The 144179-nt window shown below is 38.9% G+C and overlaps 1 protein-coding gene and 1 non-coding gene across 4 annotated transcripts; one reads left to right on the plus strand and one right to left on the minus strand.

The window, feature by feature from the left end:
• Positions 1–8938: 8938 nt before the first annotated feature.
• TPR3 (Tetratricopeptide repeat (TPR)-like superfamily protein) lies at positions 8939–73660 on the minus strand. Of its 3 annotated transcripts, XM_077391761.1 has the most exons (10): positions 73552–73660; positions 73085–73465; positions 65593–65686; positions 65418–65468; positions 65144–65317; positions 55633–55695; positions 33836–34015; positions 32920–33039; positions 32289–32422; positions 8939–9418 (listed from the first exon to the last, which is right to left on the minus strand). In XM_077391761.1, exons 2-10 carry the CDS (start codon positions 73231–73233, stop codon positions 9313–9315), a joined length of 1071 nt encoding a protein of 356 aa, XP_077247876.1. In that variant the 5' UTR covers positions 73234–73465; positions 73552–73660; the 3' UTR covers positions 8939–9312. The 3 variants fall into 3 exon arrangements, with proteins under 3 accessions (XP_077247876.1, XP_077247878.1, XP_077247877.1); XM_077391763.1 differs by lacking the exon at positions 73552–73660 and having other exon boundaries at positions 65593–65672; positions 73085–73238; XM_077391762.1 differs by lacking the exon at positions 55633–55695 and having other exon boundaries at positions 73085–73624.
• A 57045-nt stretch (positions 73661–130705) lies between these two features.
• Positions 130706–130812, plus strand: LOC143889030 (small nucleolar RNA R71). The gene has a single exon (XR_013254655.1). It is a non-coding gene; the product is annotated as a small nucleolar RNA R71 (small nucleolar RNA).
• The last annotated feature ends 13367 nt before the right edge of the window (positions 130813–144179 follow it).

Genomic DNA, 144179 nt, shown 5'->3' on the forward strand with positions numbered 1-144179 from the left:
CATTTCTAGTTATCCATTGCACAGAGTACATTATGGTTTATAGGCCTTAATCCTTGATGGCGACTCTTATTTTTCAGTTTCCCATCATATCCTTGAATATGATTGGGGATGTTATATTCAGGTACGACTTGGTTTCAAGTTTACTCCAAATCAAGTGGTATCACATACGCTATAGACTCATGTTGTGAGGGCACTATTTTGAGAGAGCCATTGCGGAGCTCTCCAACTCGTGTGGCGATCGACAGGCCGTGTGGTCTCATCCCGCCGTCCCGCCGTGAGATCGGATCCCACAACAACGGAACTGCTACTAGGTCTTTAGCTGGTTCGTTGACTATGATTTGGGTTTAGTCCCTTAGGTCAAGCAACTCGATCGATAGCGCCTCAGATGCATTTCTTCCCTTGAGTGCTGTGGCATAGCATTCTCTTGATTGCGGTTGATCTCCTTTGACTTCCCTCACGCCCTTTGGTGTTATGAATTTCATTTTCTGGTGGTAAGCTGATGCGACGACGAGGAGGAGATTTTGCCCAGGTCTTCTTAAGATAGCGTTGTAGGCCGAGCTGGCCCTCACTAACAGGAAATTAACCATGGCGAAAGCTTGAAGGGGAGGTTCTCCCACGAGGACAGGAAGTTCGATGGATCCTTCTACTTTGACCACTTCTCCAGAAAATCCGAACAAGTCTGAATTTGCTGGTTTCAGGTGGTCTTCTCCAATTAGCATTTGCTTGAAGGTGAGATAGTAGAAGATATCAGCGAAACTCCCATTATCCACCAAGATCTTTTTCAGTTCCCAGTTGGCGACGAGCATGGTTATTACCAAGGCGTCGTCATGAGGGAGTATGAGGTTGTCTAGGTCTAGATCTGAGAAGGAGATCTCATTTTCTACCTTCCTCTTCTTGTTGCAGGTATGGATGGAGTTAACTTGGCGGGCGTAAGCCTTGAGGGCTGCTGATGAAGTTCCTCCTGCTACTAGTCCGCCAATGATCGTATTTGTAACCCCTGTGGGTTGAGATCATTGTGTTTTTGTCAGTGGGCTTCTAGGGGTAGGAGGCTGATGACGAGCCATTGGCGACTGAGGTCGCCGAGGACTTCCCCTGCTCTGAGGACTTCTTTCTCGGGGCTCATGTCTGCCATTGTCCTCCCTTACATATTTCTTGAGGTGTCCTCTCTTTATCAGCAGCTCGATTTCTTCTTTAAGATGTCGGCACTCATCTGTGTCGTGCCCATGGTCTTTGTGGTACCGACAGTACTTTGTTTTATCTCTTTTGTTTCCCTTCGACAGCGCCGGCCATCTGAGGAAGTCCTCTTCTTTAATTGCCGCCAGTATTCGAGTTCTTGAAGTGTTGAGAGGTGTGTAATTTTCCTCTCTCTTCTGAGGGCTTCTATCTCTTTTCGGTGGTTTTTCATCCCTACACTGTTTCGTAGGGTTTCTCCTCTTCCGGGTTTCTCTTTTGGTTCGAATTTAAGGCGGCCAAATTTTCTTCGACGGAGATATACTCTTCGGCACCAGCCATGAGATCTGCTAAAGAGCGCGGATTCCTACGGGCCACAGCTCGTCTGAACTCATTGGATCTGGCCCCTACGAGGAGTGCATTTGTAGCGGTCGAGGGGTCAAGATTTGGGACTTGGAGGGCCTCCTTGTTGCACCACCTCGCCTTTAGGGGTTCAGTGTCTCCTTGCCTCATGGCCATTAATGAGGCCGCAGTCTTCCTCGGCCTCCGACTGCTCATAAAGTGCCGAACTAGATTTTCCCCAACTGTTTCAAATGTGTCTACGGAGTTCGGTTTCACACGCGAATACCAATATCTGGCAGCCCCCCATCAAGGTGGTTGAGAAAGCTCTGCAAAGGAAACCATCGGAAGCGCCGTGGAGGAGCATCATGGTTCTGAACGTCTTCAAATGGTCTACTGGGTCGGTGGTTCCATCATATTGCGGAATTGGAAGCATCTTGAACCCCTAGGAGTCGGTGTGCGCAACACTCTATCTTTGAAGGGAGGCCTGCTTAAGAAGGGCCTTAGAGTAGGTTGGTTGTGATCTTTGGCTAACTCTTCAATTCGGTGGTCTATTTCTTCAAATTTTCGCAACACGTGATCAGTTCTTTTTTCTATCCGGCCAGCTTGTCCGTTTCCTCTCTTCACGATGGGACTTGCTGTTGAATCTGAATGGCTTTTGAGCTTTTTCTATGACGCCGAGACTTCGCTTGTTAGGCACGGTCATCCTCGGTTCAAAGCCGGTGCGTTGAACCGAGGATGACCGTTCGTGTCTTGTTCTGGAGTGATGGACTCGCCTAGATGAAGAGTGGTGAGTCTGGTCACGATGGAGAGGTACGGGCTCTTCCGATTGGAGATTTGGTCTTTCCTGTGGAGGTTGGGGAACCTCTGGATGATTTTGTTGAGGGACTTGCTGGATCAGGTTCTTGTACTGATCAACTAGCGTGGTCATTTGCTGAAAAAGGGTCTGAGTTTGCTCAGGGGTAGGTACTGAAGTGGGAGTAGGATGCTCTGGACGGATCGAGCTTCGCTCTGTTGTTGCTGGAAGGATGACTACTTGCGACGCACTTCGTCCGCTTTGAGGGGCGTTCTGAGGTTCTAGTCGGATTGCTCGACCGGACGTAACTCGGGCACTCTTCTGTCCTGCCATTTTTTTTAGACTCAGAACGGCTTTTAATTCGAGTTCCACGGACGGCGCCAATCTGTTACGATCAAAATCTGTAACAAGATGAGGCAGTGACAGAAGGGCTGATCTAGAATAGTCTGGTAGCTGAACCAGCAAAGAAGTTGAGAGCACACGGTCAGACGACCAACCCGGAGTGGTATCTCCGGATAGGTCCTCCGACGCTTAAGTCAGTAATGGGCACAAATATGGAAACCAGAGCTATGGATAGTAAATCTTTGGGATTCGGACCCTTACCTTTGCCTTTATGAAGGCTATTTATAGTGAGGGATTAGGTATTGGATTACCTTTCTACCCTTGGACAGGTGTCAACCTGTGATTGGGTACCACAAGCTTTAGGGTTTTCTCTTGAGGTGTAATTACTTGCTTACCCCCGTCTTTGGTGTGTAACCCCATTTTTTTCTAAGTGCCACATGTCTACTGGTGATTGGTGTCACCTTTTTATACCCCATCAAACTAGTTCATCGTCAAATATTCATCTTCAAAGCTAGACTAGGCAATGCACTCACAGGTCCCATGCTGAGAAAGGATTTATGATCTGAAAAATATAAAACACGGGTGAGTAAACGCTCTGATGCAGCCCACACCCATGTGACTGACAAATTTGAAGCCCACATGAACCACCCTAAGCAAGTGAGAAGATCAGCCCGCATTCAAGCCCAACTTGAATCCACCAAGTATAAAGGCCAGCTTCAGCCCAAGATAATGGACACGCCAATTCGGGCCTGATCCAGTTGCAATTCTCGTCATAATGATTCTGGTCATTTTTTAAGTACGTTTTTGGACCTTTAGATGGCCGAATCAGGGAAATGGTAAACTTAAAAGTTGTACATATTTGAATTATCTTTCCAACGGATATTTATGGTCTTCACTTGTCCAAGTGGTTGTAAAGTTATGACCATTTTTGTAGACTGTCTGTAGGTCTTTGACTAGTCAATGTGTTCTGAGTTCCTAAGTTATTAATGATGTCTGCAAGTCCCTAAAATAGTTCGTGGGTTAGCTTGAACATTTTTTCTATTGTATTTTCTCTATAAAAGTCTAGCAAACATCTGTAATGAAGTTTTCAGTTGATTATTGAATGAAAAATTGCCTAGAGCATTTTCTTTGAACCTTAAAGAGTTCGTTATTAAAACTTAGAAGAGTTTCACTCCTTCCTTGAAGAGTAGGAGTTTTTCCTATCATTTGCATCTTCGAAGAGTTGCAGCCATCAATCTAGAAGAATTGATATTACCCACCTTTCTTGGCAACTTTAAAGAGTAGCCATTGAAGTAGTTATCTTTCCCTATCATATCCCACTCTGTTTTCATAATCCCATCCATTCGCATTCGTCCACTTCAAGTAATTTTTTGAGCATCCTATGATGATAATCTGAGAAAACTTCTGTCAGCAAAGTTGTAGATCTTTTAGTCCTTGAAATTTTGGCTTTGGAATCAAGTCATTCCGAACTATATCGAGTAAGATACGCTCATTTTAGTGAGCTTGCGTAAATCTGTTTTCTTGTATCCGAGTTATTGAGCAATTGAGTGTCTGTTGTCACTCTCCTGATCCTTAGTCCAAGAAGCCTAGGAGAGGCTTGCATCAGTTTGGTATCAGAGCTTTGGAGGAGAGGACAATGCCTCCTAGACAAGCCAGACATCGAGGCAGTAGAACTATTTCCTTGAATGAAGTACACACACTTGCTGAAAATTTTCAGCAGCATATGCAACAAAAAAATCAACGATTTGACTCGAGAAGTTGAACATCTCCATGCTAAAGCAAGCAATCCTCCACCCCATTCCATATCAGAAGGAACCAATGGTGATTCTTCTTCTTCTTCTTCTTCAGAAAGTGTTCAATCTTTTCGACAAAGAAGGTGCCCTCAACTCCACGCACAAAGTGTTAGACAACCGGATTGGGAGAAGGAAATCAAGAGACACATTTCAGAATTTCTAGGAACTGATTCCCCTTATGAAATCATTGATTGGTTAACCCTTGTGAATGAATTTTTTTAGCATAAGAATGTCCCGGAAGAGCGTTGTGTTAGCATCATTGCCATGTGATTCCGAGGCAAGGCCATAGCTTGGTGAAGACATGAGAGGCAAACCCGCCACTCCACCGGCAAAGATCTTATCACTCAATGGAGAAAGATGGAGGAAAAGATCCACAAGTACTTACTTCCCAAAGGTTACAAGAGGGATCTCTACCAACGATACAAAAATTCAAGGCAAGGTACGCGAACAGTGGACCAATACACCAATGAATTCAATGAGTTGGTAATTTGAAACAATATTAAAGATCCAGAGGAGATGCTCGTGAACAAGTATTTGGGAGGCCTTCAACTTCATATCCAAGACACTCTTGATGTTCTTGACATCTGGGATTCGGGAGATGCACATCAAAGAGCTCTCGAGGTGGAGCGTTCAAGCTCTCGAAAGCAACAATCCACATCTTTCACAAACCGAACAATTCAAGGTTTAGTTGGCACCACCAAAGTGGCAACACAAGTGCACACTCCACTAGCATCAACTAAGTCCCAGCCCAGCCAAAGGTTTCTAATCAGCCCCTCCTACCGGTCAAAGCTCTACAACTGGTATGCGTTGCTATTCATGTGGTGAGATAGGACATCATCCTAACAGCTGTCGGAAGCGACAAGCTGGAAAAGCATTATTTGTGGAAAAGGAATATGATGATCCGGGTGAGGAAGACGCTGATACTGGCCCAAAGGATGATGAAAGTAACTCAGATGATAAGCAAGTGCTTAATACCGATACCGATGAGCTCCTTATGATGAGAAAAAAATTTCTAACTCCAAGACAAGAAGCTGGAAATCGTTGGCTTCACAACAACATTTTCCACTCGGCATGCACCGTTTCTGGAAAGGTATGTCAATTAATATTTGATTCCGGCTGTTGTCAAAATGTGATTCTGATGCGGCGGCAAAAAAGCTGAAATTGGAGTTCAAAGAACATCCAACCCTTTACAAGATATCTTGGTTAAAGCGAGGTACAGAGATAACCATTTCCAAACGTTGCCTTTTCAATCTTTCCATTGCTTCCATCTACTGCGTATGGATTGTAGTCACATCATCCTTGGCCGTCCATGGCAATTTGATAAGAAGACAACCCATGACGGGTATCACAACACTTACTCTTTTGACTATGAAGGGAAGAAGATTACTTTATTACCCAGTAATGAGCCAATTCAAACAACCTTTGGTTGAAAACTCCACATCCTCTAATTTTCTTGTGATGAAAGATGTAAAGGGTGCCATGAAAGGGGTTAGTGTTGTATACGTCTTACTTAACAAGTCCGATATTGGAGATGTGGTTGCATCAATCATTCCGAACCAAGTCAAGCCTCTTTTGGAAGAGTTTAAAGATGTAATTCATTAGACCTTCCCTTTTGTCTTCCCCCCATGAGAGACATTCAGCACCAGATTGACTTGATGCCAGGTGCCCCTTTACCCAACCTAGCTCACTATCGGATGAGTACGGTGGAGCATGAAGAACTACAACGGCAAGTCATGGAACTCTTGAACAAGGGTTTCATAATGGAGAGCCTCAATCCATGTGCTATTCCAGCCCTTTTTGTGCCTAAGAAAAATGGCACTTGGAGAATGTGTGTTGATAGTAAAGCCATCAACAAAATCATCATCAAATACCGCTTGCCAATCCCTCGTCTTATTGATCTCTTGGACCAACTTTCCAGTGCCACTATTTTCTCGAAGTTAGACTTAAAGAGTGGATATCATCAAATCCGAATCAAGCCCGATGATGAATGGAAGACTGCATTCAAGACCAAAGATGGACTATTTGAATGGCTATTCATGCCATTTGGATTGTCTAATCCACCTTCATGAGGTTCATGACACAGGTTGTAAAGTCATATCTTAGACGTTTTGTGGTTATTTATTTTGATGATATTTTGATTTATAATAAGACTACTAATTAGCACTTGCAGCACCTTCAAGATGTGTTACACTTGCTAAGGTAAGCACGCTTATTTGTAGCCCCTGAAAAGCGTTACTTTATGGTGCCATAAATCCTATTCCTGGGATTTAACATTTCAAGAGAAGGGATTTCAGTTGATGAGAAAATCTACAAGTGTCTATTGTGCAATCCTTGGTCCTAATGTCATTTCTTGGAGCTCGGGTAAACATCCTACAGTTGCTCGCTCTAGTACCCAAAGTGAATACAAGGGGCTTGCTAATGCTGCCGCCGAACGAAAGGCTGGCTAGCACGGCTTAAGCAATTTGAAATGACTAATTGGCAAAACAGAAAGGAAGGGAAAGGAATGTATTTAACCAGCTGCATTTGTATCTGCCCCCCTATTAGTAAGGGGGCCCGCTTGAGGAGTATTCTCTATAGATTACTTAAATCTAACTTTGACTCGTGACACAAATAGGCGAAGGATACCAGCTAATCCACTAAAGCATTAAGTTACGTGGCTACACACTACTCGGAGAACTGGGTTTTCGTCTTCATCAGCCACCCATGTTGCATTGTGATAACATCGGTGCTATCTATCTAACGGCAAATCCTGTGATAACATTGGCACATCTCATACATGAACATACATCGACATGTACACGTGGCGAACATGCATCCACCAGTCCAAAAGACCTAGCATGTCACCGCACAATGGCCCAAGTAGGGGTGCAACTCGGGTTGGGTTGGGTCGGGTTGAGGCCAACCCAACCAGACACGATAAGCCTTTTTTCCAACCCCAACCCCAACCCGACCCGAATTCCAACCCGACAAGATTCAACCCGATCCGAGCAACCCTTTTTTCTAACCCAACCCCACCAGATTTGTAAGCTTTTAGCTTCCCCAAAAAAATGATAACAAATGTCGAGTGAACAGTTTCACTGGTCTGGTTGCCCAAACCCAAACTCAACCCGGGTTTGGAAAACCCAAACCCGACCCACACCCGTCCACATTCACAGGGCAAACTCGCATCAATTCTAAAGCTGCCTCTAAGAAGGCCAAAAAGGTTGCACCAGCGAAAGCCATGTGATGCCTGTGAGCACATTCAGAAAAGAATTCCAGCATGTAATGTCTCCGGATAGACCCCTCCCACTATCTTTGGCAAATGAAGTCACGGTAAATGTAGTAAATGTAAGTAATCGGCTATAAGCGCTTTAGACTTCCTGCATCCGGTGATGGAAGTTTGCTTTACTTTAATCATATAACTGAGGGGAGATCCGTTTTCGATCAACACGTGAGTGAGCAAGTCGTGCAGGCAATCAAGGTTAAGTAGAAAGAAAAGGGAAAGCCTTTGGAGCACAAACAATAGGGCAAGAATTCCCTAGCCAAGCCTAATGTGCTGAAGTGGTTCATTATGATAGTCTTATGATCAGACTATTCCCAAGGCGCCATACTGATCAAGCTATGGAATGGTACTTCGCTCTCCCTAGGTATTCAATTCCATCCTTTGCCCCCTTGTCGAAAAGTATTTAGAACGCTTCTCAGCTATCACAGAGAGGGAAATGTTGATTCAGTCGACCTGGGAAACCACCTCCTTCAGAAGATCTCTCTCCGATTCCACGGTCACGTTCCTTCTACACTCACATAGTACCACTCCACTAAGGGCGGACTACTAGGCTGGGGCTAGCTTCTAATCTAAGAGAGAGTGAAACTGACGATTAGGAGGGGAAATCACACTACAAAAGTGTGCCACTTTAGAATATAAATGGTCAATTCCAATCACATAACATAAGTGTCCCACTTTAGATACTCCGGTACAGTAAAATCGAGACGACTAGAGAGAATAATTGGGGCACAGCCTCTTTACCTTGTGGCCCGGCCCATCAACTGGACGGCTTGGATCATCCTACGGTGTGGGCCGTACATTACTTTTTAGAAAATGTTAGACGATACGGGCTTTACACTATATACAAACTCGAAAAGGGGAAAAAAAAAAGTGGAGCCAGATGTGAGCACGGCAAGGTTAGAGGGAGTCGAGCCGATCATTGAGATATTTTAAAAAGGGAAATAATATATCCGAGCACGGCAAGGTTAGAGGGAGTCGAGCCGATCGTTGAGATATTTTAAAATGGGAAATAATATATCCGCCCCTTTTGATCACCAGGAACGCCCGATGTCAGTGTTGGTGGCAATCAGGGGCATTGAATTCTTTTGACATAAGCACAACAGCCCCTCTTTAGTCATTAATACACTGCCAGGGGGTGTTCCTGATGATCAAAAGGGGCGGATATATCACTTCCCTTTAAAAATTGAGGGCATATCAAATCTGCAGACCAAATCAAGCACATTAAAGAGGTACACAGCCCACTAACTTTCACTTAGTAAAAATTAAGGTCAGTACTTTCCGTCCTCAAAAGATGTGGCAATATAAACGTTCTTTTCTCTCTCACGTACGAATATTTCATACCATTCAAAAAAAATTCAAGGACTCAAAACATGACATAACCATATAGAAAAAAATACAAGCCAAAAAAAGATCCGCACAAAGTGCAAAAGCAATGAAGACAAATTCAAAACCCCTCACTAGATTTCAAAATTTACCATACCTTTAATCCATGGTGAGAGAACTTTGTGAGGAACTTGTACAGGCAGAACTATATCAAGTGCAACTCGGATGAAATTCGCCTTCATCTTCAATGAGACAGAAGCCTTGGGGGTCAAGGGCTGCTACCATTTCTACCGACTCAAACAGACTAATGAGCCTTGGGCGAGGGCAGCAGTTGATTGTTTGAAGAGACGGGGAAGCACTTCATGGGCGCTCACATCGACAACCTCTGGATCCCTGATTAAAGATGCAATGGCGGCATTCAAATCAATTAATTTGGTGACTTAATCAAATTTTATCAACAAATTAATCCATGGAGCAAGTGCAAATACCACAATAACGATGTCAGTATAATGTCATCGTGATTCTTGCACATTAGCATGTGGGCTTCACCTTTGTCGAAAAAGAACCAAAATATAGTAAGCCTGAAATTATTTTTTTTTAAGTGTTTTAGTAAAAGTTATCTGGTTGTGAAGAAATTTCTTTTAAGCCCGTATTTTATTTAAAGTTATTTGGTTGTCAAGAATCCTAGTTAGTTCTTTGTCCAAAATACAGTTAGTTTCTTGGTAGGGAGTAAGAGCCTCCCACCCAACCTGAGCTCTCTAGGGTAGTTAAACTACACTCGCATTAGGTCAGTGGCCTCCATCGAGACGTAACCTTGAAGATGACTGTCAGATCATCTTACCTCTAATCACATCTTGTATGTGCAAGTCTTTTCTTCTTGACTACATCTACTGAGTTGAGTCATACGGGGGTGGACATCTTTTAGCCCCTTGGCCCACTCTTGGAAGCGGTGTTCAGCCTCCAAATGCATTTGTAATATCCTTTGAAAAACATTTCAATGTTTCATAAAACATTCCGATAAACCTTTTATCAAGTCCGCATGGCTAGGCTATTTAATAGGCCTATCGCTCTAACAAAATTCTAGATGTCAATCCTTAAATTTTAGGGCAAAGAATCCCATGTTGAGTATCACTATTGGTCTAGAGGGTTTGCTCTAAGATATAGCTCTATCCAAATGTGACTCTAAACTAGAATCACTATGAGATAAACTAAGACCCTAGAACGGGCCAACAGACCAATAAGATCCCTCATGTCTAAGGACATGTGAAGGGTCATCTCTGGAAGAATAACTCTAAACTCTCGTGTCCACAAGTTGTTCTTTGTTTGATCCAGTTCGGTTGCGCGATCCAATCGTCGCACCCACTCTTCTTGCTTAGGATCCACTACCCAGATGACCGAGATAAGTCACCTCACGACACGTGCATGTAGGCAAGACTGGTGCTAGTTGTATACAGAAAGTGATGTCCAGTCTCTTTCCCAACTAGGAACTATTAAGGCTTGCATAGAACCGAGATGCCATATCTCCTTGCTCCCTTCGATCTGTGAATCCTTTGAGCATGGCATTTCTACTACGCTGCCCAAGGACGGACATGTGTCATAAAATAAGCACGCCACACACATTCATTAATATAATTACCCATTCATGTCATGAAATAAATCTTTATTGATTAATTAATATCTTCTACTGGCTTTTCAGGGTATTTTCTTTAACAATCTCCCACTTGCCCTCAAAGCCGGTCATGCATGTATCTAAGACCCATTCCCTCCATATGCTTGTCAAAAACTTTTTGGCTAAGAGACTTGGTCAAAGGATCTGCCACGTTGTCCACTGAAACTACGTTAGCTATGGTCACATCTCATCTGTCGATAATCTCTCGTATCACATAATATTTCCGAAAGACGTGCTTTGACTTCTGATGAGACCTTGGTTCCTTTGTTTGAGCGATCACCCCGCTGTTATCACAATACAGCGTAATAGGTCTCTGAACAGAGGATACGACTCCAAGTTCGTCTATAAACTTACGCAGTCATACCGCCTCCTTTGCCGCATTACTCGCAACGATGTATTCCGCCTCAGTCATGGAGTTTGGCGTGGTGTCTTGCTTACAACTCTTCCATGAAACTGCACCATTAGCTATAAGGTGAAGATAAATCCTGATCAGGATTTCATGTCATCAACATCTGACTGAAAATCCGCATCGGTATATCTACTAAACAGTAATGTTTAGTTCTTCTGAGGTACTTAAAAATATGCGTGACTGTCGTTCAATGCGCTGGACCTGGGTTTAATTGATATCAACGAACCACACTTACAGATAAACAAATATCCGACCTTATGCATAACACATCATACATCAAGCTTCCCACTGCCGAGGCGTAAGTAACCCTGTTCATTTCTTCCTTCTCTTCAGATGTCTTAGGAGACTTCTTAGAGAGTTTGATTCCATGCCTAAAGGGTATTAACCATTTCTTGGAATCCGCCATATTATACTTAGCCTATATCTTATGAATGTAAGCTTCCTGTGATGGTCCAGGTGTCCTATTCCTACGGTCCCTAAACAATTTAAGGCCTAAGATATAAGACAGTAGAAAGCTATACTTTCGTATTATACAACATTCCAGCAGCATTCCAAATGAGTAGAATGTCATCTATATACAAAACGAGAAATGTCACAGCATTCCTACGAACATTTTTACAAACACAAGCCTCATCTACATTTTGAGTATAGGCAAACTCTTTGACTACTTGATCAAAACGAAGATTCCAACTGCGGGATGCTTGCCTTAATCCATAAGTGGATCTTTGCAACTTGCACTCTTTCTGACTTTCTTCTCCGGCAGCATCAAAACCTTCTGGTTGGATCATATAGATATCCTCTTGAATGTTTTCATTCAAGAAAGCGGTTTTGACATCAATCTGCCAAATCTCGTAGTCATAGTGTGCTGAGATAGCTAATAGAATCCCAATAGACTTTAGCATGGCTACCGGTAAGAAGGTTTCCTCATAGTCAATTCCAGCCTTTTGACTATATCCCTTCGCCACCAACCGTGCTTTGTAAGTCTCTACCTTACCTTTAGGGCCTTTCTTCCTCTTGAAGATCCATTTGCATCCAATGGGCTTAATGCCCTCTGGTGGATCAACTAAAGTCCAAACCTTGTTAATGTACATGGAGTCCATTTCAGATTCCATAGCTTCCGTCCATTTTCTCGCATCGATGTCAGACAATGCTTCTTTGTAGTTGAGGGGATCATTATCGTTTTTATCTGAGATCATATCATATGTCTTACCCAAGCAGACGAGTCTATCGGATTGATTGATCACCCCACTACTACGACGGATTGTTTGTATAGGTATTGTGGGTTCTTGCTCAGTGTCTTCCTCTTTCAACATTAGAATCTCAAGTTGATCTTCCAAGGCAATCCTATCCCCTTTGACAGTATTTTGGGTGACCTCTTCTTCCCAAAATACCGCATTCGTGCTTACAAAACAGTGTTGCTCGCTTGGGTTATAGAATATATAACCCTTTATTTCCTTGGGATATCTAATGAAAATACACCTTTCAATCCGTGTCTCCAACTTATCAGTACTTATCTTTTTAACATGTGTGGACACCCCCATATCCTCATATGATTCAACGAGGGTTTCCTGCCAGTCCATATCTAATATGAAGTGGATGGTACTGATTTAGTTGGGACACGGTTTAAGATATAGTGTCATTTCTTAGGCATATCCCCATAGAAACAGATGTGCTTCTACGAAACTCATCATAGGCCGAACCATATCCAACAAAGTCCAATTTCTACGTTCTGAAACACCATTCAATTCTGGTGTTGCAGGTAGAGTCCATTGAGAGATTCCATTTTCATTTAAGTAATCGCTAAACTCATCCGAAATATGCTCTCCACCTCTATTAGAGCGAAGAGTTTTTATTCTTTTGTTTAACTGATTTTCTACTTCATTCTTGAACTCTTAGAACAATTCAAAGGTCTCAGACTTACGTCGCATAAGGTACAAATATCTGTACCTTCAATGGTCATCCGTAAAAGTCACGAAGTATATCAGCCCTCCTCTTGCCGGATGAGAAATGGGTCCACATACATTACTATGTATAATCTCCAACAAATCTTGGGATCTTCCGCTCTTGCCTCTAAAGGGAATTTTGATCATTTTACCTCGGAGACATGGTTCACAAGTTGAAAAAAGTTCCGCTTGGATAGAATCCAATGGACTGTCTTTTACGAATCTTGTAATCATATCTAAGTTAATATGGCCTAATCGAAGATGCAATAAATGTGTGGGATTAGTTGTATTCCTTGCCCTTTTGACATTTGAAATATTTTGAATAGGAATATCCTCAATGTTACTTGCATTTTCTAAGGCATTTACTATAAATAATCTGTCAACTAATGTACCTTCTGTAATCAAGGAATTTCCGTGTTTGATAAAAACACTACTTTTATTAAAAATTGTTGAATAACCATCAATCAAAAGTTTAGAAACTGAAATCGAGTTCCTTCTAATGGAAGGTACATAAAGATAATTATTTAAATGTAAATATCCTCCTGAAAATGCTTGTAATAGATCACCCACGGCTTGGACTGCAACCGTTGCATCTGTTCCAACCTGTAGGTAAAGTTTCCCCACAGTCAACCTTCTACTATTCTTGAACCCCTACAAAAAGTTGCATACATGTTAGGTTGCACCAGTATCCACACACCAGGAATAAGCAGGACTAATCAAACTGGTTTCTGCAACAAAGATTTGCAACAAACCCTGAGAGGTCATGTTACTCTGTTTAGTTGCTTAGTAATCCCTGCAATTGCGCTTCCAGTGACCAACTTCTCCCCAGTGGAAGCATGCATCATTGGATTTAGTTGACTTCTTGAAACTCTTCTTGTTTTTTACTTTGGAAGTGTTTTTCTTAGAACCCTGGCCTTTACCCTTTCTTTTCTCCTTGCCTTTCGGTTTTGAAGTTGAGACTACATTAGCTTCAACTAAGAAAGAGGATTTCTTATTCTTTTTCTGAAGATCCTCAGTAGATTCAAGATGATTCAACAACTTTGTCAACGCCATTGACAATTTGTTCACGTGCTAATTCATGACGAAGTCATTGAATGATGGTGGTAGGAATGCTAACACCATGTCGACTTGCAACTCTCCATCTAAGAAGGCTCATAAAACTTCGAGCTCATTTCGATAGCCCATCATCTTCAACATGTGACCTCTAATGGGGTACCTTCCACCATTTTAGTGGAAACTACGACCTTAATCGCTATTTGTCTGGCACTGCGATTTTGTTCTCCAACCATGCCCCTAAGACTGTACATAATATCCATCCAAGAAGCCATTCTGACATGTTGTAACACATTCGACATCGACCCAAGGATAGAGCACTTAGCCACTTTATTATCTTCATGCCATTTCGTGGTTTTGTCCCTGACATCTTGGGGGCATCGGGACCAGGCAACTTAGGTGCCTCAATAGTCGAGACCCAATAAACTTTCGTTGTTGTAAGCACTAGGATTAAGTTCCTCTTCCAGTCCACATAGTTTGAACAGTCAGTTTGTTGTCTTCAAAGATCCTAACTGATTGCTTGAAGGACGTCATATCTAATGCAAAGGAAATGAGGCATAAAATAAACAAGACTAACCATTTAGATTTTATCATGACAAATAACCATTAGATCTGGATTTTTTATTCTATAATGGAACTGCCCATTGTTTGTCTCATTTATGTGCCCCTCAAACAAATAAATCAAGAAAAATAACATGATTTCTTCAATGGACATCGGATGCTCATCAACAACTTTGTTGAGTACGAGTGGATTCATCTAATCCATCATATTATGATTATGATTTCCGATTTGATTTTGGCCTCCAAGCATCGCAGTGTATCTATCCTTTGGACATCAACACTCTTTGCTTGGTTAAGCTCACACCCACTGCCTCAGAATCATTTTACAAAATATACTAGCTTCTGCTTTGGCATATGACTAGTGTATTTTGCAAATATCTCTTATCCTTGAAGGAATCTATTAGTTACTCTAGATAGAAAATCAAGATCGGCTTCTGCTTTGGCATATAACTGTTTTGTTCGCTAAACTAGCCAACCAATAGATGGCTATGGAAGGCTATGGAGATTAATCATTTTGATTTAAAACCCCATTTACAACTTAATATTTTATAAAGAGGGTTTCTTTTAAGTGGGAAAAACTTATTCCTATGCATGCATTTAAACCGAACCATCCAATCAAAATACATACATAAGGAAAGGAAAATGATATCAACCATCACAGATCCAAACCATCCAAAGTAAAACAACCAAATCCATAAGCTTAATTTTGGCATCATGGATTATAGGGATTCTTCCACTAACTTTTCTTAGAATTATCAAACTATTTTAGAGTTAGTTAATCCTCATAATTCCATATTACCAAAATTAAAGGTGAAATTTGGGCAACAATTCGATATTCGCAATAGGAAAAATCCGCCGACCTCAAAGCGATTTTACAAAGGTATTGGCACCGATATACTTCATCATATGAAGTATTTTAGATCTGGAAAAATCATGAACAATGCGTACGCCCTCCATTTAATTGATAGTATGCGTACGCCCTCCATTTAATTGATAGAATTGATACTTCATCATATGAAGTATTTTAGATCTGGAAAAATCATGAACAATGCGTACGCCCTCCATCTATAGCCTTCTTGAAGCATCGTCATGTCCAAATTCTCTTTGATTCTTTGTATTTTCTTTCTTCATTACTTCTGACATAATATGAAAGTAAACTACCCTAGTATCCTATACTAGTCTAAACAATATATACATCAAAAGAAATTTTTCATGGGAAAACAGTTGTACGCACAACTGCCCAGAGGGAATACATAGACCAATAAAACATTTAATTAATACATAGCGGATTTTTAATTGCTACATTCCAGCAATTTCAAACCATGAAAATAAAAAACAAACATCCACAAATATTATTCATATGCATCTCATGCATGGATAGAGGTCGAATAATTCTTTTTGCCCAATTTTCACCAATAATGATCAAATTATGCTAAAATTAAATTAAATAATTTTTAATTTAGTCACAAAAACTAGTGACATCTAAAAAAAACTTGATATAATCAATTCTAATGATGTTAGAAGTAACCACAAAAAATTTCGCATAAAAACGAAATCGTTTAAGCAAGAAAAGCTCAAAACAGTGGTTTCCGGGAACCCTTTCATAATAACATAATTTCAGAATATTTTAAGTGGGAGAAAAAATTATTCGGACTATCATATTACTAACTGATGATGATTATTTCACACCCAAATAATGTTTGAAAAAATTAATCTTGGGCTATAAATTTTTTTCACAAATGTGAGGTCATTCTGAAATAAATCATGTAATTCTCGAAATAAAAATCAGCAATTTTGGCCTAACTTGAAAAATTCACATCTCCCAATCCGCTCATCGGATTTTGATGATTCTTGATGTGTTGGACTCATATTCGAGTCTACTTTTTAACCATCAAGAAAGATCAAATAAAAAAACCCATTTAGTAGATCGAAATTGCTGATCTCTACATAACAGTCCTTATGCACATAAATTAACACTATGGACTAACAACCTCGAATAGTCGGGATAGAACATCCGGACTCACAACGGATATACCGCACGATCTATCTTTGGTTAATTTAATCCCCTAATATGAGCCCTAGTTGCTCTGATAATACTTGAAGAAAGGTTATCCCCTTCCAGCAAGATCGCTACATGCAGCAGAACAACAATCGCATAGAATTTTAAATTTTCTTTTCGTTCTTGCTTTTGCTCAAGATTCTAGAATCTAAATTAGTTAATTATGTTAATTAGACATAAAGATATACATCATGGAAGAAGAAATCAAGGAACCACACTGCTTGATCTACTCCTCGAACGGTTGTGATCGTTCTTAACACCGCTAACCCCGCAAGTTGAACCGATGGATTCTTTTCTTTGCACCGTTAATCGTGGATGTGAATAACACTTATTCACTTCAAAAAAGTCTGATCTAATCAGTACCTTTGTTGTAGAGATAAGATAATTATATTGGAAGCCTTTCACTTTGAAACTATAGAGTGAAATTCCAACAATTGGAGAAGATGAAGAGAGAGTGGAAAACGATTTTCCTAGGAGAGAACTGGGTGACGAATTTTAGTGATGGAATACTTCCAAAAGTCGTTCAGCCCTCTTCTTAAATAATAATAATAGTTTGGCTTGATCTTCCCCTTGTTTCTCTCTCCCAATTCCTATCCAATACGAAGACTAGTTGCCTTAAGACTCCTTGACGAATTGGGCCTCTTCCCAAACATCCAAGGCTTTGTGGGACACCCAAAAAACCTTGGGGAATGTGTATTAAAGTCACACTCCAGCTCTCTTTGGTCTTATCTCATAAGAGTTGGTGTTGGTGATGAATTGGTTGATTTGTAGATCCTAAATTTTAGCAATTCTTATCCAAAGAGGAGTTTGAGTGCAACTCAAAGTCCTTGACCAATTGGGAACGCTTTCCACAGCTCTCCAACTGTTTTGAGCGTGTGGTGGGCCCAGCAAGCTTATCCAAATATGTAGTCCTATCCCAATTCCCAATTCCGTTCCAATTCCACAACTTTTGCAAAACTGGTTTGGGAATAACTATCCTCATTTGGATCCCACATTATTATACTTATTATTAATCATCTTAATAATATATAATAATGTATAATAAATGAATAATTAATTACCCATTTAATTAATTACAACTCGCATCCAATGGGAGTTGTTTCGGCTCCAATTTGTCTTTGAAAAATTCTCTAGTTGTCTCTTGTTAACTATTAACACAGACATGTATATATATACATATATATATATATATATATATATATAATTTATTAATTTCCACATTGATCTAACGGATCATATACGTCCGTGCAATTACATAAAATACGGAACCCTGATCCGTTTGAATGTTACCGGGTCATTCGAGCTATGAGTGGGATCGTTGTACTGATCGTTGTACTGTTACCGTTTGAATGTTACCGGGTCATTCGAGCTATGAGTGGTATCAGAGCACTAAGTTATTTTTAGGAAACCTTTTAAGGTGTTGGAGTAAAAAAAAAGTCCAAATTTGTTTTTAGTTTTCCTTTGCATGCCCACAAGGAGTGGTAAAGATTACCACACCATGACATCCAGCAATCAGGTGTCTAATGATGAGTTGGGCCAACTCATTAGAGACACTAGGGCAGATCTGAATCTTAGCCATGAGGAGATCCGACTTAGTAGAGCGGATTGTGAAGCCCTTGGTCGAGTTACAAGCCAACGAGGCAGAGGATGTTGAGGAAAATTATGCGGCCGATGGTTATATTACTGAGGAAGAACTAGAAACAGAAAAAAATCTGAGCAAGGTTGGTTTGATGAGATGTATGATAACACAACCTAAGGCGGATGAGGACCGGAGAAGAAACAACATCTTTTACACTTTCACTAAACACCAAGGCAAGAACTGTAGTGTTATCATTGATAGTGGAAGTTGCATGAATGTAGTTTCTCCCAGTTGAGTTAGCTGAATGGGACTTAAACTCGAGCCACACCCAAATCCATACAAACTGCTTGGGCTGATCAGTCAACTATTTCGATTACCCAGAGATGTCGTGTGCCTCTTCAATTCTTATCATACACTGACACAATCTGGTGTAATGTAATTGAGACGAATGTTGCTCACATTTTACTAGGAAGACTCTGGTTGTATGGCAGAGATGTTGTGCATTACGGGAAATCCAACACATTCATTTGAGCATAAAGGCAAGAAAATTATTTTGCAGCCATGCCCACCGCAACCATTCAAAGTGGCTGAAAAGAAGAACGTTGCTTCCACTAGCAAGTCCAAGAAACCCTTAGGTATTCTTAATCAAAAGGTTTTTGAAAAGGAGTGTAAAGAGTCTGCAAAGATTTACGCTCTAGTGGCAAAAGAGGATTTTGTCCTCCAGAATGAGGCCGTTATTGAAATTCCTCCTGAGGTGAATTCGTTAATGAAAGAATTGTTTGAAAAAAAGCCCTGAAAAGCCAATAGAATGACATTAATTAATCAATAAAGATTTATTTCATGACATGAATGGGTAATTATATTAATGAATGTGTGTGATGTGCTTATTTTATGACACATGTTCGTCCTTAGGTAGCGTAATAGAAATGCAATGCGAAAAGACTCACTGATCGAAGGGAGCAAGGAGATATGACATCTTGGTTCTATGCAAGTCTTACTAGTTCCTACTTGGGACTAGACATCACTTTCTATATACAACTAGCACCGGTCTTGCCTATATGCACGTGTCATGAGGTAACTTTTTTGGTCATTTGGGTAGTGGACCCTAAGCAAGAAGAGTAGGTGCAACGATTTGATCGCGTAACCGAACTAGATCAAACGAAGAACAACTTGTGGACAAGAGAGTAAAGTTGTTCCTCCAGACAGGACCCTTCACATGTCCTTAGGCATGGGGGATCTTATTGGTCTCTCGTCCCGTTCTAGGGTCTTAGTCTATTTCATAGTGATTCTAGTTTAGAGTCCCATTTGGATAGATTTATATCTTAAAGTAAACCCTCGAGACCAATAGTGATACTCAATATGATATTCTTCGCCTTAAAATTTAGAGATGGACATATACCATTTTGTCAGAGCGGTAGGCCTATTAAATAGCCTCCCCAGGCGGACTTGATAAAATGTTTATCGAAATGTTTTATTAAACATTGAAATGTTTTTCAAAGGATTTTACAAATGCGTTTGGAGGCCGAGCAGTGCTTTACTAAAATGGTATGCCAAGAGTGGGCCAAGGGGGTATGGATGTCCACAGCCCATATGACTCAACTCAGTAGATGTAGTCAAGAAGAAAAGACTCGCACATACAAGATGTGATTTGGGATAAGATGATATGAAGATGGTAACGTCTCAATAGTGGCCACTGAACTAATGCTAGTGTAGTTTAACTACAGAGCGATATCACAGTGGGGCCCACCATAGGATTCTGCAGGATTGACCGTCGGATCGATGCAGGACAATACCTAATTTAGGGAAAATCCTACACTCCTAATGGGATTAAGACTTTAGGACAGTTTAAGGCTTACGCGGAAAACTAAAAGAACACTTAACAACTAACCTAAGGCTTAATTCGCGCCTAATTAATCTATGGACAGAAGCAATAATGAGACCTAAATAGCATAAATAATTGTAAATATCATAATTAAGTATGAACTAAACCTTATACAAATCAATCAAAGCGATAAAGATTCGTAAGATGAATTGATAATAGAAGGATTAAGTCCGAAACTAGGCCTACACATGCAACTAATTGAAAGAACTAAAAGATAATGTAAGATATATCAATTAGATGTAACAAAATCATGAGAAATAAATAATAATAAATGAAGAAAAACGAAAAAATATCCACCAGCAAGAAATGGGTCAAAACAGTCCAAATTTAGGCCGTAGGGGTATTTTTGTAATTTCTGCAAATCTGGAAATTGAAAGAAACTGCTGTCCGGATCTTATGTAAGGGTTTAGGTAGGTAAAAGAAAGGTAATTCTAGGGTTTAAGTTCTGATTTGATGCTAGGTTTAGGCTATTGATCTTTAAAAATGTCGTGCCTGAAAAGGGTAAGAACTTGCAATAGGGTTCAAAAAAGTTTGAAAGTTGAGATTCTTATGAGTTTTAGGCGAGGTTTAATCACTAAAACAATCCCTGAAAATCTCAATACAAAATCTTGAAGAACAAGGGAGATCTATGGATTTTGGGTTTTTTCTAGTTTAGGGTTCAAAAATAAAGAAAATAGAAAATCTGATTTACTAACCTTGTTTGTGCTGATTTAATTGAAAAAATAGAAGAGAATAGATGAGAGGAGTTTAGAGAAGATGGTTCCAAACCACAAGAAGAAGAGAGAAGAAGAAATCCTAAATTTCTGGCTTCAAGCAAAACGTCAACTCTATTCAATATTCAAAAAGTCCCTTACATTCCTTTCATAATATGTATTTATAAGAAAAGAAACCCTAGAAGATAACTTAAAACCTAAGCAATTAATCTCAACCATTCATCTAATCCAAAGTAAACTAAATAAAGTTAAAAACTTATCAAAAATAGTAATCATGTAATAGACCCATACCATTTCCTAAAAACACTCATAACTTGCTCAAAACACATCTAATCATGTGATCTTGGGCTCATTCGATAGGAAATTGAAAAATCTTTCTAATAATACCAAAAACACGCCAAACGAATGATATTTCATGCCTAAAGTAAACTACAAATAAAATGACAAAAATAGAAAGTAAATAATAAAAAAAAGACGCCCATGTTTGTGGCCCATGCTAGTCTCCGCCATCAGTCTTGTCCACGTCTACGCTTGTAAACCTTGAATCCATGCCCATTGTTGATGTCCTCATCATTTCTTCCAGGCTTGGAAAAATTCACCTCCGATGAATTAACCTGCTCGTACTACTCTAACAAATCCCGATCAAGCTCCTAAAGCTCATCAAATGTAATCCAAGAATCGTCGCTGCTGGCCGTCCTCGCCATCTGACTAAGAACTTCCTAATTTCTCAAGTGTGATTGGAGACAATCTTCTCATCCAATATGCCTTCTACTACTTTTCTTTTCTCAAATTTGGGTGATGGTGGGGTAGAAGAAGGTAGTATTGGGATGGGTGAAGATTGGGCATATTTCGGGTTATCAAATGCATAAAAGGGTTCGTGATATGGTGAGAGGTTTTCAACATTGAAAGTACTACTAATTCTCATATCAGGTGGTAAATCTAAAACATAGGCATTAGCCTAATCTTTTTAATTATTTTAAAATGTCTTGTGCCACGAGCATGTAGTTTGCCAACTACACGTTTACCATAACGTTCAGGCCTAATTCTTACCATTACCATATCACCTTCTTTGAATTATTGTAGCCTTCGATGTACATCTACATAAGATTTGTAAGATTCATTACTAGTTATTATCTTTCTTCTTAGTTCTGCAAGTAAGTCTCAAATATGCTGTGCAAAGGACTTGGCAGACTCAGAAACTCTAGAACTGGCACTAGCTACCGCAGGAATAAGATCTACTGGCTTCCTATGGGTATAGCCTGTGATAATCTAAAAATGGGAAAGACATGTGCTACGGTTCACAGAACTATTGCAGGCAAACTCAGCTTGGGGAAGGACTCTATCCCAACTAGAAATATGATCACTAATAAGACACCTAAGGAGGTTTCCTAGACTCCTATTAAAGACCTCTGTTTGACCATCTGTTTGGGGATGATATGCAGTACAAATTTTAACTCGGTTCCCATTACGTTCCACAAAGATCTCTAGAAATGACTAGTGAACTTAACATCATTATCAGACACAATTGTTTTTTAGAGACCATGGTGTTTCACAACCCCAGAAAAAAAATATCCAAGCAATAGCAGAAGCACGAATGTTTTAGAATCATGTCCTCTTTGGGTTCTCGAAAGACCTAAAACAAAATCCATACTCACATCCTCCCATGGGGCATATGGTACTGGCAATGGAGTATGCAATCCCGTGTTTGTTTATACGTCTTGGTTGTCTAACAAGTTCGATAATGGCTAACAATCCTTGCAACATCTCTCTTTAATCTAGGCCAATAGAACCTATCTTCAACCAATGATATGTTCTTTTCTCGACCAAAGTATCCTGCAGTTCCTCCAGCATGTAAATCTCATATCATGAAATCTCTTAAGGAGGTACAAGGCGGACACAACTTAGTTCCCTTGAACAAATAACCATCCCGCATTAAATAATCATAACATAAATCGGAATGTGCATCATTCAAGCTAGCATACACAACTCCAAAGTCTGGGCATTTGCATATTCATCTTTTATCTTGTCAAACCCAATGACTTCCACGCTCATGGAATTCAATAAGTTCTTAACATGACTCCACGCTTGAAACTCACATGAGGCATTGATCTTCTGGAAGGCCTTAGAAGTCATGAGAAGTGTGACACGACTGAGGGCATTTGTAGCTGTATTCTCAATTCCTGGATGCTATTTGAGGACAAAAGTGTACTCTTGCAGATACTCTACCCATCACGCATATATTGGTTTCAATTTATTTTGCGAGTTAAGATATCTGTGCTTGATGGTCGGAGAATAACACAAACCCTTGTGGTAGTAGATAGTGTCTCCAATGGCGCAAAGCCTGGACTACTGCAAAAAATTCTTTCTCGTAAGTAGTATACTTTTGCCTAGCCTCATTAAGTCTTTCACTAAAATAGGCAACCGAGTGTCCCTCTTAACTTAGAACACCACCAATTCCGACACCAGATGCATCACATGCAACCTCAAATACCTTAGAAAAGTCAGGTAGACGCAATACTGGGGCCTCAGTCATGAGCTTATTAACTTCTTGAAATGCTTTCATGGCACTCTTGGCCCACTTGAACTCCCATTTTTTTATGCAATCCATCACGGGAGCCATAATGGAACTAAACCCTTTAATGAACCTCCGATAGAATGCTGCCAATCCAAGGAAGCTTCGAACCTCATGAATATTACCCACTCAACAATTGCTCTTACCTTCTCAGGATCAACTTCAAAACCCTCAACTGAGACAACAAACCCAAGAAATATAACTTGATTGCTGAAGAACATGCATTTCTTCAGGTTTGCGTATAGTTTCTCTCTTGAGTGTATCAAATACTTGTTGAAGATGTGACAAGTGGGTAATTTTGGTTTTACAATAAATTAAGATATCATCAAAGTAAACAACCAAAAACTTGCCAATGAATGGTCTAAGCACTTGTGTCATTACTCTTATGAATTTGTTTGGTGTATTTGTTAAGCCAAAAAGGCATAACTAACCATTCATATAAACCATCATTTGTCTTAAAGGCGGGTCTTCGACTCATCACCAACTCGAACTCTAATTTGGTGATACCCGCTTTTTAGATCTATCTTTGAAAAGATGGTAGAGTCAGCTATCATGTCAAGCATATCATCAAGCCTGAAAATTGGAAATCGATACTTGACAGTGATCTTGTTTATGGCTCAACTACCAACGCACATGCACCAACTTCCATCCTTCTTTAGCGTAAGCAATGCAAGTACCGCAAATGGACTCAGGCTTTCTCGAATCAAGCCTTTGCTCAAAAGTTCATCTACCTCTTTAACTCGGCATGTTCTTTGAGGTTCATGCGATAGTGGGGCAAGTTCGGCAAAGAGGATCCAGGAACTAGATCAATGGCATTCTAAATATCTCGCTTAGGAGGTAGTTCATCAGGTAGTTCCCGGAGAAATAATTCCTCATTCTTTCATTAACAGTTGCACCTCAGGAGGAATTTCAATAACGGCCTCATTCTAGAGGACAGAATCTTCTTTTGCCACTAGAGCGTAAATCTTTACAGACTCTTTACACTCCTTGTCAAAACCCTTTTGATTAAGAATACCTAAGGGTTTCTTAAACTTGCTAGTGGAAGCAACGTCCTTCTTTTCAGCCACTTTGAAGGGTTGCTTCGGGCATGGCTGCAAAGTAATTTTCCTACCTTTGTGCTCAAATGAATATGTGTTGGAGTTCCCCATACTGCACATCTTTGTCATACAACCACGGTCGTCCTAGTAAAATGTGAGCAACATTCATCTCAATGACATCACACCAAATTGTGTTGGTGTATGATAAGAATTGAAGAGGCGCATACATCTCTAGGTAAATGGTTGACTGATCAACCCAAGCAACCTTGTATGGATTCAGGTGTGGCTCAGGTTTAAGTCCCATTCAGCTAACTCCACTCAGAGAAACTACATTCATACAACTTCCACTATCAATGATAACTCTACAGTTCTTGCCTTGGTGTTTAGTGAAAGTATAAAAGATGCTGCTTCTTATCTACTCCTCATCCGCCTTTGGTTTTGTGATCGTACATATCATCAAACCAACCTTGTTCGGATTTTCTTCTGTTTCTAGTTCTTCTTCCTCGGTAATATAGCCATCAGCTACATAATTTTCCTCATCATCCCTTGCCTCGTTGGCTTGTAACTCTAGATTGTGAGCTTCACAGTCCACTCTGGTAAGTCGGATCTCCTCGCAGCTAAGATTCAGATCTGCCCTAGTGTCTCTAATGAGTTGGGCCAACTCATCATTAGACACCTGATTGTCGGATGTCATCGTGTGCTAATCTTTATCATGTTTAATGAGATTGTAGGCTTTGAATGTCTAAAGAAGCTATTCGCTGACAAGAAGATTTCATGGACGTTCGAGTAAGTGCCAAAAGGGGCAAGCTACAAAGTTGCCTATTGAGACATCTACCTCTTTAAACGAAATTAGATATGCATCCCAAGGTGCCACTCAAGGTTTTAAATTTCGGCCGAAATCCAAAATTTCGGATTTCATGGACATTACCTATTCGCTGACAAAGAAGATTTCATGGACGTTCGGGTAAGTGCCAAAAGGGGCAAGCTACAAAGTTGCCTATTGAGACATCTACCTCTTTAAACGAAACTAGCTATGCATCCCAAGGTGCCACTCAAGGTTTTAAATTTCGGTCGAAATCGGATTTCGGTAGGGGCCAAAAAAATTTAATTTGGGATTCCGTCTTAAATTTCGGCCGAAATTACCAAAATTTCGGATTTAAATTTCCGTTTCGGTTGGGGCCAAAACCGAAATTTCAATCCTTGGTGCCACTTAGGGAGCAAACTATACATGAGCTCGATGTAGGAGGGTTTGGATGACACTTGGGATGTGACAAGAGCATTGCTCTTGCGGAGGAGAAATATAATTCGCCTCAGCTGAAGGAAGACATCAACAAATTTGTGCACCAATGCCACGTGTGTCAAGCTGATAAAGGTCAAGCTCAAAACACTAGCTTTTGCACCCCCTTACCAATGCAAAACACCCCGTGGAAGGATTTATTCAGTTGTGTTAGCCTTTCGCAAATTCAATGAGGTTTGGATTCTATATTTTTGGTGATTGACTGGTTTCCTAAAATGGCTCGCTTCATCCCATGTAATAAGATGATGACGTGACTTATGTAGCCAATCTCTTCTTCTGAGAGGTTGTTCAATTTGCATGGGGTGCCAAATACCATTACCTCATATCATGACACAAAGTTCCTCGGTCACTTCGGGTCTTGGAGGACATTGTAGAAGAGATTTGATACATCCAGTATAGCAGTGCATCCCATGCATACCGATCGCAAACAGGTTGGTACACATAATAAATTGAAGAATCAGAAGTATGGACGTCATTAGATAATAAAAATAATAATTACAATTCCTATGTTGAATTGCCTGAAGACATGATTATCTCGCCTACTTTAAATGTCACGAACTTCTTTGAGTACAACCTAAAGAGACTGCCTATACAAAGATTAACTCAAGGTCGAGTTTTCTTCAAGCGGGGCAGACTATTGTACAACAAGCCGTTGAAGAGTTTCAATGCGCAATAAAATGAGGGCAAGATAGAAGGTCAAAAACGAGTATAACTTTTGATTTGACTGTTGGATCGGAGCACATAATATGCCATTGAATTCATCTCGATGAGCTCTATGATGTGCTGATCTTGCTAAGCCCAATCAAGTGTGTTTAATCATCAGAGAAAACTGCCAAGATGGAGAAATCTTACTTTTTTGATTTTTTGGTAACTTTTGGTAAATTTTGTTCAAAGCCGATTTATAGGATTTTAAGCCAGTTCTTTTTAGGTTAGTCTTCTTTTAGTTGATGGAATCAGATGAGGTATTTTTATCACTAATAGATTTTTACTATTTTTGTAGAAATTACTGTTACAGGCCAATTCTAGGGTTTTGGGAGTCTGCGAGCCATTGTCTTATATATATATATATATATATATATATATATATATATATATATATATATATATATAGAGAGAGAGAGAGAGAGAGAGAGAGATAAAATGAGGAATGATAGACTGAAGGACGCCCTTGTAAAAACCAGCTGAAGGGCATAGAAAAATATGGAAATGGTGTTGACAAATATAAAATTACAGGAACAATAAGTGCACTTTGTTGTGAAGGATCAATAGGAGCGCCCTTGTGCTTGTTTTTTTACAAGGGTGCCCTTTAGTCTATTGTTGCTCATATAATATAGGGAAGTGATATATCCGCCCCTTTTGATAACTAGGGACACCCAGCAGTAGTGAATCAATGACTGCAGAGGGACTGATGTACTTCATGTCAGAAGAAAGGTCAAAAACGAGTATAACTTTTGATTTGACTGTTGGATCGGAGCACATAATATGCCATTTAATTCGTCTCGATGAGCTCTATGATGTGCTGATCTTGCTAAGCCCAATCAAGTGTGTTTAATCATCAGAGAAAACCGCCAAGATGGAGAAATCTTACTTTTTTGATTTTTTGGTAACTTTTGGTAAATTTTGTTCAAAGCCGATTTATAGGATTTTAAGCCAGTTCTTTTTAGGTTAGTCTTCTTTTAGTTGATGGAATCAGACGAGGTATTTTTATCGCTAATAGATTTTTACTATTTTTGTAGAAATTACTGTTACAGGCCAATTCTAGGGTTGTGGGAGTCTGCGAGCCATTGTCTTATATATATATATATATATATATAGAGAGAGAGAGAGAGAGGGAGAGAAAGAGAGAGAGAGAGAGAGAGAGAGAGAGAGAGAGAGAGAGTATGAGGAATGATAGACTGAAGGACGCCCTTGTAAAAACCAGCTGAAGGGCATAGAAAAATATGGAAATGGTGTTGACAAATATAAAATTACAGGAACAATAAGCGCACTTTGTTGTGAAGGATCAATAGGAGCGCCCTTGTGCTTGTTTTTTTACAAGGGTGCCCTTTAGTCTATTGTTGCTCATATAATATAGGGAAGTGATATATCCGCCCCTTTTGATTACTAGGGACACCCAGCAGCAGTGAATCAATGACTGCAGAGGGACTGATGTACTTCATGTCAGAAGGAAGGTAAAAAACGAGTATAACTTTTGATTTGACTGTTGGATCGGAGCACATAATATGCCATTTAATTCGTCTCGATGAGCTCTATGATGTGCTGATCTTGCTAAGCCCAATCAAGTGTGTTTAATCATCAGAGAAAACCGCCAAGATGGAGAAATCTTACTTTTTTGATTTTTTGGTAACTTTTGGTAAATTTTGTTCAAAGCCGATTTATAGGATTTTAAGCCAGTTCTTTTTAGGTTAGTCTTCTTTTAGTTGTTGGAATCAGACGAGGTATTTTTATCGCTAATAGATTTTTACTATTTTTGTAGAAATTACTGTTACAGGCCAATTCAAGGGTTTTGGGAGTCTGCGAGCCATTGTCTTATATATATATATATATATATATATATATATATATAGAGAGAGAGAGAGAGAGAGAATATCAGAAATGATAGACTGAAGGACACCCTTGTAAAAACCAGCTGAAGGGCATAGAAAAATATGGAAATGGTGTTGACAAATATAAAATTACAGGAACAATAAGTGCACTTTGTTGTGAATTGTGAAAGACCAATAGGAGCGCCCTTGTGCTTGTTTTTTTACAAGGGTGCCCTTTAGTCTATCGTTGGTCATATAATATAGGGAAGTGATATATCCGCCCCTTTTGATTACTAGGGACACCCAGCAGCAGTGAATCAATGACTGCAGAGGGACTGATGTACTTCATTTCAGAAGGATTCAATGGGGCTGATTGCCACGTACACTGCTGCTGAGTGTCCCAAGTAATCAAAAGGGGGGGATATATCAGTTCCCATAATATATAATACAATATGAGAAAAGGGTTTCTGAGGTGACGCTCACAAAACATAGGGGGCCCACTTTGTTTGGATGATCCAAAGTATTCATTTGATAGGCCCTCACATAGATAGGGTGCCCACAAAAAATCAACTCCATAGGATCATCCTAACCCTTCCATTTGTGGAGGTTTAGATTTATGGAGGTTTATTTGTGGAGGTTAAAATGGATGGGTATAAACCTCCATAAATCTAAACCTCCACAAATGGAAGGGTTAGGATGATCCTATGGACCTGATTTTTTGTGGGCACCCTATCTATGTGAGGAGCTATCAAATGAATGCTTTGGATCATCCAAACAAAGTGGGCCCCCTATGTTTTGTGAGCGCTCCCTCAAGAACTATTTACTATATATATATATATATATATATATATATATATATATATATATATATATATATATATAGAGAGAGAGAGAGAGAGAGAGAGAGAGAGAGGAAAGGAGTGTGCGGTCGACCGCACCAAGCTTAGGTGCGGTTGAGGGCCCCAAACTCATGTGGGCCCACTTTGTTAGGATGATCCAAAGCATTCATTTGAAAGGCCCTTACATAGATGGGGTATGTACAAAAAATCAGCTCCATAGGATCATCCTAACCCATCCATTTGTGGAGGTCAAAATGGACAGACACCGTTTGCCACAAATCTACCTATTTTTGCCCTCCACGTTTGGAGGGTTAGGATGATCCAATGGACCTATTCTTTTGTACACAACCTATCTATGATGGGGCCTTGCAAATGAATGGTTTTGATCGGCACAAAAAATGGGGGACTCATGTGTTTGGGCCCTCGACCGCACCTAAGCTTAGGTGCGGTCGACCGCACAATCTTATTCCTCATATATATATATATATATATATATATATATGAGGAAAGTGTTCCTAAGCTATAGCTCAAAAACACATGTGGCTCCATATTTTTTGGGGGATCCAAAGCATTCATTTGGAAGGCCCTTCCATGGATAGGGTGTGTACCAAAAATCAGCCCTATAGGATCATCCTAACCCAATCAAAGGTGGAGTGGAAAATGGACAAACAATAGGTGTCCATGTTTTTGCCCATTTTTTCCCTCAACAAATGGCAGGGTTAGGATGATCCTATAGGGTTGATTTTTGGTACACACCCTATCCATGGAAGGGCCTTCCAAATGAATGCTTTGGATCCCCCAAAAAATGTGGGGCCACATGTGTTTTTGAGCTATAGCTTAGATAAGCTTATCTAAGCTATAGCTTAGGAACACTTTCCTCATATGAGGAAAATGATTGTGAGCTTGAAGCTCATATAGCTTATATGAGCTTGAGGGCCCAAACACATGGGTCCCACATTTTTTGTGGTGATCCAAACCATTCATTTGCAAGGCCCCATCATAGATAGAGTGTGTACCAAAAATCAGCTCCATTGGATCATCCTAACCCCTCCAAAAGCGGAGGGCAAAAATGGGCAAATTTGTGGCCAACGGTGTCTGTCCATTTTGCCCTCCACTTTTGGATGGGTTAGGATGATCCTATGGAGCTGATTTTTTGTACACACCCTATCTATGTAAGGGCCTTTCAAATGAATGCTTTGGACCATCCTAACAATATGGGCCCACATGTGTTTGGGCCCTCAAGCTCATATAAGCTATATGAGCTTCAAGCTCACAATCATTTTCCTCATATATATATATATATATATGAGAAAACGGTTCCTACACACATGTGTAGATAAGTTATCTACACAGTAGCTTAAAATACAGTGGGGGCCCACATTGTTTGGGTGATCCAAACCATTCATTTTTAAGGCCCTCACATAGATAGGGTGTCCACAAAAAATCAGATCCATAGGATCATCCTAACCATTCGAACTGTGGAGGCAAAAGATGGACTAATTTGTGAAGGTTTAAAGACATCCATTTTACATCCACAAATCGTAGGGTTGGGATGATCCTATGGATCTTATTTTTTGTAGACACCATATCCATGAGGGCCTTTAAAATGGATGGCTTGGATCACCCAAACAATGTGGGCCCCCACTGTATTTTAAGCTAGTGTGTAGAGAACTCCCTACACATGTGTAGGAACCGTTTTCTCTCTCTCTCTCTCTCTCTCTCTCTCTCTCTCTCTCTCTCTCTCTCTCTCTCTCTATATATATATATATATATATATATATATATATATATATATATATATATATATGAGAAAAGTGTAGCTACACATACGTGTAGCTAATACACCAACAGCTTAAAATACAGTGGGCCCCACATTGTTTGGGTGATGCAAACCATTCATTTAATGGGCCCTCATATAGATAGGGTGTGCCCAAAAAATCAGCTCTATAGGATCATCCCAACCCTACGATTTGTGGAGGCAAAATTGGACGCGTAAAAACCTTCACAAATCTGTCCATTTTTGCCTCCACAGTTTGAAGGGTGGGGATGATCCTATGGAGCTGATTTTTTGGGCACACCCTATCAATGTGAGGGTCTATCAAATGAATGGTTTGGATCACCCAAACAATGTGGGCCCACTGTATTTTAAGCCGTTGGTGTAGCTAAGTTAGCTACACGTATGTGTAGCTTCACTTAACTCTATATATAGAGCTTAAGCTCACCAACAGTTTCCTCATACATAGAAACTGTTGGTGAGCTTAAGCTCACCAAACTTATGGTGAGCTAGCTTGCCCAATCACATGGGTCCCACATTTTGGGGAGTGATCCAAACCATTCATTTGCAAGGCCTTATCATAGATAGGGTGTGTACCTGTGTCTGTCCATTTTTGTCCTCCACAAATGGAGGGGTTAGGATGATCCTATGGAGCTGATTTTTGGTACACCCCCCATCTATGTAAGGGACTTTCAAATGAATGGTTTGGATCATCCTAACAAAGTGGGCCCCCATGTGATTGGGCAAGCTAGCTCACCATAAGTTTGGTGAGCTTAAGTTTCCTCTATATATATATGAGAATTTATATGATGGGTGGCCGTGAAAAAACGTGAAGTATAAAAAAGTAGGCACGGCTCACTTTTTCGATGATCCAAACCGTTCATCTGTTTGGGCACAACGTAAATAGGTTTTGCCACAAAAATCAGTTCCATAGGATGATCCTAACCCTCCGATCTGTAGAAGATTCCATAAATGATTTTTGGAAACCTCCATATTCATATCAGTTCAGATCGGAGGGTGAGGATCATCCTATGGAACTGATTTTTTGGGCACAACCTATTTACGTTGTGCCCAAACAGATGAACAGTTTGGATCATCAAAAAAAGTGGGCCGTACCTACTTTTTTTAGACTTCACGTGTTTTCACGGCCACCCATCATATAAATTCTCTCTCTCTCTCTCTCTCTCTCTCTCTCTCTCTCTCTCTCTCTCTCTCTCTCTCTCTATATATATATATATATATATATATATATATATATATATATATATATATACACATACACACACACGTGAGTGTGTGTGTGTGTGTGTGTGTGTGTGTGTGTGTAAGGGAGAGAAAGAGAGAGTATTACCGGCACAATGTCTGTCCCTTTTCAATTGAACTAGGAATAAACCACAGTTTGCGCAAGATGGGTGATTCAAATTGGAAAAATAAGCCATCACTTTGCCCATGTTTCCACTTTCTTGATCCTTGCCCTTTCCAAACCTGCAAAGACATTGCTCTCATGAGATTATTCCTGGCTACGCCTTCCATTTTGCCACTTTAAGGTGGTATAAGTATATCATTGAAAGCTGCACCATGAAAATATATTCATTTAACACAGCCTATTGAACAGGCTCCACATGGCATCTAGATTAATATTAAGATAGGGCAACAACCCCCACTATAGAGTAAAGAAATAGACAACTATAAAGAATCATTTCACAGAATATGGTTCCGATATATGAAAATTCTGGCATAATATGGTTTCAAGATATGAAAATTCGCATTTATGATTGAAGTGCAAAAGAACTTGAGAAAAGCAAATTAAGAATTTTACATTGAAATCATCCAAAAAAAAGAATTTTAAATTGAAATGAGATAATCAATGGCACTCATGCATGGTCACACATTTTCATTTTTTGTAAAGCACGCACACACATATGCGCATGCACCACATGACTGGTAACTAAGACTAAAAAAGGAGGATGTGAAAAGGATACCTGAGGATAAGATATATTACTCTTGGTTACCACTAAGCAAGCAGCCATAGAGAAAGAATCCTCAGCATACTGTCTAAGAAATGAAAAACAGCTGCTGTGTGTGTCGGGCGATTCAAATGCCTGATAAAAGAAAGCATAAAGTGTAAGTTTGCTATCGGATGGGTCATAACAGCATATCCATTCACATGACAAAAAAATTATGCTACCGCAAAAGTGACATAATTATATATTTGTTAACTGTCCAAATCTAAGCATAAATTATCTGACAGAATAACTATTTTAATCATTACCACTGACAAAAAAGGATTAGAACTAGAGTCACAACAACGAGTTTCATGCAAAGGCCTTCTATGGTGGTGTCATATGTAGTGTGCATGAGTTGCATAGACATGCGTGCATACCCATGTTTCATCATTATGGGTACAAAGTTTCAGAATCTGATACGGGTATCGAGTGTCGGATTCGGCAACCATCAAAAAGAAAGATTCGCAGATTCCCCAAAAGTTTTTTATCAATTCTCAAATTTTAATTTTCTTTACATCTTAATATTGTTATAACAGGTAATATATTAAAAATGTTAATACATAAGTAAATATAATGTTTTATTTTCATTAAAAAAAATGTTACTATTAGGATGGATAAAACTCAAAACATGCGGCAATTATTTATTGAAATAACCATTTCCAACACGTGATGTACACACATATATTATAGTAAATATATCATGCATGCACAACCAGTGTACTTTCAATAAATAATTGGATAAACTCCTGAAATAGCAGCACACCTGCAGATCTAGCTATTAAGTTAGAGACAGTTCCAATATTCTGGTAATCTATGAAAGAAAAAAAAATGTAAAGGTACCTTATCAATTTTGACAGCCACATGAAGCAAATATGGAAAGGAAATTTAATACCTTATCAATGTTGACAACTGGTGCATATTTATCAGTCTGTGTCTTCTCTTTATCAAATAGGAAATGGACTTTAGCATTCACTTTTGCAGTTTCATGCCATTCTTTTATAGCCGTCTCCATGGTAACAACAATGAAAGAGAAGATATCTTGCCAATGTTCTCCATTCCCAAATTTGTCAGACTACAAAAAGAAAAGTCAGGTTAGTTTTTATTTTTCCACAAATAATTGGATATACAAGTATATATGACACTGCACAATTTGTATGCAAATTTAGAAGAAAATAAATTGAATAATTTCACAGATGCTACACAAACTTGCTTAAGAAACTAAATAATCAATAATACGAGAAACAGCAATTATGATGAAAACAAAACATAGAAACTGTTTATCCCATATGGGATCTGAAGGAGTACAGAGACATATCTAATGCAATAAAGGAGTAAAACGCCATATCTAATGCAATAAATTATAGTTATAAATGCTATAACATATATTAGCCTATTGTCCAGTAACAATTGCAGCCATAAGAACTGCAGATTTCAAAAAACATAATATTTGTGAATTTTAATCTGGGAAAAATAAATGAATAACTGGAAAGATGTAAAAATAAAAAGATATTTTATCATCAAACATGTCTGTCATTGGGTTGTATATAAGGAAGCAGAGGTTAATCAAAGTGTTTGTAGTAGTTAAGGTGTAACGACCACTTTTTCCCCTTATTCTTATTATTATTATAATTATTATTGTTATTATAATTATCACTAAGTATATTAATTGACGAAACCAAAGCAGGAGTTAATGCTAAGTTAGAGTTATAGAGAACTACTTTGGAATCCAAAGGTTTTAGACTAAACAGGACTAAAACAGAGTATATAGAGTACAACTTTAGTAATGTAAGGAGGCGGGGCGAGGATGTAGTAAATATGACTGGACAGGAGGTACCTAAGAGGGATATCTTTCGCTATCTTGGTTCAATCCTACATCAGGAAGGAGAGATTGAAGAGGATGTTAACCACATAATAAGAGCAGGTTGGTTGAAGTGGAAGCATGCTTCAGGAGTTCTGTGCGACAGTAAAATACCTACCAAGTTGAAGGGAAAGTTCTATAAGATAGCTGTGAGGCTAGCCATGTTGTACGGCTCAGAATGTTGGGCCACCAAGAAGCAGCATGTGCATAAGATGAGTGTAGCAGAGGTGCGAATGCTTAGATGGATGTGGCACCAATTGAGGAGAAGATGAGAGAGTACCACTTAAGATGGTTTGGGCATATCCAACGTAGGCCTTTGGATGCTCCAATAAGAAGAAGTGACTCGTGCCAAGTTGATGGAGTAAAAAGAAGTAGGGGCAAACAAAAAACAACTCGGGCAGAAACAGTGAGGAAAGACTTGAGGGCTAGGAACAAAACAGAGAAAATTACCTTGGATAGGATAGGATAGAATGGAAGAAAATGATCCATGTAGATTGTAGACTGTAAAGACCCGGCCCCACACGGGCCTAGAAAGTTAATAACCTTAATTAAATCTGGACCGAAGATCCCTAGACCAAAAATCACAATGTATTTTCGTTTTTTTAGTATAACCAATTTTTGAGGCATCAGATCTTGTCCGTTCGACATGATTTTGGTCCCGGTAGATGGGTATTTCGAATACTTATCCAACGGACCCAAGATTTAGCGATTCGGACATGATTTGAGTAAGTTATGACCTTTTTTCTATTAGGGTTAGGCATTGTTACGAGTTTTGTCTTATTAGGCAATTTTTTATGAGTGCCAATATTAAAATTTAGTATTTTTCTTTTTAATTAAGTTAAGTAATAAGATAAAAAGTAAAGAGACCTAGAGAGACTAGGAAACTTACTAATTATTAGTAGTTGATTAGGAAACAACTCTAAACAAAAAGGAAAGCTAGGATTTATAAAAGACCCTTCATGTGGTTCTCCCCTCTCACGCACACCCAAACCGTAGAGAGAGAGAGAGAGAAAGTGTTAAATCGAGAGACAGAGAGAGGGAGGGAGTTATTTAAAGATATCCAGAGAGAGACTTAACGGAAAAAAAGAGGAGAGAAATATCAAGAAAGAGAGAAAGACCGAGAGTGGGAGAGAAAGGGAGACCGAGGCCGAGAAGGGAAAAAGAGATCGAGAGAGAAGAAAAGGAGAAAGAAAAAGAGAGGGAGTAGAGAAATAGAGATTTGGGTTACAAATAGGTTTTCATTTTTCCATATTCGGTAGCAATCCCTACTCAGACATAGAGGATTTCTTACTCTTTTACATCACAAATAACTAAGGTAGGTGGCGGTAACCTAAACTTGTACTCTTGAGCAATGATTGATTTATATGCATGCAATCAAATTCTTAGTAGACATAGAATTGTTCATGATAATGATGTAGTTAAGATGATTGTTCCTTATTAATATGCATCGTGCTCTCATATTTTATTATACTAGTAGCATGCAAATGTTGAAAAATGATGCTATGCTAGTAGTTTGCAAAAGATGAAATGTTATGATTCCTTGTTAAAAGAGAAACGAAAATGTGGGAAGTAATAAAATTACTAAAAATGTCTTTAAGATATTGGAAAGAGGAAAAAAAAGGATATGGGTGCTATGGCAGTAAAACTGATAAGAGACAGACATTGGGAAAATAAATTGGTGGATTGGGCGGAGGTATGCGTCATTCAGGAATAATGAAATTCCGAACCGACCTTGGGTTTTAGCGCACCCCCTCGGCGGTAAATGCATCCTCTTAGACCATGATGTCAGGAGGCGGAGTGGTTATTAAGCACGACGTAAAAAGTCCCTCATGCCCACTACCTGTAGACGAGGGCAGTAGAACGTATTGGGGACAGGATAACAAGCTAAGGGAGCTTGATTGTCTTGGGTGAGTCATCTCATGCATTGATAATGATAATAACAAAAATATAAATTTCTCACTTGCAAAATGTTGTTGTGTTGCTAGAATAGTAGTTTTAAATTGATTTATGCCATAGCATGTCCCCTATTACCGTTCATGATTTCTTTAGAAATAAATTATGTTACATGTTCACCTATAGAGTTAAGTGGTATGCCTTTAAATTCAAGAGTTGTTTAATTGTATTTGTTTAGGTACTGAATGAATCTACATAGTTCTTTGAACTAACACCAAAACTCCCCCACAGGTTTTGCTACAATTGATGACATTGAAACAAATGTTAATGAAGAAATTGAGAATAAAAAGGGGTGTGCAAGAGCGAGGATAGAGTAATTGGTGTGGCCGTTTGGCCTTGGCGGCTATTCGTCTAATTCTTAGTTTGTTTGTCTTTGGTAATTATGTCGAATACTCTTTAGTAAGCTTTTAAATAAGTTTTTAAATTTGTAAAAAAAACAAATTGTTGTCTTTTTTTAACGGTCCGAGTTTAGAGTTCTCTGAAAATCCGGGTCGTTACAGTTGGTATCAAAGCATAGGTTTAGTGATCTTAGGTGCGCCTGTGAGTTTGGGTACATCATAGGAAGAGGAGCAATTAGGAAATGACACAACAAATTTGTGTGTACCGGGCACATGAGTTAATTGTGTTGTAAGAAACCACTTAACGAACTCACGTGCATTGGGGACGCCTGGTTGACGTGTGAGTGAGTTGTGTGGTAGAAGATAAAAAGTTTAGGTGAGAGCTCCATGGGCGATTTAGGCGAACCAGGAACACTTAGTGAGGGTTGGCTATGCTGGTATGGGACAATGTAGTGAATTCAAACATATTGAGAGCTTGGTTGCGTGAGGGTTGACTATGCTGGTATGGGACGATATAGTGGACTCAATCGCGCTGCATGCTTAGTTCGTTTAGAAAAAAAAAATTATTATGTTATTCTCTCACATAGACTGAGATAATCTTGTAGTGAGTTAATTGTGTGAAGAGGTGAGATAGGCTCATCTGGACTAAGGGAATTTAGGGAGTCAAATTTCGGGGACGAAATTCCTTTAAGGGGGGTTGAATGTAAAGACTCAGCCTCACACGGGCCTAGAAAGTTAATAACCTTAATTAAATCTGGACCGTAGATCCCTAGACCAAAAATCACAGTGTATTTTCGTTTTTTTTAGTATAACCAATTTTTAGGGCATCAGATCTTGTCCGTTCGACATGATTTTGGTCCCGGTAGATGGGTATTTCGAATACCTATCCAACGAACCCAACATTTAGTGATTCGGACGTGATTTGAGTAACTTATGACTTTTTTCTATTAGGGTTAGGCATAGTTGCGAGTTTTGTCTTATTAGGCAATTTTTTAGGAGTGCCAATATTAAAATTTAGTATTTTTCTTTTTAATTAAGTGAAGTAATAAGATAAAAAGTAAAGAGACCTAGAGAGACGAGGAAACTTACTAACTATTAGTAGTTGATTAGGAAACAACTCTAAACAAAAAGGAAAGCTAGGATTTATAAAAGACCCTTCATGTGGTTCTCCCCTCTCACGCACACCCAAACCGTAGAGAGAAAGAGAGAGATAGAGAGGGAGGGAGTTATTGAAAGATATATATATAGAGAGAGAGAGACTTAACGGAAAAAAAAGAGAGATATCGAGAAAGAAAGAGAGACCGAGAGTGGGAGAGAAAGGAAGACCGAGGCCGAGAAGGGAAAAAGAGATCGAGAGAGAAGAAAAGGAGAAAGAAAAAGAGAGGGAGTAGAGAAGAAGAGATTTGGGTTACAAATAGGTTTTCCATTTTCCATATTCGGCACCAATCCCTACTCAGACATAGAGGATTTCTTACTCTTTCACATCACAAATAACTAAGGTAGGTGACGGTAACCTAAACTTGTACTCTTGAGCAATGATTGATTTATATGCATGCAATGAAATTCTTAGTAGACATAGAATTGTTCATGATAATGATGTAGTTAAGATGATGGTTCCTTATTAACATGCATCTTGCTCTCATGTTTTATTATACTAGTAGCATGCAAATGTTGAAAAATGATGCTATGCCAGTAGCTTGCAAAGATGAAATATTATGATTCCTTGTTAAAGGAAAAAGGAAAATGGGGGAAGCAATAAAATTGCTAAAAATGTCTTTAAGATATTGGAAAGAAGAGAGAAAAAATGATATGGGTGATATGCCAGTAAAACCGATAAGAGACAAAGACATTGGGAATTTAAATTGGTGGATTGGGCGGAGGTATGAGTCGTTCAGGAATAATGAAATTCCGAGCCGGCCTTGGGTTTTAACGCACCCCCTTGGCGGTAAATGCATCATCTTAGACAATGATGTCAGGAGGTGGAGTGGCTATTAAGCACGTCGTTAAAAGTCCCTCATGCCCACTACCTGTAGATGAGGGTAGTGGAACGTATTGGAGGCGGGACAATAAGCTAAGGGAGCTTGATTGTCTTGGGTGAGTCGTCTCATGCATTAATAATGATAATAACAAAAATATAAATTTCTCACTTGGAAAACGTTGTGTTGCTAGAATAGTAGTTTTAAATTGATTTATGCCATAGCATGTCCCCTATTACCGTTCATGATTTCTTTAGAAATAAATTATGTTACATGTTCACCTATAGAATTAAGTTGTATGCCTTTAAATTCAAGAGTTATTTAATTGTATTTATTTAGGTACCGAATGAATCTACATAGTTCTTTGAACTAACACCAAAACTCCCCCACAGGTTTCGCTACAATTGATGACATTGAGACAAATGCTAATGAAGAAATCGAGAATAAAAAGGGGTGTGCAAGAGCGAGGATAGAGTAATTGGTGTGGCCGTTTGGCCTTGGCGGCTATTCGTCTAATTCTTAGTTTGTTTCTGTCTTTGGTAATTATGTCAAATACTCTTTAGTAAGCTTTTAAATGAGTTTTCAAATTTGTAAAAAAAAAAATTGTTGTCTTTTGTTAACTGTCCGAGTTTAGAGTTATCTAAAAATCCGGGTCGTTACATAGACGAACCCAACTAGTGTCAAGATTAGACTTAGTAAATTTGAGCCGGGTTGATCCTTTCACCTTCTTCATGAAAATTTTCTAAAGGATTCATTACCCGACCCCAACTAGTTCGGGACAAAGGCTGAGTTGAGTTGAGTTGAGTTGAGAGTATCACTAACTATATTGATAATGACACCCTAATTAGAATTACCAAATCCTATTGATAAAGCCACCCTATTCGAGTAATTGGTGGGCCCCATTATTCCTTTGTTACTTAAACACTTTAAAATAAAAGGATATAATAGTAAAACACTATTGAGAGATATTAGAGAAGGATAAGTACAAAAGTATGGAACCCAAATTTCCACCCAAAATTAGGTGCCTACGCACACTGCCGACTTGGAAGAGTGCGCACACGTGGGTAGGACCCACTTAAGGTTTTAAGTAACTTTAATTTTCTTTCTAACTTTAAAAAGGGCATGTTTTAGTATTTTAAAACCTAAAAGGGCATTTACTATTAGACTTGGGGTCAAAATAGGAAACAAGTAACAAAACCTAAAATAAGTAGGAATATATATATGAGGAAAATGATTGTGAGCTTGAAGCTCATATAGCTTATATGAGCTTGAGGGCCCAAACACATGTGGGCCCACATTGTTAGGATGATCCAAAGCATTCATTTGAAAGGCCCTTACATAGATAGGGTGTGTACGAAAAATCAGCTCCATAGGATCATCCTAACCCTACCAAAAGTGGAGGGCAAAATGGACAGACACTGTTTGCCACAAATCTGCCCATTTTTGCCCTCCGCTTTTGGAGGGGTTAGGATGATCCAATGGAGCTAATTTTTGGTACACACTCTATCTATGATGGGGCCTTGCAAATGAATGGTTTTTGTGGGACCCATGTGTTTGGGCCCTCAAGCTCATATAAGCTATATGAGCTTCAAGCTCACAATCATTTTCCTCTATATATATACACACACACACACACACACACACACACACATATGTATGTGTGGCCTCTCCCCTCTCTCTCACGCTCGCGCGAGAGACAGAGAGAGGAAAGAAGAAAAGGTAAAGGGAGAAATCTAGGGCTTCTTCAAATTTGGTTTTCTCCTATCAAGTAAGTGCATAAACTAGTGTTTTTTATTTATTTGCTAAGGGTTTGATATAGTCACGCCCCCAAACCGAATTCCGGTCTAGGCACATAACAGCGCCACATATTCATCAACCACGAATATATAAAGCATTCATACTGGAACCATGCAATAAACAGAGCCACTAAAACAGTACCTAATTAATTAATTCACCATCAGAGTAATCTATGCGGAAACTAAAATCTCTTGTGCAATGAACTACATCAATTTAAATCAAATGAAATAACTAGATGTTCATTCTTACTAAAGCTACTGTCTCAATTAAACTGAATAACTGGAAATAATAAACTCCTAAACTAGCGCCCTTGCTCACACTTGGAGCCCGCACATCAAGCATCCTACTATTCTCCACCTGTAACATAGAATGCATGGAATGAGCCAAGACCCAGTGAAATCGATATGTCTACACTAATAATATGATACCAATCAATAAAAACAGCACAACTGGAAATCTATGCAATAGTTGTAACTGGCATAGCATTCTGGCTAGCAAAACTGTATAACTTGCATAAACATGCAAAACTATATCTGTAACTGTGACAGTAACTGTGCCTGATGCCTAGTGTAGTGAGACTAGTACTGCTAGACTACGTAGCCAACGGAAACTGCCTACTAACTCGTAGGAAGCCGAATCCCAACAATCTCGTACGGGATTACACCCCCGAAAATACTGCGTTGGGTGGAGCTCTCGAAAATACTGCGAGCAGCCACAACTGCGGCTTGATCCGTGACCTTCCTTCCACCGCCTAGAAAAAGTCTCATACACTAGCAACAAAGCATAACACTTCGTCTCAAAGGACATTAACTGTTGCATCCTTGCTCGGATAACACCATATCCTGATGCAAACTGTGACTAATAAAAGTCTATCTGGCACATACGTGCATATGGTAGATCCGAACTAGGAGTCATATCATACTGTGAATATTGACCCTTGTGTACACTAACACAATCAATATTAATCAAGACATACATAAAGTTTGCATAATGAATCATATTTAATATTAGAATAACTGTGGTAGAACAAGTCTACTCACCTGTGGTACTTGTTTGATTTGTTTCCACTAACAAGATCCTCAAATTACTGTGTAGTATCACCTACAATCCATATTAACCCTTGATTAACACTTTGGATTAATATCTAGGTCTTACGGAACAAATCTATGCCCTCAAAACTATCCAGAAAACACTCCAAGAATCGACCCAAAATAGTGTATTCAGGCATCCGAACCTCGCGATTTGGGTTTTTCCCAAAACCAGCGAGAACACTGTTTTCTCAGGTTTTCTAACCGAAAACCCTCTTGTCCCCTTCCTTTAAGCATATTAAAATATCTTAATAAATTCCCTCTTGATTTCCTCAATCGATTAGGGCATCAAACGCGAACAGGCGCGAAGATCTTCGGGAAATCAATTCCTACAACCCTAATCTATGATTCTTTACTCAAGGGATACAAGATTTTCACCTCGAATCTATGGTTGTTGTTGTCAATCCAACCAACCCTAGATTAAACTTTTAAGCTTCTCCTCAAGAGATCTTAGATCTCGGTAATTAACTACGAAATTAAGTTCTGCATACCTTTTGTTGGTGATTTCCTCAAGAATTCCTTACTCCAAGACTCCAATCTCTCTCTCTCAGACGTTCCTCTCTTCCTAGGGTTAGATTTTTACAACTTTGTGGCTTAAAAGAGTGTAGTTATAGTTTCCCCTCTAAGAGTCCTTTATTTAGTAGCCTTTAGAAGCCCTAATTAACTAAAACTAGGTCACCCTATTTTTCCTCTAATTTTTGGACGAAAATTAGCATTTAATTTAATTAATTTCATTAATTAAAATGACTAAAATAGCCCTCCAGAAACGTTAATTCGTTTTGGGGTATTTCAGATACTCTAAAAAGAAAAAAGGGGTTTCTTTTACTCAAGAGAAAGGGATTTTTGTGAATTTCCTTAGGGTGTTGATGTAGAATCCGAATCTACTGAGTTAGGGAGTTGTTTTGGGGGATTTGAGACTATACAAGTAATCTTTAATGGTTTTCATTGATTTTATTTCGTTAAATCAGCGTATTAAAGGACTTTTTTTCAAAAGAATTGGTTAGCGTTTCAATCTAGGGTGAACATATATGGCTTTGAATGATGAATTTAAGATATTAATTAGTTGGATGCAATTTCAAGGGTTTATTTCCATAAAATCAGCACACAAAAGGGGTATTTTCGATGGGAATTTATGGTAGTTGTGTCATGTAATGTGTGAGGGATGATTTTCATGTCATGTATCATATGTACGATTGTTGTGTGATGTTTTTAGGGAGCTTTCCTTCAAAAATCAGCAACTTTAAGGGGTTTATAGGGACTGTTTTTGTGAGTCTTAGTTGTAAAATATTAGGGAGATATGATAAGATGGTTAGAGAATAGAACTAATAAGAGAATCGAATTAACTAAGAAGGTAGAATAAATTAAGGAAATAGAGAAAAGTATTTAAGGATAAAAAAATTAACACCATTTGGTATGTTAAATTACAGGGCACCTTACGATTTGACACATAAAGCTATTTCGCACGATCTCATCACACTAAAAAATAATCAAGGCAAGTGATAGTTGACTCTATGATAATAGTGAGTTTTAATGATCTTGATATTATGATTTGCTCCTTTATCATGTTCATATCTCTCATTCCTATGCCTTGGACATGCAAAATAACCATGAGAATTACTGTTAGGATGTAGGCCTGTGTATATACTTGATGACTTTTGATGTTTATTGACCTATATATAGTGTGTGTGTGTGTTTGTGTGTGTGTGTGTGTATAATGACTTTGATACACTTGCGACGGCTTGTGATGTATGACCCGGGTATATACATAGGATGCTTGAATTTGATCCATATCTTTTGCAAACGATGTGATATTGGAATAGTTTGACCATTGTCATTAGATTCCTATACCATGAGCTGTTCATATCCTTTGTTGCCTATCCTTATGCTTTTTGGTCATTTTTCACATCTTCTCGTTGGGATATTCGTGTACCTATTTTGTTTCGTCTACCTATTGATATTGATTTATGGATCATCTTTATAATGCAATTTCATGCACTTTTATTATGCAAGTCATCTATATGATTTCGCTCAGTTCATACTGACCTGGATACTACTCCACGGATTTTGAAAATGATGATGATGGGACATTCACAAATGAACAGACATGAACAACAATAGGATGGGGATGAGCAATCACGGTTTGGGAATGACAATGTTGTCATACTCATGAGTTTTTAGTTTTTAGTTTTTAGTTTGAGTCTCTAGTCTATTTAGTTCTTTGGACACGGTCATTCTTATTAGATTGATGGAAAAATGTAATAAGACCTTTAAGTTTAATGGAATAAGATTGTTCATTTATTATCTTCAATCTCATGTATTGTCGTTTAAAAAAAATTCTTTGAGTTTTTACTTGTCTTTTCTCGTAGTGACCCGATGCGGATTTGGGCCGTTACAGTTGTGGTATCAGAGCGCCCAGGTTTAGTTAGTGAGGAACTTGGTGCACAAGTCTTGGGTACGTCCTTGTCAAGGGTAGATGATCAGAACTTAATTAAAAGCCATACACCTCCCTGATACACTTGAATTACCCATAAAGGAAAACACACACCAACAAAGATTATTAGGTTACACATAAATAAAATAGACCAACCCACCTAATAAAACATTGCCTCTTTAAAATAAAAGAATAATTCCTTGGATTTTGTAATGTATCTAACTATATGTTTGCTCGTTTTGCAAATGTAGCAGTATCGATCCCTATACTTTGGGAACAGATAACAGCAATTACAACCAGAGGTCGGGGAAGAGGAAAGTTTTCCCTTTTCGGCTTACGCAGACTTCGATGAGGAGCCCTACATCCTAGACCTATAGGAAGACGGAATAAATGACACTCCCTTCGTCCTTTCATTTGACGATTATAAAATCAATGATCCCGAAAGTTAAGAGATAGGACATCTCACCAGGGGTGGTAGAAACTACAAGCCCGCAGAGCTTCGCACATATGATCAGGTTGAAGCTGTCAAAAGAAACGTTGTCAGTGAGGAATTGAACACCATCAGGCAATTAAGCAAGACTCAGGAAGACATTTCGTTGTGGGGATTATTGATGGTGTCTCTCAAACATCGTGAAGTAATCCTAAAAAGTCTTCAAACTTCGCAATGTCGATGGACACTACCCCTGAGCAGCTTACGAACTTGGTAGCAGCAATCAGATCCTCTACAACCCTCTCATTCTCATATCAGGATTTGACCGTCGAAGGTAGGAACAACTCCAGACCTCTCCTCATCACCGTACTATGTAACCAGAAGAAAATACCCGTTGTTCTGGTGGACAATGGCTCAGCTCTGAACATCTGTCCTCTAAGCACAGCCACTGCCATTCGGTTTGGCCCGAGTGACTTCTCCTCGTCTGATCAAGGCATCATGGCTTATGATAACTCTCGTCATGGTGTAGTCAGAACTCTTTGCACGACTATCCACCTAGAGGGTGAAAGCTTTGATGTCAAATTCCAAGTACTCGACATTAAGTCATCCTTCAATCTATTGTTGGGACGACCATGGCTTCGCAAATTCGGGATTGTACCTCCCTCCATATCAAAAGCTCAAATTCATGAAAGGAAATAAGGTCGTCACTGTCAATGGCGTTTGAAAGAAAACTTCGAGATGATCAGATAGAGACAGATTTCACTTCATTTGGACTTAAACTGAGAGAGTTATGGTTGTTTTACTAAATACCTCCTTTTTATGCTAAAATTATGGTTTAATGCTGTTTTAGGGCAAAGAGACCATTACTCTCTCATCCCACTAAACTTTTGATGAGGTTTTTTTTTCGTTAAAAGAGAATTTGAAGACCTCCGATTGCTAGAAATTTCACCTCTTTTGGACTTAAATGAGAGAGTTATGGAGGTTTTAATTTTGGGTGACGTTTCGCACAGTCTTTAGAAAACGGACTTGAACTCTCTCATCTCTTTGACTGTTTCAGTGCTGTTTGTTGCGTTCGAAAGAAAACTCATGAAAAGTCAGTAGAAGGCGACGTCTATCTAAATGGATTCTATCTTGATGTCACCATGGTCAGCTGGGAACAAGCAAAGAAAGAAACAATCCCTCTCCCTCATAACATTAACCCTACTGTAGCCACCATCCTCAAGATCAATAACTACATCTTTGGAATGGGGCTAGGACGATATCAGCAAGGGACAGCCCAGTTCGATGATCGAAAGTTCCCAGCTAACATCGGTACCACCGGGTTAAGCTAAGATAATTCAAGCTATGAGGTTGAGGAAATGAAGCTCAATGTCACTCGAAGGAGGCTATACAAAGAAGCCGGAGAGGTCATGCCTATGCCAGAAATAAGGCGGACTCTCAACGGTTACTTCTACAGAGAAGGGGAAGACTTCCCCTACGATGGCTTTCCATAATGGTCCATACATCCGATCACCGGAGAGAGAGTTCCAGGTTTCCAGATCTTCTATGCTACGGGTTGGCCAGGTGAAGAGGATGACATATGGTGGAAAAAATAGTACAGGCATTCAGAATCGCAGTTCGATTGGGAAGATAATTTGGGTACCGGGCTACTAGAATTTATGTTCCTGGAGGACCTTCCAACCGTCAGTGTGATCGAGGAATCCGCTCTGGCATTTTCTCCACAAAGTTACCGATGCTAGCAATGCAGAACTTTCCAACTTGTCTTATAGGTCCCCTTACATCAAATATCCCATCAGATACAGACTTCCGTTCTCCGAATCAGAATACATGTCTGATCCCTGAAACAATTTCAAATGTAAGTGAACCCGAAGAGGGCGCACATCAATCAGTTCTTCTGATATATCTTGCAAATCAATGAAAGAGCATTCTCTGTACTCGCCTTTGTTTCTTAATTCTTCTGAAATAAATGCTTTAAATAATAATAACTAACAACCCTCCTCAGACGAGGATGCAGAAGACACTCCCCTCGAGATTAAGGAATTAATCAAACGAGAAGAGGAGCATCGATTAGAACCTTTAGAAGATGAAATTGAAACTATTAACATCAGCACTGAATCCCTGCTTCAGGAGATAAAGATTGGGAAAAGCTTATCCCTGAAGAGCACGAGGAATTAATAAAATTGTTAAACGAGTTCAAAGAGGTATTCGCCTGGTGATACGAAGATATGCCAGGATTAAGTGAGGAAATTGTCCAACATCATATCTCTCTCTTCCCAGAAGTTAAGCCGGAAAAGAAGAAGCTCAGAAGAATGAAGCCAGAATGGGTTCTCAAAATCAAAGAAGGGGTAACCAAACAGCTAGATGCAGGGTGCATAGAGATTGTCAGATATCCCGAGTGGTTAGCAAACATTGTTCTGGTACCAAAGAAAGATGGAAAGGTCCAGTTTTGTGTTGATTTCAATGATCTGAACAAAGCCAGCCCAAAGGATGACTTCCTTTTGCCGCATATCGACATCTTGCTTGATAACACGGCAGGTCATGCCTTACTCTCTTTCATGGACGGCTTTTCTGGGTACAATCAGATAAAAATTCCAGAAGACAAGATCAAGATAGCATCTACCACAGTGGGGAACTTATTGCTACAAGGTAATGCCGTCCGGTCTCAAGAATGCCGATGCTACCTATCAAAGAGTTGCGACTACCCTCTTACACGACTTAATTCACAAAGAGGTAAAGGTGTATGTCGACGACATGATCGTCAAAGCCAAGACTCGAGAAGAGCATGTTGGAGCCTTGAAAAAGTTCTTCGAAAGAATCGCAAAGTACAAGCTCCGTCTCAACCCTAACAAGTGTGTTTTCAAAGTAACTTGTGGAAAGCTACTGGGTTTCCTTGTCAGCCACAGAGGAATCGAGGTGGATCCTGTCAAAATCAAAGAAATCCAAGAGATGCAGTCTCCAAAAACAGAAAGAGAAATAAGAGGTTTCTTGGGAAGAGTTCAGTACTAAGCTGTTACATAACCCAACTAAGAAGGACCTGCAAACCCATCTTCAAGCTTCTCAAGAAAGATGTGTCGAAACAGTGGAATGCCAAATGCCAAGAAACCATTGAAAAGATTAAGGATTGCTTGTCATCTCCACCGGTGTCAGCACCAGCAGTTGCCGAACGATCATTCCTCCTCTATCTCTCAACCACTGACATAACTCTTGGATGTTTGTTGGCACAGGAAGACCCTGAAACAAGAATGGAAATGCTAGTGTACCATATCAGCAAGAAGATGTTAGAATACGAGCTGAACTATACTCAATTGGAGAAAACCTGCTTAGCATTAGTGTGGCCACTCAAAGGCCCACTACTTGCTATCGCAAAAAGTTCTTCTCATTTCCTGAATGGATCCACTGAAGTACCTGTTCCAAAAATCGGCTCTTGTCGCCGAACCGCCCGTTGGCTCTTACTGTTGTCTGAATTCGACATCACCTATGTCACCCAGAAGTACGTCAAAGGCAGAGTCGTCGTAAAACAGTTACCTGATGCACCCACTGAAGATACCGAGCTGAGCCGTGAATTTCTAGATGAAGGGATCATGAAGATCGGAGATGCACCTAGCGACACTACATAGACCATGTACTTCGATGGTGCATCAAATGCCGAAGGCAGAGGAGTCGGCGTTGTGCTCGTCTCACCTCGGGACAAACACATACCAATTTCAATCAAGTTACAATTTGAATGCACCAACAACATGGCTGAGTACGAAGCTTGCATAGCTGGTCTTGAAGAGGCTTTATCGTTAGAGGTGCAAGATCTCGAGGTATACGGGAATTCACTGTTAATCATTTGTCAGACAAGTGCAAAATAGAAGACTAAAGAAGATAGGCTGATTCCTTACAATTCTTACCTCACAAATCTGGTGAAAAGCTTCCGCAATATCAACTTTACCTTCATCTCTAGATTGAGAAACAGGTTCGCTGATGCTTTAGCCACACTCGCCTCCATGGTTGACATTCTAGTAGGAGTAAAGGTTTGTCCTTTAGCGATAAAACGACAGTTAATCAAGGCACATGTGCATATGATTGAAATAGCAGCCAGATGCCCAGATGGGAAACCCTGGTATTTCGATATCAAGAATCTTATCTCTGGCAGGGGGCATCCCCCGGAGGCATCATCAAAAGAGAAAAGAGCATTGCAAAAACTAGCATCTCGTTACGTCATATGTGGAGACGAACTATACCAAAGGTCTTTAAACGGAGTCCAGCTCATGTGTGTCGATGAAGATAAAGCTGCAGATATCCTAGAAGAAGTTCACTCACGCGTCTGTGGTCCTCATATGAACGGCAAGATGTTGGCTCAGAAAATCATATGTCTTAGTTACTTCTAGACTACTCTCGAAACAGACTACTTCACATTTATTAAGAAATGTCTCTTTTACCAGATCCATGCTAATCTATACATGTACCTCCATCAGAACTACACTCACTCACTTCTCCAAGGCCGTTCTTAGTATGGGGTATTGACATCATTGGCAAGATCTCTCCTAAGTCATCCAACGAACATGAGTACATACTTGTTGCAATCGATTACTTCACTAAATGGATCGAAGCTCAGTCATATGCTTCAAGAATGTGGTAGCCTCATTATGCAAAGAATTCAATAACAAACACCATAAGTCGTCGCCATATCGACCACAGACTAACGGCGTTGTCGAAGCGGCTAACAAGAACAACAAGACAATCCTTCGTAATATGATTAGGGCTTACTGTGATTGGTCAAACAAGCTACCATTTGCACTATGGGCATACAGAACGCCAATTCGAACCTCTACAGGAGCTACTCCGTACTCGCTCGCGTACAGTATGGAAGCTGTGCTACCAATCGAATTGAAAATCCCTTCACTCAGGATGGAAAGCAATCTACCAGAATCTGAATGGGCCCGCATCTGACATCGAGAGTTGTGTATGATGGATGAGAAGAGACAGAAAGCATCGTATCACGTACAAGGCTATTAGCGTAGAATAGAAAGAGCTTTCAATAAGAAGGTTCGAAGAAGAGACCTCTGAGAGAAGAATATGGTGATTAGAGAATGCTGAGCTCCTGTCTTCGATCCTAGGGGAAAATTCAGACCTAATTGGTCTGGACCCTACATCGTTGACGAAATCTTATCCAGAAAAGCCGTTAAGACTTCTTGATCAAAATGGAGATAAAATATTTGAGAATACTAGTCTCGATCAACTTAAGATATATTACGCTTGAATATCAGGAGGCCTTCATGGGCAGACCAGAGCCTAAAATGACTCACTTGGATAGAATTTAAACCATTTTCAACCCAATTCCCCACAAAAAGCCTCGAACTACGCGGACCTGATCCCAGCCTCTTTGGGGTATGTAGACAACCTGGTCAACACAGGTTCGATTATGACGTGCAAAGTAACCCAAAGTCCTTAAAAAACCTACACTGAAGTCCGACCAATATTCAAGGAGGACAAAAGAAAAGAAAAATAAAGAAAAACAACAAGGTTTGAAGACCCGCTAGGTCGAAAACCTGAAAGGGCGACTTAAGCAAAATTCAGGGTGTTACGCCCGTAGAAACGAAAACCTGAAAAGGAGTTTCTGGCAAAACTTAGGGCACAACTGGTCCGCTACCTACAAAGGGCGACTTAGTCGTTGGCAAGGGATGCCTTCGTAAAAGCCAGACGAGGTACACTTTGGTCTGAAACAAAATGCATTAAAACTCCAAACAATATAAAGGGCATTCGGACCATGATTGGAAAACCTAGGGTAGGGAACACTGCCCATGCACAAATACATCCAAACTCAACTACTAAAGGTTTAACCTACCTAAAATAAATCAAAAGCGTTTGTTTCAGTAAGAGTAAAGATTTCTTCCTTTCCTCTAACCCCACAAGGAAACTCAGAAAAAGATTAACCTTTCCCACCAAAGCCATTACCCAGCAAAGGTAAATCATATGCGTTGAAAGGAAAGACAAAGCAGATCTCTCCTCGAATAGAAGAAGTCATGATGCAAGTCGGTACCCAGTGTACAGAAGAAGAGTATTAAGGAAAATGTAACCCCAAATTAAGGACACTCAGAATGTACCCTCTTTCCATTGCAATGAAAATTGCCCACTTGTTTCATACCTTGTTAAGTTTTTCTCTTGCCTATGGGAATACATACACTAGGGGCATTTTGCATTGTTAGTCATAGTAAAGTATGACTAATAAAGCAAAATGTTCAATCAAATTATTAAAGGAACTACACTAGAGGCATTTTGCATTGTTAGTCATCACTAACAATGCAAAATGTTCAATCAAGTTGTCAAAAGAACCATACTAGGGGCATTTTGTGTAACTGCTCGCCAATAACGGTGACCCGTTACACAAAATGAACCTTATCTCAAGCAGATAATACAAACAAGTGCAAGGAAAAAAGCAATCACACAGGTGCAAACTGTATATCTCATACATCAAATGAATACATGTCTAATCAATACAATACAAAAAAATGAATAAAAAAATACAATCAATAATCTGTAAGGCCCGATGCCTAAGGATCTGAAGGATCCTGCTCCTGCGAAGCTGGGAGACCAAAGACCCTCCAGGCTCTCCTGATCCCCCAGCAGACGCATCCACTAGGTCCCCAATCAGTCGCATTAGAGAACCCTCCGAGAATATCTGGGCAGAAAAGTCTGGAACTGGGACTACTCTGCTACTGAAGAGGAAATCGGGCTAATGCCCAGGATGGAGAGGGTTAAGACCCATTGCATATGCTTGCTGAGATTTTGAGAGGGCAAGCACAGACTCAGGTTGTAAATCAAGTAGCCAATCAGGCTGCTCTTCAGACCCTTGCAGCCAGTCTTGCAGCTCACCAAGAGCCGAGGGCTGCAGCGAACCCTTCCCGGCTGCATAGACAGTTCAGAGATTATCATCCTCCGAAGTTTACTCGCGTAGGAGATCCTACGGCAGCAGATCATTGAATTGTGGAGGTGGAGCGCATCTTCGCGATTATGAAGTGTATGAATGCCTAGAAAATTCGTTTGGCCACCGTATTTTTTGAAAGATCAGGCCTGTGTTTTGTGGAGGGTTGAGTAGAACTATCCTAAGACCAGGGATGAGACATGGATGCAGTTCAAGACCAGATTCAATAATCAGTTATTTCCAAATTATGTCAAGAATGATCTGGCAACGCAATTTGCACCAATGAGACATGGGACTATGACCGTGGCTCAGTATGGAGCCTAATTCGGGAAGTTGTCGAGGTATGCACCTGGCTATACATCTACATAGGAGGATAAAGTGAGGAAATTCATACATGGTCTCCGCTCTTCTATCACGGCGAGTATCATCAATCTGGGATCGGAGGCTTTGGCAGAGGACTATGAGAAGGCCGAGGTGGCAGAGCACAGTGAAAAGATTGTCCAAGTAGTGCGGATTCAAGCATCAGGGAACAAAAATCAGGCACCTCCTCCAAAGAATGCAAGGACAGATGACAACGCACCGGCAAGGATGCCATGTACCCTTTGTCGCAAATTTCATTCAGGATAGTGTTGGAGGAAGATGGGCATTCGTTTTAACTATGGAGACCTGAATCATAAGATCCAAAATTGCCCTAAACCGGTATATCATCCTATTCGAGCATCAGCCAGACAGCAGCTAATCAGGGCAACAGGACTTCAATCAGCAGCAGTATCAGCAGCTGTAGCAGCTGAGCAACCACAGCAGGCTCAGTCTAGGACACGAACTCAGCCGCAGCAGAATCAGTGGAGAGGAAACCAGGGTCAACCACAAAATCAGAGGGGAGAAATGCCCCTCAGACGTCAGTCAACCGAGTGTTTGCACTCAATCAACCGGACACCAAGGCTTCAGATGACGTGGTAGAAGGTCAGCTTCTTGTTAATAGTTCATCAGCTCATGTACTTATTGATTCTGGTTCCACCTTGTCTTTTATATTACCTACTTTTGTTCGGGAGTTGGATTTGACTCATGTGCCGTTATTGAATCTTTAAGAGTTACAACACCTACAGGAGATGTAGTAGTTATTAAACTTGTTTGCAGGTGTATCATTAAGACCGATGATACAGAGGTTTTAGGAGATCTAGTATTACTGGACATGAATGATTTTAAAGTCATACTTGGCATGGATGAGTTAGCTTCCTATCATGCTAGTGTAGATTGTTTTCATAAATTGGTGAGATTTGCTATTCCTGGAGAAGAAGAATTCATTTTTGAAGGAGTGAAGCGTCCTAGGAAGATCAAGATGATAGCAGCATTAAAGGCTAAGAAGTAATTGGATAAGGGGTGTGAAGGTTACTTGGCTTATGTAAAGAAGGAAGATGATAATGGGGAGCTTTCTGCAGCAGACATTCCTGTGGTGAAACAGTCCTTGGATGTTTTTCCAGAGGACTTATCAGAGTTGCCTCCCCACAGGTTTTGAAAATGATGATGATGGGGCATTCGCAAATGAACAGACATGAACAATAGTAGGATGGGGATGAGCAATCACGGTTTGGGAACGACAATGTTGTCATACTCATGAATTTTGAGCTTTTAGTTTGAGTCTTTAGTCTATTTAGTTCTTTGGACATGATTATTCTTATTAGATTGGATGGAAAAATGTAATAAGACCTTTAAGCTTAATGGAATAAGATTGCGCATTTATTTTCTTCATCTCATGTATTGCCGTTTTAAGAAAAAAAATCTTTTTGAGTTTTTACTTGTCTTTTCCCGTAGCAACCCGATGCGGCTTTGGGTCATTACATAAGGACACTTAAAGTGAGCAAAAGGAAAAGAAAAACAAAACAGTATACACTGAAACTGCATATCTTAGGTCATCAAGGTTATGAGAGAAATAAGTACCGACTTAGAGAGCAAAACAATGAGGATTCTAATATAGTTAATTAATCATAAACCAGTAATTGTGAGACTACATAAACTGAATATGATTAGTGACATTCTAATATAGAGAAAAGAAAGACAAGGCTGTCCATTAAACCTCTGGTTAATCACAGTTAGGAGTTAAGATAGCTCAGTTAGATTTATTTCTATGTCTTGCTGTAATTCTATTAACTTATTTTTTTATGTTCATATGCACTGGTAAGATAGGGCCGATCATAGATGACCATAATGGTGCTTCATGTAACTAAGTAAATTTCATTATTATAAAAAGGGTGTGAAACGTTGGGGCTAGAATTCAACATCCATGAATTCTCATTCCACTCTTTTCTTTACTCCGCATGACTTGGTTACATTTGATGAAATAAAGATTTAAGGTTTTGGCTATATTTTAAATGTTTCATAAAAAGATACAAAACTATTTTGGTAAAAATGTGTATGTGAGTTATGCACATACAATGTGAGGAAGTATATGTCACAAGACTTCTAATGATATTTTTGCATATTCTGGCACATTGCATCAAACAATATTTGTACATACTAAAAGCAACTGATAGTAGACATCGACATTTCCCTATAGGTGCCAAGACATAATTGCTTACTACGAGTGTTTGTAAGGTTTATTGGGGAGATGTTTTTATTGCTTGTAAGGTTTATCGACATAGCAGACCACACTTTGAATTTATTGCCAACACACGTGTCATGCCGTGTCCAGCAAGACACGCGTGTCGACATGTGTCGACACTCCTTTGGACACTTTTAAATGTAATGCTTGGAGTGTTAGAAATAATGTGGGTGTGTTGACACGTATTTGTGTAATAATCAATAATTTTTTTCTCTATGTGTGTCACCATTTCGAGATTTTTAGATGTTTCGAAGTCAAACAACTCATATCCATGTTGAAACTTGACACACAGATCCATATCAACATATTATGATTACATATTGATGCAGGACAATACCTAATTTAGGGAAAATCCTACACTCCTAATGGGATAATGGCTTTAGGAAAGGCTTAGGGTTGACACGGAAAGCTCAAAACACCTAAAGAACTATCATATGGCTGATTTAATGATAATTTAATTAACGGGCAGCAGCAATAACGAGACTTAAATTCTCAACTCAACAAAGCCTTTGACCCAAACTAGTTAGGGTAGGCTAAATGAATCCTTTAGAAAAATTTCATGAAGAAGGTGAAAGGAATCTACCCGGCTCTAATCCAGGCTCTTGTAGGGTTATTCTACGTGGATCATTTTCTTCCCTTCTATCCTATCCAAGGTCATGTTCTCTGTTATGTTACTAGCTAGCAAGAGACTTAAATTGCATTCAATAATTAAAAAGAATATACTTATCAAAAGATAAACCTTATACAAACCAACCAATAGGTAAAAGATCGTTAACGTGAATTGTTAATGACAAGATAAGTTCTAAACTAGTGTTTAAACATGCAACCAATTAAATAACTAAAAACAGATGCAAATACCAATGGATTAAAATTATTTTAATAAAATGAAGAACAGCAAACAAAATTATCAGCAGCACTAAAAAGGTCAAACAGCAAAGTTTCAGGCCAAAAGCTTATTTTGGGAATTTGGACAGACGTGTATATTAGGGTAAAACTGCTGTTGGGTTTTAAGGTTAAGGTCTATAGGGTAGAAACAACGCAAATTTCAGGTTTATGGATGGTTTATGACGGTCGGTTTACATTATTAATCCCCAAAAGTGGATTTAGGGTTCAGTAATTATGAAAATTTCAAATAGGCTCAAAAAAGGTTTAAAACTAATGATCTTGGGTGTTTTTGGCTGCGGTTTAATCACAAAATAAATCCCTCAAAATATTAAGATGAAATCTTGAAAGATGAAAAAGTTATCTGGATTCTAGGGTTTTAAACTTTAGGTTCAAGAAACACAAATAAGTGAAAGATTTGATATCTTACCTTGTTAGTGAATGATTTGATAGATGAAAAGAAGACACGAGGATGAGAGAGGTTGGCTCCAACCTACTAAGAAGAGAAGAGAAGAGAAGAAGAAGTCCAAGCCAAATTGCTCAATACACAAAACGTCAATTGCTATCTTCCTAAAAAAAGCAAGCACGCACCCACACATATATGGTTTGTGTTGTGCGCACCTACAATTTGGGTATAATCCCTTATTTTTAGCATCCTTCTCTTATCAAAATAATAAGAGACCTAAATCTACTAAACTTAGCACATAAAGAAATATTCAATATCTTATTAAATGAAGAAACAACTAGTAAAATAAAAACTAAAAAAAATAATAACGCCACATGTAACATGTATGGGTGTGTGTGGCGTCCCGTGCGTGTGTGACGCCCATGGTCCATGTAAATCAGTCCTCCAACATCAATAATGCCTCACGTCGCCGCCCTCACTTGTGATTGTAAACCTTGAAATCGCTCGCATTGTTGATGTCCCCATCACATATACTTTCTATTTTAGTTGTGTCCTCGTTTCTAAATTTTGGGAGTTTGCAGTGTCCGACACTCAATGTCAGTGTCGACACGAGACACTCGTGTCCGTGTCCACAAATTATAGCTTGTTACTTAATTACTAAGATCTCATCTATCTTGCATGTGAAAGTCTTATTATTCTACCTACCAAAAAAAAAGTCTTATTATTCTATTTTATTTCATGAAAGTTTCTTGTCTTCTCCAGTTAAAGTAATTGGTTATGTCAACTTCGTTCATTTTGACTGTTCGTCTAGATAAATTGGATCTCCATGCATCCATTGTGTCTTTCTAGGTATACTGTATTCATAATGATATCGTTGTTATAATCATGTTTCAAAGAAAAAGCATGCTAGTGCAAATGTCACATTAATTGAGGATAATGCTTAAGTCTCGAGTTCAGATAATGACAGATCAGTAATTAGTCTAGACTTTGTCTATACCTCTACCGACTATGAAACCTCTATCAGAAACTATGGCTGCTTAACCCGCAAGTCCGGAACTCAAGAAATTAGTGTTGTTCCACAGCAGCCACTGTATGGATTTTACTAGAAGTCTAGAACCATCATTGCATCATCTATTCAATTGTCTGAGAATCTTCAGGTCGATTGCAAATTTCCAAGTGTCCTAATTCTTGTCACATTAAAGGAAAAATTACAGATTTCCAAGTGTCCTAATTCTTTTCATAATAAAGGAGAAAGGAATTGTAAGCAGTACCACATTGTTAATTTTGTTTCGTATTAATACCAATCTCCTTCGTGTAAAAGTTTCGTCATGTCTTTTCCCTCTATGGATATGCCTCGAATATGTCAACAGACATTTTTTCATGAAATTAGTGTTGATCCAGATCAGCCACTGTATGGATTAGACTCAAACCACCATTGAATCATCTATTCAACTGTCTCTGAGAATCTTGAGGTCCATTAAAAATTTCCAAGGGCCCTTCTTTCTTTTTTTTTGAAAGATGACATATTTCATTAATACTGAGATAGCATTCGGGACCAGTAGTCCCAGCCTACCATACAAAATATTACATTGAATTGGGGCGGGTATTCTCGGATCCAATTCAGAGATAAACAAAAAACATTTACAATGGATTGTAAACACTCCTAATCTCTATTCTGTGGATTGCATCCTTTAGATCTTTCTGACCAGCATTTGCATCTATCATCTGTACCATCGTCACAGAAACCAAGCCACCCAAACCCCATAAAAAACTAGGGATCTTCACAGGAACACCAGGCTACCCAAACCAAAGCTTTAGCACCGCCTACCCACAACCAGACTATGCCGCACCCTTCTCCAGTTCCTCCAGGATGTGCTTGATGAGGAAGTCCGGCATTTCGATGAGTAATTCCTCCGGAACCCATTTTTTTAATGGTGAAATTCTCAAGCGTCCTAATACCTGTTATAGTAAAAGAAAAAGGAAGTGTGCGCAGTATACCATTATTAATTTTGTTTCGTATAATTACCTACCTCCTTCGTATAAAAGCTTCTCCATGACTCCTTCTATGGTTATACAAAGTATGTGTCAGGAGACATTTTTTCATGAAGCCAATCGATGATGAAATGTGTGCACTTACACAAAATCCCATGTGGACATAGGTCAAATGCAGCAAATAAAGATAGGCCATTGTGGCCGTTAGATGTGAAGAATGCCATTTTCATAGTGATCTACAAGGAGCAACGTCCAAGATTTGTTGCTCACAGGGAGTCAGGAAGAGTTTGTAAATTATGAAGGGTGACCTACAGTTTGAAACACTCTCCCCGTGCTTGGTTTGACACTTTTGTTACAAAGTACGGGTTTCTTCTTAGTCACGACGACTCGGTATTTTTATGGAGAAGGGCGTTGAACATTGTGATTCTTTCTAGCTGTCTATGTGGACAACATGGTTGTTAAGAGAATGAACAAAGGAAAATAGATGCAGTAAAGAGGTATTTGCAAGAGATTTTGAAAACAAAAGATTTGGCGCAAATTTTTTTTTTTTTTTTTTTTTTTTGAATGGTAAAGATTTGGGGCAGTTAAGCTACTTCCTTGATATTGAATCTGCACTGTTGAAGCTTGAGATTAGTTTATCATGGAGGAGGCACGCTAATTATCGTTGACAAAGATAAGTATATTCGAGGAAAAACTTGTTAATGTCCCTATGATCCTGATATTAAAATATTAAAAGATAAGGGAGACGTTTTTTAGTACCTTGGAACATATCATCGCCATGTTGGAAGGCTCATTTACATAATGATTACATGTCCTGCCATTGTTTCTCCTCAATGTTTTAAATTTTAATTTCGATTTCGGTAAGCTCCGTGGTTTTTTGTACTACTCTATATTCATAATGAGATCATTGTTATAATCAAGGTTTTGAAAATCGGAATCGAATCGTAAATCGTAATAGGGGTCGAATTGTAACGTATCGTAAATCGTAAGATTCATTCAAATATATATATATATATATATATAATAAAGAAGTTTATTTATGCTTTGAAAAATTATAAATAATTTAAAGAATAAAAATAGCCAACTATTCATTTTCATCCAAATTCAATAATTAGAATAGAAATTACCATGAGTAGTCATTCAATATCGTAATACGAATTGTATGCTAACAAACTTGACTCACATTAATCACCCATTTTGCATCAAAACCCATGCATATTGGATGATAATCTTAAAAATAAAAAAAGAGATTTAAGATTATACCAATTCTCAAAGTCTCAAACATCAAATGACAAATAGCAATCATAAAAGAACAGAGTCGTCGGTGTATTTCCCTTGTTATAGTCGTCTCCCACCTCAATTTAAGTAATGCCTTCAAGCACATGCGTTGTGCTTGACTGGTTTAATTCGTTCGAACTCCTACTCCTCTGTCTTCTTCTAATGAAAGGGATTTCGAAGGCTTCTTGTAATGTATAAAGGAAATGAGATTTTTCGAAAGTAAGTCTAATTTTCTTTCATACAAAACTTAATTTGGAAAAATCGCATGATTCGTATGAATCGTAAGATTTGATTTGAATCGTAAAATCGAATCGTAAATCGTAAGATTTTCAAAACAATGGTTATAATCATGCTTCAAATGAAAAGCATGTTTGTGCTTTTTGGGGAGGGATGTTCTACAGGGCATTAGGCTCTCTAATCTGTCCGTCCTCAGTAGCCTACTTGTGGAGGGTGACACGCAGAATGTGATTAGGTGGATGTTTGGAGACATCTCTTTCTCTGGAGATTTGGGCACATGATTGATGAGATACACGATAGAGCGGCGGGCTTTCAGGTGATTTTTCAGCATATCAGATCAGCCAATGATGATGCTTATCGTTTAGCCAGGACAAGAGTTGGGAAAGCTGTTATGGTAGTTTTCAATGTTCTTCCTCTGTGAGGTCTTTTGTTTTTTGTGGAGTGTGTTGTATATCTTTTAGTTGTTTTTCTCCATCTTTCTTTTCTTTAATAACATTTTCCTATTTGTCATTCAAAAAAGAAGAAAAAGAAAAAGAAAAAAGCACATTTGTGCAAATGTCACATCTTTTGAGGATAATCCTTAAGGCTCTAGTTCGGATAATGACAAATCAGAATTAGCCTCAACTTTGCATAAACACCCACTCGCCTTTGCATAAACATCTTTTATAGTCTCTGTGGGGCAGCTACGGTCAAAGACACCCACTCGCCTTCGAATAAATATTTTTTCCAAATTAGTTTTCAACCAGGAAAGGAGTGCGAGGAAGCAGCAATGGGAAGCTAATAAGGTGGTGGGCATCTGTCTAGTGGAGGAAAGGATTGCTAATAGAAAGAGTTCTGGCTTCTTCGAAATGATTCCGGAGGACCTTCTCACAGGCATACCGGACTTTCAAATCCAGCATCTTCTGGAGGAGTTGGAGAAGTGCTCTTCCTATGTGAGCATTTCCGTGCTAAGGTGCCCCCGGAATTTTATAGAAGAAGGGTGGTACACATAGCTTTCTGGACGATTCTAGAATATAGGAGCTTTTTTGTAGTCTCTATACAAATGGCGTTAGAGGTATCTTGGTCGGCATAGAACTGGATTTGGAATAGAGGGATTTTCTGGGTAGCCGGTGTTATATCTTAGGGCATCTTTTGTTTGTTTCTTTCTTTCTTCTCTTGGGACTCCTGGTCCCAGCTCGTTGTAAAGTTGCTTCAGATCTAAATATAATCTGTCATTTTTCAAAAAAAATAAAAAAGAATTAGCCTCAACTTTGCCTACTCTCCACTACCTTACTATGAATCCTCTATCAGACTATTCCTTCTTCACCCACAAAAGAAATTATTGTCGTTCCAAAGCAGCCACCGTAGGGATTTGACTTAAATCATCATTGCATCATCTATATTCATCTATCTCTGAGAATCATAAGGTAGATCACAATTTTCCAAAGAGTCCTAATACTTGATAGTAGAGGACGAAGCAATCGTACTCAGTACCCCATTGTTAATTTTGTTTCATATAATTATCTATCCACTTCATATAAATGTTTTTTCATGTCTCTTCTCTGGTTATACCTCTTATGTCTCAAGCATAGTGATGTAGGACAATTCCTAATTTAGGAAAAATCCTACACTCCTAGTGGGATTAAGACTTTAGGACAATTTAGGGCTTACGCGGAAAACTAAAAGAACACTTAACTTACCTAGAGACGAATTAATGCCTAATTAATCTATGGGCAGCAGCAATAATGAGACTTAAATAGCCTAAATAATTGTAAAGATTGTAATTAAACATGAACTAAACCTTATACAAATCAATCAAAGAGATAAAGATTCGTAAGATGAATTGATAATAGAAAGATTAGTCTGAAACTAGGCCTACGCATGCAACCAATTAAAAGAACTAAAAGCTAATGTAAGTACCAATGAAATAGATGTCACACAAGCATGAAAATAATAATATCCAATGAAAAAAAACAAAAAAAAATGTCCAGCAGAAGTAAAAGGCTCAAAACGGTCCAGTTTTGGGTTGTAGGGGTATTTAGGTACGGGAGCCCCGGGAGAGTACCCGTGCTTCCTAGTCAATAAGGCTCAAAAGGGGTTTAAAGTTAGGGTTCTTGGGTGTTTAGGCTGAGGTTTAATCATAAAAACAAACCCTCAAAATCTCATAACAAGAACTTGGAGAACAAGGGAGATCTATGGATTTTGGGTTTTCTACTTTTAGGGTTCAAGAACAAAGAAAATAGAAAATCTGATTTACTAACCTTGTTGTGTTGATTTGATTGAAGAAATAGAAGATAATAGATGAGAGGAGGTGAGAAAAGAATGGCTCCAAGCCACCAAGAGGAGAAGAGAAGAATAAATCCAAGCCACAATAGCTCTCACAAAAAAATTTCCAATTCTATTCAATATTCCAAAGTCTCTTACATTGTTTTCATAAGATGTATTTATAGGAAAAGATGCCCTAAAAGATAACCTGAAGTTAAAAACTAATCTCAACCATTCATCTAATCTAAAGTAAACTAAGTAAAGATAAAAACTTACCCAAAATAGTAATCCCGTAATAGACCTTTACCACTTCCTAAAAACACTCATAGCTTGCTCAAATCACATCCAAATCATGTGATCTTGGGCCCATTAGATAGGTAATTGAAAAACCTTTCTAATAATACAAAAAATACGGCAAATGAATGAGATTTGATGCCTAAAAAATAGGCTACAAATAAAATGACGAAAATATAAAGTAAATAATAAAAAAAAACTAAAAGAAAAACATCAACATAGAGTGGACATCATGTGGCATGGGGCATCAACATAGAGTGGACATCATGTGGCATGGGGCATGGCACATGTGTATATGTAGCATGTGTGAATGTCCATCTCTCATGCAAAAATCAGTCCTTCTCCTTCCCACGATTCTTTCTTCGGTTGTAAACTTTGAATCCTCCTTCGTTGATGTCCCCATCACATAGTTACCAGGGTGGGAAACGATTCGGGAAACGAAATGTGAAACGGAAATAGGAAACACATGAAAAAAATCAGGGGAAAGGAGAAACGAGAAAATGATATAAAATTATATGAGAAACATCTTAGGAAACACATTAGAAGCGTTTTAGAAACGATAGAAAAGACACACATGAAACACAAGGAAAATACGAGATATATGGTTTCGTAGATTTAAATTTTGTTAGTTTCAAATTTCTATTTGAATTTTTCTTATTTTCATTTTATTACAATATATGCTATTGTTTTCTCGTTTAATATCTATTCCAAAAATTTTGATGCGTTTTTTCCAAAATGATCTTCGTAAGTTCCACACATGTTTCCTACACGTTTTACATGCGTTTTCTACAAGTGTTGCATATGTTTATTATGCGTTTCACACATGATTTACATAAGTTTCTCATATGTTTCCCATGCATTTCGGAAACATTTCTCCAATTTTTTTTATCATGTTTTGGAAATGTTTCCGAAACGCGGAAACGCATTTTAGGGGAAATGAGTTTCCCGCATGCGAGAAACATGTTTTAGGGGAAACGGTTTTCCCACCTACCCAAGGAGTTTCCGGCAACTATGGTCTCATGAGACATTTTTTCATGATAAATGCAATGAATGATGAAATGTGTGCACTTAAACAAAATTGCTTGCGGACCTATCTCAACTACCTACAGGGAAACGAGCAATAGGTTGAAGATTGAAGTAAATGTTTTTTGTTAAGTATTTATTTGATGGCGAGGTTCAAAGATTAAAGTAATAGTTTTAAATGACATGTGTCGACTTCCATGAAGACCAAAGTTCAAAGATAAATTCCTTGCTATGCACCCACATTACCAAAAACCCCATATATCCAGCAAATATTATTATTATTATTATTTTGAATGATCAGCAGCAAATATTAATGTCTGCTCCATTAATAAGAGGAGTAAGTTGAACAACAAAAGAAATGGCACAATCGTCAGCTTTCAAAGCATATGAAATATTTATGTCAATGAACTTTTTATTGTCAGCCATGATAAGACTATGCGAGAATGTCCACGCCTAGTATGGAAGAGGATCCAAGCCGTCAATCCTAGGGGGTGTTTTCCCAAGAAAGAGAAAGAAAATTGATAGGAAACATTTTCTAGCCTTAGTAATCCAAGATTGATTGGCAACAAACAGTTTTGTATGATCAACTCATGGACGATAAGATGACTGGTCCAATCACCATACCCATGCCACATATACAGTGAAACTAGGAGAGTGGTCAAAAAGTAGATGTGGCATTCCTCTTCAAACTAAAAGTGCTAAATGTTGCCACAATCAATAACAAAATTAAATTTCAACCTAATTTTTATTTTTTTTTAATGGTGAACTTTCAACCTAATAATAGGCAAACAATTATGTTTTTTTTTTTTTTGAATGGCAGAGGCAAACAATATGTTTAATCAGAAGATACTGATATGCTGGAAAAAGGGATGCAATCTCTCAATTTCAAGTTTGCAAGAATTTGGAACAAACAAACCACTTCTTAGCACATATAAAGATTAACAGTACTTATAGACTGATGAAAGAGATTGTGTTAGAAAGTAATCGTGTCAAAATAGCCCTTGAATAAGACCATTCCAGTCTACTATGAAACCGGGACATTAGTGTAGGCCCATCGTATAGTGTCTGACACAAAACCACAGCGAGATTCGTATCAGATACTTCATGGATACTCCTGTTGGTCAAAAAAACTTTTCATATTTCAAATATAGTGAAATATGACGCTCTCTTCAAATAACTGTTATACCTTTTCTTTGCTAATGTTACAAATTTGCAATTAGTTGTGTTTTAAATTTATTATTACTTTTGTCTTCAAAGTTAATCTAGTCATGTTTTATGGTACTTTATTTGTAGATGGTTTGTCTTATCTGATGGTATGGGAAACTTGTATACTAATACATGGCCTAGATTTTGGAAGGGAAGTGATATATTCGCCCCGTTTTTTTTTAACTTGTGAAAGTCTCTCCAGTGTAAAAAAGTAGGCAGTGCCACGGTTGTCCAAAGTAAAAAAAAAAAAAAAAAACGGAGCACCGGTTTGCTACACTCCAAAAAAAAATGCGTGATTGGCAACATTTTTTGGCAATGGAGACCAAAATAGGGTATGGCATGTGTAAAACATGAAATGAATCAAAGGTATGAAGCCCAGTGGGTAATAATGGGTGGGCCCCATTGTATTACGATAGGGTCACTTACACGCATAGTTGTAAATTTCCACTGAAGCCGACACAAAATGAACAAAATGTTTCCATTTCCATCCCCACGGAAACCAAAATCGAAATGATCGAAATCCATAAACCAAAATAGTAACTGTAATAGTAGTATAATTTATTACTATGTATTACATAATTATATGTATATGAATTGCGTGCAAAATGTAGTGCATTATTATGTCCAAATATTTATATGAATTACATGTGAAATTTTGTATGTACTAAATTACCAGACATGCGCGACAGTGGATGTTACTAGGCGTTCATTATTTTTAAACCACTATAGATGGTAGTCTTGCTTATGTGATGGTTTCTTCTTCTTTCTTTTTTTTGAAAGATGACTTTTATTAATAGCAAAAACCCGAAGGGGACAAGATGTCCCCAGTTACATAAAGGGGCAAGCCCTACTCATAACACTTGAGACAAAGTTACATAGTTTGATCAAGGAGGAATAACTATAGTTTCCCCATTATCCCGTCCCTCTGTGCTTATGTGATGGTTTCTAAGTGTATATTTGTGCTTATTCTAGCATTTCTTCAAGTTTCATCTTTAAAATTTATCATTTGCATATGTTTTCGTATGCTTGATTTTGCAGGATTTCCACCGAAATTTCCAACTGAAACTTAAATGCTTCCATTTTCGTAGTGACCGAAATCGAAATTTAAAACCTTGCTTACATGTATGTGTGGGTGTTTTTTCGTGCTTATGTGATTTGACGACAAGCATGTATAACATAGATGATTATTTTTTGAAAATGTGAGAAAATAGACGACTATTTATATGTGAGAAAATATAGAAATACTCTGCAGTAAACTTACTAATTCAGATTTCATGGGATCCAAAAAATTTCCCATGTCAATGTTAGATCGGATATTCTCCACGTCTTCCGCTCGCTTTTTGTCTCTGGCTAATTGTGTGAGCCTCTTGATTTTTTTGGACACCTCTGTACTTTGTGGGTTGTGCTGCAAAGCTACTTGGAAAGCAGACACAGCCTACATTATGAGCGACAGCAAAGATCAGCATCAAAAAGCCAACATCTTGGCTCACCACAGACAATAAGAAAGAAATAAGCATCTGGCATTTGAAACCTACATCATTATAACGTTCCATTGCCTCTAAGACGCATCCTTTCCTGAAATAACCCTGGAAGTGCATCAAATTACCCAGTTGTCATGCTTTGGTAACCACAGGGAAGGAAAACTACACCTATTTGAAACAAGGGAAGTGAAGAACAAGATGGAATCAATATATAAATGACAAAAATAACCTTTTCCCATTGGGGGTTCAATGTAATTGTTGTCTCAGCATCAGCAAGTGCTTTATTGAGCTTGACGAGATGTAGAAATGCTGCAGACCGGTTGCTGTCAAATAATATCAAAATTGATAGGAGCAGAAATATGATAAAATAAATAAATCTCAAAGGGAAACAAATGTAAAGAGATGCAAATTTAAAAAATTTCATAAACCATAGAAAATGCCTCTAGGAAAACCAATACATGTGATTGAAAGAAACAAACTAAGCAATAAATGAAATATGCAACAATAAATGTTTCAAATCATTCAAAAAAAAAAAAAAAAAACAATACCTATATCACAATTTTGAGTGCAAAAATGGAGTCATGTGATGCCAATTGCCTCCTCAAGAAATTGGCTACCTTAAAAATGGCTACAATTTATTGGTTTGGGAAATTGTTGAAATTGAAAAGGGACTTGTGTTCCAAATAACTCAGAACAAAACCAATACAAATACAAAAACGAAGAAGCACAAACTTTGATTGAATGACTTTGCTCATAATTTTATTTCATAATTTGCCCCTAAAATAGGTAATACATTTATAAAAGAAATTACCTAAACTAAACATCCCTACACTACATTAAAGATAATAATTCAAAATAGACCAAAAAATAACCTAAGCTTCTCAAAATATGTTGCAAACTATCAAATCACTATTGATTGGATAAAGTAAAGTAGCAAAAAGGAAGAAGATGCCTCAAGAAAACGTAAGGCAAACCCCACTAACTGTTTAAGAGATGTGTTTAAGTCCTCCCTCATGACTTGTTCATAAAATATGTTGAAAACTATCAAATCACTCTTGATTGTAGAAAGTAAAGAAGAGAAAAGGATGAAGATACCACAAGAACCCCCAAGGCAAACCCACTAACTGTTTAAGAGATAAGTTCAAGTCCTGCCTCACAACTTGTTTATTTGGGCTTCTTTGCAAAACAATTCATAAATACAAGAGATATATTCATTAAATGAATATGGGACCGTTAGGTTGAGATTTTTTGGAATGCTCTTTCGTATTCTTCGCTACACCAGAAGAGAAAATTAGGAAAACGTCGTTCTTTTGCCTATTTTGATAAACCAAAAGATTGTCATGATTTTTAGGAAAAATCCACCGAAGCCAATACTTGCCGCTTCAAGGAATTAGAATGCATTCACCAGGAATTAGAAACTCTAGCCATACTTACTGTTCTCCCCTCTCTCCACTCTCTTCACGTTACCTCTCTCCACACCTCTCTCCACTCTAACACGAACGCTCTGGGGATTCATCGCAATCTTCTCTCACCTCCCTCCCTTACAAATATCTCCTTCAACCTATGATTTGTGGACACGGACACGAGTGTCGTGTGTCGACACTGACACGGAGTGTCAGGCACGGCAAAACCCCCAAAATTTAGAAAGGGGACACGGCTAAAATAGAAAGTATATATAATCATGATTTATCGATGTGGATTCATGTGTCGAGTTTCAACACGGATACGAGTTGTTTGATGTGGCAATATCTAAAACTCTATAAATAGTGAGACGTACATACACAAAATTATTGATTACTACACAAAAATGTGTCCACACACCCACATTAGCTCTAAAATTCCTGGCAGTACATTTAGAAGTGTCCAAAGGAGTGTCGACACGTGTGGAAACGTGTGTCGTGTCGGACAAGGCAGGACACGCGTGCTAGCAATAAATTCAAAGTGTTGGCTAAATCATAGCTATCAACTCACAAATCTCTTCTCCCTGTAACCCTGCAGTTCAATTTTCCCGCACCTACACTAGAGAAAACTATCTGAAGAAGACAAAAGCTTAACCCATGTAAGACTCTGGTTTCCTCGGATATTTAAGTGTTTAATAAAAATTGAATTTTCAGTGATTTACTCTGAATAGCAGCTTGAAGTGTCTATGGTATGTTTAATTTATTTGATGTGAGTGCTGCAAAAGACAAGTTTTTCATCTTCATTTTCCTACTTTTTAAAGCCAGTAATAGCTTTGGTCAGAGTGGTCAATAAAAAATTGGATTTTCTGCAGTAGCATCTTGATGTGTCAGGAATTCACTTAATTTATTTAACCTGACAGCCGGAAAACATTGACTGCACGCAAAGTTTATGCTCTCTCTCTCTCTCTCTCTCTCTCTCTCTCTCTCTCTCTCTCTCTCTCTCTCTCTCTCTCTCTCACACACACACACACACACACACACACACATCAATCACTATGCACTGTTGTTCGTTTTGAATAGTTCTAGGAAACTCATTATTATCAGCAGATTTGTTATCATTACTATAAGAAAGCATAGCGATGGCTTGAAAAACAAATTAGAGGAAGCCAAGTGAAAACCACCCAATGTCATCAAGTTACTATGACAGCATTTTATAATGGATTGGGCCTCTAGCTTGATGGTTAAGGCTTTGTTGTTCAACCCAGAGGTCCGAGGTTCAATCCCTGCTTACTAACCAAAAAGAGCATTTTATACCATATGTAAAAACAAATAGGCACACAAATGTGCCCAAACACGCACATCTACATTACATATACACGTCAAATGTATATGTGCAAATAACACGCACAGAATGCAAATGTGTGTATCTACACGAATAGGAATATTTGTATGTACAACGTTCAGAGTGAAATACAAGAACGCCATCACATACCATTTGCAAATACACTCTAAAATCCTTACCTCCAAAACCTCAACAATATCAACACAGATGAATGGGCCTGAAGCATGCAAAGCTAAGCTACCAAGGCTATGCTTCTTTATTATGATGTCGAAGGTGTGAAAAGGTTGAATGCTTTTATGTAATGACTTACAGATTTTAATAGTTTTGAGAAAACTAATAAAAGTACTATCAATATAAAACAGATAACATCTTAGCAAACGAACCGTGGTAAAACAAACCATTGCATGTGACATATCCATTTTATAAGTTGCTTGTTTCTTCTTTCGAACATGAAGAGTAGAAACATGCTTTCCTCGTCATTAAATAGAAATCTGTTCATTGGTTTACCGTTTACACTAATATGCAGAGTTTCATTGAACTTGTATTACTCTTTTAGTTTTCTCAACCCAACTAAGCCTAGTTGGGGTTGGCTAATGAATCCTTTAGAAAATTTTCATGAAGAAGGTGAAAGGATCTACCTAGATCAAATTGACTAAGTCTAATCCTGACACTAGTTGGGTTCGTCTACATGGATCATTTTCTTCCATTCTCTCCTATCCAAGGTCATGTTCTTTGTTATGTTCCTAGCCCTCAAGTCTTTCCTCACTGTTTCTACCCAAGTTGTTTTCGGTCTGCCCCTACCTCTTTTTACTCCATCAACTTGGCACGATTCACTTCTTCTCACTGGAGCATCCAAAGGCCTACGTTGGATATGCCCAAACCATCTTAAGCAATGCTCTCTCATCTTCTCCTCAAATGGTGCCACCCCCACCGTTTTACGGATGTCTTCATTTTTAATTCGATCTAACCTTGTGTGGCCGCACATCATTCTAAGAATTCGCATCTCCGCTACTCTTTTAGTTTTCTCTCTGTCAAAGTTTCCTTTCATCCATTCCAAGCCCCATATTGGCATTTCCATTGTCCAAAACGAGATATTCAAATGAAATACCATTCTAATGAATTTATTTAAAAAAATGATTTAGATCGCAGGATATGAAATCGGTATTAGTAGGGATGTCAAAGAAGATGCTTATGAACCCAAGGCAGAAAAGTGGAGTTTGAAGGATTCAAATATTCATATAGATATTGTTGGATGTTAGATCAGAAGAAGAGATAGAGAAGAAGAGAGTAGAGCGAACAGAGAATTTATATATTAGGTGTACAACTTGATTGGGTTATGCACAGCGAAATGACCAACACACCCTCAGCCTGATATAAAACTACATAGCTCATCCAAGACTCCCCCTCAAGCACGAGTTGAATAAATCATACATTCTCAGCTTGTTATGGATATCACTCAACTTTGCCCTTCCTAATGATTTGGTAAACATATCAGCCAATTGATCTCCTGATCGAGTAAATACAATGAATATTTCACCCTTTTGAATCTTATCACGAATGAAGCGGCAGTCGACTTTATTGTTCTTAGTCCTCTCACGAAACAATGGATTTGAGGCAATATGGACCGTTGCTTTATTAACACAATACAAAGATGTTGGAGACGAGGAGAAAATACCCATCTAAGATAAGAGGACCGTAACCAAGTTAACTCCCCACGTGGATGCCATGGCTCGATACTCCGCTTCTGCACTTGATCTGGATACCACATCAGAATAAAGGATTGGAGAAGGATATGGTGGAGGCTGAGAAGGATCCCGGTGTGCAAGATACCCCTCAGATTCGAAATCTAGCATCGGAGTGGAACATTGTGCAGAACATGAGACAAAGAAGGTTGGATAATGCTGGAAAAAGAAGAAAGGAAGATCGGTTGGGGGACTGGAAGTGCTCGCGGTGCAATTTCCTGAACTTACGAAGAATAGTTGAGTGTGGATATGCCAGAAGGTTTGGTCAAGGGCTCGCCTCAAGGGCTGATCAGAACATAAATCAAAAGTTCATTCCAATAAGTAAAAGTCAGAAGCAAAACGGACTGGGAGATCCGATAAAGGCGAATGCATTCAATGTCGACCCAGATCGGGAAAAAAGCGCCCGGATGGTTTAGGATTTGGATTCCCTAGAGAAAGTATCGGAATGGTTGGATCTAGTTGTGCTGAAAGCTAATTCTTAAAAATAAAAAAAAAGTTTTGCTAAAAGCTATCCTGGGAGTCAAGAACGTACTGTGGGGGTAGCTGCGGAGGAATCGCTCTACAGGACCTTTGGATGAGATGTCTTGGCTAGGGAGATCATCGGGTCTTCGAGAGAAGATTGTTGTGTACCAGATTGCGCCCCTCGAAATGGTGATTATTTCCCCACAGGAAGTGAAGGCAGAGATATTAAAGAGTCATTGGATTCTAAGAGGGACTCTTCGTCTGAGGAGATGGATCTTTGGTGCGAGAAGTTTGGTAATTATTTGAAGGCTCACTGGTGGGAATTTGAGGACCCCCCCCCCGGGGTGGAGTGTAGAAAATTTCTGCGCCGTCGTGTCCAAGATAGGAATAGTCTTACCCTCTGATAAATCGTGCGATGTAGGGCAATTAGATCTTTCGTCGGCGTGCCGGAGAAAAAGCACATTCTGGTGATTGTTGATGGCGTTCATATTTGGGTGAGGGCATGCATTTTTCGTAAAAATAGAAGTGGATCTGGGCTTCGGGAAGCTGGGTGTTGGAGCAAGGATGATGTCTACATAAGCCATCATTGGAGGGTGATATCCCAAGTCCCACCTTAGCAGACAATCTGATCGGAGGAGCAGAATTGCCTCTCACCAACACTTCTGAAACCTCTCGTACCCCAAAGAGGACTTCGTTATACGACTGGAGGATTGTGGGATGCTCAATCGATGCAGAGGTCTGGTGGAAAGCTTCAATGGCATGGATGTTTCGATCGGACAAGGACCACCGAACCTCCGGCATTCTACTCACTGCCTAAAATTGACGAACTTGCATCGGCTACACTACCAATCCCCCAGTTTTCTCTGCCTTCTCTCCACCTCTATTTTGTTCCATCGATTCTCCGTCTTGCTTTGCACGACTTCCCGCCCATTAGGATCATTTTTCTTTTGAGTCGCTTGGTTTCCTTTTGAGATCACCTCGGTCGCCTAGAATGCCTTCATTCACCATTACTGGGTTTCCTTTGTTCTTGCAATTTCCCAATGGCCGGCTTCGCATGGATTCATTTCATTTTTCTGTTTCAATGTAAACCTCCAACTATATGGAGAGCGAGGTGGATGTGGGCTTACAACCATTTTGCAATATTTTGAATATAAAATACTTGATGCTTTTGAAACTTGATTGGAAGTAAAGATTGGACGGAATCCTTTTATTGATATTCAAATTGTTGGGTAATACTAATTTCGCTTTCTTAATTAATATTATTTATCTGTTCATTACATTTGTCCGTATAGGTACTGTCATAGCCAAACTTGGGGATTCCAATTTTTGAATCTCCTTTACTGGGGCACATGTATATGTAGTTATATTGCAAATTTAACAGGCAGGATATGGGAGAAAATTCATGAAAAAATACAAATATTTTTTAAGGCTCATTGTAGTACGTTTGATAGTCTAAAGTATTGACAAGACTCCTCCACGATTTAAACACATATCAGAGAAGCATATTATGCAGAGATCAAAAAGCCCATTGATTTATATATGAGCAGTAACACCTTTAATAATGTATAACTTATGTTATAGGACTTGTCCAATGAAACTTCTAGTCAACATCCAAGCAATCAATGAAACATTGAACTCTAGTAAAAACATAGGCATTTATGGGAAAGAAGTCAATTGCCAATATTAAGCTTTCGAGCATCCCAAAAATCTCAAAAGAATGCCAAAGATATCTCGTGGGTATGAGCATTGTCTTGCTGAAAGTGAAATGCACCTTTTATATTACTTGGGGAAGAAAGGAACTCTATAATACCTTTGGGAAGCATATGTGCAAAATAAACTTCCAAAAAGGGTCTCTTAGTCTGTTTGAAATGATCTAGAAGTCTAGAACCATCAACCCCATATCATGAGAAATGAGAAGTTAATCTCTTCAAATCGTATATTTGACAATGGCAAACCATGTTCCTCTTAATATTTACCTCCAGAGACTCTTACAGTACTGAGTCATTAGCTTTAATAAGATAACTCGATTGAACAGCTCTTCACAAAAAAGGGTTATTCTCCTCTTTAACATCCAGGTTAGTAATTAAAGTGATGCCTTGGGCTTTTACAGTACAAGTCCAAATTCAAAATAATAAAAAACATAAAAGCAAGAAAAAAATTAAGACAGATACAAAATCATGAGACCAATAATAATAAACCAAATATTCAAGAACTCAAACATTTTCAATTATTTTTGCTTTTTGGATAAAGTTACTCGGCTTGATTCAACGCATCTGAACTGTATTACGCTTGTTTTAATTATTTTTGGTGGGTAAAGTGCATTAAGTTAAACTCTCACAAACTCGAGAACAAATAGAATGAACAAAAAAATCACACAGAGGTATTTCAATCAAGCAAACAAAATATCAAACTCATGAAAAAAATAACAGATAGGCAAGTAATAACTAAGATTAAAATCATTCAAAAGTAAATCAAACCAACATTTCAATTATAGGGTTCTCAGTACAAATAGTACACCCAGCTTAATAAGACAGCCACGTATTCGATCAATAAGACAGAGAACCTCTCCAGTTAAAAACAAATACGAACAAGAAAAAGAAAGAACAAAAACCCACGTCTTTGTTTAAACCATATCAATGTTCTACACTGGTTCTCTAGCCTAAAAATCACTATCACAAAACCTAATTGAGAAAACTAATTTTTTTCAGCATAAAAGTAAAAACAAATAACTCCCAGAGTCGGCGAAAGCTAACTTTCGATGAAATTGATTGATACCTGTAGAGGGTGGCATTTGAAGGATCTTTCTTTATAGCCTGTGTGTACAGAGCAGCGGCTTTAAGATAATTTCCAGCTTTAAAGAAATCGTTGCCTTGATCTTTCAGAGAAACACCGCCTTCTACTTCCGAAGGAACTGCTTCAGCCATTTTCTATGGTTTTCCTTTCAGAGTTGAGGTTGCTCGCTCTAGTTGGGGGAAATCAAAAAGGATACAAGAAGAGAGATAATGGGTATTAAAGTGAGCCCTCCAGGTCTGGTTGTCTTTATTATATTCTAGAAAGGGAAGCTAGGCGGACAATCACCGTTGGATTAAGCCCACATGGATACGCGAACCCGTTGATCTAGTCGACCATCATAGGTGGTGACTGACCCACATCATCCTGGTAGCACATCGAACGGACAGAGCATTAGTAAGACAAAAATCAGCACTTCTAGTTTCTTCGTGGAACCCTAGTTGAGGCCTTACAATCGAGGGGCTGGGATCATTCAATCGAGGGGTTTACAATTTAGAGCGTCTCTCGTCGGAATTCAGCCCCATCTTCAACCGAGAATTTGTGTATGACAGCTTGAAAACCACATCTAAATCGTTTACGTCAGACAGTAGCAAGTCATCAGAACGATAGTGTCCGTCGATCATCATCAATCAAGCATGTTCGGGTATTGGATTTGAAGGCAGAAGTTTCATTTCCTTATCCAATCCCTGTTCGATAGTGTCCGTTGATCATCGTCAATCAAGACCGACAGTCTTATCGACACCAGCAATACATCTGAAGGCAGAAGTTTCATAAATTATTATGCGTATATCAACGGGTTCTGGAAAAACACAAGTTTGGAGCGTTATCTATTATAATCTAGCAGGAGGGGGGGGGGGGGTTCACTGTTCATGCTGATGTGGACAGTCCCCAGTCCAGCTTTCGATCCACATGGCACTTGCATGTACTTAGCCGAGTTCTTCCAGTTCTTTGACGTACCTATAGTTCTATGAATCAGAAGAAAAAGATACTGATGATGCCGAAATCCGCTTAATGCAATCTAGCGGTGATAGAGTTGAACCTGTAAGCAGCTTATACTCTCAAAAAGGATGTCGGTAGTTATGGAATTATGGTTCCGGTTAATACTTCGATATTTAAGCTAGAAATCGGTATCACAGGATAATTAAAAGGAAGGAGATGAAGTTCATAAGTGTTACCAACGAGGATGAAGGGGAGAAGATGAGACTGAACTTGCTCTTTCCAAGCTACCTATGTACCCCTTCTTTGAGGATCAAGTCTAACGTAGTTCCATTATGAGTGCAAGGGTCACTTTTTATAGAGAAAAGAGTCTGCAATGATTAGAATTTTACTGTCTTAGGAGTCTGTTCGCAACAAATTTCACATGTACACATAAAATAAATTGGGATCAAATTTTCCTCTTGTGAAAAGAGGTTTTATTAATTTTGGTTAGGATTGTACACTTCAGGCTTTATTGGCCGTTAATTACATTTCTTGAAGAAAGAAAATACCTTTGATTATTCATCAAGAGATTCTCTGTCTAAATACAACTTTTGATTATCATCCCAAAAAGAAGGTCCTGGATTGGGAAGGAAGCTATGCACAAGCTATAACCCAAAAGTTGAGCTGTAACAAAAGGTACATCTGCTGGCCCAGAGACTAGGCTATAGTTAACTCGAAGGATAAAAAATAGCTCAGGCATCAGATGCACCAAGGAACAGGAGTGATTCAATTGCAAGACTAGGTAGAAACTGAAGGCACAGATACATAAGTTTTAGAGCTCGCATCTGGATCTCTGTTAGACCCCCTTGGTATGCTTGATCCAAACATTTTCTTACCGAGCACCAGTAGATAAGGTCTAAAACTGAAAGTTTGTTGGTGTTGAATCTATTTGATTAGCAGTGTGAGCATAGTCTCAAAACTGGTAATAGATTGTTAGGAGGCAATAATGGCCCCAAGCTTGTGTTTTTTGGAACTGGTGCTCGGTAAAAAAATGTTTGGATCAAGCATACCAAGGGGTCTAACAGAGATCCAGATGCGAGCTCTAAAACTTATGTCACAGAGATCCATCATTTTGCAGACTACATCTAAAAAAGGAGAGAAGTCCTTTTGAGTCACCTACAGGAAGGTCTTTTCATCTTTCTCCCGTAAATCAGTCGAGAAATGTCTCATTTCTTTTCATTTTTCTCCTGTAAATCGGTCGCGAAATGTCTCATTTCTTTTCATCTTTCTCCCGTAAATCGGTCGAGAAAGGTCTTCTGGCATCTTTTGAGTCTCCTGTAGGAGAGACTCAAAAGGACGTCTCTCCTTTTTTAGATATAGTTTGCAAAAAGATGGAAAAAGAATTGAAAATGGACAAGAACTGTTAGTTTCTTTTCTGGAGATCTTTACCTTTCCTTTCTTTCTCCACTTCCTTCTTTTTGCTCTTTTTTTGCATAACTTCTTTCATCTAAAATATGCGATCCCGATCCCCATCAAGATCCAAAGGATCTGCCCTCTTATTTATAGAGGTTCCTTAAAGTGGTTGGCAACTGCCACCTCACCCTATATCTTTAATTTCACGATCTCCACTTTGAAGTCATTATGGGTGCCACCTCATCTCTTATCTGGGATTCCATAATCACAACTTCCCCTTTTGTGGGGAGTTACGTAACATCCTTTTTTTGAAATGTGGGTGACTTGCTTCTTCCTTTGCGAGGGTTACTTTATTCCCTAAAATTTAGGGATTTTCTCTTCCCTTAGTCGTAGGCTCATTTTTTGTTTCCATTTTATTGAACTTTAACTTCATATTTATCCTTTTTTTTACTTTGGGGAATAATGTGATGTGTAACCACGCACTTTTTTCTCTCTTCTTATTTTAGTAAGAGATTTTAGTATTATCCTATTTTTATAAAATTTCAAGTCCAACAAATGCCCCCTTAAGTCTTGTGAGCGGAAAGGTTCCAAAGCTTGCAAGACTTGATTTTGATATAAAGGCGGTTTTCTTAACCTGAGGGTATTCTGGTCTTTTGACCTAATTTGGCGATACTCTGACCATTTTTCTTGACCCGAGGGTATTATGGTCTTTTTCACCTGATTTGGTCTTCTTTCCATTTTTCTCGACCTGAGGGTATTGCGGGCGTTTTCACCTGATTTGGTGATATTCTGACCATTTTTCTCGATCGAAGGGTATTTTGGTCTTTTCACCTGATTTGCTGATATTCTGACCATTTTTCTAGACCGGAGGGTATTATGGTCTTTTTCACATGATTTGGTGGTATTCTGGCTATTTTTTCGACCCGAGGGTATTCTGGTATTTTTATCTGATTTAGTGGTATTCTGGCCATTTTTTCGACTTGAGGGTATTCTGGTCTTTTTCACTTGATTTGGTCTTCTTACCATTTTTCTCGACCTGAGGGTATTGCAGGCTTTTTCACCTGATTTGGTGATATTCTGACATTTTTTTCTCGATCAGAGGGTATTTTGATCTTTTCACCTGATTTGGTGGTATTCTAACCATTTTCTTGACCCGAGGGTATTGTGGTCTTTTTATCCCATTTGGGATCTCCTGGTATTTTTACCCGATTTGGAGTATTTCGGCAATTTCCCTTAAATAGGGGATGTTCTGGTCATTTTTACCCAATTTGGGGTCTCCCGGTAATTTTTCTGATTTGGGGTATTCTAGTAATTTCCCTTGAATCAGGGATGTTCCAGTCATTTCTACCCGACTTAGGGTATTCTTGTAATTTTCGAAAGTGGTATTTTACACCTCATCTTTTGACATAAGAGGGCCTACCAACTCCACTTGACCTATGCATGGTGGGGTCCATCATTTTGAATTGTAAAAGGAGAGACACAGTTATAACACGAGGACTCCTAGAAGTCACCCATCCTAGTACTACTCTCGCCCAAGCACGCTTAACTTCGGAGTTCTGAGGGAATCCAGCGCCCTTTGGAGCCCATATGGTACAACATGTTCAGACCATCACTTCGAACCTTATATTCTCATGTGTGGGGCTCCCTTTTTTCTTTCTTTTTCTTTTTGAATCCCACGTTTTGACGTGTTGTGTGGGGTCCGGTATCTTATACCTGTCTATGAGGTGGGACCATGCTTTGATGTAGCGGGCCCGCTATTTTATACATGATGTGATGTAGCGGGCGGGGCCCACTATTTTACACAGTGATGCAGTGGGGCCCGCTATTTTACACATGCTGCGATGTAGTAGGGCCCGCTATTTTACACTTCAAGCTTGGTTGTGGTGGACCCACTATTTTAACCCATGTTATGATGAGTGAGGCCCACCATCAGGCCCATGCATGAGATGGGTATGCGTCATTGACAATCTCCACCCGAAATCATGCTTAGGTGGAGTCCACCATTTCTAAATCAAATGTATCACATGTCCGGACATAATTTTTACACCATATGTTTTGCTGGTAGGGCTCACGTTACAATGGATCATAGTTTTAAAAACCTCAACAGTCTAACAATTTAAGCCAATGGATCGGTAACTAGGGTACTTTTATCCAATTGATCATACGGCTCAGATTGTTTTTTGACTTATTGATGAGAACAAATTGTAAATAGCAGTCCACTACATCATTGTGGGTCCCCATTCAATTGATATGGACCATACATGGGTGGGTCCATTATTTTGCATATGGGTAGGGTCCAGAACCCACTGTTTTACATCATGTTTTGGTGGGTTGGGGCCCACCATCATCTCCTCAAATTTCTATTAAGTAGGGCCCATTATGTAACACATGTATAGGGCATTTCGAGGCCTCTTAGTTTGAACCTACATGCATTCTGTGGTTGTTTTTTTTTTATCTCCAACCGGACTCTTTTATCTTTATCTCAAGATAAATGTTGGAAAGAAGGGATAAGGATGAGATGAAAGCGTATATAAAACTTTGTTGGGTGCGATAGATTTAAGATAGAGAGAGAATCGTGGAAGGAGTCTTAAGATTCAGTCTTGTGGGAAGAGAAAATATTGGATTTGGGAGATATGATAAGAACAGATGAGAGAGATATTATAAGTATGCAAAGATTACACTGAGATGTAATTGGAGAAGAATCAGTGATAACCGTATGAACAAGGGAAAGAAGACGATATAGCATGTGTCAGGAAGTCTAGTCTCACTAGGGTAAAGGAGATATGATAAGTATGGATGGCTTATATCGTGAGCTATAATTGGAGGAGGATCGGTGATAGTAAGAATCGTGAGATACTCTTTTTTAAAAAAAGATGAAGGAGGCAGGAAACAGGCAAAACTAGGTCTCTTATTCTCTCCCTCTCTTATATAGAGAGAGTGCAAGTGCAACTCTCATTTTTTTTTACGTAAACAGGCAAACAGTATATAGAGAGAAGAAGAGCTCTGCAGTTTTCTCTCTTTCGGTAAGTAGCAGGCCCAACAACTCTTCCATGGTTTTTCATCTCTCTTTCTCTTCCTCCATGTGCAGGGATCAGTCCCTTCTCCTCTTTTTTCTTTCTTGGTGAGTCTTTTGGCTTTGGGATGGGCATATATCTCTTTCTGCAATTGGCCTTTGATGGCCTGCACCTGATATTCCAACGTCTTCACGGTGGCATCTACTACCAAAAAAGATCAGTGATGCTAGTGGTTACACACATGTAATTCTTGAAGCTCCAAGAGATGAGTGAATCCAGGGAAGAAACCTGCTTCCTTCAGATCCATCGCAATTATGTGTAGACACCCAATTTTTTCAAGGAAGTATTAGTGATAGGTGACGCGAGGAAGAACCTTATGACGAGTTCCGGAGCACCAGTTGTATTTCTCTTAATCTCTCTTTAGGGTACCTAACGATGTTTTCAATCACCGAAAGGCTGTTTTAACATAGCACCTGCCTTTTTTCTGCAAGCCAAAAGCCTGTCTACATAGCACCCGCCTTTTATGGCATAAATCGGTGAGTCCGTCTGCACACGGCATTCCCAATCGGTAGGTTAACTTTGGATCCGAAACTCTCTTTCTGTACCTAGAGGACACCCATTTTCCGGAAACACCTGATATCTGGTTCATTGGAAAGCCCTAAACATAAGGAATCTAACGGACCTGATCGAGTGCAAATCGGAGTCCAATCGAAAGAGATATTGACGATCGAACGAACCGATCGTTAGACTCGAACCACCGCCACCAGGAGCCTGTTTAAACATAGCAAACACCATTTTCATCCAACCAGAAGCCTGTCCACTCAGCACCCGCTATTTACAGCATAAACCTATAAGCCCGTCTACACACGACATTCCCAATCGATAGATTAAATTTGGGTATGAAACTCTCTTTTAGCACCCAAAGGACACCCTGTCTCTCAGAAGCACTCGATTTCTGGTTCGTTGGAAAGCCCTGAACACAAGGAATCCAACAGACCTGACCACATGCGAACCGGAGTCCAATCGGAAGAGATATGGATGACCGAAGTTTCTGATAAAAGACGAAAACACTACAAAACAAAACGGAGAAGAGACGAACTATCGCGGCGACCGAGGACGACATCACCCAGATAGATATTTATGGGTGATGTCATCACCAAATTTGTTCCAACCGAATTGCAAATCGTCTGAGACGAATTCTGGTCGAAACCAGATATTTTTTACCCCCTCCCTATAAATAGGGAGGGTATAAATAGGGAGGGGTAAGGTTTTTTTTATCCCTCTTCTCTCTTCCTCTCCCCCTGGTGTACACACCATTCTTTCGTTGTATTTCTCCCTCTTTCAAGCCCCAAACCCGTGCAGAAAATCAGACAAAAACCCTAGTTAGCTTGCTTTAGAAGAGAGAAAGTAAAGAAACACTAGGTAGCTCCTTTCGGATGTCGGCATTCCACAGAATTTTTGAAGGTTCGGAGCGTCTTTTTTTCTTGCTTACGCCATTGTTCTATCGAATTTCACAGAACTACGAGCTACTTTTCTATAGTAGCACCGTTGTTCTGCTGAAATCTCAACAAATTCAGAGGCAAATCGGCTATACAGTGCCGTTGCGCCGCCGATTTCTCCACAGCCTCGAAGGCCCCCCTTTCAATGCAAATGCGGTAGCGCTACCAAATTTCAGAGAACCCAACACCCTATTCTCAATATAGCGCCATGATTCTGTCAAAAGTTTGGTAAGAATGTAATCCATTTACTTTTCTGTCGTAAAGTAGGTTGCAAAATCAGGCTCTGCCGAAAGCAACTTACGATACAAATTTAAAAAAAGTAATCCATTTACATTTCTGTCGTAAAGTCGGTTGCAAAATCAGGCTCTGCCGAAAGCAACTTACGATACAAACCTAAAAAATGTAATTCATTTACTTTTCTGCCGTAAAGTAAGTTGCGAAATCAGGCTGTGCCGAAAGCAACTTACGATATAAATCTAAAAGAATGTAATCAATTTACTTTCTGCAATTTACAACTTTTTGCAGAGTAAAGTACGAGGTGGGACGTCGGCATTCCGCCGAATTTTTGAAGGTTCAGAGTGTCTTTTTTTCTTGCTTACGCCGTTGTTCTGTCGAATTTTGCAGAACTACGAGCTACTTTTCCATAGTAGCACCATTGTTCTGCTGAGATCTCGGCAAATTCAGAGGCAAATCGGCTATACAGTGCCGTTGCGCCGCCGATTTCTCCACAGCCGCGAAGGTCCCCCTTTCGATACAAACGCGGTAGCGCTACCGAATTTCATAGAACCCAACACCCTTTTCTCAATATAGCATCGTGGTTCTGTCGAAATTTTGACAATCTTTGAAGCCCCCTTTTCAAAACAAGAGCGGTTACGCTGCCCAACTCTCGAGTGGTAAGAATGTATAATCCATTTACTTTTCTGTCGTAAAGTAGGTTGCGAAATCAGGCTCTGCCGAAAGCAACTTACGATACAAATCTAAAAAAGTAATCCATTTACATTTCTATCGTAAAGTAGGTTGCGAAATCAGGCACTGCCAAAAGCAACTTACGATACAAATGTAAAAAATGTAATCCATTTACTTTTCTGCCGTAATTCTGAGATGCCACTTGTCCCATCAAACACTCGATCTGTAGAAGAATCTGTTGAGAGGACTACACTTGTCAGAATGGAAAACTGGATGGTCAAGCTCTTTGGTCAGATGGCTATGCTAACTGAGGAGGTGAGGGAGATGAAAATTCAGATGCAGCACTTGTCCATTAAATGTGACTCTGCTCCAAAGCAACTTGTTGATATGGGTACTATGACAGAAGAGGCCTCTGTTCAGAGTTTAATCCTTGATAAATATGTTGATTTGCATAATAGAAAAAAGCCTTGCATTGCTCCAAAGGAAGTTAGAAGTGTTAGACCTTCTCGACAACCTCTTAAGAAACCTTTCATTGCTCCGAGGGAGGTTAAGAATGTTGGACCTTCTCACCAACCTTTAAAGAAGCCAGTGGTAGAGGAAGAAAAGATGGGTCTGAAACGGGAAAGAGAATTCACTCAAATGCCTTGTTCTCTTATAGTCATCATGAAGAAATGGGTTAGTGAAGATTGTTTGAGACTTCCATATATTAAACCTGTGCCTGAACCATTCCCCAACAATTGGAGGATGGACCAATACTGTGAGTATCATAGAGGCCCGGGTCACCTGACAGAGAATTGTTTAGCTTTGAAACATGCAATACAGAACCGGATAGAGAAAGACTTTTCTGCCCTCGCTGAAATCTATGCTTTTGTGAACCAGACGCTCGAAAGAACCATTCAACCTCCCAGAGATCCCGTCACTTATGTTACTCCAGAGCCAGGGAATAAGTTGAAGGGAAAAGAAAAAATGTCTGAGTTTGAATATCTTGAGAATGTTGAGGCAAAGAAGGTGCTGTCACCAGCAGGTTTTCAAAGACAATTTGGGCCAAGTCAACAGGACTTCAGAGGACCACCCTTTCCAAGGTTTTTAAACCAGAGTCGAACTTCTTAGCCAGCATTAACATGGAGGAAGGCGTGCTACTTGTGAACTTCAGTGCCAAGTCCTCGCCTCTGTTCAACTGTTATGTTTCAAGAGTCATATGTCAAGTATCTTGTTTTTAGATTTGTTTTTTGTCAAGTTTATACCAACTCCTAGGTTGAAAGTTGGTGAGTCTTGTAGTGTCAATGTAAAAAAAAAGGGCAGTGTCATGTCTGTCAGTCTTTCTTATATAGAGTCAATGTTTTGTTTTCTATCAGAACTGATAAAGAGCCCATAGAGGCGTGTCTGTGAGTCATCTATGTACTTCAAAGTTTTCAATTCAATTTGCATTTGGCTCTGTATCTTCAATGTTTTAAGATTCACTCTTAGATTAAATGTTTAAACAACTAAAGACCCCCTTCTCGGATGAGAATGCAGATGAAATTTCCCTCGAGATCTAAAAAAGGTCAAACGAGAGGAAGAGCGTCGAGCTTAGCCACTTGAAGAAAAAATCGAAGCCATTGATAGTGGTATCGAAATTCGAAACTCGAGAAAGATGGAGTGGCAAAACTTTATCTCTCGAGGAGCGCAAAGAATTGATAAACCTGTTTAGAGGGGTTTGAGGTAGTCTTGCTTGATCCTATAAGGATAAACCAAGGGAATACCCTGTCGTTGAGCAAAGCAAGACTCCATTGGCTTTAAACATCTAGTTGAAAGTGAAGATTTTAAAGAGTGAAACATCAGACATCCTGTGGAGCTGATGAAATATTAAGAGAAGACTTTCTGGCAAGGAAGTTGTATGATAAATTTGAGCCCTAAGAAAAAAAAAGAAGAAGAAAGAGACAAGGAGTTGTGGAACCTTAAGCATAAATTCAAGATATTCGAGATGGGAGTGGAGCACATCGGTTAAAGTTCTGCTTAACATGCCGTCACACTCCTCGAAAAAAAAAATTCTAAGCCTTTGAACCTGAAGCAAAAGAGCTTGTACATCAAATACATCATGAGGCCATCCTTGGACGTTTGAACTTTTATGGCCAAAATCCCAACGTTTAAAAAAAATCCTTTTGTAAACCGTTTGGGCCAAAAGTAAAATTAAATCATTTCTTTTCAAACACATTATAAACCCGGGGCATTTATGCACCCGAACTACGTCGGACCTGATCCCTAACTCTTCAGGGGTACGTAGGCAACCTGATTAATTAAGGTTCGGTCAAACCTTGGGATAAAATTCCTTTCAAAATTTTGAATCTAAATGCTAAAACCATTCTTTGAAAAATCCCAAAGTGAACTACGTGGACCTGATCCTCCATTTTTGGGGTACGTATGTAGTCTGGCTAGACTAGATTCGGTCCAAATCGTTTGAACTTTAAATATCCCACCCTTTTGAACCCAAGCCCACCTAGAAAGTCTTAAAGGTGAAACAAGCAAAAGTTGAGACAAGTGGTCTTTTAGACTGAAAACTTGGAAAGCAAAAGTTGAGACAAGTGGTCTTTTAGATCGAAAATTGGAAGGCATTAGTTTTGACTTCTTTCGAAAAGAGAAATCAAGGAGACGGAGAAGCAACCACTACACAGGGCAGGATCCGGAATCCGAGTAGTGTCGATAAGACTTACTTTGATATCCTTTTAAACTAGGGGCATTAAAATCGAGCAACCTAAAAGGGTAATAACCATGACAGATTTTTGATGGAGGAAATTAGAGCCTCTTGACATTGTTTTCGAGAGTACTCTAAGAGTGGTTAGCCTTACCATAATAAAATAACACATTTTATCTAAGGGTGAATGAAAAGTGAGTCAAGTCCCTTGAGTAATTTGAGTCTTCTTTGATTGAGTCTTTGGAAGTATTTTTCTTATTTTTATCTTTTTTTTTCTCTCAATGTCCGAAGTGTTTGGCACTGGAAGAACGAAAGTATACATTTTTAAATGTGAAGAAAATTCAGAGTAGATCCTGGTTTAGAAATCAAAGAAAGGGCAAGAGACATTTTGTTCAAACTTGCCAGAGACATCAAAGCCTCAAGTAGTGAGCAATGAAAGAAAAAATTCTCAGACTCATCCATTGTGGATATCCTTTTACCCATATAACAGAGAAAGAACCCATGCAAGCTTAAAATTTCTTGCCTATCCTGGTTTTGCTCTCTTATGAATCCTGTCATGGAAGTAATCATACTAGGGGCATCTTTTATGACCTGCGTCATAAAAGATGTCAAACATGTGTAGACACCCCATTTTGACCGGACCCAAGTTCGTGCCGATTGTGCAAATCCTCGTCAAATCGGTGAGTTGGAGTCCTAAACTGAACCCTAGGGTAGCTTAAGGTCTCATCGGGGTTCCTGCCAATTTTCATTGAAATCCGACCCAATCTGTCAAATAGGACGAGCCGGGAGAAAGTGTGTAGTACAAATCAAAAGGGGGGTGAACTATCTGCTGAAGGGAGTATCCAAGTGAGAAGAGGGGCGAATTATCCTGCGATGGTCGCGCCCAGGCCAAATAAGACAAAAATGGCGGGCGCGACTCATCCAGATTTGTGCGCCCATCAAGTGGGAGTGCGATTATCAACTCTGTTAGTTTAATATATATAAAAAAATCAAAAGAAAAAAAAGGAGCACTGTTCATTCTCGTTGAAAAAGAGAGAAAAGAGAGAGCGAGAGCAGAGAGGCCGGGATTTTCTTTTCTCCGATTGTCTTTCTCCGGCCACTCGCCGGAAATCCTTCCTCCGATCGTTTGTCGGAAATTCCTCCTCCGATCCAAAGCAGAGAAAGGAGAGAAAATCATTATCGTGGAAGGCAGAAAGAGAGGGAGATCGAGATTTCCATAGTTGTCTTCTCCGATCGATTTTCCGATCGGATCGTGGTCACCGATATATCTCAGATCTAAGAAAGAGAGAAAGATCTGGGTCTAGAACTCTTTGTCCGAAACCCTAAATTTCCGAGCACCTTGATTTTCCGATCATTTTTCCGGTAAGTTTCCGTTTGATCGTTTCTTCTCTTTGTTTCATTGATCTCTGCATAAGTTTTTGAACTTTGGATCATAGATCTTCTCTATCTCTTCCCCAAACTATTCAAATCATAACCGATCTTCTTCTCCGATCATCCTCATCTTCTTTACCGCCCAGCCGCTTCAGATCTGTATCTTCTTTCCAACTCAAACCTAACTTTCTGCCTCGGGATCTTAGATCCAATCTCAGCAACTTTAGATCTATCTTCTTCTCGTTAAATCGGCTTAGATTTGAGATTTTCGAGGTTAAGAAAGGAGATTTGTAGAGAAGCTTTGAACAAGATCTGAGAGAAAGAGCGAGAGATTTTGTTTTTGTATTTTTTTTCTCTCCGACCATATTCTCCGATCAGATTGGACAGATTCCGATCATCCTCCGATCAAGCTCCGGTAATCTTCTATCTAAATTCCGGCCAGTTCACCATCTCCGCTACTCTTGCCGGATTTTGGTTAAATCCCGGCCAATCTTTCTCTGCTGCAAGGTTTTCTTCCTTTTCATCTAATTAGATCTGTGTCTGTTTGATCCTAATCCTAAATCTTAGATTTAATCTCTAAACCTTAGGTTATTTTATCCAAACCTTAGATCTGAGGCTTCAAACCCTTGATCTATTCATATATGACATAGATCTATCTGTTACTAATTCAGATCTCGTTATTAGTGGGTAAGGTTTGGGTCTTCCACTCGATTTCAAGCAAGAAGACGTCATTTGCAAGCAGATCTTGGCGTAATCCCTTTGCAGAAGAAGGAAAAAGGCTTGGATATTTACAGAGGTAAAAGAAGTTTCAGGTATGATTCGTTTTCCTTCTCAATTTACAGATTTATGATGTATTTTATTTTTAGATCTGCATATTAAGTGAAATTTTTATTTAAAAAAAATAAATATAAAAATGTGTTTAGTTGGTCCGCAAGGAATTCTGGTTAAAATTTCTTCATTAAAATCTAAGGTACATCAGTTTGTTTCATTATAAATTTTAGCATCAAAATTTATGAAGAATGCTCTGAATTTGTTAATTTTATAAGAACATCACAGGAAGGGTTTTGATCTACTCATTTTGATCGAATTGTATGAATAATTTTCTCTTAAAATTGTTTGCCTCTATGGATAATAATGAAGAACTATTAGTTTTTATTTTTTAGATAAAATTCTCGACAATGCTTGAGATTTGGTTGTCGATATTTTTGTTTGAGCTGTTTGCATAAGCCTCTTCAAAGAAAGTTTGAATCCATAATTTCTGTTCTTGTATGTGTATATGTATGTGTGTGTAGGGGTGTATAAGGAAATAGGTATTGCAAAGGCCTATATCTTAGTTGAGTAAATGATTATATGCATATAACTGTGATAAGGGCTTTCTGTCAAGCTTCATTGTCAAGTAATTCAGCTATTTGTTTTTTTTTTTTTTGACTGATCACAGGATTATGAGTGTAAAATAAGACTTTGTAAAAATCTGTTGATTTATTTTATCAATATAATAGAGTACCTTTTCTTTGTGATAATTTATGAGATATTCTCGCAGCCTATGTTGGATTTGTGCATGTCTAAACCTGTACATAGTCAAGTTATTCTCAGTTGTAGCATATAGTGTAATTATATATTTTGCACTTTTGAAACTTAACTCACCTTGTTGATGTTATCAAGCTAAAATGCTTGTGCTGTTCTTTTGTGAGACAAATTGAGTTGGGTTGAAATCACTATCCTACTTAGAGAATAGTCTCGCTAGAGGAATAATTTTGGCACTATTGGTGTTGTGAGGATGGCACCGGTTGATATGTCGCCTGATTGAAATCAATTCTGATTGTGAGAGCAGTTCCAGACATGTGACATGTTTTCAATATAATTGATATCCCAATGATAGTGTTACTACTACTTTCTAGTACGATTTTAATCAGGTTATCTAAAATTGTGCGATCCCAGCTTGGCTTTTCTAGTGAATCTTGGGGAACCATAGTAGCTATGGTTAGTTGTTATAATGGTAAAGGCAAGATGAGTTACTGCAGCTGTTACTATATAGCTGTGATAATATCATTTCCATGAATAATAACAGGGAATTTATATTTGTGCTATTGTATTTCTGTAATGATGCAATTCTGCTGTTTCTCACTCATGTAATCAGTTTTGTTATCCTCCAAGTCATGATAACTATAGTTTCCTGCGTGTTGTAGTCACAAGACAGTTGAAAATTTGATTTTCTTTGAAATATGTCATGGTTACAAGTTGATTTGAGGTTACTTCAATGATTTCGGGATAATGATAAGCTTGAGATTGAGAAATGCTCTCACTGTTCATGTGCCTGTACTGTTTCATATCTGTTTTCTTGTGTAGAATCCAAGTGTTTAATATCATTTTTTATTTTATTTTATTTTCATTAGGCTACCCAGCGGCTGGTCTGGACTAATTAATTTTTATTTTAAATAAATTGTTTAATTGAAGAAGGAAATCAGATGATTTGCACTATTCGATGTCCTTGACACGAATATCGTCTGATTTCAAGGCGGTTTGTAGAAATATTATATGTGTAGGAAATCAGATGATTACTTTGGCATCATCTGATTTCATTGGAGTCCCCGTATTGGGGTTTGTGGTTGGTTTTGAAGTGTTTGATATTGTTTTTACTTCATTAGGCTACCTGGCAGCTGGTCTGGGCTAATTAATGTTGTTTATCAAGCTATTTGAATTTGAATTTGAATTTGAGATTGCCTAGTAATTTTTTTCTACTCTCTTGGTGGACTAGCGCAGTCTTCTAGACTTCTTTAGATAATAGAACCTGTACTAGGAGACATATTCTGTCTCGTTAGGCAATCCTCCTTTGGAGGCAAGCCTCATTTGTAGAATCCTCTCTGAGATTGCACCTCAACTTGTTCCTCTGTTAACTAGAGACCAATCTGGTCAATTAGTTGTCTTAGCCTTGCTTACCCCTTGAGGGCAATGATAAGGTTGTTTAGAGCCCATCTTTGTGTGTGTTTAGGAGACCCGCCCGGTCTCATTCTCTTGCTAAACCTCATCTTTGTGCGCCGTTTGGTTTTGGGAGAACACCCTACTCGGCTTGGCTTCATACCCCTACCCTTATGGGTATTGGGTTGCACATTTGTTGCACCCTAGGGCTAGGTAGCTGTCCGGCCCGGCTGGGTGTTTTACCTTTGCCAAATGTGCACAAGGCCTCTTATTCCTTTTGCTTGTGAGCTTCTCCTTATTCGATAGTTCATTCGCATAAGAGTTAGCCTTTGATTAGAGAGTCTTTGACTCATTCATCCTTTAGATGGTGTTTTTGGGGAGTCTTTGACTCATTTGCCTTTTAGGTGGTGTTATAGGAGAATCTTTGACTCATTTGTCTTTAATGTAGTGTTATTAGAGAGTCTTTGACTCATTTATCCTTTAATTAGCATTAGTGGAGTCTTTGACTCGTGTTTCTTTCTCTTTTAGAAGGTCTTTGATTAGAGAGTCTTTGACTCATTCATCCTTTAGTTGGTGTTAGTGGAGTCTTTGACTCGTGTTCATTTTCTCTTAGAGAGTCTTTGACTCGTATATCCTTTAGTCGGTGTTTTTGGAGTCTTTGACTCGTGTTTCCATCTCTTAGAGAGTCTTTGACTCGTATATCCTTTAGTTGTTGTCAGTGGAGTCTTTGACTCGTGTTTTCATCTCTTAGAGAGTCTTTGACTCGTATATCCTTTAGTTGTTGTCAGTGGAGTCTTTGACTCGTGTTTTCATCTCTCGTAGAGAGTCTTTGAATCGTGTTTCCATTTCTTTCAGAGAATCTTTGGCTCATTTATTCCTTTGGTGATGTTATTAGAGAGTCTTTGACTCATTTATCTCTTTCGCAGTTTTCTTAGAGAGTCTTTGACTCATTTGTTCTTTCAGTTGGATTTATTAGAGAGTCTTTGACTCACCTTTCCTTTTGCAGTATCGTTAGAGAGTCTTTGACTCCGTTATTTCATTTTCAGTGTTATCAGTTGCTCTTATTAGAGAGTCTTTAACTCATTTATCCTCTAATTGCTTTTATTGGAGAGTCTTTGACTCGGTTGCTTCCTTTGTGCTGTTATTAGAGAGTCTTTGACTCTTTTATCCTCTAGTTGCTTTTATTGGAGAGTCTTTGACTCGGTTGCTTCCTTTGTGCTGTTATTAGAGAGTCTTTGACTCGGTTGCTTCCTTTGTGCTGTTATTAGAGAGTCTTTGACTCGTTTGCTCTTATAACGATATTATTAGAGCATAGTTTCCCTTATTCACCCTAGGGTTTATCCCTAGGGTGTTATTTTGTATATTCCCTCCGGTCTTTGGCCAAAAGGGTGAAAGCATCAGAAATTTTAAAATCCATAAACATTGAAATCATTAAAAATCTCAAAAACATTAGAAACTTAAAACATAAAAAATAGTTGATTTGCTGTAAGTGTTTAATAGGTAGAGAGTTCGTTTCGAACTACGTTGGCTTGATCCTCTCCCACGAAGTACGTAGCGCAGCTCGGGATTTATATCCCAAGTCCAGCCAAACTTTTTGTAAATGACATTTTAAAAATCTTTTTCTTTGAATAAGCAACCTTTCTAATCTTGTTTTCAAAAGATCTTCCTCTAGAGTTAGGAGTTTCTCCTAGATAGAGAGTTTTAGAGTTAGGATTTTCTTTTGTTAGGTTGCTTGATTGTTTGTTTGTTGTGTGCTTGTTTTAGAGTTAGGGGTTTGTCCTAGAGTTATAGGAGCGCCTCCGTCCGGTCAGTTGGCGATTCACATCGCCGAGTGATGACTAGGGTAGGATATGCTAGTCCATCCTTTGTTTTCCTTAGGAAACACAGCCTAGTTACACATAGGTTGTAGGAACCACCTGCATTAGCCTAGGGCTAACCTGCATTTAGTTAGGGCATATAGGGTGTCCTAAAATCTACAATTCACTGGAATTTAAATAATCGTTCAAGAAGCTTTAATAACTAGTCCGGTCTTTTAGATCGAGTCCAGGATAGAGGTCTAGGTGTCTTAGGCATCCTAGCTTAGAATAGGCGCGAAGAACTACGTTGCCTTGATTCTCGTGGAGGCGGGGATACGTAGGCTTCTTTGGATGAATACCAAACCATCCGAAGACTCGGGCTAATTCGTTTAGAGTCTTAGGATTTGTTGTATTGTTATTGTAGGATTTGATGTGTTTTCTTACTTCCTGGTACTGATATTATACCTTTAGCTATAGCTTGCATGTGTTTGCACATCAGAACTTAGACACCTTTTAGGCATGTCACTCATAACCTAGCTATGCTTAGGTGACACATCTTTCATTTTATTTTATATGTGTTTATTATTTTTATCCTCAGGAAATGCATGCCTAGGTAGACGAGTCCTGAGGATTGTTCCCATTTCACATGATTTTTATTCAAACTTCTTTGGAGTTACTAAAAATGGCATAAGAGACAAGTGCTTGCACTCGGACGAATTTGGGGTGCTCTCAGACCTTCCTCATTCGTAACCAGGCACGAACCCATATATATTTCTGGTTATCCATTGCACAGAGGATTTAATTTTAGGGTTCCATGGCATATCCATGGATGGCGACTCTGAGTTTATTTCAGGTATGTCTTGGTTTCGAGCCTCGGTTCCGGATCGAGACATATCTCTTTCTTTTTATATATATATATATATATCGCCACTCGTGCTATGCTATGAGGGTGGCATCCGTTTTGAGAGTTCCTTGGTAGAGCTCTCCACACACGTGGATGATCCAGATGGTGTTAGGGACCCGTTCCCTCGCCGCCTATCTCGGATCGGGGTCCACAACATGTTGATAATTGAGATAGATTTTCTCAGCAGATAGAGTGGAGAGAAGCTTGAGCACATCTCATGAGCTAAATTTCCAAATTTCTAAATTGAACTCATTCTTTGAAAGAGTCAATGTTTCAGAAAATCTAGTCCCCAGCGGAGTCTAGAATTCACTTTTGCAATCCTCAAATCTTAGCAGAATGCTTTTCCTCTCTTTAAAAGAGTCAATACCCAAAAATTCCATCAAGTTTTTCGAGTCTGGTCTTTAGCAATGATCATGCACTCCCATTTATTCTCGACAGGAGATAGCTATGCTATCAATGAACTCGATATAAAATCGATAAACCCATCAATCATGTTTGCAAGCCCTTTGGGCCTAAAAAAATCTTTTTCTTTGTTAAACCCAAACAAGGGGCATTTTTTTTTAAGAAGAAAAAAAATCTTTTGATTGTTAATCAGTGAGGTGACAAGTAGTGGCCTGTTTAATTGTTGCTTAGTGAAAAGTAGTTTCGCCTTGGTATTGAATGTTTGGGAGAGAAGTAGTTTCCTCAAATATTTGAATACCGAGATGATTAGCAGTGAAATGTCAAGTAGTGACTTGCTTAATCATCACTTCGCAATGTACCGCTACCTAACGAGTTAGGAGTCAGGTATATCTGCGTGGATTTATATGGAACTGTTTGGCAGGACCATATAAATCTTGGGTGATTCGCTACCATGAAAGAGAGGAGTCAGAGTTACCCGGATAGCTAAACAGATGGATTTTCAGCAATGGTCTGTATAACTATCGCCTGGTGAAAAGTAGTTTCACCATCATTTCAGTTTAGGTGAAAAGTAGTTTCCCTTTTGATTTAAAGATTGAGCGAGAAGTAGTTTCCCCTTTTAATTGGAAGTTCGGGTGAAAAGTAGTTTTTCCTTTGATTTAAAGATTGGGCGAGAAGTAGTTTCCCCTTTTAACTGGAAGTTTGGGTGAAAAGTAGTTTCCCATTTGATTTAAAGATTGGGCGAGAAGTAGTTTTCCCTTTTAATTGGAAGATTGGGCGAAAAGTAGTTTCCCTATTGATTGAAAGATTGGGCGAAAAGTAGTTTCCCCTTTGAATTGGAAGTTTGGGCGAAAAGTAGTTTCCCCGTTGATTGAAAAATTGGGCGAAAAGTAGTTTCCCCGTTGATTGAAAGATTGGGCGAAAAGTAGTTTTCCATTTGAATTGGAAGACTGGGCGAAAAGTAGTTTCCCCGTTGATTGAAAGATTGGGCGAAAACTAGTTTCCCCTTTGAATTGGAAGATTGGGCGAAAAGTAGTTTCCCCGTTGATTGAAAAATTGGGCGAAAAGTAGTTTCCCTGTTGATTGAAAGATTGGGCGAAAAGTAGTTTCCCCGTTAATTGAAGGATTGGACGAAAATTAGTTTCCCCTTGGATTGGAAGGAGTTTTTGAAGAGAAAAGTAGTTTCTCAATTATTTGATAATGTTTGCCGGAAAAGTAGTTTCTCAAAGGCAGAGTTTTTGGAGAGAAAAGTACTTTCTCAGAGGTAGAGATTTTAGAGAAAAGTAGTTTCTCAGAGATAGTTTTTGGAGAAGAGTAGTTTCTCCGAGATAGAGTTTTTGGAGAGAGAAGTAGTTTCTCAGAGATAAAGATGTTAGAGAAAAGTACTTTCGCAGAGATAGAGATTTTGGAGAAAAGTATTTTCTCATGAATAGAGTTTTTTAGAGAAGAGTAGTTTCTCATTGATGAAGAATGTGAGAAAAGCAGTTTCTCGTGGCTGAGAAGGTTTTGGAGAACTCGTGATTATGATGTTTGGCGGAAAAGTAGTTTCCTTTGGTTTTGATTGTTTGTGTGAAAAGTAGTTTCCTTTTGGTTTTGATTGTGTGTGAAAAGTAGTTTCCTTTTGATTTTGAATGCTTGTTTGAAAGCAGTTTCCCCCATTGTTTTGAATGCTTGAGGTGAAAAGTAGTTTCACCAGTATGATATGTTTTGTCGAGTTAAGAGTTTCAAGAGAGGCCATCTTGTTGAGATGTAATGATTGCCAAGTTAAAGAGTCGGAGAGAGGCTATCTCACCAATGCTTGCAGATCTTGAGTCTTTTAAAAAGTCTTTTTGCCAGTTTACCTTTGTGTCTCAAAATCAAAACCCAAAAAATTGCTTTGCTTTGTTTTCGGGTTGATCAAAATGTGTTGTCTGTTCAGCTTTGCCATTCGCGTGTTGCATACGCTCTGCCAAAGAGGGGCATCTGTAGACACCCCATTTTGACCGAACCCCAAATAACCCTTAAACATCTTGGTTTGAATAATTTTCCTCTAAATGATGGAATTAGCATATCAAATTTTGCCCTAGGGTAGTTTAGAACCTCAATATAGTGTCCGCGAAATTTCGAATAAATTGGGTCAAGTTTACACAAGTATCAAAACAAGGCTTTGTGAGGTTATTTGTAAAGGGGAGTGATATATCTAACAAGGGAGTGTCGTTACCAATCCTCATGTACAACAAAAAAAACAAGGCTCAAGTGCTATCCTCTTATTCTACCCGAATCACCCTCTGCAATAAAAGGCCAGGGCAAAGTATATTAAAAGGGGGCTGTATCTGGAGATCAGGGGGTGTTTATTTCACCCTAAAAAGGAGGCAAATGGGCCTATTGCATCCCTTAAGAGAGAAAGAACCAAGGGTGAGGATCAATCTAATGAAATAACCCTAATCGCATCTTATAAAAAAAGAGGAGAAAATCGATTGAGGGAGGAGCCTCATTTTCGTAGAGAGAAAAAAACTGAAGAGAGAGAGAGAGAGACAGCTGCAAGAAGAAAGAGAGAGAGAAAGAGATCGCAGAGAGAGTGAGGAAGGAGGAGGAGGACCGGCCAAGCCATCTCCATCCATGCCCAGTTCTCCACCTCTAAACCCTTTTACCACCACCTTCTTTTTCTCTTCTACCATCTCCTCTTCTCCGATCTACCTCCACCTTAACCCCGCTCCTATGCCACTTGAAACCCATCTCACAACTCCACAACCATCTCTAGCCCATTTCCCTAACCCAGACCCTAACTCCGGCTAACCCCAAATCCATTACCTCCGGCCCAATTTCATCTTCTCAGGCCATCCCGCCGGAATCCGACCACCCTTTTCCGTGTAAATCAAACCCCCAAACTTCCTTCTACCAATACCAAACCCTATCCTTCATCATCTCCATACTCAAAACCCCAATACCATCAGACTTGAAAAACTAATTTCATCTCCACTATCCAACCGTTCCGGCATGACTTCGATGAGAAACTTCATTGATTCCAGCCAAATCTCCATTGATCCTAGCCTCATCTATTTCTATTTGCCTAATTTTTGAGATTTCGGTGAGCCGCAAGAAAAGAAAAAAGGGAAAATATTTCAATTCAAGATTTGCTTGTGGCTGTAGTTAAAAGAAAAAGAGGGTTTGGGTACCATGCTCTCGGCCACCATTCATCTCCATCAATCTAAGCCGCTAGCATCACGGATCGCTGACGGTCATTCAGAAATTGTAACCACTTGTACCCCGATACAGAGAAGTGAAGGTGTTGTAGTCATACGAATAGGGAGTTTTCGGTCATCTTCCCCGGCCATTACCGCGAGCCCCTTTGCAATCCTATTGATAAATACAGGTAATTCTTTTTGTCTCCTCTTCTTTTTAATAATTTTGCCTTCTTCTCTATGAATTTTATTTCTGCTGGATTGAATGTGGTTGGATCAAATTGCTTGTTGGATGACCTGTGTAGTTGTCTAAATCACATTGTCTGTTGTTATCCATGAGGCATTAATTAGGAAAATGAAGAAATCAAATTTTGATTGCTAATTAGATAGCGATTTAATTTTCATGGTTTTCTTGCCTCAGCGATAATATAGAAGTATCTCCCTACAAAGCAAGATTTCAGTTCCTTACTTCTATGAATCAGTTTGAATGATCCTGAGGAATCATCTGGTGTCATCTTGCCGTGCAATTCAGATCCCCTGTCGTCAAGAGTCATCAAATATAGGATTCTTGATTTTGGGCCTTCTCCTGCGCATAACCTTAGTTCAAGTTCAGCTCAAGTAATCATCTACCATTCTCTACCGTTTATGAAATTATGAGTTTAATGAAAATCATGCCCATCTTGCTAGTCTCTGGTTTTATACTGCTTTGCCATTTATTGCTTCAATTTCTCAGCACAACTGGATGTCAATTAAGTCTAGGAATTTAGGGGACTGGTTATGCCCCTAATCCAAATTCCTAAATCCCATAGATGATAAAGAGAATCCCTTTGTCTGCTTCTTTGAGAAGTGATATTACCATAGTCATGTTTTATTCGACTACACTTTTTCGGCTTGCAAGAAATTTTAGGGAAGGGCAAGGACTACTTGGCACCCCTTTACCCTTCTCGTCCTTCTTGTACTAGAATTTCTCATGAGGTTTAGAGATTCCTCCTTTTTTCTAGAAGGTTCAGAGATTCCATCTTCTTCAGGGTCATTTCTGCTTATAGTGTTTAGCGGTTCTCCCTTTCTCGGATCATTCTTCGCATGTCCCTCGAGATCACTTTCGAAGTTTAAGATTCCATCGATCTTGGGAGCACATCTTGTCGGGTTTAGGCGATGGCGGAATGTTTCTTGAGCCACCCCTTTGCCCTTCGTGTCCATTTTCCCATCTCATCGTTTTCTACAAGGCTTAGAGGTTTCTCCTTCTTTGAGATCATTACTTCTTATAGGGTTTAGGAGTTCCTTTACTTTCGAGATCATTTTTTGTGCGTTCCTTGAGATCCTTTTCGACTTTCGGGGTTCTCTCGATTTTGGGAACACTTTGTCGGGTCTGGCTACGATGGAACGTTTTCTTGAGCCAGTCTCTTCCCTTCCTGCCTAGTGCTTTCGCAAGATAAGGGATTTCTTCCATTTTAGAGTCCTTCATAGAGTCATAAGGAGTCTGTCCTACCCCTACCAGTCACAGAGTCATCTAGAACTCTCATCAGGAGACACACTCTGTCTCGGTAGGCAGTTCTCTTTGGGAGACAAGCCTCATTTAGACCATACCCTTGGGAAGGTTGTCTTAAGTTTGGTAGAGAGTTTACTCTTAGGAGGCATGTCTTGCCTCATTTATAGAGCCCCTATTCGGAGACAAACCTTATCTCATGCAGAGAGTTTCCCCTTTAGGAGGCTTACCTAGCCCCAGGTTAGAGCCCCCTGTCTTTTAGAGAGTCCTTGACTCATTCTCTCTTGGTAGTGTTATTAGAGAGTCTCTGACTCATTTGTACACCCTCCTTAGTGTTATTAGTTAGGATTTTTTTTTCTTTGATTAGAGACTAACTCAGTCTTATTAGAGCTTTGCTCGTTTGAGATCTTAGATTCGTTTTCTCTGTTCTTGGGACACTTATTTACGTGTTGTGGTTCGTCTCTTTGAGACGCTTGTTGTTTGTTCGGGGTTTTCCCTTTAGACTTAGGGCTTTGCCCTAGTTTGTGGTTATGCTTGCGTGTTCCCTTGAAGGGGGAAAACATCTAAAGATCCAAAAGCATTGGAATTTTTTTAAAATCCAAAAACATTAGAAATTTGAAACTCAAAAACATTTGAAAACTTTAAAAATATCAAAAATATTTGAAAAACATTAAAACCCTTAAATCATTTGGAGTGTTAGGTTTTAGTTAGGAAAGTTCGTTCTCAAACTACATTGGTTTGATCCTCTTCCACGAGGTACGTAGTGCAGCTTGTGATACATATCCCAAGTCCAGCCAAACTTTGTAAATAAATCATTTAACCCTTTTAAAAATACCAAAAATCTTCCAAAACATTGTTTTCGAAAAAATCTTCCTCTAGAGTTAGGACTTTGTCTTAGATAGAGAGTTTTAGAGTTAGGGTTTTGTCTTTGATTTGTTGACTGTTTGTTGTGTGCTTGTTTTAGAGTTAGGGGTTTGTCATAGAGTTATAGGAGCGCCTCCGTCCGGTCAGCTGGCGATCCACTTCGCCAACTGATGACTAGAATAGGATGCGTTAGTCCCCCCCTTTGTTTTTCTTACGAAACACAGCCTAGTTACACATAGGTTGTAGGAACCACCTGTATTAGCTTAGGGCCAACCTGCATTTAGTTAGGGCATATAGGGTGTCCTAAAATCTACAATTCATTGGAATTTAAATAATCGCACAAGAAACTTTAAGAACTAGCCCGGTCTTTTAGATCAAGTCTAGGATAGAGGTCTAGGTGTCTTAGGCATCATAGCTTAGAATAGGCGCGAAGAACTACGTGACTCTGATTCTTGTGGAGGCAGGGATACACAGGCTTATTTGGATGAACATCAGACCATCCGAAGACTCGGGTCAAATCGTTTAGAGTCTTAGGATTTGTTGTGTTGTTATTGTATGTTTTGATGTGTTTTCTTACTTTCTTGTACTGATCCTATACCTTTAGCTGTAGCTTGCATGTGTATGTCCACCAGAACTTAGACACTAGTTAGGGATGTCACTCACAACCTAGTTGTCATTAGGTGACACATCTTTTATCTTATTTTATGTGTGCTTATTATTTCATCCCTGAGTCATGCATGATTAGGTAGACGTTCACTCGGGGATATTTGTTCCCATTTCACATGATTTTTACCCAAACTTCTTTGGAGTTAATGAAAATGGCATTAGAGACCAAGTGCTTGCACTCGGACGAATTGGAGGTGCTCTTCGGACCTTCTTCATTCGTAATCAGGCACGAGCCCATATATATTTCTGGTTATCCATTGCACAGAGGATTTGATTTTGGGGTTCCATGGCCTATCCGTGGATGGCGACTCTGAGTTATTTTAGGTACATCTTGATTTGAGGATTTATCCTTGGATCAGGAGGTATCTAATTTATATCGTCACTCGTGCTATGCTATGAGGTGGCATCCGTTTCGAGAGTTCTTTGGTAGAGCTCTCCATTCATGTGGATGATCCTAGAGGCAGTGTAGGGACTCGTTTCCTCATCGTATCTCGGATCGGGGTCCACAACTTCATAGGATCTCGGGCGCACAAATTGGCCCATGAATTTTTGTTATAAACCCCTCTGCCTTAGTTTTACTTTCTGTACAGTTATTTTCTGTTTGATTTAAGTTAACCTGATCGTGAGTAGTTGCGAGTTCCATTCGAGCCGTAAATAACTTACAACACCAATCAGGTTATTTATCGTTTATTTTCATTTTCTTTTGTAAATTCACTCCATTTATAATCGGAATTGAGCATAATCTAACAAGGGAAATAAGATCAAATCCTTTTATGTTAAATCCTTCCAAAATGCCAATCTAAGTTAAGAGACCGGATTAAATCGGGCGAGAGGGGTGCTTAATACCTTCCCCAATTGTAACCACAACCCTTACCTGTATATCTGTAAGGACCATGCCTTAACTAACAGAGTAAAATATAAGGTTCTAGGCCCAAAGCAAAGGAACCCCTGATTACTACTCTTCCATCGAAATTCGAGTCGTTACTCATTTCCTTGGAAGAATAGACACGGGTCTCAGGCCTAACCTAGGTGGCGACTCTGAGTTTCTTTTAAAATAACTTGCAAAGTATGGACTACGGTCCCGAGATCGTAAGATGCGTAGATCAAATATCACCCCCTATATAAAATCCGATTGTGGTCATCCCCTGTTGTGTTGCGCAAACACGGGAAAAAACTGGCTCCCACAACCCTTACCATGCCAAATCAGAAAAAACCAGCTGAGTATGCTGAACATTGCTGCCGAACATCCAGAGCATCCTAAATCATCCCTGGCAAATTTCGAACACTCCTAAGCGAACCTCGCGCCATGCCAAATTCAATCTGAGACGAATGAAGATCCCAGTTTCTCCCCAGCTGAGTATGCCGATGTCTACCCGTTATTAGAATTTTTTTAAAGGCAATCTTATACCATTCAAAGCCTCCCCGACAGAGCAACCCTCCTTGCCAATAGAGTCGAAACTTTGCGTCAGGACATCTCTCACCCAACGGATCAATCAATCGCCTTGCGAAGTCAGGGAATGCCAAAATCCTAATGGATTGCCTGATAGGAAGCCATATCCAAACATGGGTCAATCAAGACTAATCTCGATTTCTCAGCGGATGTTTATATCCCCTTCAGAATCAATAATTCAATCCATCGACAAGATGTCGACCTTTCCCTCGTGAATTATTCGGATCCCCTGCGGACTTTGCAACCAAATCCCCATCGGAATTTGCAACCAAATCCCTAGCCAAGTTTTTACCTGGATCCACAACAGAGTTGGTAACCAAACCAGACATTCAAAAAACCAGCAAAAGCCTCATGAGGCATCATCCCCAGCAGAGTCGCCAGTCTGTGGGAGTCGATTTTTTCCCGTGTTTGCGTAGGACGACGGGGATCACCAATATCGGGTTTTATATAGGGGTGCTATTTGATCTGCGCATCTTGCGATCTCGGGACCGTAAATTGAGTGAATTTACAAAAAAAAAATGAAAATAAGCGATAATTAATCTGATCAGTGTTGTAAGTTGTTTATGGCTCGAATGGAACTCGCAACTACTCACGATCAGGTTAATTGAAATCAAACGAAAAATGAATGTACAGAAAGTAAAAGTAAGGCAGAGGGGTTTATAACATAAGTTCAGGGGGCAATTTGTGCGCTCGAGATCCTATGAAGTCACCACCTCATACTTTACTGTGCAAAAAGCTGTAAATTGAAGAAAGTAAATTGATTACATTCTTTTAGATTTATATCGTAAGTTGCTTTCGGCAGAGCCTGATTTTGCAACTTACTTTACTGTAGGTTTGTATCGTAAGTTGCTTTCGGTAGAGCCTGATTTCGCAACCTACTTTACGACATAAATGTAAATGGATTACTTTTTTTAGATTTGTATCGTAAGTTGCTTTCGGCAGAGCCTGATTTCACAACCTACTTTACGACAGAAAATTAAATGGATTACATTCTTACCACTAGAGAGTTGGGCAGCGTAACCGCACTTGTTTTGAAAAGGGGGCTTTAAAGATTGCCAAAATTTCGACAGAACCACGGCGCTATAGTGAAAATAAGACGTTGGGTTCTCTGAAATTCGGCAGCGCTACCGCGTTTGTATCGAAAGGGGGGCCTTCGAGGCTATGGAGAAATCGGCGGCGCAACGACACTATATAGACGATTTGACTCTGAATTTGCCCAGATTTCAGCAGAACAATGGTGCTACTATGGAAAAGTAGCTTGTAGTTCTGTGAAATTCAAGAGAACAACGGCGTAAGCAACAAAAAAAGATGCTTTGAACCTTCAGAAATTTGGCAAAATGCCGACGTCCGAAAAGAGCTACCTAGTGTTTCTCTATTTTCTCTCATCTAAAGCAAGCTAACTAGGGTTTTTGTTGGATTTTCTGCAGGGGTTTGGGGCTTGAAAGAGGTAGAAATACACCGAAAGAATAGTGAATACACCAGGGGGAGAGAGAGAGAGAGAGAGAAGAGAGATAAAAAAATCTTACCTCCCTAGGGAGGGGGTACAAAATATCTGGTTTCGACCAAAATTCGTCTTAGACAAATTGTAATTCATCTGGGATAAATTGCAATTCGTCTAGGATGAATTTGGTGATGACATCACCCATAAATATCTAGGTGATGTCGTCCTCGGTCGCCATGATAGTTCGTCTTTTCTCTGTTTTGTTTTTTAGTGTTTTCGTCTTTTATCGGAAACTTCGGTCATCCATATCTCTTTGGATTGGACTCCGATTCGCACGTGGTAGGTCTGTTGGATTCCTTGTGTTCAGGGCTTTCCAACGAACCAGAAATCGGGTGCTTCCGAGAGACAGGGTGTCCTTTGGGTGCTAAAAGAGAGTTTCATACCCAAATTTAACCTACCGATTGGGAATGCCGTGTGCAGATGGGCTTATCGGTTTATGCTGTTAATAGCGGGTGCTTTAGACACCCCATCTTGCTCCACTCTAGCGAACAAAGGCCTTCATTAGTTTCCCCATTCTAGACTTTAGTCCTTGTGTTTTTCCATCACTTTCCCTCTAGTTTTCCTCTCATGTCTTATTGTTTAGGGGTTCGTTTTCTATGGAGAATTAGAAAGAGCGTGAATATCTATCGATCTATAATGGGGCTCACTAGTGCTTTAAAATCTTAATTTTGGGGAGTGGCTATTCAACCAATTTACGTTGTCATCCTCCAAATGAACAATTAAGATCATTTTGGGAAATCATTTGAGGGCACGGCCAATTGACATTGCTTCCCATCTTTTGAGCGGTTCAGATCAACCCACAAAAATTGGTTTGGGCCAAGTCCGTCAAGACTCACTATTTGAATGGACCAGATCATCTGATTGGAACTGTTTAAGGGATGTGGTGCAATCAATTTATGTGCTGTAGATTCATAAAAATGGATGGCCTGGTTCAATTTATGTAATAATTGGAGGGACGATTATTTATGGCCCATTGAAATGAATGATTTGAATCATCCTTTAAATGTAGAGAGTGGACCCATTATTGCCAATTTTGAAAGATATGGACGTTTGTGCAAGGTGGGGTTCGGTTACTAATTCTTGTCTCTCGAATACATAGTTTCCATGAGAAAAATCCACTATTTTTCAGTGCTAAATTGTCAAAATAGAAGGGATGATCGTGATGTCTGCAATTGGAAAGTGAATTTCATTGAAATAAGAAATAGAAGGGTATATGGAAACAACTCTCTTTCTCTCTCACCATATACAAAAACAGCAAGGGTTATTGAAAGAAATGATGGATAAAATAGGAAAGTGGCCATTAATGGGAAGAAGAAAAAAACAACAACAAAACTCTTATATATATGGTTGTTCCTTCTCTCTTTTTTTGGCTCGACGCTCTTCTATTTTCACTGGACAGCCCTCTCTCATTAGTCTCCTCGATCTCTCACTCCTCTGGACCGAACTCTCTCATCTCTCATCATACATCCCTTTTCCCACAACAGCAGTTCTTTATCGTTTTACTTGGAGAAAATTCTGGCAACGCTTTCCAGTCTCGCCTTCAAGTGATCGGGTTTCTCAACTCCAATAAAAAAAAAAAGATCGAGTAGCTCTCTTTTTTGGACAAATTGTCCAGCTCTCTCTGTGCCTCTCGAACTGGGGACTCTACAACTTTCGGCCAACCTATTCTCACTCTCTGGAAAAATTAGTCATTTCTCTCAAGTTTTCTCGGTCTTGCGATCTCGGATTCTCTCAACAGCCATCTCTCTTCTCGCGCTCTCGTTCCATCTCAACAGCCATCTCTCTTTTTGCGCTCTCGTTCCAGCGTCTCGCTTGCCTCGTTCCAGCCCTCTCGGTTGGCTCTCTCGCCAGAAACTCTGCACTTCTTCAAGTAAGTACTCATAATCCATGTTTCTATTGTATGCGTAGGAAATTCTTGTTAAAGACTACATATGTTTTTGAGTCTTAGATATAGATTTCTAGCTTATTTTGTCTTTAAACCATATATGTGTGGACCCCGATCCGAGGACGGTGCGGGAACGGGTCCCCAACACCCTCTGGATCATCCACGTGAATGGAGAGCTCTACCAAGGAACTCTCGAAACGGGTGCCACCCTCACAGCATAGCATGAGTGGCGATATAAAAAGAAAGAGATACATCCTGATCCGGAGCCAGGGCTCAAAACCAAGATATATCTAGAAATAACTCAGAGTCGCCATCCATGGATGCGCCATGGAACCAAAACAAATGCTCTGTTTGCAATGGATAACCAGAGATACAAAAGGTCCGTGCCTGATGACGAATGGAGAAGGTCTGAAGAGCGCCCCCAATTCGCCCGAGTGCGAACACTTGGTCTCTTATGCCATTTATTATTAACCTCGAAGAGTTTTGGGCAAAAATCATGTGAAATGGGAACAATCCTCAGGAGTCGTCTATCTAAGCATGCATTGCCTGAGAATAGAAATAATAAGCACACGAAAAATAAATGAAAGAGGTGCCACCTAAATATTGCTAGGTTATGAGTGACATACCTAACTGGTGTCTAAGTTCTGGTGGACATACACATGCAAGCTACAGTTAAAGGTATAGGATCAATACAAGAAAGTAAGAAAACACATTATACAATAACAAATCCTAAGACTCTAAACGATTTAGCCCGAGTCCTCGGATGGTCTGGTATTCATCCAAAGAAGCCTACGTATCCCCGCCTCCACGAGAATCAAGGCAACGTAGTTCTTCGCGCCTATTCTAAGCTATGATGCCTAAGACACTTAGACCTCTATCTTAGACTCGATCTAAAAGACCGGACTAATTATTAAAGCTTCTTGAACGATTATTTAAATTCCAGTGAATTGTAGATTTTAAGACACCCTATATGCCCTAACTAAATGCAGGTTAGCCCTAAGCTAATGCAGGTGGTTCCTACAACCTATGTGTAACTAGGCTGTGTGCCATAAGGAAAACAATAGGATTGCTAACGTATCCAAGACCTAGTCATCAGTCGGCGATATGAATCGCCAACTGACCGGACGGAGGCGCCCCTAGCTAGGACAAACTCCTAACTCTAACACAAACACAAACACAAACAAACCACACAACACATCAAAGACAAACTCATAACTCTAAAACTCTTTATCTAGGACAAACTCCTAACTCTATAGGAAGATCTTGCTGAAAACAAAGTTTTGAAGAAAAAGGGTTAAATGATTTATTTACAAAGTTTGGCTGGACCTGGGTTAAGAATCCCAAGTTGCACTACGTACCTCGTGGAAGAGGATCAAGCCAACGTAGTTCGAAACGAACTTTCTAATTACGCTACTAAAAAACGCTCAACACTTTAGATATTTTTTAAAGGTTTTTTATGCTTTCAAATGTTTTTGATGTTTTAAATTTCTAATGTTTTTGAGTTTTCAAATATTCCAATACTTTTGGACCGTAAAATGTTTTCACTCTTAAAAGGAACACGCAAGTAACACCACAAACTAGGGCAGAGCCCTAAATCTAAAGGGGAAACCCCGAACAAACAACAAGCAATTAGCGTCTCAAAGAGACGGACCACAACAAGTAAACAAATGTCCCAAGAACAGAGAAAACAATCTAAGATCCCAAGCAGGGAAGGCTCTATATGACTGAGTTAGTCTCTAATGGAAAAACCCCTAACTAATAACACTAGGGAGGGAATACAAATGAGTCAGAGACTCTCTAATAACACTACCGAGTCAAAGACTCGCTCTAAAAGAGGAGGCCACTCTAACATGAGGCTAGGTAAGCCTCCCAAAGGGGAAACTCTCTATATGAGACAAGGCTTGTCTCTGAGACACAAATGACGTAAACAAGGGATGAGACTGGGCAAGTCTCCTATATACAAAGGAGATGTATGCTATTTGGACTAAGCAAGTCCCCTAAGGATGGGCTTGGGCTAGCGCCTTCATCGCCCTTTTTCAAGAGAAAGGGCCATCTAAGATTTAAAGGTACCTGAAAGGAGAAGAAGAGAGAATAAGATACTACCACAACCAGGTAAGTCCCTCTAATGATGGGCTTGGGCTAACGCCTTCATCGCCCTTGTAAAAAGCTGAATGATTTTCAAGATAATTCTAATACTGCTAGTTAAAAGGTTAAGGCATAAGAATGAAAGAATCCAATACATTCTAGATTTTCCTAAGGCCATTACTCATATAAGAAAGCATCTCCCCTAATTATCTATCTGCCGCAACCTGAAAGACTACTGATTTCCACTAATGATATTTTCAATGAAAAGAAGGAAATGCCACTAAGAAAATTATATCAAAGCTATATGGTGACCACAAAATAAGAACACGTTATGATTTGCATAATCTTTCCACCTCAAGGTTCATAATCAACACAGGATTAGGACCAAGGACAGAATTTCGCCCCTTATTTATTTCAACCATGAGGCACAGTTATCAAAACAAATTGCATTTCATGCAAGTATCAACATCAGATGCTGATAATTCATATGAAGAGCTCACACACAGAGAGATCATAAAAAAGACATAAGAACATTCTCAATCAACAAGTAATAAATCGTAAAAATTATACCAACAGAAAGCAAACGAGCATAAGGAAGAATACCTTCTTTGGACAACGCTATGATCTCCAAATTGGGTAAAACTAACGGTCGGGCCCCTAGCTCCAATTCTCGAAATTAGCCAGCCTTTGAATTTTTCTCATTCTCTGATTTTCTTAAAGCTCCAAATCCCCAAAATGAGAAAAGGGGTTTATAGATGGGGTGAATGAGAGGAAAATGGATGAAGAATGTGGGCGAGAAGTGGAGCCGGAGGTGGCTGGCCGAACTTCGGTGAAGAACCCACCGGAGAAGATGGGTAGAGGGGATGGGATTCTCCTCTCCCCCCCTCTCTCTCTCTCTACCTCTCTCTCTCTCTCTATTTTTTTCCAAAAAATGGGTTTGATGGGGTCTGCCGGAGAAGGAGTGGCCGATGATGGTGAAGATGAAGGTGGGTTTTATGGGTTATTCAGATTTGAGAAACGGTGATCGGAAAAAATGGAAGATGGGCATGGATGCTCAGATCTGATTGTAGAGGAAAGAAAGTGAAGTGGGTTTGAGGCGGAGATGGCGGCTGCAATGGTGATTGGATTCCGGTCGAAGTTGGTGGTCGGAGGTGGAAGATGGAAGAAGGTGGTGGTGAATGGTCGGATTTAATGGAGGAGGGTAATGGAGGTGGCTCGGATTTGTAGAGGGATGGTGGCGGTGCCAGATTCCGATGGGCGGATTCCGGTGGCCGAGGTTGGAAAAGGGGTTGGACGGAGATGGTTTCAAGGGAGGTGGCTGTGGGGATAGAAATGGTGGTGCCTGGCCGGTGGGGACGGATTCCGGTGATGGTGGTGGTGGTGCAGATGAAACGAAGAAGAAGAAGAAGAAGAAGAAGAAGGTCGCGGCCGATCGGAGCTCCGGCTAGAGGTGGTGCCGGAGAAGAAAGCTCCCCAAAAATCCCTTTCTCTCTTTCTGTGATTCCCTCTTCTCTGCGATTTTTTTTTCTCTTACGAGAATGGGTTTGGGTGGAGAAGATGAGTTGAAATGGTGGTGTCTTGCCGGAATTAATGGGGGAGGGTTTACAGAGGTGGTGGAAAATGGGTATGGAGGTGGCTGAGATGAGAAGAGGGTGGAATGGAGTTGATGAAAATGGGTTTCAAGGTGGATGGGGTTGTGACCGGAGTTAGGGTGGTGGTCGGAATAAATGGGGGTTGATGGTGGTGGAGATTGGAGACAAAGAGATGGTAATGGAGGTGGAGAAGAATAAAAATGGAAAAAGAAGAATAAGAAGAAGAAGAAATGGAGGTGTTGTTCGGCTGTGGGGAGATGGGGTTCGCCGGATTTGGGTGAGATGCCCGGAGAAGATAGGAACGGTTGGATCTCCGGCGGGAGAGCCGGAAAAGATGACCGGAGTTGGGTTTGGATCTTGCTAGGCGTGGGTGAGATGGGTGATGGGGTTGGAGATGATGGTGGTGGAGAGGATGGAAGTGGTGATGAGGACGGCCGAATGGTGGTGGCGATCGGAAAGGAGGTGGAGTTCAAACTCTCTCTTTCTCTCTGCCGATTTTCTTCTCTTGGCTGCCCCCCAAAATGAGATCCCCCCTTAAACCCTAACCGGTTGGGTTTTTATAAATGGAAATGCCAAAATTCTACCCCCTTTCTAGTTCTATGGACAACCCCCATTATGCTACTTCACACCCCTCTGCTCATAGAAAGATGCTATTAGAACTACAATATTTTGATATTCGCACTCTTTCCCTGGATAATCTACCCTCCTTTTATATAAGAAATGAAACATTGGAGCCCATTTTCTCTTCGGGACAGCCACCTTTTAGTAGTGTATATGAAACCCACATTTGTAAGAGAGTGGCTCCGGCAAGAAAGGGGCCACTATAAAAATGAAATGCTTTCCCAACTCCTTTTTCTACTAACAGATTCCCTCCATACAGTAGGTGGTGGGCCCACGAAAATGAGAAGCACTGAAGAACAAGAGTTGGTCCACCATTCACTGCTCCTTATTATTATCCATGCATGGCCGAATAGATGCCAGCTCCTTCAATAGTTTAGAACTTCACAAGGGAAACCAATACCGACACTTGACACTACCATGCTTCAATAATGCACCACCCTTTTCTTTACTTGACACTTGTGACCTTATATACATGCTTCGATTAACACACTCACTCGCCCTGACCATTTCCATCAATTTTTCTGAAAATTTTCGAAACTTTACTTGGGATCTTAAACTACTCTAGCGCATAGATTGGGACTCTAGATCACTACCCTGGTAGGGTTTTTATTCAAACCGAGCCGATTAGGGTATGGTCAAAATGGGGTGTCTACAATATGCTAGGCTGATAGATGTATGTTTAGGTTCCTTTTATTATACTTTGAGAGATGGTTTTCACAATTTTTGAACTGTCTAAGAAGGGATTTCGAATCCTAAGATCAAAGGAGTATTTGGATTCTTTGGCAAACGAGTTTTAATGGAATAATCATAAAATCGAATTTTCATAAAGCAATCAATACAACCGGTTTTTGCATATAAAAACTGCTCTTTAAACCCCTTAAAAACTGCTCTTGAAACCCTTAAAAACTGCTCTTCAAACCCCTTAAAAACTGCTCTTTAAACCCCTAAAAACTGCTCTTTAAACCCCTTAAAAACTGCACTTTTATACACTAAAAAACTATACTTTAATACATTAAAAATTGTGTTTTAAATATATTAAAAATTGCACTTTAATACACTAAAACCTGCATTTTAAAATAATTAAAAACTACACTTTTAATCTCATAAACTCGGCGTTTTAACTACTTAAAAGATGCACTTTAAACTCATGAAATCAGTATTTTAAACTTCTTAAAAAATGCGAAATTAACTACTTAAAAGATACGCTTTTAACCATTTAAAGGATCATAATTAATTAACCCTTAGAGACATGAATCCTGGAATTTACTCAGAAAACACCCTGTTTGGAAAGTAAAATCCAGTCCCAAACATCTTGTTTGGAAAGCAAAATCCAGTCCCAAACACCCTGTTTGGAAAGTAAAATCCAGTCCTAAACACCTTGTTTGGAAAGTAAAATCCAGTCCCAAACACCCTGTTTGGATAGGAAAATCCAATCCCAAACACCCTGTTTGGAAAGTAAAATCCAGTCCCAAACACCTTGTTTGGAAAGTAAAATCAAGTCCCAAACTGCCCGCTTGGAACCCAAAATCCATTCTTAAACAGGTCATTAGAATGAAATAATCACAGCTCATTAACTATTAAAAGACAAAAAGTATTAAGACAAAACGTGGTAGTGCCAATATCATTCTAGTTGTAGCGCTAGCTGCTTGTCTTTAAACAGATTTTTCAACCTCTAAACAGCAGAATCATGGAAAATAGTCAACTACAAAGTTGTAGATATTATTGTCCCATTTCCAACGAGTATTCTAGGTTGATCAGAGGATGAGCGGTTAAAATGTTATGGCCAAAATGGTTGCAGCACACCTTTAGGCATTTCCAGTTTAATGTTGTTGTCCTTTTTGCTTGTAGCACAATTTCGAACTACTAACCCACAAATTCACAGAAAATGATAAACTAAAAATTTGAAACCCTTTGAAATATCTTTCCAACGCATATTCGTTCGTTAAATTTGGCTAAGTGGTTAAAGAGTTATGACAGTTTTAGTAGGCTGCATTTGCTAAATCTTTAAATGGTTAAGGTTTTGTTGAATTTGTGCAATTGTCAAAACATGGTTGTGTTAACGTCATTTTCCAAACAAAAATCAAAAGACAGTAATCTAAAATACACCCAACCTAAAAGCCATAAATCCAAAATTCACCCATTAAAAATTACCGATTTAAATCTGTTAAAAGCCATTAACCAAAAAACCACTAAAAGTCACAAGTGAGACTAAAAAATTCTAATCAAACAACTTAAAAGACACCACACACACTAAAGGCCTCAAGATAATTAAAAGCTTCAAGAAAATTCTAAAAGTTTCTACAAACCCAAAAGAATTCGAGATTCCTAAGAGCCTGTGGATTCAAAATTTCTTTAGGAACCTTTAGAACCAATTAGGAACACTTACGTCTCGTCCTAGGTCTTAGGGTGTCCTAGAGTTAGGGAGTTCAGCCTCATCACGACTAATTGCTATTATTAGCAATTGAGTCATAGATCTAGTTACACTAGTTACCCATTTTCCCATAGGACAAGCCTAGTTACCTAGGATGTAGGTTAACCTGCATTAGTCTAAGGGAAGACTTGCACTTAGATAGGACCATATAGCATCTTAGATGAAGTCCTAGGATAATAAAATCTTCAACTTCAACTAAATAATCTCTCTTAAACTGTTGAAACAGTCCTTCCAGTCTAGATTGGTGTCCTAGATGTCTTAGGCATGTAGCTTAGTTTAGGCACCGAACTACGTCAACTCTGATCCTAGTGAGGCTTGGGTACATAGGCAGCTTGGATGCTTGATGGCATACCAATCACGAGTCGGCTCCACACTTAAGTGGTGCGGTTTTGTACATTAATCCTTAAATTAAAAATAATTAAATCACTTAGGACTTTTCATGAAATTAGAATTTTAGGAGAACTTTCACTTAGATTGAATTCAAACAAATTAAGAAAATCAAGATACATATTTAGGAATTACATTGAAATTAGATCTTAGGATGCATGTCATGTAGTTCGCACATTAATATAGAGTTAAATGAGCCATTTAAAAGAAATTCAAAAGAGTTAACTTTTGGAATTGAAGACCGATTATCGGGCAGGAATGGTGCATGTGGTGGTAACTCCCCATACCTTCAATTCTCGTAACCAGGTAACGAGTCTAGATTTCTGGTCAATTATGGGTCCTAGATCCCTCATCTAGGTGGCGACTCTGTCACTCTCTTTTGTGTGAAATTCGGATTGCCTTAGTGATCCCAAGTTCACGGAAAGGATAAATTAAATCACACCTTGCTAGGCTCGGCGGCTTACCCCTGCCCTTATGGGTACTGGGTTGCACGTTTGTTTGCACCATATGGCTTGGTTGCTGACTGCTTGGTTGGGTAGTTAAAATCAACAATAAAAAGCACACGCCATTCGCGTGGGTACGAGAGACCAAGAGAGAGCATGGTGGCTCGCGCCGCAACCCTCTCGCGGGATCGGGTCCCACAGTACTGAGTGGATAGGCTTCTGGTTTTGACGAAAGGGCATTTGCTATGTTTAAATAGGCTCCTGGTGGCGGTGGTTCGCATCTCGTGATCGGTGCGTTCGATCATCCGTATCTCTTCCGATTGGAGTTCGATTTGCACTTGGTCAGGTCTGTTGGATTCCTTGTGTTCAGGGCTTTCTAATGAACCAAATATTGGGTGTTTTCGAGAGACGAAGTGTCCTCTAGGTTCAAAAAGAGCATTTAAATGTTCTTACGCATAGGCAGTGTTCCTCGCTTCTGGTTTTCAATCATGGTCCAAAGACCCTTTAGATTGCTTGAAGTATTATCTCATCTTGTTTTGGACCAAAGAATTCTTCATTTGGTCATTTTCAAGGTATAACCTTGCCAACAATAAAGTTGTCTTATGCAAATTTTCAACTTAACGAACCGTTTGCACCTTTATTTTTGCTAGAAACATGTTTTTTGTTGTGTTTCTACATGTGAGATGATCCTAATTTTTGCCTAAGCCGCCTCTTCAGGTTTTTTACTTAGCAGATCTTCAGATCTTGTTGTTCTGGACATTAGGAAGACTCATAGGGATCCTGAAAGGTTTTTTGGTTTTACTAACTGTGACCGAGCTTGAAATGATCAGGTTGCCTACGTACCCCAAAGAAGGGTTGGGATCAGGTCCGCGTAGTCAGAGGCTTTCTGCGGGAGAACTAGTTGGGTGTTTGGCTTTGCCAAATGTGACCGAACCTGAGATGATCAGGCTACCTACGTACCACAAAGAGGGATTGGGATAAGGTCCACATAGTTTGAGATTTTTCTGTGGGGAAAAGGATCGAATGTGGATGATTTCTGTTGGCTTTGCCAAAAAGGTGACCGAACCTGAGTTTCCCAGGCTGCCTACATACCCCAAAGAGGTTGGGATCAGGTCCGCGTAGTTCGTGGCTTGATGGCATCTTCAAATGGTTTTTGAATTTTGTAGGTGAGTCGTCTTGGCTCTAGTCGGCACATGGACGCCTTTGATTCTTTTGATTTGATCGAGGTTGGTTGGTTTGGAAATTCTATCTCCATTTTGGTCAAGAAGTCTGACGGCTTTTCCGGACAGGATTTCGTGAGTTTAGCATGATCTAAACACCATATCCCCTTCTCTTAAATGCACGGCTCTGCTCTCCATCTTCAGTAGGTGCACATCTTCAGTAGGTGCATCAGCTAACTGTTCTGTGACGACTCCGTCTTTGACAAATTTTTGATTAATTTTCGTGACGTCAAATTCAGAAGAATGGTTGCCAGCTGGTGACTACTTTAGGGGAGATGACAAACAACCCTTAATTTTTTTTCGAATGCTTTTTGATATTCAGTGTTCCACTGTTTGGATAGTGTCCTTTGGACAACATCGAGCTTTTCCATTTTCTTTTGGTATTGGAATGATGTATGCTAACCATTGAGGATTCTGGAAGACTCCTAGAGATTGATTGATCATTTCTTCTCTTGATTTTGAGGACCTATTCAGGTTTTATTCTTCTGAGCTTCTGCTTATTTTTGGCTTGTCTTCTGGGAAGAGAGGGATATGGTGATGGATAATTTTCTCACTTAATCCTTGCATATCTTTGTAAGACCAGATGAAGACCTCTTTGAATTTTTTTAACAATTTGGTTAATTCTGCACGCTCGTTAGGAGATAAAGTTTTGCCAATCTTAATCTCCTAAAGTAGAAATTCAGTGCCTATGTTAATAGTTTCAAACTCATCTTCTAAAGGTTTTACATCCTGGTTTCAGGAGGGCTTGTTCATTTTATTTTAAAGCATTTACTTAAGAAGACTCGAGAGCCAAAAGTGAATACAGAAAAAAGTTCTTTTATTGATTCGCAAGATACATCAGAGAAGAACTAACTGACGTGCCCTTGTCGGGCTCTTTTACTTTTGATGCTTTTCAAAAGATGAGTCAGAATCGGAAAGGGAGTTTGACTCAGAAGACAAGAAGTCTGTATCTGGAGGAGTAAGGAGTGGGATAAAAGTATCCGACCAGTTCGAGAGTTTTGCATTGCCAGTATCAATAATCATACCCTAAGGAAAAAGTTCGAATGCCTATGCTTTCCCGCTTGTAGCTACGACTTTTAGAAGGAAACATCCGCCTCTGATGGGATGATAAAGTCACCCTTGTCGATGAGTTTCTGGATGGCATGCTTCAAGGAAACTCACTTATCAGTCGGGTGGCCCTTTCCTTGATGATATTCACAGAATTCACAGTCACCGTAGTTTATCGGTAGTGGATCTGGGGGAGAGCTAGGGGTACGAGCAGTGAGCTTATTGTTCTTGGTTAAAACCCTCATAACTGTGACCACGTCAGATGGTAGTACGGTGAATTCCCTGTGGGATCGCGGTGGCGATTTTTCCTCCAGTTTTCTATCTTTGGCTGAAGCGTTGTTTACTTCTGTCCCTGATTTAGGATTTTTGGAGTATGCATGCTTTAACTCTGAAATGATCTTGGTATTGTAGACACCCCTTTTGCTACGCTTTAAAAAGCAAAATGTTTGTTTGGTTTATGTCAGTCATCTGCATTAGGTATTCTTCAATTTTAGGGTAAATTTCACCTCATTTTAGAAATTTTGAAGTTGATTCGCAATCCTAAAGGTTTCTAGGGGGTGCCATTGATCTTCGAAAGATGAAAATTCAAGTTTTCAATCAAATAATAAAACCTGCTATTTTTGGGTTTCTTAGGGTTTTCCTCATTTTTTATTATTTTTGCACCTCGAGGGTATTTTGGTCATTTTCAGTGTATCTCATTTGATCCCCGAGTTGTGTCTGAGAAATCTTGAGTAAGTACACGAATTTTGAAAAACCTGCTAAATTTAGAATTTCTCAGGGGTTTCACTTGATTTGAAAATGTTGTGTGTCGAGGGCATTTTGGGCATTTTCAGGGGATTTCGAGTGATCCTGTTTGATATCACCCAATAAAAGAAGCAAACTTAAAAAACTTTCTATTTTTTATGTTTGACAGTGAAGACTTTCTATTTTGAACTTTCCCCTTTGGGGGCAATCAAATTTAAGGTCATTTTAGTTGCTTTTGGGTGCGTAATGATCAAACAGGGCTATTTTGGTCCAAAATATTATTTTTTCTGAAGGTGATGGTTCGACCATATGTCAAGGGTGCACCATAAATGTCATATGGGTTGGGTTCATCAATAAAAAATTTAAATTTAAAGGATTTTATTGAATTTTCATTGAAAAAAACTCAAAATACATGTCATGACTTCCTCTCATAATCCGGAAGCCTGGGGCCCCTGAAATGTGTTGGGCCGCTAAATTGCTCTGAGGCATACGTTAGGGTTGTTCTTAAACAAGAGGAATAAAAACGTTGCCCTTCCAGCTGATGCGCGGAACATAGACGGGCAGGACGGACGAAAGGGGCCGAAAACAATGGGACTGAGACACGGCCCGGACTCCCACTGGGGGCAGCAGTGGGGAATCTTGGACAATGGGCGAAAGGCCGATCCAGCCCCTGGTTTTGATAAGTTAAGTTTGGTGACGTACTAGCGTTATAACATTTGAATTTCTCTGACAATCTACCCAATTAAATTGCCAATTGCAGCAGACTTGGACTGAGAAATTGAAGTGAAGACCTCAGGTCTAGGGGGGCCAATCATTGCATTTGAAAGCAGTGCTAGAAAGCCTATAAGAGTTGTAAACTCGTGATATAGGCACGTAAACGTAAAGAAGGGCTGAACCCCTTACTCCCCGATGTATCAAATGTCGATTTTTAAATGCTCTGTTGTGATTGTGAAGAGAATTGAGCAAATTCAGAGGGGTACTGAAGATAAACATGTATCCCATTAGTTAGGTGGGAAGAAGTGTGTAAAACTGTTAAAGGCGGAGGTTTAGGAGTGAGGAGGAACAAGGAAACAAATATTGCATTGTTGGGTAAATGGTTATGGAGATTTGGTAACGAAGCATCTCATCTATGGGTGAGAGTCATTGAAAGTAAGCATGGTGCTACTCCAGGGAATTGGTCTTCAGATCAAATATTTAGATGCCGAGGAGTAACCATTTCGAGAGACATTTTGAAGTTCAATCGTCTGTATGCAGCTGGAATAAAGTTCTGGGTTTACTCTGGCAATAGAATTCATTTTGGCATGACATTTGGTGCTCAGCAAGACCCTTAAAAGAACTGTTCTCGGATCTATTTTCAATATCATTGCGTAAGGATAGCTTTGTCTTGGAAAACATGAAGAAAAGAAATGAAAAGGTCAGTTTGGAATCCGTGGTTCAGAAGAAATTTCTTTGATCGTGAACTTCCATTTGTTTTGAGATTTCTGGAGTTCTTGAAGGGGGTTACATAAAGTTGGATGGGGAAGACAAAAGAGTTTGGATCTGGAATACAGCTGGCAAATTCTCAGTCAAACCATTCTATCATCATCTAGTGACTAGTCCAGTGTCCTCCAGGGTGGCTAGAGTGTGGACTATCCAGGCACCTCCTAGAGTTTGTACATTTGATTGGGCGGCACTAAGGGAAAGAATTCAAACTGTGGATTTTCCTAGAACAAAGAAGATTCGTATCATTGATCACTGTGCTTTATGCCTAGAAGCAGGTGAATCTGTGAATCATTTTTTCATCCACTGTAGTTTTGTTAGAGCCATTTGGAGCAAATTGTTGAGCAAGTTTGGCATCGATTTGCTTATTGGTTGGTCGACTAATCCGTGGAAGGAAAGAGGTAAAATTCTCTGGAACGTTTCTTTCCTTGCAACCATTTGGAGAGTCTAGAAGGAAAGAAATGCTAGAATTTTTTATGGTTAATCCAAGAGTTCGTCATATTTATTCGTAAAAGCGATTGCTTTAACCATTTCATAGGTAAAGTCTCTCCCTTCTTTCAAGTTTGTGTCTGCATATGATCTGTGGGAAAGATGGAGGGATATTTGTAACAGCGTAGAGAAGAAACAAACGATTGTTCAAAATTGGATTCCTCCTCCGCCCGGTTTTGTAAAGCTTAACTTTGATGGTTCTAGCATGGGGAATTCTGTTCCAGCAGGAGTTAGAGGAGCTCTCATGGATGAATTTGGTGAGGTTCTGTGGGCTTCTACAGGGCCTATTGGAACGGTGTATGCCTAAGAGGCTGAGGTGCGTGCAACATATCAAGCTTTAGAGCATGTCATGAGAAATCACATTGGAAAAGTAGTTGTAGAAGGAGAACTCATCTAATGTTATCCGTTGGCTAAAAGGACCTCATAAGCCCCCTTGGAGATTTGACAGAATGTTTGATGAAATATTTAATTAGATGAGGTGCTTGGAGGTTGAGTTTCCTCATGTTTGGTGTTCTGCGAATCAAGTGGCTGAGAAGTTAGCTAGAGATGGTGTTTCCAAGGAATTTCTAGCTCTTTTCGATTCACTTCCACCATGACTATTTTCTTTTTATTTATGTTAGATCGTTGTATTCTCTTTCTTCTGGTTGTATTTTGACCATCTCAGTCCTCTTTCTCAATAAAATTGGCTACCATGTTTCAAAAAATATATAAATAGTTACACATTTGCACCCACAACCTTTCAAAATTGATTGTATATTTGGTGATTACCATATAAAGGAGAGATTACGAAAATATCACGTCTTTTTGAAAGATAATTATCTAGAGGATCCACTTCTTGATGGGCAATCGAAGGCCGAACTACAGGCCAAAGACTCAGGAGGAAGTCGATAAGTCAAGGAAATTTGATAAGAGGGGGACTCCTAGGTCACCTGGTCGCTCATTAAGATAATATCATGAAATGTGGAACTCTGACAGAAAATTTGCTTTTAGGGATATTATTGGGTCTGCTAGCCCTGATATAGTATGGCTAAAGGAAACAAATATCAATTCAGCTATCCTTGAGATTATTAATTCCATGTACGATGTTTCCAAGGCGGGAATTATTCCTTCTCATGGCCTTTCAGGGGGGTCGTTGGAATTTGTCGGATTCATGCTCAGTGTCATGCAGTCGGGTTCTTAGAGGCATACACTCTATCTAAGTCCAATTGAGTTATAATTCCTTTTCCCTAGCTAATTTTGGTGATATATACCCCTTGTGATGACTGTGAGAGAGAATGCCTGGGATATGAGCTTTCTTCTCTTACAACAGTTCCCCTGGTCCTTGGTGTGTCACGGGGGAGTTCAACATAGTTAGATGGCCAGAGGAGAAATCATCTGCTCCCACCCTCTCACCAGCCAAGTTGAGGTTCCCATTGGACTAAAGCCCACAAGGTGGGGGCCCATGTGGACCCACCCATGTGGGTCAGCCACATAAGTGGGTGCCCCACATGGGGAGGCCACATGCAAAAAACGTCCAACATGTGATGAGGTAGTTGGTGGCATCATATTTGTTTTGATAAAATAATAAGGAAATGAAGAGTTATAATTAGAAAGGGCTAGTATGGTCAGGTTACTAAAATGGCTTTAACCTTTTACCTTCTTGTCTAAAATTTTTACAAATATACCTGTTTCGAACGTCTCGAAAATATCTACAACTTTCCAGTTTACGAATTGTCCTGATTCTACCCCTAAATAGGTCAAAAACGAGCTCCAATGTTGGGCAGTCCTTTTTGGACGGGAATCTTTCATGTATATGTTATTCCCATTGTGTGAGAGCTTCTAGAAGAGTCTTGAAAGATCTACCTTATGAAAAATGGCATGCCTTACTTTGCAAGTAATCCTAATTAGAAGCTAATCTAATTTAGTAATTAAAGAGAAATAAAGCAAAAGAAGAAAATTGGAAACTAGCTAAGGTAAGAGCTCTCACATTGGAAATTACTATTCTTTTTCCAAACCTAACTTTTTCTATAAAAGCAACCACACATCAACCCTTGGGCTGCTCTTGAAAATTCGTCCCTCTCTCCTCACTCCCCAAGAAAATTCATCCCCTCCTTTGAGTGTGTTTGGTTCATCTCTCTCAAGTGTTCTACACAAAGTGTACTTGAATTCCTTCTTCTTCTTCAACACATGACATATTGCGGATTATTGGATCATTCTTCGGGCTTTCTTTAACGATTATAAGGGCTGGACAAAACGTATATCTCGGAATGTCAGCCCTAGAAACAATGATTCGAGATCAACGGTAGGTGTTCTTTCACTTTTTCACTTTTTTGTTTAGAAATCATGTTTAGGATGCTTTAGGGTTTAATTTTCAATTACGATCTAAACGATGGAGTTTTTGGATGAAATTTGAGTATGATATAATATAAATCATAATCTTTTATTTTGCAGATTTTGATGAAAATTTGAGTTTTCTTCATTGAAATATTGATTTCCTTTGATCTTTCTTCGATATGGGTTTTGAATGAGATTTCAAAGTAAATCCTCCAAATTATTGTGTTTTTCAAAACCTAATATTTTTTGAGTTTAATATAAAATTAAAAATTGCTGGAAAATATAATTTTTGACCATGGTTTACGAAATAACCCAGAAAAGGGTTATTTCTTAAAGAATAAAATAACAAATAGGTCAAATCAAATTACAATTGGATGGGAATTTATTCATAAACCAATTTTTAGATTTCAAGATCACTCAAAATTTTTTGAGGTTTTTAGAATATTTTTAATCAAATTTAAAATTATTTTAAATTTGGGTAATTTCTAATAAATATCAAACCAATTTCAAAACTCATGAAACTTTCCAGATATTAGGTTTATATATAAATAGAATTTTGTATGAAATAAAATTTTGAAAATTTTTCTTTATTCATTGTTTTCTAACCCGAGCTTCGTTTTGCGTACCATAATTATTTCTTATGATAAAATCGCTTAATTCTGAAATTTTTCTTTACAAAATTGTAATATAGATTTCTGGTATGTCTTAGAAAAATTCCCATGAATTTTTAAAAATATTTAATATGGTTTTTGATTTTTTTTGAATAAAGCAGATTTTAATTTTCTAGGAAACAAGTGATCTTTTCTTTTAAAATTGATTTCTTGGAGAAATTTCGATTTTCAAGTTCTAAAATTTGGAAGGAAAATATAATGATATATATTATATCTATTCTAATTTTTTTATTGATTTTAGGATGTCATTAAGTATGCCTTTTGATTAATTCTTCCAAAATATCCAGATTTCGTGTGATTTTTATTTGATAGCAAATCATGATTAAAATCCATGAAATGTTAATAGTATTTGTTATTCATGATCTTCATATTACTGTAGAATTTTGGATAATTTTGGAATTCATTTGCTATGGTTTGTTTTGTAATTCTTATAATCTGAACTAAATTTAGTTAAATAGGAATCAGATAGTAAATCACATCATAAATTTATGAAATTTTTACAGTAACCTTATCTAGTTATGGGGAAGTGTTTCTAAAAATTTGAATTTAAGTGAAATAGGGTTGCTATATGTTACTTTGTAAATCATCAATCTGACCTCAAATTGATAAAATCCTTTAAAAATCGATTATAATTCAAAAAGCTATGAAAACTTTCAGAAAATCTTAACTTTTCTGTAAGAATGTAATCCTTAAATTATTTAAACATAAACCATCGATGTTAGTAGTTTTCTTTGTAATTTAGAGTGTTCGGCTATTCTAGGTGCAAAGGTTACGTTCATAATCATTTATTAATTGCATCCATCTTGTACAGTCTAAGCGTCTAAACTATAGCATGTTGTTGGCTCCGAGGTCTTATGTCCAGGAAAATCATGAGAACATGCCAGTCAACCAGGTGTTATAATTTATGTGCTAAATTGTATAAGAGTGGAAATGACGATTTCCTTCCATGAAGGCAACCTAAGCATATGAAATTTGTCAAGCCTAAGAGCCTTGGTATTCCTTAGATGTTTAAGAATCGAAAATCTTTGAAAAATTGAAAATTATTTAACTTAAAAATTCGGGTCAATCTAACCCCTATGTTTAGAACCTTTGGATTGCGGTCTCCCATCGTAGGAACGTTTAGGGCCCTTTACGAACATTTACGTCACATTGTGTTATAGGTTTTAGGGTGTTCTAGAACTAGGAGTCTAGCCTCTTCACGACCTTTTGCTATGGATAGCAACCGTGCTATAGATCTAGTTACACTAGTTAGTCCATCTCCCCATAGGACAAGCCTAGTTACTTAGGATGTATGTTCACCTGCATTAGTCTAAGGGATGTCTTGCACTTAGAAGGACCATATAGCATCTTAGATGGAGTCCTAGGATAATAAAATCTACCCAACTTGAATTAAATAATTCCTCATAAACTGTTGAAACAGTTCGTCAAGTCTAGATCGGTGTCGTAGATTTCTTAGGCATGTAGCTTAGTTTAGGCCACCGAACTACGTCGACTCTGATCCTAGTGAGGCTTGGGTACGTAGGCAACTTGGATGACATACCAATCACTAGTCGGCCCCACACACAATCAGTGAGATTTTTGGGTAGTTTTTTTATTTCTTCTCTTGTTTAAAACCATAAATTAAATTGATTAAATTACTTAGGATTTTTCCCCAAATTAGAATTTTAGGAGAACTTTCACGTAGATCTCAACAAATCATGAAAATCAAGATACACATTTAGGAATTATATTGAAATTAGATTTTAAGATGCATGTTACATAGTTCGCACATCAAAAGAGTTTATATGAGCAATTTAAAAGAAATTCAAGAGAGTTAACTTTTGGAATTGAAGACCGGATTACCGGGTAAGAATGGTGCATGTGGCAGGAATTCCCCATACCTTCCATTCTCGTAATCAGGTAACGAATATAAACTTCTGAGACCGCAGATAATTGGAGTGTCTCTTATGGGTTCTAGGTCCCTTACCTAGGTGGCGACTCTGGTCATTTTCTTTTGTGTGAAATTTGGATATCTTTAGGGATCACAGGTTCACGGAAAAGCTAATTTATATCAATAATAAAAGGCACACGCCATTCGCGTGGGTATGACAGACCAAGAGAGGGAGGCGCACCGCGCCCCTCTCGCGGGATCGGGTCCCATAGACTGGCGACTCTGCTCGGGATTCACCTAACTTCATTCAAATTTCAAAGGATGACTCATTTGAATTTAATTTAATTGGCTCATAAAAACTCCATCTTATATCTTATATATTTGATAGATTAGTTTGTTTGTTTTACTTTTTTCCTACCACAGTAATTACATGAAATTGAAGAGCAAGTAGATGGACTAAATGAATATAAAGATAAACTACAAGGGCATTTACAAACATGTTTAGCATTTTCATCTTGTAGTCTCTTATATTCCAAAGCGAGTTTTTCAGTTTCTAACTTCAATTTTCCTTCATTTTCATACACAAATTTGTATTTTTCAATTAACTCAATATTTGTGTTTTCCAAACTTTTATTTTCTTTTTCAAAGGCCTTGCACTTTTGTATTAAGTCATTATTTTTTATTTATCAAAACTTTGCTCAGTTGACTTAATTTTTTATTCTTTTTATGCTTACATCAATTTCCATTTTCAAGTTATCAATTTGATTTTTTAAATTGGAAATTGAATTTTTAACTCCATCTCCATTTGCAAAAGATTTTTGAAGTGTCTCATTTTGTCCAATGACAATATTTTTATCAATTGATGCAAAGAGATAAGAATTTTTCTCATAAATATTTTCAAGTGTAGTCCAAATATCTTTTGTATTTGTGCATAAAGAGATTTTCTCAAAAGCATTTGGAAATAATCCACAACATAATATAATCTTGGCTTTTGAGTTTAAGGAAAATAATTTTGTATCACTTTTACTACATTTCCTTAGTGGAGTATAGCCTTTTTCAATGACATTTAAAATGTCACAATCTATGGATTTGAGATAGGCTAATATTTGGATTTTCCAAGCTCTATAATTCGTTCCATTAAAATATGGAGCAATAAGAGCGGATCGGCCTTACTCGAAATCCATTTGGGTTGCCATGGATCTTTTCTCTTGTAGATTTTTAAATTAAAAACTATTTTAATAGCCCAAGCTCTGATACCAAATGAAATGCAAGTGTGACAACCCAAGAGGGGGTGAATTGGTTAATTAAAAATTCTTGGCTTAATTAGGTGGATTATTAAAGTTGATTTACTAATTAAGCAATTATTAGTCTAACCCTTGTTAAAATAAGCATGAAGATAAAAGCTAGGGTTTAGATATTACTTTAAAGTTGATTTACTAATTAAGCAATTATGCCCTAACCCTTGTTCAATAAAACATAAACATAAGTGAGGGTTACAGTTTACCAATCACCAAGGGAGAGAGAGAGAAAGATAGAGTGCGGAAGAGACAATAGGAGGTACACAATGATTTTATAGTGGTTCGGGACTAAGCCCTACGTCCACTCTTCAAGACCTCCTTGAAGCTTCACTAAGCGATCCTCCACTCTTAACGGGCCGGATCAATGAGCCCTCAGTTACAAACGTCTTCTCCACCTTGGAGGGGACAAACCCTCTTCGCTCCGGATTCTCCTTTCTTAACGGGCCGAATCGAAGACCCTCTTACAATCAAGCTTCTCCTTAAGGCCGAAGCGGAAACCCCTCTCACAACTCCTAGGTTCACCTTTCTTATCGGGCCGAATCGGAGACCCTCTTTACAAATAAAGAACAAATGAAAAACTCTCTCAAAGACTTTTGATAGGCGGATTACAAAGATAATAGCTCTCACAAACTCTCCAAAAGATAGCAAATGTAAAGCCTATGGAGATCCTCTTATTGAATGGAAATGCACAAATCAAAGCATGAAGAGGAAAACGAAAGAACCTTTAGATTTGAAAGTTTAGGCTTGATGGATTTGAAAATGAAGTGCCAAAAGGTTGATTAGTTGGTCTAGGATAGGGTTTAAATAGCCCATGGAAAGATATGACCGTTTGGGGGGTAAAACCGTAAAACTGGGTTGAAAAAGTTAAGCCCCGCAAGCCCCAACGGCTACTTTTCGATACCGGAGCGATCGACCGAGGTGTCGCGGTCACCCGCCCTTTCGTGCGCTCTCTTTTTTATTTTCAAATTTTAAACCGTCGTGGTCGACGGCGAGAGCAACCTGGACTTTTATAATTTTGTCCAGTTCCCTATTCGCGGTTGCCCGACCCTATGGCGGTTGTTTGAGAAATTAAATAACCGCAAGTGCACGGATCGTGTAAATACGGGTCGAACTCAGGGAAGAGAAATCTAGTTGTCAATCCTATTCTTGTACCGATTAGAATACTAGCTATGATATAATGTTGCCTGAAATGGACTCAGGATTTCCGTGGACTTGACCTCGGAGCCAACACTATATATAAGCGTATATTCTAATCAATCTAAGAATCAAATTTAACTAAGATCTTTTGGATTTAAAATCCTAATTTAGGCAAAGTGTACCAACTTTTAATGATCTCAATTAAGTATTTATCTAATTTAATTAGAAAACTAAATTCTAAGGGCTTAAGTAAATTGAAAAATTGCAAAAGTAATTTGGAATAGTGTAAAAACCTTAATTCAATGTAAAATAGTACTTAGGGTTAGAATCCACCATGGGTTTGAATAAAATTGATTAATTAAAACAATCCTTTGAATTAGGTTGAAAATCCAACTAAACAGTCAATAAATAATAAGATCTAAAAGATGTCATTATTTATGAGCATTTAATCGAATTAACCCTCTAATTTATATTAATTATATAGAATTTAATCTTTGTCAATCAACAATCATCCATACGAAAGGGGAAAGCCAATGGCATGGATGATTGGGATTTGTACAAAAACAAAACCCTACATAAATTGTTATATGAGCCACTTGTTTTAATTACTTCTCTTTCTCCTTCCCAATGGCTTCATCTAAACCCTAAGTATAGTGGGTTTAGCTACTCATGGAGAAGGGGAAAGAAACATAGAAAATAGAGAGAATAGAGAAGAGAATTGTCATTAAGAACTTGAAAAGTAAAATAAAATACAAAGTACTTTCTCTTTTAATTGAAATTAAACAAAAATGCATTGAACTAGATTTGAAAGAAATAACAAAAATTAAAGAACACTTAGTCTTTTTCTCCTCTTCGCAATAGCCGAATCTTCCTCTTCCTTCCTCGATGTCACTTTGGGTTGGAACTTAGATAGTAGGCTCTTGTTGAGAGAACAAGAGAATAAAGAGAACAAGAGAGTAAAGAGAATGGTGGATAGAGCTAGAGACAAGAGAATTAGAGAATGTAGAGAGAAAAGAGAGAGAGAGAGAGAGTAAGAGAAAATTGGGCAAAACAATATTAGGGGAAGAGAAAAATATGGGACGAAAATTCAAGAGGGAGTAAAAGAGAATAACAATGAATGAAAAATAAAGAGAGGAGAGAAAGTTAACTGCCAAGATTGGTCTCTGCACAAAGAGAGTCGTTTTACCTATATAAACAAGAGATACCCCACCATCTAAGAGTTCCCAATAATAAATATAAGCAAGGCAATTTTCCAAGTATTAAAATAGCAAGCTTCTTCCAATAAAAATTATGGTTTCTATACCAAAGTGGGCCCCACCATTAATTCAGGCATGTCTGTTTCTCTTTCGTATGTGAGATTTTGCCATATGTGAAGATCTGAAATCATTTCCACCGTGCAGCCTTTATGGCCGAATATGGGTTCCCAGTTTTGATTTCCTCTTGGTCAAATTAGAAATCCAATAATATCACACCACCCCATCAAACGTGCATGGATTTTTATTATGTTATCCAACCCATATAATTAGCAATTGGCTCGGGTCGTCCACCCCTAAGTGGGCCCCTTTCTAAATTTACAACAATATTCTATTCCAAGAAAAACTCACTCCCTATTCCAAGTAAATTTCAAGACAAAACCAGCAGCCGTCCATATTTAGTCCAAGGAATTTAGCAACTTCCAAATTAGTACCCACAACCCCTTCCCTCCCAAATTGATAACAGCACCCACTCACTTTTTTAATAGTTTCCCACCTTAACAAATTGCCCAAATCAGAGATAGGTTGTCGTTTCTTATTGCCTTTGCTTTCTATATATATCATTCTCCTCTTTTCTCATGCATGTACGTATGTTGACCTTTTATTTAAATTCAAATCCATGCAAAGAAAAAGCAACAGATCGGGGTTTCCACACTTGAAGAAAAAAACCTGGGGCGTATTGCTCAAATCATTGGTCCGGTACTGGATGTAGTTTTTCCCCCGGGCAAGATGCCTAATATTTACAACGCTTTGGTAGTTAAGGGTCGAGATACTGTCGGTCAGCAACAAATTTATGTGACTTGTGAGGTACAGCAATTATTAGGAAATAATCGAGTAAATTGGTTGGTTGTACTCATGTCATTCACACCAAAATGAATGGCCATAAATGGGTGGGACCTCATGTATTACTCTTGCTGCCACTTGTATGCATATGCATATCATGTCATCCACCCCCATGCAAGTATAGCAGGTTATTCTTTTTTTCTTCTTCTTGCCTTGTATGTTCGGTTATACTATTTCCAATATTTTCATGTATGCTTACATCATCACATCCATACAAGGCAACCTATAACATACATTGTATTTCATTCCTATCACTAAGAACGCCCAAAATGGCTGAATTGGGCAACAAAGGATTAATCCAAACCATTGATTTAAAGGGTACAAAATAAATGGTCGTGCCTCTTATGCCACTCCCACAAGGTGATCAAAACCGTCCAATGATTGCACACAGACACAGCCTACTAAATCAACAATAACTTTTTAATAGTTGCTCCAAATTTTGGCTGTAAGTACTTGTTGGAAAGATCTTGAGAAGACCTAAAACTTTGTAGTTTACTACTTTTCTTAATTCTGCCATTTAATATCTTTAAAATGTGGTTGAAAAACGGACCAACAACATTGTGACAGAACTGTCCACCCACTTCTTGAGTTTCGACCAAACCGATGCCCTTTTTATCTTTTTAGCTTCAATTCGTTCAAAACTCCAATTAGAATCCTGAAACACCAAAAACAAGGAAGATACCTTAGTAGCACCGCTTAAAATGAGAAAAATGCATGCTTTTCCTACCTACAATTCACACATAAATGTGCTCATCAAATTCCCCCATACTTAAACTTTGCTTGTCCTCAAGCAAATAAGAAAAAAATATAGAAAAATAGAAACAAAAATAAAATCCTAACTCACTTTCGTAGGAATCACGATTGCACTTAGCACGTGCAACAAGCCTTTGAACCCCTAGGTTACCCTAGTGGACGAGTTTTGTCTCGTGAGTGTTTGCAGTGAATATACACACAAAATTCTAAAAACACACTTTTCTTTTCAAATCTCACTATAGAATAATGCCAAAAATTTCTAATTCTATTTCTTTCTTTGATAAATTACTCAAAATAGAAGAACAAGAATACCCATACACTTAAACTTTGCATCCTATCCCAAGTTGAAAAAATTAGAAAAATATTTTAATCAAGGAATCCTCTTTTGAATTTGTCCTACTTTGCTCCCTTAAACTTGCCTCTAATGTAATCATAACATAAAAGAAATTTGATTCGGAAACATCGTAGAAAACTTACAAATTTATATGGTCCACCATACTTTCAACTTTTCCCATAGTTTCTAAGAATAGAACTCATTTTTTTGTAATCCTCTACTGCTTTTGGTGTGAATGACATGCAGGGCATGCACCAGACACCCATGCTACTAAGCAGCGTCCGACTAATCTTTGATTTGCATATGTCATAGACATTGATGCATATGAGTCCAAGCTTTACCTTTGATTATGTGCAATGCTTTGATTTATTAAACTTTCTAATTGACCCATGTATGGAGTTTTCAGTCACTTGCTCTCAAGCCAGTTGGCTTTAAGGAACTAGGCATAAAAACCCTTCAGACTTAATAGCTCAAGTAAAAAAGGCTACAAATCAAAACTATAATCAAAAGGTAAACTTTCTAAGAATATTTTTTTTTCAACCTCTCTTTCCTTTTTCACCATACCATATAAAAAGCAAGTTTCTATTTCTATTTCTTATTCAAATCCTTATAAAAAAACAAAACTAAGAAAGGAAAGTATTCTTTCTAATTTTTCAAATTCCAAAATTAAAATATCCACTAACTTTCTTTTTTAAAATAGGAAAAACAACTTTCCTTTTAAGAATACCAAGTTCTTTCTAATTTGAGAAAAATACCAAAAACAAAAAGAAAAGAAAATTTCTAACTTTAACTATAGAAAAGATTAGAAAAAGAAAGTTTCCAAAAGCTACGCCCCCATACTTGATTTATGCATTGTCCTCAAGGCATTAAAAATAGAAATAAAAATATGATGACTAAAAATAGAAAGGAGGGTACGTACCGTATTTGTTTAGGCATGATTCGAATAGGAAAGTTCATGGAGATCCATGACCTCTTCCCTATCCGGCTGTGACAACTCAATAAACGGCTTTAATCTTTGACCATTAACTTTAAAAATCACACCATTGCTTGGATTAAGAACCTCGACCGCACCATGAGAGAAAACTTTGTTAACCACATATGGTCCATCCCAACGGGATCTTAACTTACCTGGAAAGATATGCAATCTTGAATTGTAGAGAAGCACTTTTTCGCCCTTTTGAAACGATTTTCTCAAAATATGTTTGTCATGAAAAGCTTTTGTCTTCGCTTTGTAGATTTTTGCATTCTCGTAGGCTTCATTGCGCAACTCCTCCAATTCGAAAAGTTGTAATCTCCGTTGAACACCTGCAGAAGACAAATCAAAGTTTAGTTTCTTAATAGCCCAAAAAGCTTTATGTTCCAATTCAACCGGGAGGTGACAAGCTTTGCTATACACAAGGCGGTAAGGAGACTGACCAAGATCAGTCTTGAATGCCGTCCTATGAGCCCACAAGGCATGCACTAATCTAATGGACCAATCCTTGCGGTTTGGATTCACTGTCTTCTCCAAAATTTGCTTAATTTGCCTATTTGAAACCTCTACTTGGCCACTTGTTTGAGGATGATAAGGGGTGGCCAACTTATGAGTAACACCATATTTCTTCATAAGAGCTTCAAACGGTCTATTACAAAAGTGCTTATCCCTATCACTAATGATGGCACGAGGTGTATCGAAGCACGAAAAAATATTTTCTTTAAGAAACTTGACCACCACCTTGTGGTCATTGGATTTGCAAGCAATGGCTTCAATCTATTTTGACACGTAATCTACACCTAACAAACTATACAAGTTTCCAAAAGAGTTGGGAAACGGACCCATAAAATTAATACCCTACACATCGAAGATTTCTACCACTAAGATCGGGTTGAGGGGCATCATATTTCGCTTTGTAACTCTTCCTAACGACTGACAAGATCTACATGCCTTACAAAAATCAAAAGCATCCCTAAAAATACTTGGCCAATAGAAACCATATTGTAAAACTTTGTGCGCGGTTTTCTTTGCACTAAAGTGGCCACCACAGGCTTGATCATGGCAAAAAGATAGAAGTGATTAGTGCTTATGATCGGGCACACATTGTCGGACAATCTGATCCGAACAAGTTTTGAACAAATAGGGATCATCCCAAAAGAAATACTTTACCTGTGAGTGAAACCGGTATTTGTCTTGGTTGGACCAATGATCCGGTGTAGCACCTGTAACCAAGTAATTCACAATATCTCCATACCATGGCTCACTAGAAATAGCAAACAATTGCTCATCAGGGAAGTTTTCATTAATTGGACCTTCGTCATTCTTGGCATTAGGAAGTCTAGACAAGTGATCAGTAACCAAGTTTTCCGTACCCTTTTTATCTCTAATCTCCAAATCAAACTCTTGAAGAAGTAAAACCCACCGAATGAGGCGAGCTTTAGCATCCTTCTTTCCAACAAGATACTTGATTGCCGAATGGTCGGTATAAATTATCACATGCGATCCAATCAAGTAGGACCGAAACTTCTCTAATGCAAACACAACCGCTAAGAATTCTTTTTCCGTAGTAGTGTAGTTGAGTTGTGCATCATTGAGAGTCCTACTCGCATAATAGATAACATGCGGTAATTTATTAAGTCGTTGACCCAAAACGGCTCCTATTGCAAAGTCGGAAGCATCACACATAATTTCAAACGGTTCGGTCCAATCGGGTGCTTGAATGATGGGAGTCGTAGTTAACTCATTTTTCAAACACTCAAAAGAATCGAAGCATTATTTGGAAAACTCAAATTTTTTATCTTTTGCTAACACGTTGGTTAGAGGCCTAGCATTTTTAGAAAAATCTTTTATAAAACGCTGGTAAAAGCCCGCATGGCCCAAAAATGATCGAATATCCTTCACACTTTTGGGCAGTGGAAGATGGACAATGAGATCCACCTTGGCTTTATCAACCTTAATTCCCTCTTTAGAAATCACATGTCCTAGAACGATGCCCTCTTTTACCATAAAATGACACTTTTTTCCAATTGAGGACAAGGTTCTTTTCTCTACTCCTTTCTAAGACCAATTTTAAGTGATGTAAACATTCGGCATAGGTGGAGCCATGAATAGAAAAATCATCCATAAAAACCTCTAAGAAGGTCTCCACCATGTCAGAAAAGATACTCATCATGCATCTTTGGAAAGTTGCCGGTGCATTGCATAACCCAAAAGGCATGCGTCTATAAGCAAACGTTCCAAATGGGCATGTGAATGTCATTTTCTCTTCATCTTCAGGAGCTATGTGAATTTGGTTGTAACCGGAATATCCATCAAGAAAGCAATAATACTCATGACCCGCTAACCTTTCTAACATTTGATCAATAAAATGCAAAGGAAAGTGATCCTTCAAAGTAGCTTTCGGTAGTCAATACAAACCCGCCACCCCGTTTGAATGCGAGTTGGAATAAGCTCATTGGTGGCGGATTGTATAACCGTGACTCCCGACTTCTTAGGCACTACTTGGACGTGACTCACCCATTGGCTATCCGAGATGGGATAAATGATCCCATTATCTAACCATTTTAAAATCTCTTTTTGGATGGCTTCCTTCATCATAGGATTAGCCCTTCTTTGATATTCCCTTGAAGGTTTGGCACCCTCAATGAGATGGATGTGATGTTGCACAATCGAAGGCCTAATTCCTTTGATGTCGGCCATTGTCCAACCTATGGCTTCCTTGTTATCTTTTAGCAATTTAATGAGTTCCTCCTCTTGAGAGGAGGTTAGGTCCGCAGCAATTATTACAAGCAAAGTACAATTATCACCAAAAAATGCATAACGTCAATGAGAAGGCAAGGGCTTCAACTCCAACTATGGTGCTTCTTCGATTGATGTCTTTGGAAGAGATGTTGCGAGTGGTCCAACAAGCTCCACGTTTTGGATGGCAAAAGCTTTGGAAAAGAAATCATCTCCATCATTTCCTAGTTCGTCCAAGCATTCTTGGAATCCTGCATCAAAATCAATTTCAAAATTAGAAACAATATCGTTAGGAAAGGAATGCAACATATTGATTTCTTCATGAAAATTTGGTTGCTTACCCAATCTAAAGACATTAAAATCAACCGATGTGTTTCCAAAAGACAATTTCATTAATCCATTTCTACAATTAATTAGAGCGTTGCTAGTGGCAAGGAACGGCCTACCAAGGATGATAGGAATTTGATCCTTGATATTAGCAACATGCTCGGTATCTAACACAACAAAATCTACGGGAAATAAAAAATCACCTACTTTAACTAACCCATCCTCAACCATTCCTTTGGGTGTTTTAATTGATCTATCCGCCAATTGAAGAGTGATGGTGGTTGGTTTGATGTCTCATAATCCTAGTTGCTTAAATATAGAAAAAGGCAGAAGATTTACACTTGCACCCAAATCCAAAAGAGCATGTTCAATATTTGTGTTACCAATAGTGCAAGAAATAGTAGGACATCCTGGATCCTTATACTTAACCACCATTTGTTGAGACAAGATGGAACTTATATTTGCGGCCAAGAAAGCTTTCTTGGGCACATTAGTTGTGCGCTTTTGTGTGCACAAATCTTTCAACACTTTGGCATAAGTAAGAACTTGAGAAATCACATCTAATAAATGAATGTTAATTTGCACTTGTTTAAACACATTTAAAATTTTATCCATGGCATCCACCTTCTTATTATTAGCAAGTCTCCTTGGAAAATGAGCTTTAGGAATGAAATCCCGTGCATGGGGAGAAATTACCTCTTATGGACTTACCAATTTGGGCTCCTCTTCTGAGCCTGTGGAGGAAAGTTCTTCACTTACCTCCTTTGGAAGATCTTGCGCATTTTTAGAAGGTTCAGATCTGACCTCCTCCTTGTGGTAATCTCTACCACTCCTTAAAGCATATACGGCATTACATTCGTTGGAGGGCTCTTGCAGCGGCAAAATTGGTTGAATGGCATTCAACTGATTTGGCGGTACCTGTTGATTCACATTCATATTCACGTTCCTTGGATTAGGAACGGGTTGACTTGGCATCTTTCCCTTTTCCCTCTCATGCAACGCCATGGCAAGTTGGGAGATTTGCTTCTCCATGTTGTGTTGGCTTGTCATGAAAGTGCTAGTGAGAAGTTCTATGCTTTTTTCTAAGGAAGCTATGCGTGCCGACTCTCCTTGTTTTTGAAAACCTGGCGGTTGCTGATTTGAAACATTATTAATCATGGGATTTTGAAAAGTAGGAGGGGAAGGGGATGGCCGAACAAAAGTGGGAGGGAAGGTGGGCCAAATTGGCCTTGGCCTTGGAAATTAGATGGCCCACTTTGACTCCATGAAAAGTTGGGATGATTTCTCCATCCCGGATTATAAGTGCTAGAATAAGGATTATTAGCATAAAGAGCACTCACATTCTCATTAGAATTACCAAATTTAGCAAGAGTTGGAAACTCTTCCATGACATGGTCCGTGGCTTGACACCAATTACACATGGGAACATTATGTGCAATTTGATTGACTTGTGAAGGTCATTTGACAACTATTGCTTCTAGCCTTTTGATTAGGCTATCAAGATGGGCCTCTTTTGCCACGACACCCTCTATTAGAAATCCCTTACTTGAAGTGGCTCTCTCACCGTCTTGAGTGGATTCTCACTCTCTTGTTTTTTCTGCCAAATCAAGTAAGAAGTTCCATGCCGCGGCCTCATCCGTGAAAGATGTAAAACCGTTATGACACATGGACTCAAGAAGTTGCTTTGTTTGGTAATCTATGCCCTCATAAACAATTTGGCATAAGTGCCACAAATCAATTCCATGGTGAGGACACTCTTGGAGTAGGTCTTTGAACCTCTCCATAAAGTTAGAAAATGACTCTAATGGCTTTTGTTTGAATTTTAAAATATCGTTCCTAAGCTTATTAGTTTTATGTAATGGAAAAAAAATTTTTAGGAAAGAGACGGCGAACTCCTCCCAAGTGGTGATGGAGTTCGTTGGTAAGCCATAGAGCCACTTTTTGGCTCCATCCTTGAGTGAAAACGTAATAAACCGTAACTTTACCGCATCATCGGCAAGTTGTTGCAATTTAATCAAAGCACATAAATCTTCAAACTCACGTAAAAATAAATAAGCATCCTTGTAAGCCCAAGGGTCTACTCTCCTATCTTGTTTTGATGATTCTAAACATAATTGATTGTGTTTTTGAATACTAATCAATTTGCTTTGAAGTGTTGTGTTTAAGATAGGATTGATCATTGAAGAAACCAACACTCAACTTGGTCATGCTTAAAGGTGTACCAAACAAGAGCCAAAGGAGCTAAGTGTAGCTCACATCATCACTCAAGCAAGCATCCAAAGATGGAAGATCATTTGAAGACCAAAGCTAAAGAGGGATCGAAGATTGCATAGGTATCATTGTACATCATTTCTCTTTAGATTTTCAAGTCAAGGCAAAACGTTTTCAAAGTGTTTTCAACTTGGTTTTCAAAGAACACTTAAGAACTTAAAATGCATTAGTGAATGGTTATGTGGTGGACCAACATGTTGGGACCCTCATAAACATTCCAAAATAATCATAGGAGTTGAGTTCCAAAAGCTAAAAATCAAACAAGCAATAAAAATAAAAAACTGCGGATTTTTAGGCTTCTCGGAGCTCCGAGCTCGGAACTCCGAGAGTTCCCTCGGAACTCCGAGAAAAGGTCCAGTAGCATCTGGACATTTTCTCGGAACTCCGAGAAAATTTCTCTGAACTCCGAGAAATGGTCCAGTAGAAATTTTATTTCTTCTGGCCGTTGTCTCGGAACTCCGAGAATTCTCGGAACTCCGAGAATGGTTCTCGGAACTCCGAGAACCTTGTGACAGCTCAAAAAAGAGCCGTTGGGTTTTGAATTAAAATTTGTTTTTTGTTATCTACACCCCCAAACGGTCATATTTTGAGGAGAGACTATTTATACAATATCTAGAGGATTATTTCCTCCCTCTTGATTTTTGAAAAACCCTCTTAAGCACTCAAGCAAATTTGCAACCCTTTCAAGCTTAAGATTTTTGGTTTTTCCCAAACTTGCCTTTCACTTGTGAACCTATTGAGTTTGGATTTAGAGCTATCACTTGCAATCTTTGTTGAAGAGCAATCAAGGAACTACAAAGGGCATCAAGCTTTCAAGAAGAAGCCAAGCTATCAAATCTTCCATATCTTGTATAGGTGGCTAGGGCATTCCGTTTTTAATTCCCTAGAGAGCAACCGCTTAGAACTCGGCGGAGAAGGAGAGTCTTTGTAAAGGTGTAAGGGCATCCTTGTTTAATATCCCTTGGAATTGTAACCGCCTCGGAGCCGGGCATCGTGGAGGTCTCAAATAGTGGAATCCCTCAAGTGCGACCTTGAGTAGAGTGGAGTAGGCCATTGGCCGAACCACTATATATCGGTGTGTCATTTCTCACTCTTGCATTTCCATTATTGTTTTGGCTTGGCATTTCACTTTGTTCTTTCAATTATATTTGCACTAATCAAATATTTAATTAAGTGAAGAAAAATTCCAATTAGGGTTTATAGATAATTTTCAAAAGGCCTAATATTGAGTTAAATTCAATTCACCCCCCCTCTTGAGTATTTCAATCCTCCAAAGGGAGGCCATGAAAATGAGGAAGCAAAGAGATAAATTGCGATTTTAGCTCAAAATTATTGCCCTGTGCAACCGGCAATCTAATGCAAAAAGGTTGCGCGGTTCGGGCCAGATAGAAGCGATCGCGCAAACTCTTGGGTGGCTCTTGTTCTTCTGCCATGACTACTTGATTTGGATTTGGTGCGATGTCTTCCGCCGTCTCTAACCGGTTTGCTCTTTCTAGTCGATTGGCCGAGTTCCGTACCCAACCTGCACTCATAAACACAAGAAAACCAAGTAAGAGAGATGGATAGCTAAGAAACCAAAAATATAACTAAACTAAAAATAACTACTAATCTAACACTTCGAATAATTAAGATTCTAATGCAACTCTTTTCCCCGGCAACGGCGCCAAAAACTTGTTTGTAATATTAAATAACCGCAAGTGCACGGATCGTGTAAATACGGGTCGAACTCAGGGAAGAGAAATCTAGTTGTCAATCCTATTCTTGTACCGATTAGAATACTAGCTATGATATAATGTTGCCTGGAATGGACTCAGGATTTTCGTGGACTTGACCTCTGAGCCAACACTATATATAAGCGTATATTCTAATCAATCTAAGAATCAAATTTAACTAAGATATTTTTTATTTAAAATCCTAATTTAGGCAAAGTGTACCAAGTTTTAATGATCTTAATTAACTACTTATCTAATTTAATTAGAAAACTAAATTCTAAGGGCTTAAGTAAATTGAAAAATTGCAAAAGTAATTTGGAATAGTGTAAAAACCTTAATTCAATGTAAAAGAGTACTTAGGGTTAGAATCCACCATGGGTTTGAATAAAATTGATTAATTAAAACAATCATTTGAATTAGGTTGAAAATCCAACTAAACAGTCAATAAATAATAAGATCTAAAAGATGTCATTATTTATGAGTATTTAATCGAATTAACCCTCTAATTTATATTAATTATATAGAATTTAATCTTTGTCAATCATCAATCATCCATACGAAAGGGGAAAGCCAATGGCATGGATGATTGGGATTTGTACAAAAACAAAACCCTACATAATTTGTTATATGAGCCACTTGTTTTAATTACTTCTCTTTCTCCTTCCCCACGGCTTCATCTAAACCCTAAGTATAGTGGGTTTAGCTACTCATGGAGAAGGGGAAAGAAACATAGAAAATAGAGAGAATAGAGAAGAGAATTGTCATTAAGAACTTGAAAAGTAAAATAAAACACAAAGTACTTTCTCTTTTAATTGAAATTAAACAAAAATACATTGAACTAGATTTGAAAGAAATAACAAAAATTAAAGAACACTTAGTCTTTTTCTTCTCTTCGCAATAGCTGAATCTTCCTCTTCCTTCCTTGATGTCACCTTGGGTTGGAACTTAGATCGTAGGCTCTTGTTGAGAGAACAAGAGAATAAAGAGAACAAGAGAGTAAAGAGAATGGTGGAGAGAGCTAGAGACAAGAGAATTAGAGAATGTAGAGAGAAAAGAGAGAGAGAGAGTAAGAGAAAATTGGGCAAAATAATATTAGGGGAAGAGAAAAATATGGGACGAAAATTCAAGAGGGAGTAAAAGAGAATAACAATGAATGAAAAATAAAGAGAGGAGAGAAAGTTATCTGCCAAGATTGGTCTCTGCACAAAGAGAATAATTTTACCTATATAAACAAGAGATACCCCACCATCCAAGAGTTCCCAATAATAAATATAAGCAAGGCAATTTTCCAAGTATTAAAATAGCAAGCTTCTTCCAATAAAAATTATGGTTTCTATACCAAAGTGGGCCCCACCATTAATTCAAGCATGTCAGCTTCTCTTTCGTATGTGAGATTTTCCCATACGTGAAGATCTGAAATCATTTCCACCGTTCATCCTTTATGGCCGAATATGGGTTCCCAGTTTTGATTTCCTCTTGGTCAAATTAGAAATCCAATAATATCACACCACCCCATCAAACGTGCATGGATTTTTAATATGTTATCCAGCCCATATAATTAGCAATTGGCTCGGGTCGTCCACCCCTAAGTGGGCCCCTTTCTAAATTTACAACAATATTCTATTCCAAGAAAAACTCACTCCCTATTCCAAGTAAATTTCAAGACAAAAACAGCAGCCGTCCATATTTAGTCCAAGGAATTTAGCAACTTCCAAATTAGTACCCACAGCCCCTTCACTCCCAAATTGATAACAACACCCACTCGCTTTTTTAATAGTCTCCCACCTTAGCAAATTGCCCAAATCAGAGATAGGTTGTCGTTTCTTATTGCCTTTGCTTTCTATATATATCATTCTCCTCTTTTCTCATGCATGCACGTATGTTGACCTTCTATTTAAATTCCAATCCATGCAAAGAAAAAGCAACAGATCTAAATTGGTTGTACTCATGTCATTCACACCAAAATGAATGGCCATATATGGGTGGGACCTCATGTATTACTCTTGCTGCCACTTGTATGCATATGCATATCATGTCATCCACCCCCATGCAAGTATAACAGGTTATTCTTTTTTTCTTCTTCTTGCCTTGTATGTTCGGTTATACTATTTCCAATATTTTCATGTATGCTTACATCATCACATCCATACAAGGCAACCTATAACATACATTGTATTTTATTCCTATCACTAAGAATGTCCAAAATGGCTGAATTGGGCAACAAAGGATTAATCCAAACCATTGATTTAAAGGGTACAAAATAAATGGTCGTGCCTCTTATGCCACTCCCACAAGGTGATCCAAACCGTCCAATGATTGCACACAGACACAGCCTACTAAATTATTTTAACCGCTACTCCAAATTTTGGCTGTAACTACTCGTTGGAAAGATCTTGAGAAGACCTAAAACTTTATAGTTTACTACTTTTCTTAATTCTGCCATTTAATACCTTAAAAATGTGGCTGAAAAACGGACCAGCAACATTGTGACAGAACTGTCCACCCACTTCTTGAGTTTCGACCAAACCGATGCCCTTTTTATCTTTTTAGCTTCAATTCGTTCAAAACTCCAATTAGAATCCTGAAACACCAAAAACAAGGAAGATACCTTAGTAGCACCGCTTAAAATGAGAAAAATGCATGCTTTTCCTACCTACAATTCACACATAAATGTGCTCATCAGCGGTCGACCGGCTCGACCCTGATGGATTGTTTCTGGGTTTCCAGAAACACATCTACGGTCGCCCGGGAATCCGCGGTCGTCAGGGAATCCCCGGTCGACCAGCCCGCTAAAATCCGGTAGATGCTGGATTTCCAGCCACCTTACCGCGGTCGCCCGGGGAACCCCGGTCGACCGGCCCTGCTTCAAATTTCATTTTAACTTATAAAAATTCAGGGACTTGGGCTATGGTCTTTGGGCTTTTGTCAAAGGTTTTCAAGGATATTTTGGGGAGTGTGGATGGTTTTTAAAGATGTCAAATTTGTTTATAAAAACCATTTGAAAACCTTTTTGAAAGTGCACATACAAATAACAAGAGGACTCCAAATACAATCTAAAAATGTATACCTTTGAGTCTTCTTGGATTGCTTGGCTCCTTCGCACTTTCTTGGACAACTCTGACTTGTGAGTGAACTCTTCAACTTGCTTCAGGTCATGTGACTTCCTCCATTCTTCAAATCATGTTGAGGTACATGAGGTGTCACCATTGCTTGTTCAACTCCAAGCTTCTACTGACACTTGTTAGGCAACTTGTGAGATCTTTGACTTGAGCTCTTAACTTGAACATCCTCCAATGATGATGTCTCCAATGTAGGTGCAAGCTCTTTGGTCCATTGTGAGTGTTGATCCTCAAGCCATGTGTTGTGATGAGTTGTGTAATAGCGATATGACATATGACTTTCCTGTCTACGACACAACACCCAAAGACAACACATTAGTCCATAAAGACTAATCAATTTGGGTTTGCTAGCATCAACACAAGAATGACTACTTTTACAAACCACGCAGTCGACCGAGGCGTCGCGGTCGCCCGCCCTATTTGGCGCTCACTTTATAATTTTTGAAATTTCTTACCATCGCGGTCGACCGAGGTACGGCGGTCGCCCGGCGTGAGCAACCTGGACATTTTTATTTTTTGTCCAAATCCCTATCCGCGGTCGCCCGGCCTTATTGCGGTCGACTGACCCGACCATGATGGATTGTTTCTGGGTTTCCAGAAACACATCCGCGGTCGCCCGGGTAGACCGGGAATCCCCGGTCGACCGGCCCGTAAAATCCGGTAGGTGCTGGATTTCCAGCCACCTTACCGTGGTCGCCCAGGGAACCCTGGTCGACCGGCCCTGCTTCAAATTTCATTTTAACTTATAAAAATTCAGGGATTTGGGCCATGGTCTTTGGGCTTTTGTCCAAGGTTTTCAAACATGTTTTGGGGAGTGTGAATGGTTTTCAAAGATATCAAATTTGTTTTAAGAAACCCATTTTGAAAACCTTTGAAAGTGCAAATATACATTTAGAACAAGAGGACTCTAAATATAATCTAGAAAGATAACCTTGAGTCTTCTTGGATTGCTTGGCTCCTCCGCACTTTCTTGGGCATCTCTGACTTGTGAACTCTTCGACTTGCTTTGGCTCTTGTGACTTCCTCGATTCTTTGAATATCTTCAATGGCCCATGAGAAGGTCACCAGTGCTAGTTCAACTCCAAGCTTCTACTGGCACATTGCTAGGCATGCTTGTGGGATCTTCAACTTGAGCTCTTGAACTTGAACATCTTCCAAGGATGATGTCTTTAATTTATGTGCATGCTCCTTTGTCCATTGTGCATGTTGATCGTCAAGCCATGTGTTGTGTTGAGTTGTGTAATGGCGATATGACATGTCAAGTTCATGTCTAAGGCACAACACTCAAAGACAACACATCAGTCCGTAAAGACTAATCAATTTTGGTTTGCTAGCATCAAAATAAGAAGGTAAATGTGAATGATTGAACCCATGGGAACCCTCGGGCTTACACATATAAATAGGTATATATACATATCCTAACCAGGGGTACCATCCCTAATTCTAATCTAGAGGAGTCAAGAAGGTCGCGACTCATGACTGACTGGTGAGTGCACTAAAAGACAAATCGAGTAGCCGCATAAGGCGAACTACTCTTCTACACTACATAGGTCAAGGCTATGCTCTAACCTAGGTTCACATGTTCTAGGTGCACATGTACGTCCTATATGCAGACATAATATAATAATGTCAAAGTAAGGCCCAAACATAGGTCTCTATGCTGATCCACAACTCTTATTGTACATCACGAATATCTAAGCGGTGTACAGAGCAATGGATCATTGCTCATTGGCTACATAACATTGGGTGTAGATCCAACCGGTGTCACGTCCACGTCATGACTTCTTGCTGTCCTGGCGGAATCTACCCCAAGGCCGAGAAAAAATAATAATGCATGAAGTGAAGTGTGTGTATGCCCTTGTTTTACGCACCAACTTGATGCCCTTGGATTCTAACGATAAAATTCCCATTTTTCTTGATTTTTGTCCAAATTTTTTCAAAATTAATAGTAATGGCATTTTTACCGAGTTAGGTAATATTTTGATAAATCCCCAGCAGACTCGCCAGCCTATGGACCCCGATCTCGAGGTGTGGACAGCCTCTCGATCTCCCACAGTAAATGGAGAGCTATGCTGCGGCTCTCTAAAAAATGGTGCCCTCATAGCTTGAGTCAATGGCGTTTGCGATACCTCTTGATTCGAAGTAAAACTCGAAACCAAGACGTACCTAAATATAAAAGAAGAGTCGACATCCAGGGATTAAGGCCCTGAAACCCATAATATACTCATTTGCAACGGATAACCAGAAAAGAAAATGTAAGCCCAAATGTACATCCCTCTCTTGTTTGGAAGATCAACAAACTCAAATTGATGGTAGTTTGCTAATGGTTGTGCAAGTGTTGTGATTAAGACAAGGTTCCTTCATGTCAACACTTGAAGCAAGAAAAACAAGGGCTAGTCTTGGAGAAAGTCAAGTCTTGGTGGTCTACCTTCAAGCCGTATGGTGTATTCAAGAATCAAGGGATCCACAAGTACAAGAACATGTTTAAAGACTATATCAAGACAACAAGAAGATCGTGCAAGCGCCAAACAAGATTGAAGATCAAGAGGACCCAAGGTTGTAGTTAGTAGAATGCATGGGAGTCCTCTTGGCATTTTGTGTTTGCATGTTTTAATGTTTTCAAATCATCTCTAAAACAATTTTTCTAGGTGCATAAATGTATTTGAAAACACATGTTTAAAGCCCAAAGACCATGGCCCAAAAGCCCCTGGATTTTAAAGATAAAAATAGATTTTCACTCAGGGCCGGTCGACCGGGGCATTCCAGACAACCGCGAGATGCTTACTGGAATTCAAAGACATCTCGAAACTTATCGGGCCGGTTGACCGGGACAATTCGGTCGACCACTGATGCATTTCTGAAAATTCGGAAAACATCCAGATGAGTATCAGAGGTCGACCGCCAACCCCTCGGTTGACCGCAAAAAGTTTATTAGCCAAAATAAATTTTAGAAACAGTAAGCCCATGGTGGGCGACCGCGAAGGTCCGGTCGACCGCGTAACCATTTTTCAAGCCAAAATATTTCTAAAGAGTACGCTATCAGCGGGCGACTACCTCGGTCGACCACGACGATAAAGATTTTAAAAATAAAAAAGGGCGCCCGATAAGGGCGGGTGACCGTGGTGGCTAGGTCGACCGCAGCGGACTCGCAAAAGAGACGTTGGGATGTACAGTGGGTAGCTGCAACCACCAAGTTTTATTACAATTTTACCCTTGTTCTCTCCCAAATGAACTAGGGCTATTTAAACCCCATCAAAGACTTTCTCTAAACACCTTTTGAATATTTGAATATCAAACCTAGAACTTTCTCTTGAAAAATCAAAAGGATTCTTCTTCAAATCTCTTGAGCATTTAAACTTGCATTTACTTCTTGTCAAGAGGTTCTCCCTAAGCTTTTAGTTTTAATCATTGGGGGTCTTGTGAGCTTTGAGAGTTGTATACGCCTATAAGAGACTTGAGTGTTCTTCATTTTTTTCTTCTTCTTCCCTTCATGTGTCTGTGAGATTGCAAAGAGGAGTTTCTTGCTTCAAGGCCGGAGTGAAATGAAGAACATCTTTGGAGCTGGATTTGTAATACAAGGGTGTGTCCCCTTGTGGAGGTGGTGAATGTGTATACGCTTTGTGAGACGGCGTCAAGGAGTCTCACCATAGTGGAGAAAATCCCAAGGAAAGGCGAAGTACTTGGGTAGTGGAGTAGGTCAAGTTGTGACCGAACCACTATAAATCATAGTGTGGTCTCCTTACTCTTCCTCCTCTCTCTCGTGGTGTTGTTAATGTCTTTCCCTTTTATTTTTAAATATAACTTGAACAAGGGTTAGAACTAATTAGGCCAAACTCACTTGCCATAGCTTTTCAAATAGAAAATTTTGAAAACACCAATTCACCCCCCTCTTGGTTGTTGCACTTCGGGATTTCACTTGGTATCAAAGCTAAAGGTTCTTAATAGAGATTTTATATCCTAAAATCTACAAGAGAAAGATCCATGGCAACCGATCCTCCTCCATCCGCATCCAATCCCCTTCTTCCTCCGGTAGCTCCCTCGGGGTATATTGAGGATCATGCCTCAAATAGATCTCCGTATTTTAATGGACTAAACTACGAGTATTGAAAAATTAGAGTGGCCTTTTATTTAAAATTTGTAGATTTTGAAATTTGGGAGTTAGTCCAAGATGGCTACATTGAACCCACAATGGATAGGAAGGAATGGAGTCCCGCCGACAAGAGAAGGGCTACATTGGATGCCAAGGGAGTAACACTACTATTTTGTGCCATTTCTCCTGAAGAATTCAATAGAGTCTCGACTTGTAAGACGGCAAGGGAAATTTGGACCTCCTGACTTGAGACAACCCATGAAGGGACAACTCAAGTGAAGAAATCTAAAGTAAATATGTTTATTAGTGAGTTTGAAGCCTTTGAGATCCATGAAGGAGAATCTATCTCCAACATGTTCACAAGGTTTACTAATATTGTAAATGAGTTGAATGCTTTAAGAAAAACGTATACAAATTATGAACTGGTCCAAAGGCTCCTGAGATGCTTTCCTGACTCATGGGATCCAATGATCACGGCAGTAGAGCAATCAAAAGACTTGGATACCCTTGAACTAAACGACCTCATGGGTAATCTCATCACTCATGAGATGAAGTTGAATAAGAAGGAAAGCAAAAGAAAAGGAAAGAAGGAAGAATCTAGGAAGAAGGATGTGGCTTTCAAAGCCAGGGCGGAAAGCGAAAAAGATGATAGTGAGAGAGAGCTAAGTATGGAAAACCTAACTTCGGAAATGGTCTCCTCTCCAAACGGATCTCGAGGTTTGGAAAGTTCAATCGAAAAAATAGGAGCTCAAGAAGAAACACCTCCCCAAAGAGAGATAAAGATAGAAGAAGAAGAGATAATGATGATGATCCTATTCGATGTTTCGAATGTGGTAAAGAAGGACACATTCGTACTCACTGTCCATTATTTAAGAAGAAGGAAGATAGAAGAAAAGGAAGAGACGACAAGAAGAAGAAGAGTTTTAGTGCTAATTGGGATGGGCTGAGTGATACATCAGATACCAAATCAAGTGGAGATGAGAAATCCAACTTTGTGTGCTACATGGCAAGTGATTCCTCCAAACTCAATGGGTGCTTGAGCTCAAGAGCCACAACAGATTGATGGTACCTGGACAGTTGATGCTCAAGGCACATGACCGAAGACCCACCAAATTATCAAGCATTATCATGGGAAATCAACGGCATGTCACATTTGGAGACAATGGCAAAGAAAAAATCATTGGGGAAGGTACTATTAAATTCAAAGATCTTAGTATAAAAAATGTTTTTCTTGTTGAAGGCCTAAATCAAAATTTGTTAAGTATTAGCCAACTATGCAATGTTAATTGTGAAGTTTTGTTTAAAAATAACAAGTGCATAGCTAAGAAAGAAAACGAAAGTAAAATTAAATTTGCAGCGGCTAGAGACGGAAGCCTATTTTCATTGGTCCTAGAAGAGCTAAATGACCAAGACGTGAAATGTCTTTCGTCTGCGGAAGACAATTCATGGATTTGGCATAAAAGGCTAGGACATGCGAATATAGATCTAATGTCGAGGCTTGCCTCAAAAGAAATTGTGAAAGGTTTACCCAAGTTGAAATATGAGAATGATATTGTATGTAGAAGTTGTCAAGTTGGTAAACAACACAATGACTCATTTAAATCCATGCATATCATATCTACTTCTAGACCATTACACTTATTGCATATGGATTTGTTTGGTCCCATGAAAACATGTAGTCTTAATGGAAAAAGATATGTGTTTGTGATTGTTGATTATTTCTCTCGATTTACGTGAGTTTGTTTTCTTGCATCAAAAGATGAAACGTTTGAAAATTTTTATACTTTATGTAATAGATTACAAGTTGAAAAAGGTTGCAAGATTTAAAAAATTATGAGTGATCATGGAACTGAATTTGAAAACATTCACTTTAGTTCATATTGTAAAGAACATGGAATTGATCACAATTTTTCAACACCTAGAAGCCCACAACAGAATGGCGTAGTGAAGAGAAAAAATAGGGTTCTTCAGGAGATGGCTAGGTCTATGCTTCAAGACAAAAATGTGCCTAGAATTTTTTGGGCAGAAGCCGTTAACACGGCTTGCTATGTCATTAATAGAGTCATGATTAGGCCTCACACTCACAAAACACCTTATGGGCTTTGGAATGATAGAAAGCCTAATATTAAATATTTTAAGGTGTTTGGATGTAAGTGCTATATCTTGAATATAAAAGATAACCTTCATAAATTTGATGCCAAATCCGATGAAGGTATTTTCCTTGGATACTTTGCTAGAAGTAAATCATATAAAGTATTCAATAGAAGAACACTATGTGTTGAAAAAGTCATTCATGTGAAATTTGATGAACTTAGTGAAGAAATGAAAAGATTACATGGTGATGAAGATTATGAGGTTATTCCCGAAACACAAACCTAAACAAAATTGAAAATGAAGTGCCTGTTGATAATATTAGCGAAACCCTAGAGACACTAGAGCTAGAAATTCCTCCTAAAGAGGTTGATGATCAAGGGAAAGGAAAACGGATTCTATCTAGTCACCCAAGTACCCAAATCATCGGTGATACCTCTCAAGGAGTCAAAACAAGGTCTTAGTATAGAAATGTGTGTGAGTTTGCTATATTCTTGTCACATATAGAGCCTAAAAGTATAGATTAGGCGGAGAAAGATGATTTTTGGATTATTGCCATGCAAGAGGAGCTAAATCAATTTGAAAGAATTAAAGTTTGGAAATTAGTTCCTAGACCTAGAGCCCATCCTGTGATCGGCACTAGATGGGTCTATAGAAATAAGCTGGATGAACAAGGGGAGATTCAAAAGAACAAAGCTCAATTGGTAGCCCAAGGTTACAATCAAGAAGAAGGAATCGACTATGATGAAACCTTTGCACCCGTAGCCCGGTTAAAGGCCATTGGGATGCTTCTTGCATTTGCTTGTCATAAAGGATTCAAGCTATATCAAATGGATGTCAAGAGTGCATTCCTAAATGGATACATAATGGAGGAAGTTTATGTTGAACAACCTCCCGGATTTGACGATTTCAAATTCCCTAACCATGTCTATAAATTGGACAAAGCCTTGTATGGTTTAAAACAAGCTCCTAGAGCCACTTTTCATCAAACGTCAAGAAAGTGACATACTCATTGTACAAGTATATGTTGATGATACCATCTTTGGATCAACAAATGAGAGTATGTGTAAAGAGTTTGCTCAATGTATGCAAGATGAATTTGAAATGAGCATGATGGGAGAACTCAAATATTTCCTAGGTCTACAAATTCATCAATTAAGAAATGACATATTCATTAATCAAGAAAAATATACAAGAGAATTGCTTAAAAAGTTTGAGATGGATAGCTCTCCAACAACGCCTACTCCTATGAGTATATCCACCAAACTAAGCAAAGATGATCTTGGCCCATCTATTGATCAAAAGAAATATAGGGGTATAATAGGGAGCCTACTATATTTGACTGCTAGCCGACCAGACATTATGTTTAGTGTTTGTCTATGTGCAAGATTTCAGTCAGACCCTAAGGAATCCCATTTGCAAGGTGTCAAGAGAATATTCAAATATCTCAAGGGGACTCATAGCCTAGGTTTATGGTATGAAAATTCTAATGATTTAAACCTAGTAGGGTATTCGGATGCTGACTTTGCCGGATGTAGAGTGGATCGAAAAAGTACAAGCGGCACTTGTCAGATCGTAGGTAGATCCCTTGTTTCTTGGTTTAGTAAGAAGCAAAATTCGGTTGCCTTATCTACTACAGAGGTCGAATATATTGCTGCAGGAGCTTGTAGTGCACAAGTCATTTGGATGAAGAACACCTTGGAAGACTAGTGTCTCATCTTTAAATATGTTTCAATCCATTGTGATAACACTAGTGCTATCAATCTAACCAAGAACCCTATTCAACACTCTAGAACAAAGCATATAGAGATAAGACATCATTTTCTTAGAGATCATTCACAAAAAGACGACATATCAATTGAGTACATTCACATTGATGCTCAACTTGCTGACATATTCACCAAACCCCTAAGTGAAGAGAGATTTTA

Source organism: Tasmannia lanceolata, unplaced genomic scaffold (genome assembly GCF_043159265.1).
Source record: "Tasmannia lanceolata isolate RefF3 unplaced genomic scaffold, GAP_Taslan_0.1 ptg000012l, whole genome shotgun sequence".
Taxonomy (NCBI): domain Eukaryota; kingdom Viridiplantae; phylum Streptophyta; class Magnoliopsida; order Canellales; family Winteraceae; genus Tasmannia; species Tasmannia lanceolata.

Coding starts and splice junctions, on each gene's coding strand:
- TPR3 (XM_077391761.1), bottom strand. CDS start 73,233: ATGGCTGAAGCAGTTCCTTCGGAAGTAGAAGGCGGTGTTTCTCTGAAA. Junction 65,687..73,084: donor TCAAATGCCACCCTCTACAG/GTATCAATCAAT, acceptor ATTATTTGACAG/CAACCGGTCTGCAGCATTTC. Junction 33,040..33,835: donor CAGTTGTCAACATTGATAAG/GTATTAAATTTC, acceptor TTCTTTTATCAG/GCATTTGAATCGCCCGACAC.